The sequence below is a fragment of the Antennarius striatus genome, chromosome 11 (genome assembly GCF_040054535.1).
Source record: "Antennarius striatus isolate MH-2024 chromosome 11, ASM4005453v1, whole genome shotgun sequence".
Lineage (NCBI taxonomy): Eukaryota > Metazoa > Chordata > Actinopteri > Lophiiformes > Antennariidae > Antennarius > Antennarius striatus.
In genome coordinates, this window is record NC_090786.1 from 20,160,703 (window position 1) to 20,304,881 (window position 144,179).

The following is a 144,179-nucleotide window of genomic DNA, read 5'->3' on the forward strand; positions in this document are numbered from 1 at the left end:
TGACCTACTTTCATAGATTAAAGCACTAGCTTTGATCTATGGTCTTACTCTGTAGAAAACAGAACACAAGAAAAAGAAGCAATCATAGAGGTATATTTGAAATGAGCCGTCAAGATTGCAGGAATGTAAAAAGTATATCAAAGCCCAGTGACCCAAATTTCAAACTTTGTGACCCAAATTCCACCTGACCTTCAAACATGGTGGAGTAGCCGATTCCACAGCAGTAGGATGAAACATTTTCTATTACTCTCTGAGAAGTGTCATTAATGATATTCCCATAGTTTAGGGATAATCCATGTCATCACAAGGCAGTCCAAAATGTATGGAGGTCTAGGAGGCTGGATACCAAAAGGTCACCTTTATGGGGGGAAAACACCTGTCACCTGTATGTCTGTGTAGGTTCTCAGTTATCCAGGTCACGGTTATCCAAAGGTGTTTAAAACAATCCACTGGAGTTTAAGAAAGATTCTTGAAGACGTTCCACCTCTCATCCAAGAGGGTTCTTCAGTTCGGTCACCTGGAATCACGTTCAGTATAATGTGTGGACACAATAAAGAATGAATAATTCTATTCTTTTGCAGCTTCTGTTATTGTGTAGGAGAGGCAGGGTACACTCTGAGCACGACACCAGTGCGCTGCGGAGCCTCATGAAAGACAGACAAGCACTCACACCTAAAGGCAATTTGGAACAATCAATTCACCTAAGATGTATGTTTTTGGAGGTGGGAGGAAGCCGGGAAATCTACGTAGACAGACTCGAACCCGGAACCATCTTCTGGTACATTCATCATTGCCTGTTTCACCAGTTCTTCATCCTCATCGTTTGTGTTGACATTCCAGAAAGCTGTAGGATGAATATGTGGACTCATACCAGGTTGGATAGGATCAGAAATGAGTTCATCAGAGGAACAGTCGAGGTCAGATGCTCTGAGACAAAGTTATGAGGGCTGTTGGTGTCAGAGAGTAGGATGACGTAGATAGGCTGTAGAGATCCTTAACAGGAACCACCCAAAGGAACAGAAGAAGAAGAATGGATGGATGGAAATGATCTCCTGGCTTATTTATAAAACTAGGATGTAAGGAGGCACAACTGTATTAAATTAAACACCTGATAAATCTGTTTTCTTTGTACTTGGTTCAGCCCTGTTTAATGGTTAATGACTTCTATATTTCAAACATTCTATTTTAGATCCTTTGATTCTCCTTTAAGTTCTCTGATTGTACATAACTAAAGTTTCAGGTCTTTTTTCTATGAGGTCTATTTCAGTTTATATCTGCTCTCTCTCTTTTACTTTGAAGGATTCAAGTGGTCATCAAAAAAACCTCCCTGAGGTCGTGCCTCTGGTTCTTCAGTACTCAGAATCAGTACTCTTATGTCTTTCTTTTTTTTTTTTTGATTAATTGATTGATTGACACCAGTTTCACAGAGAGAAGCACTAGTTATTTACTCTTCTTTACTTTATCAGCATCCAAATGAAATAACATGAAGTCTATGAAATGAAAAGCAGGAAGACTTTTCCCTCTTCGTAAACATACTGTGGTAACAAGTAGCTGTGGAACAGGAATACTTTTATCATTTTTTAAAAACGTGAATTTAGAGCAGATCTGGATGAACACGTCAATCAGAGAAGAACAGCGTGTTTCAGAGCTGCTTTTTTTTAATGATCTGCTGTGGATGTGAGGATTAGGCGCCACAACGGCTCTATGGCGCCCCCTAGAGTTCTACAAATAAACTGCCCCAGTTATGTATTTACGTAGAATTAGGCAATTTGTTTCACTTGTGGATTATTTCCTGGACACTGGAGGGGACATCCTGACATAGTGTGACGACCAGCACCACACCAAGCTGCCCCCCCCCGTCAGCGGTTCAGGGCTGCTGGACAGAGAGAACGTTAATGTGAGGGACTGAGACAGGACAGAGACAGGAAAGATGCTGCACTGACTCTGACATCAGGGCTGACAGAAACACAGCCTACCTGTGGTCCATCAGATCCATGCAGGGGACTGGCGTCTCCATGACGACGATCAGCTCATCATGGAGGTTGTACTGGGCAAAAAGGGCCACGACTCGACGACCTTCTAACCTGGGTCTCAGTATCAGAGCCCCCTCCAGAGGGATCGGTCTGTTGTTCACATCACAACCTTTATAAGAAAGAGAAAAAGATCAGTTGAAGAATATAAAACAGAAACTGTTCGAGACCAGATGAACGTGTTCCTGCGGTTCCTTTGTGCTGAGTAATGTCAGTAACATCTACTCTTATTTCCAATAAAAATCCAAACACAACGCTCAACCCTGGATGAATCAGATGACCTTTTTAACATTTGGGCCTGTCATCAGTTAGCGTAGCTTAGCATAAAGACAGGACACAAGGAAACTGTTGTTGACACGTTTAAATGAGAATGATTCAAACTGAAGCATTAGAGGCTGAGATATCCATGAATTAAGTCCTGAGCACAAGTCAGGCTACAAAAACCTACATTTCCCATGATGCAGCTCACAAGCTTCTCATTAGAAAGCCTGCTTCTTAAACTCCCATCTCTTCCAAACGGCACGATGACAGCATCGGGATTATTTCACCAGCCTCTGGTCAACACAGAACAAATGGTGGTTCTCCTGAAGAACCCGATCCAGTCTTCGCTCTGATCTGACCTCTGGTGTTGTGGGAATTGTAGTCCCTAAGGAGGAGCTGTCAGGTCTGACATGAGACGGAGGGAGGCTCCCTCTTCTGGGTCTGTTCTGGGTCTCCTCCTCTGGGTCTCCTCCTCTGGGTCTCCTCCTCTGGGTCTCCTCCTCTGGGTCTCCTCCTCTGGGTCTCCTCCTCTGGGTCTCCTCCTCTGGGTCTCCTCCTCTGGGTCTCCTCCTCCTCTTCTTCTCATCACTCCCTTTAAAACATTTGGGTGATTTCAGTTATCTGAACTGTTCAACAGATCTGGTGTCAGATGATGACAGACAGGTTTCTCTCATCTATAACTGAGGTGTCAGGTGGGTCAGTGAACGCCTCATTGGTGGCATGACCTGCTAAAGACTCGCTGGAGGGACTCGGACTCGTCCTCCTGGTCGTCCTAGACTGACAGGACTCGAGTCTTTTCCTGTCTGTGTCTGATGGAGCCAAATAAGATCATTTTTTAGTGAGACGTTGTGAATGTAAACTCTATAATCCCCCGACTGAGTCACTTCACCACACCTACAGTAACTACCAGCATCACCAGCATTCTGTCAACCAAAGCTGATTAAAAGTAAGATTATTCTAGTAGTTGTTAATGTTCATAATTTTAATAGTGATACTGAACTAATTTGTATGAATCGCTATTTTATTTGCTTTTACGTGTCTGATTAATACATGAACTTGAATTTATATATTCCCCCAGAATCCTGAATATATAGAGTACAATATCACATACTATGAATATATATGATAAATACACATACGATAGAAGGAGACACAAGCCTTTCTCTTTCCGCTTAGTGTAGCCTCAAGGTGCTGGACTTGGGGTAAACCCTCCATGCATGGTGAGGAGCTTTCTAGTCTTGATATCTGTGGCTTCTATCTCCTCCTTCGGCCAGCTTATGATCCCAGCGGGGTATCTGATGACAGGCAGTGCATACATGTTGATGACTCGGACCTTGTTCTTACCATTCCGCTGACTTCTCAGGACTTGCCTTACTCTCTGGAGGTATTTGGCTGTTTTTGCAGCCTCCTTAGCCTGTGGGATTCCAAGGTATTTGTAGCTGTCCTGGATGTCACCTATCCTACCCTCTTTTTAAAAAATTGCATTCTTCAAAATGTTCAATAAAATTGTTTAATAAAAGTTAATTTAAATGTATTAGTCATTTAATACATTAGTTTGAAATTCAAAGTTTCCAGCCTGTGTGTTTTTTGTCTGTGTGGTAATTAGTTTTTTTACATGCAACCTGTTAAAACACCGATGTCGTCATCAATGTGAACGATTTATGAGAAAACAGGTTATGTCATATTTAATGTCTGAGCTGTTTTCATATGTAGGACAGTCATCCCATCAGGAGTAACACAAACCTACAGCAAATAACCTCAACCAACAACTATACATCCATCCATCCATCCATCCATCAAATTGTGGAATTTATCGTTTTGCAGTACGATTGGGGGAACAATTTCAAAATTGTTCAGGAAAACTATTTACCCTATAATTCCTGTTATTATTAGATAGATTTGGTTTCACAATCCATCATTTTGGATCACATTTTGGAACGCTCAGTTTGATGCATCACGTGATACCGAGCCATGAGAAGAGATCGATGATTGTGTCGTCACACTGATCGTTTCGCACATGTGAACTTATGTTGTTCAGTGATGGAGCGTATTTTGTGCCACCCTTCTCTTGTTGTGCTGTTCACAGTAAAGACAAACAATATACATATATATAAATCAATAAAAAATTAGCCTCCGTATTGTCACGGACGTGAACGCACCATTTCGTGGTGCTTTCAGTGGCGCCAAACCTGACTAGTTTTGAACGAGCGCACATGAGCCTGTGAGCCCTACAGCAGGGGGAGGAACACATATAATTGCCGCAATAACGCTTTAAACTGTCTCAGAATGTAAAAAGAATTTTTTAAAAAATTAATAAAATAAAGTTTTGAAAAGTTAACACTCCTTTCCAAAGATCGATAAATTAACATCTTATTACACGTTTATAAAACAGGTGAGCTCATTCTGTCACATGCTGAAAGTTACGCGCTTGTCAGAGTCCACAGCGTTTAGAGTCACCAAATAGTTTGCGGTTTTTTAATCACAACACGTTCAGACCCGAGTGCACGTTTGTAAATTTTCCCTATATAAATTTTTGTTCCATCATTTTGTCTTAGAACGTAAACGAATTTTACAACTTGGTCCTGCAGCCGCTATGATGCTTAATTTTACTATTAATGCTGTTTGGCAAAGAAGGGATTCGTTAGCATGAGATATTCTTACCAGTCAATTGAATAAAAATGTGTTTACTCAGGAAAAAGTAGTAAAAAGTAATAATAAAAACAAACAAGGAAAGAAATCATGACATTCTACCATATAGCTTTGTAGTAACAATTATCTATAAACTCGGGTATATGTTTTCACCAATAGAAAAGTCAAGATTCTTTATTAATTTTCCATCGTTGTATTTTTAATATAGGCCTAAAAGTTCGATTTCTTCTCTCTGTTGATAAAGATCCACATTTGTCGCTTTTATTAACAAAAGGCCACTAATGAACACATGTTCCGCTGTCAGGGAATCATTCTGTATTATTTTCAATCCTGAAAAGAGGCGGCACACAGCCACAGCCGTGTTTGTGCCCAAAGTCTTCACTCATTACAGAAAGACAAACTGTCCCCATAGGACAGCTATTCCACCAGCCTATAATTGGTGTACACTGTCCCAAGGAGCTGAGGTGAGAGGTACAATACATTGCTTGTGAAAGGAAACTCCAAAGCACATTAAAAGTGAATTACTTCTTGTTTAAAGCGTGTTCGGGGTCATTCTGGTCACGACGCGCGCACCTCTCCAAAAGCGCACCCACCTCCAAAGGCGCACTCCATACTTTCTAAAAGGCAGTCACATTGTTGAGCCGTTTCACAAGAGGTGTACATATGGCATACGGGTTGCAATTAAATGTTTTTAAGATGTTTTTTCCTTTTCTTGAAGAAGTTTCTTTTTTCTTTTTTTCCCCCTCCCGGCAGCTCTTTGCCAGAAAGAAGGAGGGGGCACATTGAATGGCTCCGCTGCTAGTTTGGGATGACAAAAATCTGGTCAGCGAGTTGTTGGACTTTGATTGCCCCCCTCAAAACGTCCTTCAAACAAAAAGCTGAGGGCGAAAATAAAGCCCCACCTGGTACCTCTGTTTGCTAAAATAATAATACATAGATTTTGTTTAATAAATAAGCAAAGGAGACTGTAAAGTGAATAGTAGAGGAAGTATTAATCAGGAGCATCGGGCAGGTATCACCTGCTCCGGAGCGTGCCTCAGTTTATTGTTAAATATTGTTAAATCACTTTTCGTACCAAGTCTGCTCCGATATCTGCTATTTCCACAGCAACTGGGCGCTTGTGTTTGCCCATACTTTGCATAACAAGCAGGACACTACAGAGCACACTGATAAAAATCAAGGAGAGAGACTGACGACTTCAAACCCACACCTGTCCAAGATATCCGAATATGGATTTTGCATCGCTGATTATTTGTAAAGTGGTAATATTCAGTTTACTTTAGATTTTTTTTGTACCTTTTATAACAGCATGGCACCAGCTCGTATCTCACCACTGTATTTGTCCAGTTTATTGAAAGCATATGGTTATCAGATTGTTCCCAAAACCTATTTAGATAGAAAGTTAAGGGGACCTTTTAGTGACCCTTTGTTGGCAATTGTAAATCAGGTTTGAGCTCTGCCACACTCCCCCTCTGCGCCTCATCAGAGCTGAAACGTGTCTGCATATTGTTGACTATTTTTCTTATCTTTAACTCTCTAAAAGTCAAGTTATATTACAAAATTGCAACTGCGCAACTGTGTTGTGGCGATAATGGACCTTTTTTGGAGATGTCATAGCGCACACATATAGACACACATGACAGAAGAAATTGAGCTTTTATTGTTGTGTCACACAACATGAACCTTTGTACTATCAGGTCACACCATAGGTTTCACTCTGTCAAATAGTCTTTGTTGTGTAGAGCCATGCGTAATAGTCTCCTTTTGACGAAGACTATGACGGAGCTTTGCGCTTTTAACGCACGAAGTATAGGTTTGTCCAGGATATGTGTCATTTAAAAATATTGTTTTCTTGATATAAATCTGACTCCTCAGTTAACAAAGGAATAAGTTAATCTTGAAAATACCTGTTGGACCACCCTCTGGTAAGGGCATTTCGAGAGCTAAGATGTATTTAATACCGACCACTCCAGGACACGTGATGTGCGCATGTCTATCAAAACCTTCCAGCATGCAAAATAATTAAAAAAAATAATCGTGGAAAATATATTTTTCTCTTCGGGTTTCAATGATGTGGTGCACCTGGGTTTGATTTTACAACCAAGTTTGGTATCACATATGAATCGTGTACGACAGGTCAATAACTTTAATGCGTAAAATCTGTTGTTATAACGTTAATGGTGATTATTTTTACATGGTCCAAAGCAAAATTCCATGTCAAGCAAAATTATTCTGGAAAGAAATACAGAAATGAGTTTGCTCTGAAAATTTCTTCTGTTTCGCGTGGCTGCACCCATTCTGGGACCCCCATGAAAGGTTTTACCCACGTCACGGTATTAATATGGAGACATCACTACTGAATCAAAAACATGGTGTGTTTTTGTTTGCGTGTTTGTTTCATCTGTGTCTTTAATGCCTGAAAATATCCAAATACTCCACTGGCTGATATTTAAATGGTACACTATATATATTTTTAAAAATCTGTGTGAATAGTATGAGTGTGTCTCCAGTAAAACACGGGATAAATAACAAAGATGTTTTCAGCCAAACTGTCCAGCTTTGGCTCTGTGAGATGAAGCACTGACTGCATGAGATGGTTGAATTATAACGAACAGCGTGTCAATCCCAAGCTGCTCAAAACGCACATTTTACGCAGACTTTTTGGAAACTGAGGACTGGTAATGCAACAAAAGCAGAAAGAAAAATCTCTGTCAGGCTATGAACTACCTGGCGACCATAACTGGCTCTTGTTCGTTTGGAAATAACAAAGAATGTACAAAGAAATAGAATTAGAGTGGGGGGCAGAGGGTGAGTAACACGCTGCCAGGGAGCTGATTGGTCACTCCACATGCGCTGTTGATTCAGGCGCCCACCGCGCAAAAGATAAGATAACGGCCATATAAAATGACAGAGATGCGCATCCATCCCTCACTGTCTGCTGCCTCCAGCTGCAAGAGACGAGTCTGCTCCACCGAGTGTCACCTGTCAAGTAAGTGCAAACATATCCAGCGATCTGAGTCAAGCTTTATATATAGAGAAAATCTGTTCTTTGGTCTGCTCTAGATTTTCTAGAACGCAATGCAGTTAGATGCGTAATCCGATTGCTTTTCTGACTAAAATCGTTTTAGTATAATTAAAGACCTGCACTGACACAGATGCACCCAAACAGGGATATCATGTCATCATGAAAACAAATCCATTTCACAAATATTAATGGTAAATGGTATTAATAGTAAAAGTTAAATAAGATGAAAATAGAACACACAGTAATTGTTACCCTGAATAAAAATAGCATACAGTACATAATATCAATAAAAGACAGTTAAACATATTGTTTAAAAGTTGTACAGTAATTCAAGACAAGGAGTAAACGACTTTCAACCTGAGAAGAACGGAATTAAATGACTAAATGACTAATTATTATTAAGTTCTAAAGTGAAGACTCAGATACGTTCCTGTAAAGTTGTGCTAAACGCTCTTTTTACCTTCCTGATCATCCACCTGACTTTAGGTAACATGGACCTTGTGTTTCCACAGGATGTCTCCCAAAGCTGGGTGCGCTCGGAGTCACCTGCGCAGAGGCGCAGTGACGCTCGGCAGGATTTCTGTGCGCAAACCAGTAAATCAAGTCGGTGACGCGCCAGAAGACTGCGGCGAAATTCTACCGCAGTTTGTCATCGGAGGCGCCTCGCTGAGAAATCTGACGCACAAAAGCAGGAGTGAGAAACCCGCACACCGAGGGAGACGCAGGATGAAGGCCAACGACAGAGAGCGTCACCGGATGCACAACCTGAACTCCGCTCTGGACGCGCTGAGGGACATCCTGCCCACCCTGCCGGACGACACCAAGCTGACCAAGATAGAGACGCTGCGCTTCGCCCACAATTACATCTGGGCTCTGACCGAGACGCTGCGCATGAACGACCCACACGGGTACAGACCTGATCACCTGCCGGGGGGCTCGGATCTGAGGGGCCCATGTGCTCCATGTGGCCCCGCATCACCCGCACAGTGTGGCTATGTGACGTCAGCGCACACAGACCCAGGAAACTGTTATCCATCACCACAAGAAGTGTACTGCGAGATTGTCCCTGTCTGGTCAGCAGGACTTCACGAACACTTGGCTCTGTTGACTCGTTCTCATGTGACCTTTCAGGCATGTTGCACTAATTGAAAAACAACCATTAGTGACGTCACTGATGGGATCCGAACTGGTTGGGGATAAACCTCTGCCCACAGTCAGCAGTGTGTCCTCCATGCTTCAGCAGCTTTATCACAAAAAGTCACTGAACTGTGAACTGAAACCATCAAAGCTGTTTTAACCCCTTTGAAGGGTTTTCTGATATTTATACTAATCAGTTTGCAATAATCAAATCGATCGAGAACAGCTGAAATGGTTAAAATAACTCAACATATATTTTAAGCCTTTTTTCCCCTCCAAATTCAACAAGAAATACTTTTTCTGCACCCTAAACTTAACTTCACACACTCACAAATCAGCCTTCTTAACTTTAATCAAATTTCATTTATTTTGCCAAACTTTTTACTGACCTTTGTAGCTCATATTCTTCCGGATTAGAACATCTTGTTTACCAACCTGTTTCAATTACAAATACGAGCGTCACATTTTTACTGAACACGGGATGAAAGGTTGAGAGTTCTGCAGGAGGTGCTACTATCACGCACACACACACACACACACACACACACACACACACACACACACACACACACACACACACACACACACACACACACACAGTCAGGAAGGTCAATCCATCCATTTTCCTCCTCCAAAACAATTTGTCCTTACGGTTCTGTTGTGTCCAGAATTTATTTTATTCATTTCAAAGATGCTGCAGCAGCGGTGGGAATTCTGACAGGGAGTAGTGTGATGATGAGGATGTTCATTACTGTACTCTGACCTCTTCACACTATTTGGCAACCCTGGAGAACAATCCTGAGTCAGATGCTGTGACCAGGCAGTGAAGTTTGATGCAGATGTTTGAGACCTGCAGCCATCGGAGTGATCTGGGGTTGATGCTCACGCAGCTTCTGCAGAACAGACCAGTTTCACGCAGCGCTCTGGGTCCAGGTGTGAGTCTGAGGTCTGGATGTAAACCTGGTACTTGTTGTGGAGCAGAGTTGATGCCCTCCACACACCTGGTCTGTTCAACAGGATATTGTAGCAGCCCAGCAGAAGGTCCTCTTAGGACTCACACAGTTCTATCGAGCTGCATGAGTGGCGCTGGTTCAAAAAGAACAAAATCTGGAGTTTCTGTCGTTTCAAAAGGCCGTCGTCTTTTTTAAAGTAGCCATTACTGTCATTTCAGGCAATTATTTTCGGCACTATAAGGCGCACCTAAAAGCCTTTAATTTTCTCAAAAACCAACAATGCACCTTATTATCTAGTGTGCCTTATATATGAAAAAAGTTTTTAAAAATAGGCCATCCGTTGAAGGTGCGCCTTATAGTCCAGTGCGCCTTATAATGCAGAAAATACTGTACAGAAGCTTTAGTGATTTCAGGTACCCACACTTATAATCATGCTGTTTCCACAAGGGATTCACTGATCCAGAAAGACGAGGTAATAAGTAAAAGAATTTATTGTTGATATTCAAAATGTGTGTTTGGACAACTCTTCCAGCATTAAAGTGTGTAGAAAACATGTATCTCAGGTTGAAAAGCAGTGTAGCTTCTTATTGTATCCATGATTCAAAAGAACATAAAGAACATGTACAAATATTATAAAAACACAGTGGCTACCATTAAGATGGAAAAGAGCTCTGAGGGAAGGAGGAACGCCATCATGTCATAGAACACGCTATGAACGGTTCTCATGTAAAAACTTTATGTGCAAATCATCCCTGTCAGACGTGTGGTTCTTTACGGTCCCATCAGAGGCTTCCTGAAGCAGAACAAGAGAACGTTTCGTAGCTGGTGTAGCAGAAGCTAAATGTCGCACGTCTTTGATTACGTCGCGTCACATGGTGCAGTTGGAGGCGCTCAGGTGAGCGCTCTACTTGGGCTGGACCGTGACCACGTCGTAGCCCTCTGGTGGCGTGACTCGCTCGCGGGCGTGCTTCTCACAATAGATCTTGTCCTCCACAAAGAAGTGTCCCTTCTGTTTCAGGTTGACGTTGCAGTCGGTGCAGGTGTAGCACTCCGGGTGACGGAGCTTGTCCCTCAGCTTGATCACCATCCCCCTGAAGAAAATATACAGGAACAAACAGGAACGTCACAGATCTGATCAACAAATAATTCTAAAGCTCAACCTGAAATGGCCTGCATTGTTTTTCTTGTATTCAGTACGAGGCCAATAGTATTTGGACACTGGACATTCCACACGTGTGATTCCTGATGAAATAACACAGAACGTTCCACCCAATCATGTTAGTTTATTTCCTTTCTTTGTAAACGGAAGAGACCTGCTTCAGGCTTTATTTTATTATTCCCATAAAATAAGGCATTCCATTTTATGGAAATGGTTATAAAGCTATTAAGTAGAAAGCTTGGATGCATGGCTATAGATGTTGCTGCTAATAATGCGACAGAAAATAAAAGTTCATTGTGTTATTTTAGCACTCAAGGCTCATTCAGTCACTGTAATGTGACACCTGCACATCGCAGAGCTCTTTAACTCCACAAAACCAAAACACAGTTTATTGATTCAACACTGTCTGTGGCAGGCAATTCAAAATGGACAGAAGCAACAAATCAGGCACAAGAACACAAAATAATCCTAGTGGTCTGTGCAAAATTTAAAGTACAAATCCAATGAAAAATGACTGAACCATTCAGAATGCCGCTTCACAAAAACCGATCATTCTCATGAGGTCAATTTTAGGAAGTCAGACATAGAATGATCTGAATATTTGTTATGAACCCAGGTAAATGAGGAGGGTTTCACCATTCAAATCTGAGAAGAGGTTGACAAAAACAATGCTCATCTTATTTACTTAGGACATAACTTTTCATTTGAAAATTGAAAAAGTCACATTTTTAATGCATGAAGGACAGAATGAAAAAAAAAATTCAGATTGAAGAGAGCAGACAGAGTGAATCTGTCTCAGCATGACTTTAGGTAAACCTTTTTATGCAGTCTGACAAAATGTTTATAACAAGTACCTTCACTGATTTGAGATTCGAGTCGATATTTAATCAATTCAAATCAAGCAAAAATACTGCACAGTGTATGTTTATAGAAAATTCATCAAAATATGAAAAATTTTCAGCAACAGCAAGACTTGAGAGCATGAGAGCAGATTGGTTTATCCTGTGGTCGTAGCTGAAGCCGACCACCAGGTGGAGACAAATTCCAACACACGTTTGGTCGACATGACAACAGCAGGTGCAACTCCTGATGGAAGAACTGAGCACTGATCAGATGGTAAAATATGAACTACGTGAGAACCAGCCGGGTTTTCTTTGTGTCATTTGGTTAAATAAAGTCTAAAGCTGAGTCAGAGAGGTGAGAATGATGACACCCGTGATGCAAACTGCTATCTGCAACACATACAGAAGACGATGACTGATGATCTGAGGTACTGTGGAAATACGGTCAGCTTGATGCTCACTGCTGTGTGTTCACATTGTTGCAACACCTGATGTTAATGCAGTCTGATCAGACCGTCACACAAAAAGTGAAAACATGTGGGCTGCTGAGCTTCGCTCACATGGAAGAGGCTTCATTCGGAGTTCATTCATCATCAGGTAAGTAAGAAGTGAAACCACAGCACTGATCACAACCTGTTTCAAGAGGAACTTGAACAGAACCTCTTTGATTCCATGTTAGGTGTGAAGCACCATCGACAGAAGCACAACCTTAAAAATCCCGATGTATATGAAGTAGAACCGAAAACATTCGGTTTCACAGATCAGGTCTGTTTGGGATCAGTGTGACTCTGGAGTGTCCAGTGTCTTTTAGACCTCAATATGAAAACTAGAAAACCTGTCCCCAAGAACGCAAAGAACCCACTGGACACTTAGTCTTTTACTGACTTTCTTGCTCATTCTAGCGTTGACTCATTAAAATAGCTTCCCAGATGCATAAGATCATTCCATGCCCTCAAAAAAACAAACAGAAACCCTCGATGTACCCAGTATGGCAGAGCTCGTCAGTGAAAATCAGGCTTCCAGTCATAGAAAATGATGATTATGGTGACCACAGACTGGGAATTGTGGACGTTGAAAAGAAAAATGAATTTGAAATAGTTTTAAAATAAAACGCCTCTAAAGAATGTTGTGTGTAATAAAATACTTACACGATCCCCGAGCCACATTTGTCGCACACGGGTAACTTCTCTGCATTCCCCACAGACGATCCTATCTTTGATGACGGGGCTTTCACACTCCTGAACCCAGACGGCTTGTCAGAGTCACCTGCAATCATCAACACACACACACACAACTTCATTCCAACACAGTCCACACAAATAAATGTCATCTAATGAATATAGATGATTCAGGGCTCAAACAGCATGAAACTATGGAAGATAAAAACTTGATAAAGGTCTGGGGCAGCTGCTGGTAGTAACTGGGATCTGTACCCGTCTCCAGAATCTCCTGCAGCACCCTGAATGAAGCCGACTGTCGAGGAGGCTCATCAGACTCTTGATTTTCCTGCAGCATCTTGTAGACTTCTGAATCGACGACGACCCGTGGCTGCACACCTGTCTGTGACGGTTCAGAGGGAACTCTGTAGAGCAAGAGAGACAACTTTATTACACATCACCTCGTCTTTTTCAGTATCCCCGATATCGATACATAAAGAGCGAAGCTGTATGTTCCAGAGATCACAATAGGGCTGTTTGAATTTCTTCAACAATATAGAGTAAAAATTGGTGTCATAAGAAGTGTCATAAGAATTTGACCTTGATATGATTCACTGAGCTTGAAAACATCTATCTAGAATCCAAATTAATCACCTGGATCAGAAAATTATCTGTATCAGATCAGATTTTGGAAGACAGAACGTTCACATCGGTGTTCGACAGAGTTGAATCGTGATGAACACAACAATACAGCATGTACCGTAGTTATAGAGCAGGTCAGACTAACTTCATTCATTTACTCGTTTTCTTGAAGATGAGATGATCAATATTTGCCTTTCTTTTGAGGTCAGTCTCAACTTAAGTTTGGACATGATTGCAGAAACCCTTTACGTCCCAACAGTGAGAACATAGTGAGAAAAAAACAAAAACACTCAAGCAGAGTGTCACATTTGCCAGTAAATTAGCAGCCTGACATTAAAAACTGGTTAAACATCATTTAGGACACAGAGTGCAGCAGCGAGCAGCTGAGCCTCACCTCAGATTGGACGACCAATCGATCAAAACAAGATTTAAGTAATAAAACAAGATGAACGTCAGAGCTTAAATATCTTCTTCAAACTTCAGACCAGGAAATAACCCGCCCTGTTCAAACTGAGTGGTCCACTCATAATGCATTTAACCAGTTTTTAATGTCAGGTTGTTCATGTAATGGCACTCTGACTGGTAGAACTAACTTAAACGTTGGTGACTCACTGTCATGAACATCACCGCACGTCACTGATTTGTGCGTAATGTAATGTTACAGTACATTTGTATCATTTGTTTTACAGGAATTTCCCTTTTTTTTAAAATAGTACTGAAATCCAGTACCGATGCTCTAATCCCGTGTGCTATAATCCAAGGTAAAAGACATTCAGAAGCCTTTGCCAAAATTAAACTAGTAAGCATCAGAGCTAGCTCGCTAACAAGTTAAGTGGCCCATCCAACAGCAGCATGCATCATAATAGATAAGAGTAACAGAAAGACTTGATAAGGTGGAGGAGGAAGACTTAAAGAAGTGACGCTGGTTCTGATGGACACTCCCCCTGGTTGATCAGACTGATACCTCTGCTTCTCCTACCATCTCTGAACAACAGGGGTTTGTGCACTAACAGGATTCAATGAAATGAACCAGATTCCTGGTCAGTAACAGATCCAGTCTTACTATTATATGTGTTTGGACAGCCAGCTGCTGATTTGGATTGGGTCTCATTTCCCAGCCTACTCCCACATTTAGAAGTCCAGGTCTGTGCCTGTCCCCAGTTGGTCCAGTTTCTTCCCCTTGACATACAGACTTAATTTATTTAGCCTCTTCATTAGCAGTTGGCGAATAAACTTCCCTTTATCTTCAACTGCGTCTGCCAAATATTTCAGTACCTGGTTGTGTGCCACCCCTGGGCGAGACCAAACTTTGTACCATCATAGAATATGGTGAAGACTACCAACACCAGTAGTCAGTAGACAGGCTGCGTCCTCACCGAACCACTGATTTAGGTTCTGGGGAGTTGGGAGCACATCATAAGTAGCACCTATCAAAGATCCAATCTTTCCTTCCCACTCCTCTGTCAGAAGAAGCTGAATTCAAGAATACCAGATGTAGGTCTCTCTTTAAGTACATGATAAGAGGGATTTTAAAATTAACGCAGTAAAATTTTACAACCAGGAACACAAACAACCAGAAATACAAGAACACAGAGATACATGACATCACTGAAACTCAAAGTGAATATCAGAACAACTAATGTGTCTCTGTATGCCTGGTAAAACCTGCAGGGCATGCTCTCTGAACATGTTACTGAAAGTTACTGAAAGTGTGAATTATTGACATGTGAAAAGAGACAAAGCTCAACAGTGGATGTCGATGTATTTAGTGTTATGGTAGGGCTTACAGCTGGGAGAATATCAGGTTAAACATGGGAGACATCGATACTCGGGAGTGTGTGACAGCCGACATACGGGATCACACACCATCGTGTGGCAGATGGTGCTGGAGCCAAGATTACAGACAACACTGAGGCCAGCATGAGGGTTGGTACCAAACTCATCATCATGACCAGCAGTTTGGCCTCCATGAGGGAAACTGTTAGTGCCAGCAGGAGGAGCTACACTGAGCCCAGGGAGCAAAGCAGCATGATGGTTACCGTCCATCATGAGGGGAAGCCTCAAGGTTAGATCCTGGGACAAAAAGCTGAAAATATTCTAAATGTAAAAAAATTTCTAAAACACAGAACCACAGAGAGAGACAGAGTGTATGCATAAAGGTGTTTTTTGTCTGTCTGGATTTGCCTTAAATCTCACACGTTCTTCTGACTAAAATGATGCCTCCCATGAGGTGTGAAAAAGGGCGTGGCATAAGTAGAAGGGTGGGACATAATACTCCTTAATCTAAGTTACTGCTGCAACCAAGCACCCATGGAACCCTCAACCAAGTTTCACGAGAAGTAGCCTGGCAATGTTGATTTTTCATAAGCCAGAAACTGTCAAATGAAAAGACGAAAAGATTCCTGGTCCTTGATCTGGAACTGTTAGAAATCTACCTTTACTTTAAAGAAGTGGTCCAACTTTTTTGCATCACGGATAAGTTTTAAGTTTAACGATAATTTCCTGGACCTACCTTTAAGAGGTGGCGGATAAATACAACAGTATAAAATGATACGACCAGGATAAAAACTGTTTTTAAAATGTAATATTAAATGGGAATCCAATGTGTATCAACTTTATTAGCAGCGTCCTCGTAACATCGCGACATTTTTTTTTGGTTCGTTTTGCTGGCTTAGGAGTTTGAATTTAGCTGTATTTATATTATTACAAATTGTTTTTTGCTTTGTAGGTAATTTAATAATTGTGTCAGTAAAATAACTTACATAACACAAAAAGCTATGACAACATTATCAATGCATGGGTCTCTTATATCATGAGCTGAAAATTACATTCTGAGCTTTTGGTTCATTTTAAATGACTCCACTTTGTGCAGTTATAACATTGTTAGTACACAGTATTAAATGAAAGTTGACATCTTACTTGCTGCCGTCCTCATTAGCTGCAGCCATGGTTTTGACCTCGTCCACGGCTGAGTTAAAGTTCTGAATGTTCTCTGACGAGTAGAGACCAGACGGGTTGTTGTACTGGTTGGTCACAACTTTGGGGCCGAATCCAGTGAAAGGTGAAGCGCTCCTGTTGTGGCTGGAGCCGATGTGTTTCACCTCCTGTGGCAGCAAACAGGAAATTACAATGTTGGCGTTTGTACAAAGAAACAAGTAGAAAGGAGAACAACAACTCGCTGTCTGATACATGCAACACTTGGTGAGAAAACTTTAGGGAAAAGGATGTCAAAATAATTGATATGATCGCATATTGAGAAAGAGCCTTCACAAGCTTGTAGCTGAAGGGCTCTTTAATTATAACTGTACAAAAGTACACCACACAACTGCAAACATCAAATCTGTTTATTCTATTTTGACTCAAGATTACAAAAAAAAAGTAACAGAATAATGTGGGGCTGTGTGAACTAAACTTTAATGATAGCCAACGGTCTTTAAAGGCAAAGACGTCACGACACTGGCATGCCGTTTAAGTAGGGACATAAAATACCACAAAATCAAGCTCATGCTTAACATTAGAAACACAAAAATGCCTCCAAATATAGCTCGTGCTTCAGGCATGTGATGTGACATTTAAAGTACAGAAAATCCCTGAGTCTTTGCAAGTGAGGTAACTTGACAATACATGGCCCAATGGCACATCAGCCCAACAGAAAATGATTTAAAACAATAAAAATGTGAAAATGTGAAAACTGCAGGAAAGAGCTTGAAACATGCCTTCTTGTGTGTAACGACAGAACACAACACACACAGCAAACCATTTCCTACATGACTTCACACTTTGGCCTCAACTTTCCACTCAGTGGGCAGGAACTGAGGCTTGTGTCAGAGCTTGGCGGACGAACTACCATCTCCTAGGAAACCTCCTGTTGGGAAGTAAACAATGACCTCATCGTTGGTGGTTGGTGATCGAAACCCACAAGCCTTTTCTTGCAGTAGGAAATGAGTGTGCAGGCTCCCAGACACTGTACCTATAAATGCGAGCTGGGGGGTGTTTTAAAAGCACGTATCCCAGATTTATGTAGCGACAGCAGCACACACCTTTGGCTCGGAGGCAAGATTCATCTTGTACGGATGCGTCTTTCCTCCCTCAGATGAAAGCGGTGACCACATTTTACTTTCTGACCTGCAGAGGAGAGAAGGACAAGAAGCCCTCACATGGTTACATCCCATAATAATTCAGTGGCAGAGCTTGAAGGTGACAATAACCAGACAACAGATCGTTGTGTGTTTCAGTCCTTTTACTATTTGATCCAAATCATTGTGCACGTTGAGACAAACAGTTCTGTCTCGACATGCTTGTTGTGAAGTCAGTTTCAACATCCCTGCTGCTTGAAATCATTCATCATGGTTATGATGTAATGTGCTGACATGACACAGGATTACAACACAGGTCAGCCCATATGCAACCCTCAAATGACTGCTTCCAGTGGAACAACAGAAGGACTTCCTGTGTAAAGCATGACTAAACACTCTGCCACTCCCTGAGCACCTGGACTGCAGGTGAGCCGTCTCATGTTACTTAGTTTTCCAGGCTTGCGGCTACGCAGATCAGACCGGCACATGTTGCTACAACCTACCTGTCGATGGAAAGCACCATCTCTTCAATGCACCCCTTGATTTTGTTCTGCGCTTCCATGTGAGTCATGTTCTCTGTCGGCACTCCATCGATAGCCAGGATCATGTCACCCATGCACAGGTCGGCCTGGGCAGCTTTACTCCCTGGGGACACCTGCAAGACAAGGGGTGTAATCTGAAAAGAGAGACTAGAGGACTGCGTGAGAATAAAACTTTTTAGAAGATATTTAATCCCTGCAGAGGCAAAGCTTCTATACTGATTTGATTTTGATCACTCCTTCCTTTTAACAAACGCTAATGAACTAATTAACAACCGTGTGCTACATCGATTCTGTTCCACACCTGTACCACAATCCTGAATATGTTTTAAAATACATTTCTGCAGCCAGATAGAATTTTACAATCTGGAGGCACCTTTTCTAATCAAAAGTAAATTTTATTGTTGTACTGTGTACACCTGACCTTCACACTTTCCAGTATTTACAGTACACACAGAGGAAACCGCTGGCAGGTCGGGCAACAGTGAGATAAAGGCCTGAAGCAGAGACAGTCGGCACAGCCCCAGGAATTCCTATCCACCTTTCCATGGGTGAAGCGGATTGATCATTACAACAACATTTACAACACGGATGGCAGGCGCCACTAAAACAAAGTACACAATGGCGAGTGTTCTTCACCATCACAGGAGTGTCCCACTGCAAAATGTGTGATTGATGATAAAAAGGCTGCCAGGCTGTCGGTTTAGTGGAACAGGGGCTGCAGGGTTCACAGACATTCAGGTGAAATGTTTCCACTGTAGGTGCGTGGCTTGTGTGTCTAAAAATGTTGTTTTTTTTAACTTTCGTTTTTTAGGTAACTGTGTTCCTGCTTTCAAATAACATCAAACTGGGTTGTCCCGTTGCAGATTCAGATTAGCTAGAAGGAACACCGATACACAAAGACTATTGACGGCAAGAGGCCGATTTGTGTTTGTTGGGAATAATACAGCCTTGGTGGAAGCATCACTCTATAAACACACCTCCAGTTCATCAATATTAAAATTGAGCTTTTTATTTGAAATTAAGTATGTTATAAAGTAGACAGACATTATGAAACACTGGGTTGTGAAATCCAATCCCCACCAGAAATACATCATCAGCTGTTTGGAACAATAAATCACTCAAGAACGGTTTAACAGCTGAATAAAACAGATTCTAAGGTTTTTTTCCACCCACATTGAACACAATACGCTCTATTTAATGACTACCTCTTTGAACAGCATGCCTCACAAGAGCACATATTTGCACATTAGATATTAACACGTTGTACCAACATCAAGACTTGGGAGTACAGGAATAGAAACTGTGTCCAAACTTGTGACTGGTACTGTACCTAAACAGCATTCCTGTTTATTAAATCAAACCCAATATATATGGGATCTGTGTCTAAAAATGAGGTATAGGCTGACAGAAGCAGCCCATCCAGATGATGGCAGTGGGTTGGTGACCAAAGTGGACCTCAAGATCTTCCAAGGCCCGTTTCTGCAGCAGTCCTGGATCATTCTAGAGCGGCTGCCCCAGACTGGAATTTCTTAAAAAATGTTAGTTGGGATTTGAAGGATGGCGCTACTAATCCTAACACAGATCTGGAGGCCTGTGCCCATGAAGAAGCTGTTGTCAGGCCGTCCAACAGGCCTGCAGAGGTTCGTAGCAGTTGAAGGGCCTCCATCCAGCACCAGAGCTGGTTATTATGATTGGGGTGAAACATGATGGAACTGCGGTCGTCAGCAAAAGTAGCATTTCGTGTTTTATCTGTTATATTGAGCTATTTAAACTCCTCTTGTTTGATCTGGTTTGTGCAAACAGCTGAGAAATGCTGTATTTTACCAATGAGCACATAACACCTTGTAGGTGGGATAATTTAGACTCTTCTTTTTTTAGGACACAGATGGTATTACCCTATGTCTATTTGTTGTTATATTAACTAAGAAAGTATTTATCACATGTCTGTGTCTATACAGTATATATAAATGATTTTGATGTATAATTGATGGTAGATAAAAGTAAATAAAAACTAGTAACAGTAACGACACACTGAACATGTAACGGTAGCTAAAGTCTAAAAGACAGGAATGATTAGCATCTGTGTTAGCACTAGCTAACGTGAATATAGCTTCCAAATTGCGTTCATGAACGGAGGGTTAGTGTCTTCAGGTCAGGGCTGGTCCAGGTGTGGCTGCGCTGAGGTGAAAAGCGACTTACCCGGGAAACCGTCAGCGGCTGTTCGAAGTCCTTCCCCCCGACCAGCCTGAAGCCCCAGGGCCCGGGACCCTGCATCACGACCCGCAGAGGCATAGCTACCGTTAACGTGTGGAGGAACCGGACCGAAGCAGACCCGAGCCAGACTCGCGCCTCAGCGCCTCCTGTCTGTGGGCGGAGGGGGCGGGGCCTCGGGTCCCTGTTGGACGAATCGAGTTTGAAGTTTGCACGCTGATAAGGGAGCGCACAAAGATCGTGTATTATCACAGTGGCTTACTCTGTCACCAATCACGTGAAGCTGGATGTGAAGTGACTTCGTCAAGAACCAAACACGATGCATATTTACTTGTACATATTTATAGGAAGTCAAAACTACCCTATTAAATGAAGTTAATAAACACAAGCACTGCTGCTATTATTTAGTTTGTTTTGTGTCTGTTGTCCGTTGAATCTACAACTTTTCCCGATGCACTGAATATTTTATGTCACAATTTGCATCCAATTTTACAGTGTGTGCTCATTTAGTATGAATGAGCTCAGAATGTCACAGATAAAATAGGTAAATCAAATGGGGGGGGAGACATGGAAATTGCTTTTGGACTGCTCGTGATAGATATATTTAATGACTGTTGTTAAATGTCTTCATCAGGTGGCTCCCATGATAACTTCTCGCCTCAGTGAAGCCCTCTGAAAACAGAGCAGTAAAAGCATCAGAGTGATTGCTCTTCATTTTTCTGCCCTCTCAGATGAGCGTCTCTGTTTGTTTTACGGATGTCGGCCTGCCGGTGCGTCACCCTCTTATATGCAAGTTGACCATTTATGGTAGAGCTAAATCCCAGGATGTGGAATGTGCCGCTCCCAGAACTCGAATTCCTTCCTGAGAGGATCTCTGCTGAAAGACTTGTGGGCAGAATGACTCACAGGGTTTTCCTACATCTTTGTCAGGCCTTCAGCCATGACAGTGAAAGTCTTTACTTTGAGGTGACTCTCAATGTAGAAGCTGAAATCAGGTATTACTTGTTCACTTGTTCTCCTCACTGTTAAGGCAGTAAAAACACATCTGTTAACGTTTAGACCTAATGGGAACGTAATCACATGGTTGCTCAGTAGGTCTCTACAGTAGCAAAATAAGTGTGCCAGCCTTAGCAGTGGAAGGAAAATGATTCAACCCCCTTCTATATTAGGTTTATTTTAAAATAAACTACTTGTTAGCTAACCCTAACTCTAAACCTAACTCTAACTAGCCCTAATCTTAAACCTAACCCCAATTCTAACCCTAACCCTAATCCTAACCCTACCCCTAACCATAAATTTAACTCTAACCCTAACTGTAACCCTAACTAACACTAAATCTGACTAACCCTAACCCTTACTCTTACCCTAAGTCTAACCCTAACTCTAACCCTAACTCTATCCCTAACCCTAACCCTAACTGTAGATCTAACTCTAACCCTAATCCTAATCCTAACCCTAATCCTAACTCTAAACCTAACTCTAACCTTAACCCTAAACGTACAGTAACTCTAACGCTAACTAACCCTGAATCTCACTCTAACCATAACCTTAACTCTGACCCAAACCATAATCCCAACTCTAACTCTACCTCTACCTCTAATCCTAACCCTTAACCTGACTCTAACTCACCCTCACAGTAAAATGCTGTAAATAAAAAAATAGAATTGAAATAGCTCTGAACTACTCAACATTATATTTTCACCAACATCTATAATCTCTAACCCCATAATAAATACGCTCAGAGCACCTTTCTGATCTGCTGTGAATGTCAGACATCAGTTTCTGCCAGTGTTCCAGAGGAATCTTAACCCATTCCCGTAGGGTATAAACCTGCAGGTCTTCAGCCACCTGCTGCAGAAACAACGGCAGCACGTGTTTCTACGGGGTTCAGATGAGGGGACTGAGAGCCACTCCATAACATTCAGCATGTCTTGTAAGACCAGTCTTTGTGGATCTTCCTTAAGGGCACTGTCCTTATGGAATGTCTAAAAAATGCTGAAGCTTTAACTTCCTCACAGGTGATGTTGGTTTCCTCATACTTTATGTAATCCAGATTGTAGGTCACCAGGTACCAAAGCATACTGTACCTAGAGCATCACAGGACCACCGCTGTCTTTCAGGTGTTTGTCCAGGAGTTTGAGTTTATTTAAAAATATAAATTAATAGAATAGCCCTTGGAATTTACTACCAAAGTAAGTCTATTTACTTAAACGTACAGTACTACATAGGAAAGATATTAAGGTGACAAATTGAAGTTAATTAACATCAGTAACTAATATCTCCATCTTTAGATCACATGAATTTACATCCACTCAGGATTACTGCCATCCTAAGAAAAAGACCTTAAACTAGGCTGTGAATTAAATCCAATTTAGTATTAAGTGGTTATAATTTGTCATGTTTCATTAAAAAGTATGCATTTTATTAACAAACCATCATTTTAAAGGGTTCAAATCCTGGAAGTAAAATCATATAAAACAATGAGATTTTTGTTGGTTAAAGTAATTCTTTAAGAGTATGTGGAAGATAATTCACTTTTGTTTCTGACAGGTTAAACCGCATGTGTCAAACTCAAGCCCTGGGGGCCAAATGTGGCCCACTACATCATTTTATGTGGCCTGTGATAGCATAAAAGGTCAGAGTGACTAAAAATACGTAAGTCAAAAGTGTGCTTTGACCCAAAACTACATTTCCCACAATAGTTAATTCAGCCTTGTTTTAAAAAACTTTGACAAAAACGTTTTGAAAAAAGTTAATGTTCTACTTGTGTTTGATGTTATTTTTCTTTATTCATTGATAGTTTGATCCTTGATTGATGGAGTTCTGTGGGTTTAATAACCTGACAAATGAAAAGGATGTAAGTTATGACAGAGAAACATAATTTTTCTGTGCAACTGTAATGTTTGTAACTTGAATAAGTAATAGATTCAGTTATTTAACATTAAGGAGTAGTTACATTTATTTTACATCTAATTTACATTACATTGAGTTACATTTATTAGTTACATCTGGCCCTTTGAGGACAGCTATTATGCTGATGTGGCCCTTGGTGAAAATGAGTCTGACACCCATGGGTGAAACAATGTAATGTAATGTAAAGCCTGGTGCTTCAGTAGCGTGTTGAGTGTCGTCCATAACTCTCTCCTCACCATCTTTACATCTTCGTCAGAAATCAAAACAGGTGTCACATTGTGGTTTAGATGGTTTATTAAATAGTGCATAATATCAAAGTCACAGCAGTGTATAGTATCATTATTTTAATATTGTCAATCTTACAGCACTGCAAATTGAAGCAAACAAATTTAACCTGTTGCAGGTTGTGCATTTTATCAAACTAGTCCATTCTTAGGATTATTAATCATTTATTTAAAGTATTGTATCACACTTTATAGGAACTTGCACGACAGCTGACAAGTTCATTGTAAATGTTTCCCTTCACAGAGATAAGGACTGATGGGAAAATCATGGTTACATTAAATATGAGTACATTTCAGAAATACTCGAAAAAAGAGAAAAGTTTAAATGAAAATGAGGCACGACTCTGCATCTAACATAAGGCATTATGACCCTCACAAATGGCAGCTTCATGTTCATATACATCAAACGTCCTGTGCTCAGTCACACACACCACTCTGTGCTTTTGCCAAAATATCCTTCAGGTGAACAAACTGCTGCAAGTGACGATCTGAAGCTCCTCTCACTTGTAGACTATTTTTTTATTTTACATATTTACAATCCTTCTCGGGCCACGCTGCTCAGTTCTCTGAATGTTTCGTCACAATGAAGCTTCACACCTTGTGTTTTTTTTTACATGTTTGTGTGTGCATTGGCCACATTCATAAAAATTCATACATTCATAAATCCTGTGATGTTCTTTTAACACGCTCAAAGTTGTGTTATGACTAAATGAGTGATTGCTGTTTGTCCGTCATACAGTGTGTTGTGGATCAAGCTTGTGTCGCTCCTTTTATTGTCAGGGAAGAACTAATCAGCACATTAATACCCCGCTGGAGTTACATAGGAAACAATGTAAAGCCAGAACGGGAGAGGAAAAACATGCTTTGTTGGTGTAAAAAAAATACCTGAATATTATATCAGTGCAATACAGATCCACTCATGAAGCATGGTGTTACATGAAGCGTTTTGTGCGGCGAAAACACAAAAAGTTATCTGTGTACACACGAGCATCTGTCATGAAAAATACGGAACACTGATTGCTGTGAAGTTTTCTTAATGCACTTCATCACTTATTAAACTTCATTTAGAACTCCTGTGGTCACCACACTGCAGCTTCAAACCGTGTTCCATTTAGGTCAATGTTCGTCATCACTGTCGCAAATAAATTCAGACACAAATAAACAAACGCCGTGTAAACATACACTTTCAAAACTTGACATGCTTGTGATTTGTAGTGAACACCACAGACAGTATGGCACCAGCTGGTTAGAAATGTGTGGACTTTAGCCTGTCTGAGCTGAAGTTAGCTTTCGTCAACCCTCCAGATATGAACATAACTGACTCTAAAACACGTCATGCTAAGCTCGTCCAATCAGGTCACAACTACTACTGCTGAGGAAGAAGTATTTGTTGGGGTAAATACAGCAGATGATGAAGACAACACGCGATTGGATTAAAAATAAACCAGTTATCAAGTGTTTGATTGCTGCATGTAGAGGATTTATTCTGACTTGTGGTGTCAGTTACAGGGTGAGACGGTGGAAGACTTCGCTGATGCTCCACAGAACTCAAAGTCATCCTCCATCGGGGAGCGATCGAAGCTCAAACAGCAGGTTGGAAAATGGAAATTCATGAGCTGCCAGCTCGCTCGCTGTCAAGATCCCTTTAGTTCTATTTAAAAGGTGAGAAACGTTAATGATGGTATTTCATGCTCTAATTTAATGTGTCAATCTCATATTGATTTTACAGTGCATGCGGGACTAATGCTGACCTTATTTAAATCATTCCAATAACCGCATCACCCAAGTTGTAGTTATGATGAAAATACTTAGCCATACCTGAAGGCCACTTAAAGTTCTGTACACATTTACATGGCTAAAGATACAATCATATGATGTTCAAATCTCAATATGCTCTTGAAATCATTTTTGATTATTTTCTAAGACACCTTGTTGGCTTTACCTAACACACGGAACACATTTATGATTCTCCACTGATTAACTTTGTTAGGTGGGATAGTCAGAACAACAAGCTAAGTGCTACCACACTGAGCTGTGGGCACACTGGAGTGGGGCGATCGCCACCAGCGACCTCACAGGCACCAGTTATCAGCAAATACAGTTCAGGTACATTTTAACAACAGTGGTATAAAAGGGAAAATAAATAATTTCTTAACATATAACTTGTGCATATCCTTGATTTGTCTTAACTTTTATCAGACATGCAACACAGTCCACATGTTGTTTGTGTTACTGAGAAAAAGAGAAGCTTACAGGACTCTTCAACAATTTCAGTGAATCTCGTCATGCACACGACTATGTAATCACTATCGTATATCAACCTTTGGAAAAAAAAATGAAGGCAATACTGAATGGGTGAATATAGTTTTGGGGTTATACTGTCTTTTGAATGCTGTGGTGATCTTTAAAAGACGCTTCAGGTAACTTTGTGAAAAGGATTCAGGTGTGGTCGATCACGTTCTCAAGAGGCTTCACAAATAAGGCTTTGTTTCAACTCTGGAGGTCATTTTCTCTCATGAAAAACTGAGGGCATTGTCCACCGTATAACATTTTTGTTGAGGAGTGAATTCACAAAAGGATCACATGCTTTAAAGAATGTTAAATCCTCGCAAATAAGGCAAAAAGGAACAGAGTAACTCTAAAGCAGCATCAGAAGGTGAAATGCACAAACGATACCGTCAAGCCAATCTTTCTTGAGATGTCAGCTGCTATTTGCATGTATTTAAATCATGCATGTATGTTGTGTAAAACTCACTCATTCCTCTCTGAATGGTTAAGAAGTCTAAGTCAGAAACAGTGAGTCTGACAGACTGACGACTGTTACTGTCTTCAGAATGAGGACTGCAGCAAAAGCATCTTTATGGAAGGTGTCATGATGGAGTCTAAACATCATAATTGTGCATGTTATTAAAATAATTTAGACTCTTAAGAAGTCTTTTCTGACTGAAATGAAGATTCTAATGTTACTCATCCGTTCTCATGCCCTCCACCCTCCGTCTCCAACTCCCCCACACCAGACGATGTCTTCTACCATCATCTGCTCGGTTTTCCTCTGATGCTTTGAGAACACTTCAGTGTGTTTTGCTTTGCTACATCTATAACACACACAAATTAATGTAATACATGCTCAGTTGCAAACCGTTGTGGCTACATTCACGTTGTGTGATCAGATTTTAAAGGAGGGCCGACAGAGGCTGTACGGGAGCAGATCGGGGTGCAATCAGCTGCAATCATCTCTGTGAGAATTTTCCCCTCAGAGCTACAGATAGTTGAATAGACTGAGAATATCTGAAGGATGCGTGGTTTACAACATACTTGTGTTATCTTGATAAATACCACCTCCGGTCTTACAATGTAGCTTTCAAATACATTCTGAATCCCCTGATGTGTGCTCTGTGATCCATTCGCTGGTCTGACCTTCAGACTGAGTTGCTACAAAAACACTTGCGTGTTGTAACTTTCATTGACAAAATGGAAGCAATTCTCTGTACAGTAAAAGCTGGTTTGTGGCTTTCACAGGTGTGGAGACGGACAAATTCTTTCAAGAAGAGTGTAAAATGTGGTGAAGGTAAACCGACGTGGGCAGTGACCTGTCTGTCTCCTCATGCCGTCTGACAGTTATCAACCTGACCAACAACCATGCGTAATAGTAATGCTTGACAGGCAACCATGTGTTACGACTGGATTAGATATTAGATACTGCAGTTACACCTCCTTCACGTAATTCCCAGGGAAAGTGCCAAACTGTTTTGTTCTCTTTGAGGTACCTGTAAAGAAGAAGAAAGAGGAAAAAAATCAGGAGAATAACAGAGATTAAAAACAAACAGGAAGTTGGTTTTAGTACAAAAATATCCCCAGTTGCTTGTTACTCATTTAAAAGACCCAAATGAGCAAAATGAAAAGAAAATATAGACTACTTATTCTGTCAGGCTATTAAATAACGCAACACATGGAATAACCATTGAAGAAAATGAATTATGCCATTAAAAAAAGAGAGACATTTCTCAAAATAATTAATATATAATAATCATTCCACATATTTCAGTCAATCTTCTTTCATTTTTTATTTCTCTATGAATGAAAATATGTTAAATCCCAAGCTGAAAAAGAAAGTGATTCTTCAAACTATTTTTTTTTTCTTTTTTTTTCTAAAAGTCAAACACAGCCGCCCTGGTTGGCATGTGAGTTCCAAACTACAGCCTTATTACTCCAAGATGATAACATGTTTCTTTGTTTAAATGATTACAATTTAGCATCTAATAATACCGTCATTGTCTTCAGTTATGGCTACTCCCTCTGGAAGATGGATAATAAGTTTATAAAATAAGTCATTCCATGGTAACTGTACTTAAATTACTAGAAATAAACTACAACTAGAGTCTACAATACCATGAAGAAACATAAGCAACAACTTACACTTTATTATGGAAACAATAACCTTGTTCAAACATAAAACTGCCAGGAAACAGGAAAAAAAATAAGATTCTGATTTTTTTTAAAATTCCCTATAAAATTTTTTTTTTTTTTACAGTTTACCCTAACTCTAACTATATCTGTACATGCATGCTGCTTTCAATCATCTGCTGGTATTCTTTAGGATCCTATATGGAAGGTCGTAGCAAAGTGAAAATATATTGACTCCTGCAGGAACGCTGAGCCGACACACGGCCCACATGCAATCCCTTCACTGTCATCCTACAGAAACCCTGTAATGATTAATGAGACACGGTGACTGTGATGGCACCTCTGAGGAATCTGTCCTGTGACACATACCAACAAACCAGCCGTCATCGCACTTCTCCATGACACTGACAAGATCTCCCTCCTTCAGCTCCAGCTCGTCCTCGTTCTGTGGCACGTAACTGTACAGAGCCTGGAAACTGGAGAGGAATTCAGGGATACATTTACAATCTTTGACCGCTGAGAGCACGCAAAATGTGAAAAATCATGACAGCGTTTTCTGCACTATAAGGCGCACCCAAAGACTTTAGTTTTTCACTAAAACTGAAAGTGTGCCTTATAAACCAGTGCGCCTTATACAGTGGTACCTCTACTTACGAATGTCTCTACAGGAAAATATTGCCTCTAGTTACAAAAGTAATTTCGAGTTACGAAAGGTAAAAATACAGTATGGGCTGATACTCGCAGCTCCCACAGGTTCCTGAACGCAACATTCTTATAGCTGCTCTGCCATTGGCTATTACCTAGCATCCTGGCATCCCATTGGCTAAGAGGGACCTCTATGTGTAGCTAGATAGGTGTCTATGCAGGGTCCTCGTCATTCAGCCCTCGACCCATGAGGTGTTCTGATAGTTTTACGTAAATATATTAACTTTTAGAGTATTCACTATGGACCCCAAGAAAGTGACGGAGAGAAGAGTTTTTTTGTCCGTACAAACAAAGCAAGAGATTAAAAAAAGCCTGAAAAAGGGATGCGTTTGGTTGATCTCACCAAAGAATATGGCCGTAATGCATCTACAATCACCACGTTATTAAAACAAAAGGAAGTTTAAGGAGTTTAAGGCGTCGCGTGGGTGGTTGGAGAAGTTCAGAAGGAGGACTGGAATTCACTCTGTTGTTCATGGTGGGGCAAGAGGGCATGAACCAAAGAGGGCAAAAAACAATGAGGACAGCAGTTAAAAGGTAAATGACCATCATTATTATTCTTTACTCTGTTCTTTGTTTTTTACGTTATGCACAACTCTCATTTATTGTGTAATAATCTAATCGTAACATGTATTTGTTACATGTTTTGATGCATTTTTATGCTTTATAAAACATTTATGTCTGAATTTTGGGGGGCTTGGAACGGATTAGGGCATTTACATGGAAAACATGTCTCTACTTATGAAATTTTCTACTTACGAAATTTCTTCCGGAACCAATTAATTTCGTAGGTAGAGGTACCACTGTATATGAAAAATGTTTTGAAATAGGGCATTCACTGAAGGTGCGCCTTATAATCTAGTGCGTTTTATAATCCAGTTCGTTTTATAATCCAGTGCGCCTTTATAGTGCGGAAAATACTGTAAATACAAGTAAAACACACACGGTAACTGAGAAGGAAGTTCATATCTCACTCACATTCCAACGCTGAGACGGCTGGGCTCTGGACTGCTGCTATGGGACAGGGGTTGCTGGGAAATTATGAGAGATTGTTTATTGGAGTGGGGGTGCCGTCTGTGGACAGAGTCGTGAGGGTGGAGGGGCAGGTTGCTGCAGTACCTCACCGAGGTCTCAGCTATATTCAAGATCTCATTACACACCGCCTCCTAGTAACAGTAGTATGTGAAGTTGTGTCAGAGAAAGACAGACAGCGGCCCCACCCAGAGTGACGGACGAGGTCGAGGTGAAGTTGAGGGTGGAGGTGAGGAGTTAAAGAGGGGAGGGCGAGGCAGGAAGGTCGGGTCCAGTGAGTAGAAAGGCACAAAAAGGAAGTGATCCGTTAAAAAGCCAGGAAGAAAAAAGCAGAGGAGACGTTGGTGGAGCCCAGGAGGAAAGGATGGAGAGGAAAGACACCCGAGTGAGAGCATGGAGACAGGAAACATGGAATATTAGTTCAGTGTTTAGAATATATGAGCATGCAGCACTGAAGACAGCTCAAAGGACTAGTTTGACATTTTGTGTAAATTTATTATCTTTCTTGCTGAGAATTAGATTTTTTCACTCATGTATGGCTCTCTCATATAAAGCTCAAGCTGAACGTATCAAGACTGGACGTGGGTGAAATTAATGATGAAAAGCTTATTTACAGCAGCAGTCTCTGAATGTCTGTCACATGATGTCTGTCTAAACGTGGCAACTTAAACACAGTGGCTGTGAAAATGACAAATGCATTGGCTGGACACGGCTAATAATAATAATAATAATAATAATAATAATAATAATAATAATAATAATAATAATAATAATAATAATAATAATAATAATAATAATAATAATAATAATAATAATAATAATAATAATAATAATAAAATAGTAATAATAATAATAAAATAGTAATAATAATAATAATAATAATAACAATAATAATAATAATAATAAAATAGTAATAATAATAATAATAATAATAATAATAATAATAATAACAATAATAATAATAATAATAATAATAATAATAATACTCGTGCTGCTGTCTGCTACTCTGTGATGAGCAGTAGTTAACACATTAGTGGATTAGCGGACATTAGAGGGTTTTTGTGTCTTTATGCTACAGTAATCTGAAAAGACAAACATGAGAGTGACCTGGATCCCCTTAGTTAACTTTCAGCTGGTATTTATGATTATCACCAAAATGTCAACAACTCCTTTAATGAACTACTGGGCTGCTAATATTTCACATGGTGAACATGAGGAACACAAATATAAAAAATAAGGTTGGAAATAAAGATGATATGGATCTCAAGTGGATCTCTGAAGGTTAAAAGGACAACAGATGATGACATCGTCTGAAAATGTCAGAGAGAACTCTGTCTGCTTACCGCAAATGAGTTGACATTGTTGTTGTCTTGGATGTCAAAAAGCATCACAGGGCTTCTGGAGCTCCGTCCTTGATGGTCAGCTTCGTTCCTAACAAACTACACAGCGAGATGGAATCAGAGAGGACGTTTTAAAATATCATCACACAAGAACAAACACTAAAAACATCATCGCACTCCAAGCAGTCAGGTTGTCTTACGTTTCCTGGTAAGAAAAAGATTTCAACCTCAGAACAAATTTTCAGGCTTAAGCAAATATATGAAACCTAGAAAAACAATAGGTCAACGTCTCACACAGTGAAAGCTTCAAACCGTCAACAGCATCATAATCATGACAAATCTGTGTGGAGCAACAACATGCAACAAAACGCTGAATCCTACAAAGAGAAGAAAAACTTGGGCATTCGAGTAGAAACTCACTTTACAAACACTGCACCGACAGTGTGTGTGTGTGTGTGTGTTAGTGATGCACACACAACGACATGCAAATACAGCCTCAAACAACGTGACTGCTTTTATCCAGTTCTGTGTCTCCACTTCATCGCTACTCCAGCTCAGGTAAATTGGATCGATCTGTCAAATCTTCCAACGCTTCACGTTCACCTCCAGACTTCATCAATCATTTGTCTAAAGCACATGGGTCAAAGTCAAGGCCCCGGGGGCCAAATGGGGCCCTCCACATACTTATATGTGGCTCGCGAGAGTTTAAAAGATTTCCCACAATGCAGCAATTAGGCCCATTTCAACTCTGACAAAAAAAGTTTTCAACAAAGTTAACGTCCTAACTTGTGTTTAATGTTATTTTTCTTTATTCATTGATAGTTTGATCCTTGATTGATGGAGGTCTGTGGGTTTAATAAGCTGATGTCTGTGTAGGCTCTCAGTCATCCAGGTCATGGTTATCCAAAAGCTGGTTTAATAAGCTGACAAATTAAAGGACTTATTTTAAAATAGCAACACACAAACACATTTTTTTTCTGTACAAATGTAATGTTTGTAACTTAAATAAGTAATAAATTCAGAGTTATTTAATATTAAGGAGTTACATTTATTTTACATTAAGTTATATTTAAGTTTAAGTTTTAATTTAATTTAATTTACTGTAATTTAATTTAATTTAAGTTACATTAAGTTACATTTAGTTACATTTATAAGTTACATCTGGCCCTAATCCGGCCCTTATGATTATGTGGCCCTCAGTGAAAAAGAGTTTGACACCCCTGGTCTAATGAAATCTAAACGTGTTCGACAATCCAGGTTTCAAAGTGAGCAGGAGATGCAACACTGCACACCATGCAGGAGATACCTCTGCAGGGCTATTCTGTTTGCTGAGCGGGGCTGGGGGGCCCCGCTCCCCCTCTGGGCCTTCCCCATCCGTCAGCTCCTTGTCTCCCCTCAGCCAGGCCTCCAGTACCGGCTCGCTACAGGGGCTCATGCTGCGTGACAGGTGTGGTGAGGGGGGGGACACCAGGAAGTCCTCCCCCTGAGGAGGAGTGAACGTGAGGGAGGGGGTGGTGGAGTTGGGTCTGGGCGGGTAAGGCGGGGGGAGAGGGGAGGCAGCCGGAGACGCCATTGGGGAGATGTAGTACGGGCTGTTGATGATGGCGGGGATGGGGCTGGCCGAGTAGGGTGGGGGCAGGTACTCGCCGCAGCGGTAGGACACGGTGGGCAGCGGCGGCAGGGGCGGGGTGGGGGCGGCGGGAGGGCTCCCGCCTCCCACCGTCAAAGAGATCCACTCAGAGGAGACGGCGTGGACCTCGGGGGACACGGAGCGGCGTGGGGAGCGAGGGAGGGGCAAGGGGGAGGTGGTCAGGCGATTACGAAACATCTTTAAGATCAACGGAAGTCAAGAAAAGAAGAAGTAAAGAAAAGAAAAGAAAAGAAAAGAAAAGAAAAGAAAAGGAACGATGAGATGAATTCACGTGGAAAAAAGGTGAAATTAAAAAGGTGGGTGTCGTGTAGGGGAGAACGTTTAGGCTATGGTTCTCTTTTACCTGAGGGGAGGCGTTGGTGCTGCGCTGTGGAGAACAGCTGACGGGGGGGTCGGGGTACTCCACTCCGTTTTTGATGCGGGGCCGTCTCTGTACCTCCACGTACGTGACGGGGAAGATGCCTTGGCGGTTGGTGCCTGAGATTTTGCCTTCATACCAGTTTTCATCGACTCTTCGTATCAGCGTGATCCTCTCCCCCTGGAAGCATGTATGTATCACGCTTGGAAGATTATTTTTAACAATTCCTTACATGAGCAACGAAAAATAACTCTGAATATGAAAAACTACATTCTTTAACATTCTGGCTCTCACCTTATTAATAGAGTTACTACACGTCCCAGCATGCTTTGTGTCATTGCACGCAGGACACGCATACATTTAAAAAAATTCATATTTATATGCAAGTTGGGGGTGACTACAGTAACACTCACTCCATACCTTTCTGAAGGACATTTCCACCACTGTGTCACCAGTGAAGTTGAAGCGGGCGATGGCTTCTCCGTACTCCAGCACCTGGACTGGGACGCTTTTCTTAGGTTGGGCTTTCTCTGTGGGAGGAAGGAGCTGAGGATGACAGCAAATAAACAGGAAATAGAATGATTCACAATGTGTGGCAAACTGTAATACATCTTAAAATCTGCCACTCAGAAATGTCATTTCAGGTGAATTTTAATAAATGTGGAATATTCAGTTTCCCCACCAGAAGTGGATCCCACTGACCAACGATAACAACTTCTTTCTGTGGTATTTTAAAATATAATTTAGTCCATTTGACTCTGAAGTGGTATAACTATTAAATACTTGAAGAAGGAAATGTTATTATAAATTATAATATATGCTGACCACGCCAACTACACTTCTTCAGTTGAGTATCATAGAAAATGTTTTTCAAAAGAAAAAAAAAACTGCATCAAAAGTTCCATCGAACACGTGTGAAAAAATATGTATTTGAGTTATACACTGTCGTATCAGACAAATCCCAACCAGAGAGATTCCACTTACAACTATAGAAATCTAGAAAACACTCCCTGAATAGAAAAACGCTCAGCGAGTAGTTGTTGACTGGATAAAAACATGAGCAGTTTTTGACTTATATCTCACAAATGAAACATGTGAGGGGATAAGAATCAGAGGAATAATAACTGTGAATACGTCAAGAGAGACGTCACACACACACCTCCACGTAACTCTGGGGGAAAATGCCGACTCTTCCATGATGTTCCCCTTCGTACCAGTTTTGATCCACCTGTCGGATGATGTAGACAATGTCTCCTTTCTGAAAGGGCAGTTCCCTGTGAAGAGACGATTCAGGTCAAAGGACAGTAACAAAGAACGTTATAACAGTCGGTGGACGGTACAGACATAGAGCCTTTCTGCTCTGGCCATTTCTTTAGAGCACAAACCAGTGTTTATTCATTTCTGTAGAAAATGTTTGACTTGGTTCATGCAAACAGCAGAAAGAGGACCGATAGACGTGGACTCACTTATGTACTTTCAGACACAGACAGAGAGGCAGACACACACATTTGCTTACTTCAGGGTTTCTGCTCTGAAGTCGAACCGAGCCATGGCTGGAGTTCTCTGTGTGGATGGAAACAAACAAAACCGTCTTGTTAAAGTCTAATATTATGACATCTTTGTTACGTTTTTGTGTCTTTGGCCTGTCGTGTACGTGACAACACAACATTCCTTTGGTATTTGTTGTGAGCTATAAATCTACCTCCGGGGTCACGTCTGACCACAGAAACTACAGCAATGACAGGAATGAGGCGCTGCTGACCGATTGGAGCACTGACAGAACCTCCTGTCACATGTTTACAGTGAGACCGGTCCGCCATGACGCTCTTAGTACCACAGGCACACCTTAGTAAACGTGGTGACGTGTGGACTGGCAGACCGACACTCATCACCACCTTCCCTTCTATATGTTTGAAGGGAAAAAGAAGAGAACGCCATCTGTGTGTGCAGAAATCCTGCTGACAAGCCTCCTCATAGCTTGACCCCCGCCCCCCCCGGCCTAACTGACAAAACACATGCTGCCTCTTTCCTGTTTGCAAACGGATAAGACGTGGTGCTGTATTGTACCTCTACGCCGGATTTCCTCTTCTCCGTGTTATCTGTGATGTTGAGCAGGTCTCCGAAGCGCTCGTTGGTGATGAACTGGTGGTGTGTGGGGACGGTGCCTGTGTGACGCCTCGACGCCGTGTCGGCCTCTTCCTGTTCCCGCTTCAGCCGCCGCTGCTCCTCCAAGATTTTCTGCCAGGAGACCAGACTGAAGTATTTGCCCTCAGTGAAACGCGGTGGAATACAACAGTGTCATCTGCGTATAAAACTCACCTCTTTGTCCCCATGACGCCTCCGCAACACTTCGTCCTGGCTCTCCCCATGAGCTGGGGACGAGTCTGAAACAGAAATAAAGAATCACTGTGAAGCAATTTCACTATCGACCTCAAGGCATACCCAAACTAAGAAGAAACCTTTTCAAATGCAAGATGGTGATATTGCAGTCAAATCTAATTCCAAAGGAATAGAATAGGAAAATAAAACAATAAAAACAGTGCATGCTTTAAATGAATACAGAATCTCTAAGGCACTAAACACACGCGCACACACACACAAACATACACGCGCACGCAAATCCAAAAGCCGAATGTGTGCCTGCATGCATATAGGAATGAAAACAGAATGATCCAATGTGTGTTCATGAAAAAACTAACACAGGAAAGTAAACGCAACACCAACTGTACCTTGGTCGAAATAATAAACATGACCTGATGGTTCTATTGTAAAGTTGTGTATAAAAGCTGAGCATCTTCATGACGTAATGGTTCTGTGTCAGAGTGAGGACGAGAGGAAACAGCCACCAGTGTTTCACGTAGCAGGTTGTCGTCAGACATCATAATTACTGGCTGTTAGCTATACTGGTCAAAGTGGGAACATCTTGCATGGCTAAAAAAACTTTCATATTGTAGAGTGCAGTATGGCAAGTGTTCATAGTCCCCAAAATAGTGCTGTACTGCCTGTTGTACTGCCTGTGTTGTACTGCCTGTGTTGTACTTCCTGTTGTACTTCCTGTTGTTCTGCCTGTGTTGTACTGCCAGTTGTACTCCTGTTGTTCTGCCCATGTTGTTCTGTCTGTGTTGTACTGCCTGTTGTACTGCCTGTTTACCATGGGTCAGAGAGGACTGCAATTTCCTCTGTATATGGTACACTTGACAATAAGCTGACTTTGACTAAATGTAGTGAGACATAAATTTGAGAGTGTACACTGTCATATTAAAATATATTTCTTAAATGTTACAGAAGACTGTTTGGATTTCAGTTCTGTGTGAAGACGAGATCTTTCAACATGAGTGTGTAAAAGAAGAGACGCACAGACGTCTCCTTTACACAACTCATATGTGATGCTATCAAGAAATGTTTCTGTACGTTACCAAAAGCTGCCTGAACAGCAGTCTCTGAAGTGTTTTGATGCATTGGGGGGGACCAAACTTATTAACAGTAAAATGGAACAGAACCAAAGGGCAAATGGTAAAGTTCACAACACAGACTAGAGATGGAGGGCGGTGGCATCGCTTTGTGGAGAAAAAGGGGAGACAAGGTGAAGAAAAGGGGTGAGATAAATGATCGACGACAACGGGAGGACGGAGGAGGGTGAGACTGGTGAAGGGATGGGTATAGCCACCTCTGTGGTGAGCTGCCAGCGGCTGCAGTAGGTTCCCATTGGCGTCTAAGCCCTGCCCATTAGTCAGGTGATCAGTGCTGCTTCCCTCCCCATTACTCAGCCTCTCCAGGACCTCAAGGGAGGACAGACGCTGTGGGATCAGAGGCTTGGGTTCCGAAGTGCAGGGCCGCCGGGCCCCCGTTGTCACTTTAGTGGCCAGCAGGGTTCTCCGAGGTTGTTGAGACTGGAGGTTCTTACGTAACCGAAACGGAGTCGGGCCGGTGAGGAAGAGATTCCCCGGCAGTGTGGTCTTCCTCCCCGAAGGGGACGGCTGCTCCTGCCGGGCCGAGGCCTGCTGCCGCTCGTGTCTGAGGATGGTGGTGAAGCGGGTGTAGGACGCTGGGCAGGAGCCTTTGCATTTGCTGGGTTTGAGGAGGAGCTGATGGTTAAGGTGGTGCAGGAGGTGGCGGTGGTGGTGGTGGGGGAGGAGGGTATCTGGTGGAGGGCAATCTGAATGCAGCGCTGAGGGACTCTTTGGGTCCACCTGTTCTGGTTCTGGGGAACATTTGTTGAAGATCTGCTCGACCTCAGCCTCGGTGTTGGAGGACGACTCAGTCCTGGACTCGTGTCCTTCCTCTGGGGATGGAATAACCTGCTCAACCAATGAGCTGCCTGGAGACAAGTCCTCCTCCACATAACTCTTGCTCTCCACCACTGGGGTGTAGGGAATTCTGTGGGGGTCACTGACTACCAGCAGGGACTCCACGGACACTGCAGACGCCATGTAGGCCTTGGTGGGGCTGTGGCTGGAGTGCAGGGTGGGCAGAGAGGAAGAGCGACTGGGCGCCGAGCTGGACCGCTGGATGATCATTTCAAACTCGCTGACCCGTGACGACACTGCAATCCGTGGAATGTTACCCCCATCCTCTGCCTCTGACCTTTCCACCCCGTCAACCTTTACCTTCTCAAATAGAAAGGCCAGACTGCGGACGCTGCCGTTGGGGCTGCAGCCGGCCGAACTGGGCCGTTGGATGTGGTGCATGGTCCGGTACAGGCTGGAAAAGTCAGAGGCGCTCCTCCTACTTGCGGGGGAAACATTCCTGAGGCCGTCTGTGAACTCGCTGCCGCAGATGGAGTCTGAATGTTGTCCTCTTTCAGCGTCCGTGTCACATGGCCCTGTGCACAGAGCCTCACAGCTGTGGGCCTTTGGGTGCCCGACTGGTTTAGTCCTGCTCTCCTGGCTGTAACCACTGGGCGGCAGCAGCTTGGGTTTGAACTTAGAGGGCAGGATTTGAGGTATGCAGGCTTTGGCAGCAGATAGAGGCTTCAAACTCTTACACTGGTTACCTATTGCATTACTGGCAAGAACCGATCGACTATTTACAGAGGAGCAGGATGAAATTATATAGCCATTCCCACCTTTATAATCCACTGGCAAGCATGCAGGACAACAGAATAAACAGCATATATTAGATTTGAATGGTCACAGGTTCACAGACACTAAAAACAGAGTCAGGCACATTTCTAAAAGTAAAAACCAAGTTCTATCAAAAGTAGATGAGAAGATGAAGCAGATTTGATTCACTGTGCATCAAGTAATAGGTGATAATTAAACTAATCAGACTGCAGTGAAGTCAAATGTGTTGTCAAAATGGAACAGGAGGAAATTTACAGTCAAACAAATTCTCACATTATCAGTATCTCTGTGGAGAACAACAACGTAACAGGTGAATGAACACATTTTAAAACAACCGTATGCAATGAAATGTGATGTTTCAGAGATGTAGGAATTTTCAACACTGACTGCAGTACCAGTATGAATGTAAACAAAAAGAAAAACTATTCAATCTCTGTTATAAATAACCGCTAATCTCATGTTACTCCACACACTGGAAAATAAAAACGTATGCTAGGGAGAGTTGGGCATGGAACGGGGTTTCAAACTGGAACTGGTTCAAACGGTGCCCAAAGGTGTGGCTTCATTCTCTTATGTAAAAACCCATGGTTGGCAGTGTTACTCCAGTTCCAACCTTATTATTTCATACGAGGGAGGATGCACAACAAATACGACGAAACATTTACTTACATGGTGTACAAATCAGTGTGTGCTGACTATAATTTTAAAAAGTTAACACTAGAAGTCAGTTTTGCGTTGCTAAGCCAGTGGCAGTGATTCCATAAATTTGACCTCAGCAACAAAGGGAAGATTGTCAGCGGACAGAATTGAGGAGTGCCACAGAACATTTATATCTTATGTGGTGAGAATGTTGCATCTATTCTCAGATACTGCAGCACCAACAGTTAGGAAAGCAATCATAAAGGTGTATCTTAGCGCCCCATCCTGACCTATAGTAACGGTACGACACATGAAGTCAAATAGATACATACATAAGAAAACTACACACAACCAACTAACAAAACACTATTAAAAGTTGAATCAAAAACACTATTATGGGATGTTGCATTTCACAGAAGAAGAGCCGAGAGATGAAACATCTTCAGCCCTGAAACAGACACTACAGTTACTCCAGTATTAATGAGAGGTTATGTTTGTTTTTGCATTTAATTATTCAACAGTAAATATATGAGCCATTCATAATGAATGATTCATTTTACACACAGAAGCGTTTATCTAAACGTTTTTAAAATAAAAACTGTCTCCTGTGAAATTAGCCTGTGGCCTGTTTTTTTTTTATCCTCTGCTTCCTGTTTACATTTACATTCTTGACAGTAAAGACCCCATGACTCCACTCCACACCAAATTCCTGAACCGTCAAGAACCAGAACCAAAAAAGCCAAATTGGAATCAGAAAAGTTCAAATCCACAGGATGAAGCCCAACTAAAATCACGAGCTAAGACTGCGAAATAAAATGTGATGGCGACTAAAGCTGGCGTGAGTTCCTGACTCCGGTATGCTCACGATAGCACTATAGATGGAACTGGGAAATGACACAACGTTTTCACACGCTGTGAGACCGCAGCATGCGTGACCCATCTGTCGCATTCACATCTACCAGAAAAGCACAGGCTGAGGGAGCAAACTTGACTCCATCTGCAGTATTTGGCCACTGAAAAGACCTCAGGCATTGGTTATGTAAAACCGCTCGTCTCAGCCAATGGCGTTAGGCCCCTGTGGTGCTGTCTGGCTTCACTAAGGGTGAAGTGTAAAAATATCAGAGTTTAACTTAATGTGATTTAAAGTTTTGCATATCCTGAAGAAAAGTTACAGCTCTGCTTTAAAACAAAAAATAAATAAAATATGAAGACGGATTAATATTTTTTCATGAGCACAAGACAGATGAAGCACAAAAACACACGATGAAGGGTTTAACATTTAGTATGTGGGTATTTATGTGGACGGGGGGGGGGGGGGGGGGGCACTAAATAAGCGTGCAAGTCAGTTGACCAGAGCTCTGAATTAATTCACCACATAACTTCACATTTCTAAGCTGATACTTCTATCTAGAAATCACATCTTGCTTTTAGTCCTTCACGTGTGACTGAATCCTGTTTAAAACTTACATTTACTAAAAACACCGAATGTTAATTCTGAATGAACAGTTTCTCCAAAAAGACGCCCGTGGAATGCGTTCCCGCATGCGATGTGCTGGGTCACATCATCCTACAGCTTCACCCGTCTTGCTATCTGTGACTCTGAGCAGAAGCATTCCAGCCCCCCCCCCCGACCCCCGACCCCCGACCACACACTGACAGCTGACTAACTCCTGCCTGACCCTCCTCTTCATCCCACCCCTGTGTCCGGGGCTGCTTGTGAGATGAAGAGCTGTGTTTATCTTGCTCTTTATATCCCTCACTTCCATATATACCCCCCCCCCACCCTCTGGCCTTCCGTTCCCTGATGCTTTAACACTCTGGAGTCTTGGCCTAAGACCGTCTGGAGATCGGCGGCTTTTAACTTGAGTAAGAGGGAGTTAAATCCCCAAGGTTAGTGCCCACCCAACTTAGTGAGACCCCCTCACTCCTTCCAGATACAAGCAGATATCTGGTACGCATTTGATGAAAACATGGACGGTGTCAATCCTAAATCAAAAAACACCATGTGATTGACTGCTCAAAGGTCCGAGAGTAGAGAAAATATGTGGATTCCAACAGAAAAAGTAAACGGAAACATGTGTCTCCCTGTCAGTGTCATCAACGTCTGCAACTCATTGGTTCTGCCTCAGCAGGATAGGCCTTTAATGGCCGCGCCGTCTGGCTTCCACATCCATAAACATGAACACATCTGCCTTTTTTTTTTACCGGCCACATATGTGAAATGGTTGGCATCCTACCTTTAGAGGAGGAGCTGCCATGGCGCTTGTTTAGGGCCCGTAGACCTTGTAAAGGGATGTCCCCGCCCTCCAGGACACTCTTGTAAACATGTCGATCGCATTCTGGAGCCGCAGGCTCGCTCGTGGGTGATCCACTGTCCTTCTCCACCTCGCTGGGTCCGGATTTGCTCGAGGAACTGAGAAAATGGTGAGAGAAACACACGACGGCGAATTAAAGGTCATGAGATTCATTCACAGGTGTGGTTTTAAGTGTTTTTATGACAAACAAAGGCGGGCAGATCGGGTCTTCATGGACTTGTGGCCGACTTAGGAATCAGAAGGTGTAGAGTTTGGTGGCTGATGTTTAGAGAAGACACTGCCCAACACACATATCTTGGCATTCCAAACAGGCCAACAGGAGACGTTTCTATAAATATTCCCTGAACATTCCCACATGGTGCGTCAGCCACGCACCTGTACTACTCTCAGGTTTACTCTCCTTCACTTACCACCCAGGGGTTACTCACCCTGCCTCCTCCCTATGCATAAATATAGTCAATAAACAGAAGACTGCTTTATCACCTAAGTAAATTAGAAAGCCAACTAACCTGCTTCTCATCTAAGTTTGTTTTCCATCTTAACAAATTTACAGACGTGCACGGACACATTACTCTCCTTGTTCACCACCTCAACAAGCAGCTCTTTCATAGCTGCTGGAAAAAAATAAAAACACGTGCACTGCTGACTGCTGAAACGCTTCCAGTCGTGGTGACTTAAGGTTAAAACAGTTCACACAAACATTATATAGGAAGGAACTGTTCAGTCGAGGAGAAGCAGCGACAGCACACACAGCGGGGGTTATCTATACCTGGAATGACGAGGACTTCCTTGAAACCCCCAGAGCCCTATGTTGTAATCTACCCCATCACTGTGTTCACATTGTGAGACTGCACAGACGTATGTAATGACTCTTCATTCATTCGCTCATATATTGATATCCTGGCACGTGTGAGTTTACATTTTACAGTCAGATTACCTAATTCAAACACACCCTGGAAGAAGAAAACTCCTGCTTCAACACACAGTTTGTCTTTTTAATGAAGGTCTGGGTTTAATTTCTATGAGTTTGGTTTGAATAGAACATTGAGAGCCTCCTCCGCTCAAAAATTAACAACAAATGAAGCATTATGAAGCTGGAATTTCACCGTGATGACATAATGACTGTAGCAGATGGAAAGTGGAGGAAGAACATTTATTTTTCCTGGACTGCAGCTAAAGTCTTAAATTCCTTTCATTTGAGAACACACACACACACACACACACACACACACACACACACACACACACACACACACACACACACACACACACACACACAGAAATAGAGAGGATTTCATCAGACAAAAAAAAAGAGACAAAAGCTCACGATCTTGGGGAGGCTCTGTTTTTATCAGGGAGCATCCTTTTCTCATAACTCAGTGGTTCTGCTCGTACTCCCCTTCAGGAGATTCTCAACTTGTGCTTCTTGTGGGTGACTTCCCTCACAAAGTGAGTGACATCCAGGTTACAAACGGCCACATATGGGGCCATATGTCTGTAACTCCACTGGAAACACCGTTAAATACAGAGGACACACTGTTCTGGATCCCTTCAGGAAGCAGGAGCCCCCCTGCAGTCGGCGGGTGGAGAAAATCTCTCTCTGACATGAACCCTCATGACAATTTTTAAATAATCATCGACCTACAGGAAGGAGGAAGCCACGTTTATAGCACACATATTCAAATAAAAAGACGCATTAGACTTACTACTGCTGCAGGTCGGAGGCTGTTTCCAGGGGGGTAAAAGAGGGGGCACTCTGCAACAAACCAAACAAAGAAGTCATTGATAGATCCACATGAAGGTTCTCCTCCAGCTGGAACACAGGAAGCGGTTCTCTTGTTCTGTTTCGGTTCTGTCAGAGCAGCCGGGAGGTGGGGTGGTGGTGGTGGTGGGTGCGGGGGTCCTGAGTCTCTCTGGACTGGGGGGTCCGAGCGTGGAGCAGTGAGCGAGCGTGTGTTTTGGCCCCTGCATGCAAGTTGAAGAAAACAAGCGGCAAAGGCAGTGAGGAGAGCGTATGGGGGTGGGGGGAGTGGGCGGGTTAGTTGTGCATCGGTCAGGGGGGCGCCCATGCTGGGAGGGAGGGAGGGAGGGAGGGAGGGAGGGGGGGCTGTCACATCCTCAGCCAATGGGATGCTGTCTCCCGGTGAAGCCGTTCTCTTTTGTCTGGGATTGAGTCACTCGCATAACCACTGGACCAGACCGGGGGTGGGGGGGTGAGGGGCAATTTACCAGCTGGTGGGGAAGGTAGGCCGAATTACACACACACACACACACACACACACACACACACACACACGCACATGTGCACACCCATGGGCACTCAAACACACACACACACACACACATAGACACACACATAGTAAAGAATGCATTAATATAAGAGAAAAACACTTAATTTGTTGTTATTTAGACAAACAGAAAGAATAAATAAAGGCAGAACAACATTTATTGTGAGTGAATAAATGTTGACAGGACAACAGGAGTAAATGCAGTCGGAGTCAAATCTCCAAAACACACATGGGTGATAATTCGGTGTGTTTGCACCCTCCAGCATTTTTTTTGAACGGTTAGAGCCGCCTAATTTTAGCCCACTGTTTCTGCTGCTTTCCTCTTTCCAGACGTCACGGCGGGCAGAAATAACAGACGTGACACACAGGCACTATGAATAAGAGCGCAAGTGTTGTTTGCAAAATACTATTGCACAATCCCTACCCCAGCCAGCCTGGCCCTGCTGCTAATACCACATCCACTTCTTCCCACACCGATGACCAGACAAGGAGCATTCCCCAAACAGCTCGTTCGCCACAACATGCCTCTCCTCTTAGTTGCCAGGGCAGGAAGATCATTAATAACCTTTCAGAATAAATGCCAATCTTTATAAGAGCACAACATCAGGCTGACAGGTCTTTAGCCAAATCTATTCATAAAGCCAAATGTTGGGGTGTCAACACCAGTGTCACTGAATAATCTGCAGTTCTTCCTTCCTTATTACCTTATGTCTTATATTAAATTTAATATCAGGGGAAAGGATGGTGTCATTTGACAAGTCAGGGTAAAACCAGCACAGAATCAGTGGTAGGCAGACAGGAAACACGCATCAAAGGCTCATTTAGATGAAATTTAGACGAATCGGATTACAGTACTTGGAAAAATATCAGTCACATGGTTGGGATGGCAGAACTGCATTTATTCCCTGTGAGTGTTTCATTTTAGGAAATAAAAAGCAGTTAAGAGCAGCAAGTGTTAATAATGAGAAAGATGCTAGAACTGGTTTTATTTCTTCATCACATAACCGTCGCACACGCAACGCGGCGAGGTGTGAAACGCCTGCAGATGTATTTGGACATGATCTAAAAGACCTGGGTGAGTCAGTGGAACACCGATGACAACGTTTCTGCAGAAGTTCCTGCGTGTGTTTCCTAACAGGTGTCCCCCCCCCCCCCCCAGTGCGGCTCCTGAGCGCCGCTTTCATATTCAAAATAGCAATCATGAGTAAGTCACGGTAACATGAATCTCATTCTTTCCAGCTCCTTATTTGTGTGGATATGGATTCATGAAAACAAACAACCCCCCCAACCAACCCCCCAGAGTGAAGGGACAGTTAAAGCCACATGCGTCCCTCATCTTCACTAAATGCTTAAAGGTAAAGGTTAAGTGTATAACAGAGGTTAAATATGACAACACAATGCCCTGGCAGGCTTATGGTGTTGCCTCCTTTAGACTATGTCAGGTGGTTAGGGGGGGCACTGTGTAAATCAGCATTGAGACAGTGTGGCAGCACCCCCTCCCACCCCCTCAAGCGTACAGTATGTTTGACCGATGGAGACACTCTGTCGGCTGTAGGGGGCAAAAATGTTTTTCCCGATCGGAGCTATGGGTGGCATTCCATTCCAGTTTGACTGTATATATATTGATGAGCCAGGGCTCAACTGGAACGTCACCCGATGTGCTTTCAGATGCCTCTGGAAGCTACATTGCATTAATAATAATAATGATGGTAATAATGATAATGATAATAATAATATAAAATTATTATTATTATTATTATTAACAATAACAACATTAATAATAATAATAATAACAATAATAATACGGATGATGATAATAATATTAATAATATTACTAATAATAATAATAATAAATATAATAATAATAATAATAATAATAATAATAATAATAATAATAATAATAATAATAATAAATAGGGGTTATTTTTATTAGTAACACAGTAAATACATATATTGTCATCCACACTGAAGAAAAGAAGTAAAAAAGGCATTTTTGTGCGATTATCTCATGTTTTACTTCAAGTCAGCTTGATGTTTAGAGGCTGGATAATTATCAGTATGAAAACCACCAGAACACTGGAGGAGGCTGTAAAGATGAGGATCAGATTAATACATTCTGGAAGTCTCCCCCCACTTCATTAGTTGAAGTGGATTTCCACAGCACTTTATGTGATTTATAAGAGTGAGAGCGAACTGGAGCACAGACATGAAGGCTTCACCCCTCAACGTCTTCCAGACTACTGAGTAACGACTGATATGTCAATCAAAGTCCAATGAGCCGGTGTGTCTGGCTTGGCCTTAAGGTCAAATTCTGCGCATACCAGATGTAGTTTTAGAAGTGACATTGACATTAAACAGGAGCCGATCATCAAGCCCAGCTCATCTGGCCAACATCCAGGCTGTCCCACCGCCTCCGAGTCTAAACCTCCACCACATAAACACCAAACTGGAAAGCCACACGCTGATGCTGGCTGATGCTGGGATGTGTCTCCACGTCGGCGTCGCACTTCACATGACCCAGGGAGGGGCTCCGGATGGCAGAGAGCAAAGCCCACATTGGTTTGTGGTGCCAAGGCCGCAGGCACGGATCTACTGTGACACTGTGTGCTTCACCACGCCTGCACACGTTTGTGTACTGTGGTGATAGCAGACAGGCAACCATCATTATTTAAAGGGCCTGGGATTATTTTGGAGCCTGATGCTTGCATGGACTGCAGCCTCCCCATGTGAGTTCTAGATGAGTCAGGCAGCCCAGGCCTGCAGGTTATGAAAAGCATTCTAATTGGTAGGGTTCACACGAAAACGACCCCAACCACATGTTTCTGTAGCGTGGAAGAAGAAACCAATTTCTGGGATCCAGCACTCTAAAAATGTTTTTTCACAGCTTGGTGAAGGTGCATGCCTTGGCTTTACTGGGGAGCAAAAATAATCACGTCGACTCTGTCGCCCACTCAAGTCTGAGAGGAAGCAGACAGCAGCAGAGACGCTTCCTCTTCCTCTACGACTTCAAATGAGGACCTGGACCAAAGTGAGCGCTTTTTAATGGCAGGATGTTGTAAATGATATTAATAACACGTGTCAGGGCTCCACATTGACACTTGACCCTTCCTGTACGTCCTGGGACAAACAGTCATTGGACGACAATTTTGGCTGCAGGGGGTCTGAGGTGGGCTCACCCAGACAAACAAGATGCATGTTCACAAACAAGGCAGTCACAGACTGCAACATCCTGCGACACCCCTGAATTCAACATTTTACCCTGAATTACACATTTTTGAGTCTCTGGTTTCATGAAAATGTTGTTTTTTGTTTTGTGATTATATCTCATCAGGTGTCAGAGATGTGTACCTAAAAAGGTATAAAAGTGAAAATTTGACCTTAACCTAGTTTTTCAAGGTCAAGGTTGTGATCTCACTTTTATCTCATTTGCTGCCCGAAAAACGTGATAATAACGTAATAATAATAATAATAATATCAACAACAACAACAACAACAACAACAATAATAATAATAATAATAATAACAATAATAATAATAATGTAATAACAGGTCTTTTTCATGGCTCCCCGCTCTAGTTCAGCAGATGGACAGTGTTCTGTTGTGTGAGTGGATTGTGTTCACGAGCCTCACAGATACAGTTCAGATGCTGAGAGGCACCTTTAAAGAGGACAAGAATAAATCAACTATTTTGGACCCCACTGGAGAGACAATGCTTCATGTTGTGTGAGGTGATGAGAACAAGTGAAGGAGGCTATATCAAGAGCTTAAAATATTTCCTGTTGACTGGATTGCTGATAGATTTAAAGTGAGAATGTTTGAAGTCAACAGAATATGATTAAATAAAACCCTTTAATACGTGAGATCAGTTCGTCAGTTCAATACTGCGAGTGGGAGTGGGAATGGGTCTGGGTAGTGCGTTTGGACAGACATGGTTGTTTAGGCATTATTTGAACATGGATGTTATCACATGCATTAAAGTAGAATATATACTCTTACCGCTTTGTCAAACTCCATCTCTGAAAAGAATTTATACCAAGGCTCATTCTCTAAAGCTACATCTTCTGGACAAACATCCTGAGTCTAGGGGCACGGCAACAAGAGGAGGAGAGAGACAAAAGAGGAGAGGGTTCAGACAGACTGTTTCCATCCAGCATGTGATCAGAAAAACGCTAGCAGTTCTCTTTGTAGATCCAGTCTGACATTTAAATCAAAGATTGTGTTCCTTTATTTCAGAATCCATCTGAAAAGACATGTTTGATGTTTTCCAAATGTAGTTTTCTTGGACAGACCACAAAATGATAAACGCCACCGCCCAGATGAATAAGAAACTACAGTCAGCATCCAATCAACAAAGTTTAGTTTAGTTTAATCCATTAGACTGATGATTGCCTACATTTCGGTTCTGGGGTGTTATATTATTGAAACTATGACCTACCAGCTGTGTACTGTCACTGTGTTCCAGATGGAATCAGTGACAAATGATCATTTTTAATCATTTATCATTCATATACTGATTTATACACAACTCTTTTCGGTCTTTTCTACCAACATCGGGCTGAGTAAAACTTGAATTTCCAATTTTCCGTTAAAGAAACAAAAAATAAACATCGAGTCAAAAAGGTTTTCTGAAGCAGTAGCAGGTGCTAAACAAAAATAATGTTTTAGCTGAGCACCTGCTCTTGTCAAACCTTTTTCACTTGATGTTTTAGGGTTATCCTTATTTGTTTAATTAAAAAAAACATCATTTATTTCCTAAAGAGACTTCAGATTTAGCTAAGCTCTAAATTTGACAGCTTAAGCCGCCGTCACTGATTACAAGTCGGATCCCTTCCGCTGACGCTGTGGCCTCACCACAGAGCTTTAATCATACGTGTGCGTGTGTGGGCAGACAGGAGCAACCAACCCATCTGCTCACCCTCTTGAGGTCTGACAGTACGATGGGACGTTTTTGACACGTCTCTATTAATATCTGACAAAATGATGGCGAATCTATGCCTTCATGTTCCTTTCTCAGAAGATCACATGTGACTTCCAAGCGGCATCGACCAATCAGAGAGCTATATATGTTCATCCTCCTCCTCATGCATGTGCTGGTATATAAATTTTCTATGTGGATTTTATGTGCAAAAAAACAACAACCCCTGATTGACTGAAATGGGACAGCTACTATCTGACTTTTGTTTAAATTTAATTTTAATTTTATATTGGAGTGAAATCCTCCTTTATGTAAGAGGAAAATATCAAGGACCATCACACGTATGTGCTCCCTATTGACAGCTATGACACAGGGGATGTTAGCAGCTGCTGCAGCGTACTGACTGTGTGTCACCACGCTCGTCCTCCCTCCCCAGCGTGTCCCTGAAGCAGTCATCGATTCAAACCAATAGGGCCGCTGATGACAGCACAGTGGAGAGCACTTCACTTCCTCTCAGGAAAACACACAGGAGCCATGTTTTGTGTGTGTGTGTCGGGATCCTGTTCCACCCATTTGTTTCTGTCCAATAATCTATCATCGAACGGAGGAAGGCAATAGCCGCCCCTTGTAAGCGATACTCCCCCCCCCCCCCTAAGAGCGAGCAAGCCGGATCATCTGTCACCGCAACGCAACACCCATCAGGAATGTGGTGCTCATGACGATTCAGGCTTCACATACGTCGCCTTCCAAGCTGTTAGCGAAGCTGCAATAGAGAGGTGGTGGGTGGGTGGGGGGGGGGGTGGATGGATGGAGGGTGGGGAGCGGCTTACACAACATGCACTCACTAAGAAGGAAAGAGGGAAGCAGGCAGGTGGGCGGGCGAAAGGCAGCATACCGTCCTCTCCAGCTTCAGCACCGACGATTTCCCCGGCTCGTACTCAAAGATGCTCTTGGGCTCGGCGCGGTACTTCCTGGTGTCCACCTTTTTATCCGGGGGCTCCCACTCGTTCCTGTGGAGTGGTGTCAGGGAGGAGAGGTGGGGTGTGAAATGGGAAAGAGCCAGTCTTTAGCCCTAAGTAGTCTCCATGGCAACCGGCATGGGCTTTTTAAAAAAAAAAAAAAATTTAAACGTGACGTTTGCTCTTGTCATTTCTGCTCTCTCTCTCTCTCTCTCTCTCTCTCTCTCTCTCTCTCTCTCTCTCTCTCCCTCTCTCCCTCTGATGATGAATTGACACAAAATCTAATTCAAAGAGGAGCTGAGTCAGCAATTAAATCAAGGAAACAGGATTGACCCTGTGACAAGAAACAGAGAGCATCATTTCCTCAGGGATTCCTTCATCGACAGCCAATCAGAGAGGGACTAAACGAGATTGTTACCGACCTTATACATATTCCTTCTAATATTGAACTCTGCCTCGTATTTTTCATAAATTAAGAACAACATATTTAGACATGTATGCTGTCAGGTAATTTTTATCTCTGTAGTTCATCTTTCTAACAGCAAATCAAACACTTTTGATGATTTGCTGTTAAAGAAATGAACAACAGAGGTACGTGAGGGTTAGATGAATGTTACCCGGAAAAAGATATTGTTTGCAGACAGATCCTTTGTTCACTAACAAACACAACTGTGAAGCAGATGGAGGACACAAACCTTTTAGGGGGGGGTTTTAGAGAAGAGGACCGTGTTGGCACAGGCATCGTCCGACCTCTTGAGCTGACCTCGACGTCACTTTTTGAACGTGGGAATGTCCTCACTGAAAACAGGAATATAAAGATTGATGGTTCGATTCAAGTAAGTGGAAGAAAAATTGCAGAGGCATTTTGCTGGAAATTGAGATGTTCCATTTTTGACACATTCTTCACTTTTCCATCAAATTTCATGAAACTATGTCCAATAATTTAAGGTTGAGAAAAATGCAGCAATAAAAAAAAGAGGTGACAGAAACATCTGGATCCTCTTCAAGTTGTTGACTTGAAAACACCATCCGGTTTGGTGGGGATGACATGAATGAGTTACAGTTTTCAATTGCTTTTTTAGTTGTTTTTAAAATTTTTTAAATTGAATCAAAAATGAAAAATAATTCCACAACTCACCGTCTTCCACATAACCGAAGGGGCTGGGTCCATTATCTGATAGAAGGCAGACAATAATCAAAAATCATTTTCTGTAGACCATCTTTTTTATTGTTTGCCTATAACTAAATAATTCATAAGACATTAGAAACACTTTTTTTTCCTTTATTTTCCTCCTTGGCTCACACCTTCCATTAGACCATGCATTAAAAGTTCAACAATATCAAGGTGTAACAAATCAAACCACTTTATGGGAAGCATTACGGAGCTAAAAATGGATTGGGACATCGATGAACGTCCTGAATAAGTAATGCCCTGTGGGGCAAGAGGGTAATAAATGGTACATTCAGGATCCCTTTGAAGCATAGATTTTAGATCATTCACACAGTTTGGTGACAAAACAACAGAATTCTGCTGTACATGGTCAAAAGAATTCTTGAGGTGTGTCAAAATCCAAGCAGTCAAAGCAAGGACAATCTTCAGTCCGGTGCCTCAAAGAAGGACTACAGCGGCATCTAGTGGTCAAAACGGCACACTACACCCAGAGACTGCCTTCCTTATGATGACAGTTCTATTAGAAAGGCAATTTTTATCCCTTAAAATAATACAGAAACGACCTGAAGCTTTTAAGCCCAGAGGAGTAACATCAGGAAGAGAAAGGCACAGCTCTTACATTCAGTTTAGTAAATGTCGAATGACGCTGGAAGACTTTCTGTGTTATCATTGACAACATGTCAGCGTTATGTACAGTAAACCATGCTGAGGCCTGGATTTTATAAGTCTAATCAGTACCATTAGTGAAAAGATTGATTAGAAAGTATATTATATTACAGAGCATTACACAGGTTATTAATGTTACCATGGAAACACTGAGTTTATGTATGCTTGTATTTAGTGTTAGTATGGACAGATCGTTCCAGGGTCCCATATTTACAGCAACATGTTCTGTTAGGGTTAAGGTTAGAAATGATTGCATAGTTAGCCCAGCTATATGAGAAATGAGTGTTTATGTCACAGATGGAATCTTCTACTGTAGTTGAACACCTCAGACCAAAATGCCACTCGCAGCAGATGTTTTCATGAGAGAGGAAAAGCACAGGAAGAGTGTTAGCACAGCTGAAATCACTGAAAAGAGCCTGGCATGGCTCGAGATTAGTGAAGCCAACAAGAGTGGAGTTACTGCCATCGGATACCTTTTGATTTCATGTGAATGTCATAGTTCTCAGGGAAAATGTAGGTGGGGCGGTAAGGGTTTTCCTCAATAGGTTCTGAGCACAGTGATGGAGAGACAGAACACATGTGACATAACACAGAAACACAAACAGGAACACACTGCAAACAACTGTAATCGGTTTAGGATTAACCACCTTAGAACTCCATGAAGTTACTTTAGTCATAATTATGTCTGTTACATATAATAAGTTGAGCTCATTATCGGATAAACGGCTTTATTTCAAGATGAATGAAATGGCATTGGATGCTTGAGTGCAGTACTAGGTTGAAACATCACCTTATAATGTCTAAATAGAGTCACTAAATGTCACTAAATAGAGTACACCCCTCCATCGGGTCTCAACACACCCTTTTTGTTCATTTGACGCCCGTCTGAGTTCTTATTATTTCAGCTACTCTTTGGTGCTGCCTGCAGATTTCCGTCTCTATCCTGGATTTTTTTCTACCTTTCCATTTTCCTATGGTATAAATGGAATAATTAGGTGGATAATGTCTATACGTTTTTGCTATTTGATGCAGAGTGAAAATAAAAGTGTCAAGCTAACGTATTGATTAAGATTTAGATATACATATATTTACTTAGATATACTGCATTTACTTATTTTTAGATCTATTTATTTATTGAGAGATGAAAAAGGTATTCTGATCCCAGAATAGGAAGCTACCACAATCAATAAAAGAAATAATAGCACAGGGCCATCAGATAATTGAAAAAGATACTGATATATAAATATATATAAAAGATAATAATCATCATAGCAGAGCAGCTCAGATTGAGTGGTTTAAATCTTTTGTTAGATTTAAACAAGATGAGAACAACACGTCTTACTGGGTACAATTATCTCATGCCAGTGGAGGACTAACTGTTGTTTGTTGTTTGTACCTTCTCATCAATTATATTTGCTAAATAAATATTTGCAGTGTGCACACAGTGCGGAGACACAAACAAATGTTCAAATAAAAGATACAAAAAACTGGAACGAGAAGTTTCCTCTTACCAGGTATTCTGTGGATCTGTTTGAACATGGTTTTGTACCAGTCTTTGGACTTCTCTGTGTTCTGAAACCACAACGTGTGTGTTTTAGTTTGACCGACCGACCAAACATCTGCAGCACGAAGACGAGCCCTCATCCGACGGGACGACTGGGGACTCACCCGTAAAGGAGCGATGGGCTTGTTGAAGGCAGGAGGGACGGGGGAGTGCGGCGACAGCCGCTGCCTCATCCAGTCCATGTCAGGGGCCGGACTGACCGAGTCTCTGCCAGGTGGGGAGCCCAAGTCCCTCTCTGGGGTGGGTTCTGTCAAAACAGACGGAAAGGAAAAATCAAAAGTCTGGATCTATCTATCTATATTGTGTATATATTACTTTTCTTTTTTGTTGTTGTGATACACTAAAAGTATTTCAGAGTACAAACTAAAGAGGGGATGGTCTGATTATTATATACGTCAGGAAAATATGTGTTGCTATGCCATAAAACAGATAAATGAAACGTATTGTGTAGTAACTATAGAAATAGGATGTCTTCTACTTTCTTGTTTGTGCGTCTTTTGGAAAGATTCTTCAAAATCTAGGTTGTCTAGTTGTTGAGAACATGTCACATGATGTTAGTGGTGATCAGAAACGGTTCAAGGAACGAAAACGGAAACAAAAATATTTTTTAAAGTTCTGGAACACAGTCGGTTATTCAAAATAATAGTAACAGGTTAATACCATGTTTCACTTCCTGTCATTCACTCAACGCGTGATGACAGCGCAGAGAATTGTACAATTGCACCAGACTACTGTAACAGTGAGCTCCATTACAGGTTCGTTTAGAAAAGGAATGGATATTAAATTAAATAAATCTAATTAAAGAAACATAAAAGAAATCCTCACCCTGGTGGGAAAATTGAGCTGCCTTTAAACAGTTTTTACTCTGACTGAGAGGGAGGAAATTTGGTGATTCAAAATAACCCATTAAGTGGAAGAAGGAAGAAAACGTAACCGTTTGCATGAAACTGATAAATTCAGTCTCTATTATTACCGGTATTCATTATTTCCTTCTGTTTGACAATAATCTGACCCTATTACATAAATACAGGTGTAATACAACCATCAAAAGTATTACTGCCATAAAAATTTGTAGATATTAGGTGTCTGCTGCATACCTTCAGAACACAAAAGCTGCTTTTGCTGCTCTGTTGTGAGACAAAGACAGAGGACAGAACAGAGTGAGGTGACCGAGACGCGAATCATTAGTTCAGTGGACAGGTTATGTACACCAAAGGGGGGGGGGTGACGGGAGACGAATGACAGACAACACACAGTCGAAACCAAGCTGAGAGCACATAAAACGGTGACACACACACATAAAAACAAGTTTACGATGGACTTGAAAGCTTCTGGAAACTGCTCACCTCGGTTGTGCTGCAGCAGGACGATGGTCGGGTTGACGGAGCTGGTGCAGGGGTAGACGGAGCCAGGCGCATCGGCCAAGCAGCTCTGGACGTCGGCGGAGGACGGGGGTTGATTCTCGTTGATGCTCTGTGGTGAATACCACTGAAAGTAACACAAAAGAAGAGAAATGCCCAGAAAATTTGTGGCATCAAATAAAAATAAAAAACCGGACGCAGTTCTTAGAATTGAAAGGCCTCACAGAGGCCTCACAGAGGCTAAACGGGGTGGAAGTCAACATACCTGCCCCTGGGTGTTGTTTACTGGAGGTAAATCAGCAGTGATGCTGCTGCCTCCTTCAGCCAGTCCTGCTTTAGAGTTGTCACCATTAATCTGGCTGCTCCAGCCGCCTACAAAACAGTCCACAACGAAATCAGTCAGCGCAGTAAGAATTAATTAACAAAACTATAAAAAAACAACTAGAAGTAACAACTTATCCTGTAACAACACACCGGTGCATCCCAACAGCTGATTCCTACTCAAATAAGTCTCATTATTTTTCTGGTTTTCATGCACAGAGATGTTAATATTCCCAGGAAAGGAAAAAAAAAAAAAAAGAGATTCTCCCACAATCTCTGAACTTTGTCAAAAGAACAAAAGCGCCTATTCAGAGAGCTGCAAAGGCTGTTTGTTCCAATGGCCTTTTATATTCAGGCTCTACAACAATTAAAGCATGTCCCCCCAAAAGCCTTGGCCAGCCTCCAGTCCGGCTCTACGTCACAAACGGGCCCACAGTGGAGGCTCCGGCTCCAGAGTGCAGCGTAGGCAGGCTGCAACAAAAAGCGCTTTGACTCGCACACAAACATGGGCAATCACCCTTCACTGTCCGGCCAATGAGCACACACCTCAAAACATGATAGGTTACATCATCACGACATCAAAAACAACTACGAAAGGAATGCGAGGAATGTCGACAGCAAAAAAAATAAAAAAAATGACGAAACACTTTCTAAATTAGAGCGACGCTCACGTTCTCCTTCCACATTCTGCACCACAGTGTCCTCTTCTCACGCCCCCCTGCAAGAATATTTTTCAGCTGTTAAGAAGGAGCTGTGGTCTTACTTGGCGTTGTGATGGCGTGTGGCTCTTCGCTGACGTGGCCTTCATCGTCGATGTGGACGAGGGTCGCCCTCAGGGTCACCACTCCTTTCCCTTTGCACACTCGACTGGGGTCCAGATCTGAGTGTGTGTGCACAAATCTGTCACTGACACAGCTCCTCTTTGTTACTCGCGGCCGTAGAGCGCTGCTTTCTGATGCTCCACATGACCGAAATAGAAGTGAATCATCAAAACCAGGCCATCATATCAACATCCTATGATCTCACTGTCAGACATGGAAGTGGAGCAGCTGGATATTAAAATAATTCTACATTGTTAACAAGTGAGTTTTAAAGTGTACAGTATTTTTCGCACTATAAGGCGCACCTAAAAGCCTCTCATTTCCTAAAAAACCTTATAATCCAGTTGTCTTATACATGAAAAAAGTTTTAAAACAGGCCTTTCATTGAGTTCTCAGATGAGTTCCCAACTCTCAGCTGTAACCTCGATCCAGTGTGCCTTATATGTGGAGTTATTATTATTATTTTTTTAAATGGGTCATTCATTGAAGGTGCGCCTTATAATCCAGTGCGCCTTATAGTGCAGAAAATACTGAACTTCTAAGTGTTATTTGTGAGCATGAAGAGTCCTAGTTTATGTAAGCGTTTTGAGGCGGAGGGATACATCACCCACCTGGAGCAGGAATCAGGTCAGGAGAGCCTTTCATAGCTGTGAGAGGCGTGATCCTGACGGCGCACGCCGAATGGGGACCTGTGATTCCAGCACACACACACACACACACACACACACACACACACACACACACACACACACACACACACACACACACACACACACACACACATGTTTATGTTTCATGTGCTAATGAAGTAAAAACGTTCTGAACACGTCCACAAACAGGAGACCTACTGCGTGTTGAACCCGGTCTGTCGTTGCCCTCTTCTGGAGAGGCCTGGAGGAGAAGCAGCGACACAAACATTCAACCCAGTGTTGACAAAGGAAAGCAGGTGACAGGTGAGAGGTTTACAGCAGAGAATGAGTGTAATATTCTGTAAAATATCATCCTGGAGATGGAGCAGAAGTAATGAGTTCAATCACTCCCGATTTTGAATGAATGAATTTATTTCGAACAACAAAAATAACATTAATAAATAATAATAAATACACCGGAAAAATGTGAACAATGTCCGAAAAGGAGTAGGAAGAAGTGTAAACTTGATAAACTCCTACCCCCTTTTTTCTCAAAAATACTCATAGCAAAATACTTCCTTATAATATTTAATATGCAGTTGGGAGCGTTGCATTCTGGGGCGTAGCGTCTGTGTTATATGTTCATTAAGAATTAAGAATTCCTCACATCAACAGAAGTGTGAGCTTGCAGGAAGTGGGGCGGTAATGTTCAATGATGCAACCAATAGAATTACAGCTCTACACACACGCACACACACACACACACACACACACACACACACACACACACACACACACACACACACACACACACACGGTTGATGTAGGATCTGCTGTATAAAATCAGTTTTAAAAGCTGTCCTTGAAGATTCTAGCGAGGCTGGTTCCATTCTGCTGTGTGGGACGGTGTGTGTGTGTGTGTGTGTGCTCTGTTTACATATGGGGGTAAATAAGCCGACCAGTAGATCAGGCGGGGGTGTGGGGGGGGGGGACTCGTCTTCCAGCTGGAAACGTCTACAAATAGGTCTAAGTGGATGGGGAAAATGGGAACAGTTCCAAACGAGTCCTGTGGGGCTGCAAAGCAAAACCCTTTGACACACTCCGTACTTGTTTCCACTCTTTCTTTCAGAAGATGAACTTACTTCCTGACCTCCTGCATCCCAGGGAGACGACACACATTCATGATCTCATTTCCAAAACCATTAACAGACATTCCTTTGACGAGCACTTACACTGATCTCAAACACACTTCCGTTCTGTCCCTACATGAACCCCTAAAATGGTGAATACACAGCATGAAGAGAGACTTGGGGAGTTTCTATCCCGTCTGACATGATAGATAAAGGGAAGATGACAGCTTACAGAGTTCGGTTCTCTGTATAAACACACGAAAGCAAGAGGCACCCTTGGCCTTTTTAGGAAGAGATGCCTCAGAGCGAAGCTGGGCAGTGCCTCATCCATCCAGCCTTCGAAAAAGAAAAAGCAAAGAGCAGCGCGGGAGTTCTGGGACGACCAGCAGAGCCTGAGTCGAGTCAAATAGTAAAATAAGAGGAGATTTAGTGGCCAAACTGTTGCAGAAATGTAATTTCGCCCTCATTCTGTGAAGGTTTTAGGTCTCCTTGATTCACCAATACCTAATCTCCAAGGACAAAAACAAGTAAATGTGCTTTTAAAATGGAAAGAAGTGGGCTGAAGTGAGACGATGATGATGAACCGCCTCACCGTGACCTAGTATTGTTAAATTAAACCAGCAGGCACATAAAAATGACAGACCAGGACTCAAACAATGTTGTAAATCCTTCCATAGCATGGAGCAGTGAGCGTTAATCTGACTGAGCTCAGACGTCCTCTGATCCAGATGCACAAATCTGGACAAAAACTTTTGTTGAAGCACTAATGTCATCCGTCAAGATTTCATGAAACCAGTGAACGACTTCCACTGCATCCAACTCAGTGCTCCTCCGGGCTGAAACACCTTTCCAAAAGAAATAACTCCAGAAGGCTGCGATCGCCCCAAAGCATTGCCACGGCTCCGACAACAAGCGGTACCTACTAGATTCTGTGTGCAGTGAGCTGTTAGTCCATGTAAACCAGGTCCCTCTGAGGTCTTCTGAGACTTGTGGCCGAGCTCTGAGGGTCTTCTCACAGCAGCTTCGGTCTCTGCTTTGACCTTGATCCTCGCTACGTAGGGGGTCTGGTTTTTTTTGACAACAGGCGCACCCCCGGAGGACCTGTCACCACGTGCCACCTGGGAATGTGGCACCTCCTCAGCAGCTGCGCAGACCGTGACATAAAATTATCCTAACCCCTAAAAATGCTTCTGTAGGACGAGCAGACGAGAGACCGACGACCGTCCGATGACTCAACCGTCTGAATACCAGTCAACATCATGAACATCATGAGCATTATGATCATTATGAACATCATGAACATTGTGATCATTATGATCATTATGAACATCATGAACATTATGATCATTATAATCATTATGAACCGGTGCAGGGCTGCAACAAGTCAGCTTTCTGACTGAAAATCTATTTGGTGATTAGACACCAACAAACAATCCAGAACACAGTGTTCAAATAGCCGCTTCATTTTAAAAACACTATTATCTAACGTTATTATTATTACATTATTATTATTATAATATCATTATTAGCATCATTATTATTATTATTATTATTAATTTAAATACACGGAAACACACAGTCTTCTATTTAAGTAGATGTTGAGTGTTTTTGCCATTTTGGATTCAAGAAGCAACAATTTCATTCATTCTTCAATTATTTTCAATTTAAACCAAACACTAAACAAAGAACTAGATTTATATAATTCTGCCGTTTGAGATTTTCACTTTTGCAACAACATAATTTTACCAGGTTCCTTTGAAAATCTGTTGTCATGTCATGTCGATGAACTTATCGACAGAATGTATGATCTTCTGAGGACTCGGGTGAGCCGTTACCCTGTAAATAAATAAATAAAGTCTCCAATAAAGCATCCTACAAGTATTGTCTCTTGATTTTAAGCACACACACTGATTGGTTGGCGTTGCATTTAAGAAAACTAAGGGAAGGCCGGGATTCATTAGGTTGAAGTGGGATGTTTCGTTCAGCTTTAATGTGAATACACACACACACACAGCTCTGATCACACACTCAGCTGTGCTGTAGACAAAGAGAGAGCGGCGTTACGTAACACCGTTTGACTTCTGCTTTGTCAACAAGCGTCAGGGCCCACAGCAGCTACCACCTCCGACTGGGTCCAACCAGAGAGCTCCAAACATGGCTCGAGCCGCAGAGCAACGGCTTACAGAGACCCCCCCCCCCACTCCGTTTTCCCTCCACCCTCCAAGCTCTCTTCCATAAACAGCTTCTATGCTGGACAGCAGTCTGACATTCTACGCATTCCCCTACCAAGCTATTTGAAGTTCATTTTAAACAACTGCAGCATAAAAGGAAATGTATGTAACTTATACGCCGCCGTCATCACGGGCCTCACAGAGGGATTACGCATCCCAGCTGATAATGGGAAGAGCTTAATCTGAGTCTGGATGGATCCTGCTTCACTGCATTTGGATTCTTTGAACCTCACCTAATGAAATATTACATGTACAACGCAGAGACCTGGTACACAGCGATCCCACAGTATCAGATTCATCTGATAGTATTTTATTGTCAGGCAGTTGTTGGAATTTTAAATCTGACTCTTTCCTGTATCGGTGAAATCTGAGCTCATATAAAGACATACTGTTACAAGGATGGGTTGAATGATGCTGGATGAAAACTGATTCACAAACCCTGTTTCTTTGTGATGCACAGGTAGTCCTCAACTTATGAACATTCAACTTACAAACATTCGAAGATACGAACAAACATGCGCTGCCATATCCGCCATTTGTCCTGCAGTTCCTCTTTCTGCCACAACCCTCGCCGAATAGGGTTCTTTTTCTCTAAAGGTGAGCTACATGCTACAACGGATCGTCAACATCAACAGCTGACTCTGGCTGTTCCCTGAAGTGTTTCCTTCTTCTTCTCCTCAAGAATTAAATTATAAGGAGCAAAAGTTTACTGTAAACTGATCACGTGAATCATGAGTGACGCCTAATGGTAGATATTGGAACTACAGTACGTGCAATACAGTAATCCCTCGCTTATTCGCGCTTGAAGATGCATGGCTTCACTACATCGCAAATTTTTAGTAGGTAGTCACGTGATACCGTACGCGCATGCTATTGGCTGAGCAACGTTCCAAGACTCACAGAACGCAATGCACTTCCATGTACTACAAAGCGTACACAAAAATGTTTTAAACAGTCTATAAGAGTGAGGGAAAAGGTGATACAGATAGAAGGGGGTTAAATATCAGTATGGGGAGGGTTCATAAATGTTAAATCACAGTAAATAATAAAATAAATATTTTGTCACTATATTGCGGAATTTCTTTTTACACAGGTGGTCCTGGAACGCATTGACCGCGGGTACAACGAGGGATTACTGCATATGAATATGTGTTTTCTTTTTTTATTTATTGTACAGTAACATGTTTTATGTGCTTTTAAAGGTTTTCTAATATTGTCAGAGTCCATTATTTGTGGCAGACAGACGTTAAGTCGAGTGAAATGATTCAAACTTGATTATTTTTCTGTGTATTTTTTTTGTAAACCGACATTTACAGTAATCGAGAACAAATTTACTCCAAATTACAGGAACGTATTTTATTCATCATGTGTTGTTTGTATCACCTGTAATTGTTTCTGGTAAGTATTAGGTAATGGTACTCTAGTATTTAGAGTAGTAATGACATTTAAATGACCTCAAATGGTGGTAATAGAAATTTAATTAATGACTTATGAACAAATCAACTCACGAACAACCTCTTAGAACCCATTGCGCCTGTATTTATATGAATTTTTTTTTTCTAGATTATTGCAGCACTTTACTTATTCACCAGTGGAGTGAATAATCTGCCTTTTCTAACACGATGATGAAATAATTGTTCAGTCAATGTATCAGAAGGTAAATTTGCACAACAGTCCTGTTTCAGCTGTAACAGGGTGTTTTCTGTTACGACTTTTTTACCTCACCTGACACTGTGTGTTCTTTAACGTGACTCCAGCACAGAGCTGCAATGTCGAAACATCCCATTGTGTGCAGCATTAATACAAAACCAAACAGATAGAACATTAACACCTTTTTACAAGACTTTTACAAGATAGATTACAATATCACAAAGAGAGGATAACAGCGGTCTGTTGCTGCACTCATGACATACAGCTCCTGCTCCGGGTTACATTTATGTTGCGTAGACTCAAGAAAAAGCTGCTGCTGCCGTGGTGGAAGGATTTTAACTCGGAACAAGAAAACATTTTTGGGATTTTGTAATACACATTCCAGAAATGTTCAGCGAGGAGAGAAAACGGCTAAAAAGATTTACACAGCAAATGTTATTAATGCAATGGAATATTACATTATCAGTGAGTGCTGGCTACACCCTAACTTTTCTTATATAAAGTACAGGCAATTAGCTTCTTTTTAAAATGCAAAAAAACAACAACAAAAAACAACAAGCAACTTTAAAGCCTGAAGTAATTGTCAGAAAAATCAAGTTTTTGGAAAATAAGGGCTTAGGACAAATTTATCCTAACGTAAACATAACTTAAATATGTGTAAATCATTATTAATTTGTTAAATTTTTGCTAAATCTGGAATTTTTTCACATGCAAAATGCAGATGCATGTGTCTGATTGTGTGCATCAGGTTTTTAAGGAAATAATATCAAACTTATGATGTATAAGTCTCAAAGTCCTGGAAGGATTTAAAGGGTTAAATACTGCACATGCAGGTTGCAGCATCGAGAGAAGACCCAGATGCTGAGCTAGTCTGCTTCTAAAGTGCTTCCCAGGCTTTTAGAGCAGGTATAACAAGAACGCCGCTGAACTGACATTCGCTCTGGAAAATACATTTTAACACCTCGGGCAACACTCCAAGAGTGACAACGCTTAGATCACAGGCCTGAGAGGGAGGATCGCCCACTTGAATATTCAAGTAGCCCTGTCATGCCTCTTTGGGAGGTTCTTAGAGAGCGTAGGGTTTGCTTCTGTAGGATAGAATTACAATTCTTTAAAAGTTAATGAGCAGATAAGGAATCATGACTGAGATGTGATGTCATTTTGGGGGAAAAAAACCCCTCAGTAACCACCAGAAAAACAAAGTCCTTGTAATAACATGTGGGTGTTTTTGGAAAACAGTGAAACTTCGAGATACGAGTTTAATTCATTCAGTGACTGAGCTCATAAGTCAAACAACATTTCCCCATTTAAAATAACTAAAATCACTCTTATCTGTTGCAGCCTTGAAAAAAAGCCTCAAACCCTCTAAAATATTTAAAAAAAAACATTTTTCATCAACCAATAGACATGCAGACTTTATCTGTGCATAATTAATTATATATAAGTTACGTAAACAATGATAACGAATGAAAAGAAACACAAAAGTGACATGAACACATGTTCTCACTGGTGTTGTATCCATCCGCCAACACGTGGTAAAGAACGAGATCCGGTCTCACTGATGTTGTATCCATCCGCCAACACATGGTAAAGAACGAGATCCGGTCTCACTGATGTATCCATCCGCCAACACATGGTAAAGAACGAGATCCGGTCTCACCGATGTTGTATCCATCCGGCAACACGCGGTAAAGAATGAGATCCGGTCTCACTGATGCTGTATCCATCCGCCAACACGCGGTAAGGAACGAGATCCAGTCTCACTGATGTCGTATCCATCCACCAATATGTGGTAAAGAGCGAGATCCGTTTTCATCGATGTTGTATCCATCCACCAACATGTGGTAAAGAACAAGATCGGGTCTCACTGATGTTGTATCCATCCGCCAACACGCGGTAAAGAACAAGATCCAGTCTTACTGATGTTGTATCCATCCGCCAACACATGGTAAATAACGAGATCCGGTCTCACTGATGTATGCATCCGCCAACACATGGTAAAGAACGAGATCCGGTCTCACCGATGTTGTATCCATCCGCCTACACGCGGTAAAGAATGAGATCCGGTCTCACTGATGCTGTATCCATCCGCCAACACGCGGTTAAGAATGAGATCCGGTCTCACTGATGTTGTATCCATCCGCCAACACGCGGTAAGGAACGAGATCCAGTCTCACTGATGTCGTATCCATCCACCAATATGTGGTAAAGAGCGAGATCGGTTTTCATCGATGTTGTATCCATCCACCAACATGTGGTAAAGAACAAGATCGGGTCTCACTGATGTCGTATCCATCCGCCAACACGCGGTAAAGCACGAGATACCGTCTCACTGATGTTGTATTCATCCACCAACTAGCGGCGGTGTCCTGAAACACGACTCGTAATTCAGATTTTGCTCGTATGTCAAACAGAAACATGGACAGAGCGACGACTCGTATCTCAAATCACTCGTATGTGGAGCAGCTCGTATCTCCAGGTTCTGCTGTATAAATGAAAATGCACGTGGTGCTCATTTAACTTCATCACCTGATAGTGAGCTGTGCACACAGACTCATCCTGACTGTTTGCTGACAACCTCCTGAGAGCGCCTCCTGGTCTCTGATGGATGTTTTGACTCCGATGTGGTTTTGGAAGCTCTGATTGTGTTTCCTTATATAACTGTGTGAGCGCCTGCGTGACAGGACTACTTGATAATTGAATCAGTAAACGTGAATATAAACAGTGATGTGATAATCCAGAAATTTTAAGTGGTATGAAGATATCCTCATGTGGAATGGGTTTACAGCAGGACTCGAGCGGGGCCCCCCCATCATGCATCTATTTGAGGAATGTGGGTCCGATCCAACCCTGTCCCGTCACGTCCAGACAGCTCCGTCAATAACAGCACAGATATTACATGTCACACACACTCTATATGTGGTGAGTGAGTTATAAACATGCTGTGCATCATTTGTGTGATGATGAGTACGGACACATGCTGCTCCTTATTAAAATATCTGCCAACAACTGCTGGGATGCTGTTGTTGTCCATCTGGCTGACATACAGAGTGGAGGGTGGAGGTGTGACGTCTGTGTGTGTGTGTGTGTGTGTGTGTGTGTGTGTGTGTGTGTGTGTGTGTGTGTTGCAGTGCTGCTTCAATCCATCACCAGCACATAAAATGTCTTTTCACTGCCTTGTTTACATGTGTTCGTGATAGAGGGCTTCTTTGTGGCCAGACCTCGACTAGCCAGAGCTTAACACTTCACATCAGCCAGCGGCAGCAGATGGAGGAAAGCGGACAAGAGGGTGGCGATGGTGGTGGGGTTGCTAAGCAACCTGTTGTAACATTAATGGAGTGAAAACAGAAACCTGGTGCTGGGCTGAAATATCCGGTTTGATCCACAGCCGTGTGTTAACGCTAAAGACCAGACGTCAGGCTGATGTCCAGCATCACGGAGGAGGAGGCTTTATTTCATTCTGGCAGGAAAAATGAATATTTAAAAAAATATAGCTTAGACAAAAGAATAAAATTATCATGCTACGATCTACTTTATCTTCATGTTACAGTCAGAATTTAACCGTCATTCCAAACACATGGGCTCACACGCTGGAAACATCACAACTAGAACACATCCGGAGAACAAACCCCTGCTGAGAATCTCCGTTTGTTCCTGATGTCATCACACCGAGAAGAACTAGAACCACACTGGTGTCATTATTGGTCTAACATTTGTTCCTGAAAAATCATAATTTCACCGACTAAAGATACCAAATTTGACTTCTAGAATCTGCTCTGCTAAACCTGCCTCACTATTATTTTTTATCTCACTGAAATGAATCTTCTGTGATCCCTACAAATGTAAACATTCTGGATCTCTAAATCCAGGATTACTTGGATCCAAGTCAGACTCTGAATGTCTATGGGTTATTTTTGTCTCAGTATTGCAGGTATCATCCAAATTAGAGATACAAAACTTTAACAATTTTTTTATAAATTTCTTTTTCAATATATAATATACAGTTAGCCCAGATTGAGCCTCACTTCATGATTGAGTCTTTTCACTTTTTCTTCCAAAGACAATCTCAGAAAACCTCAACTGGACGATGTGGTGACCAGATGACCCTGACAAATCTTGGAAATTCAGTTTGGAGATTCATGAACCCGAGTGTTCCTCCTCTGACATCTAGGGGATCCGTGTAAGTTGACTCTGAACACGCTACATCAAATATTAACACGTGTGCCGGTGCACACCGACGGGCCCATCGCTGCTCCACAGGTTATCTCTTGTTTGTCAAACCTACAGACTTGTCAGGCAGCACTTTGACCCACATTTAAGGTTCTCAAAAAGAGACAAGTGGCTGAGTGAAATGGAGTTCTGACTGCAGACACGTTTTCTACCTGGAGAACCTGTTAAGATGTCAGCATAACTCTAGAAAACAATGACACTCCTTAAAAACTCCGGAATAGTAATGAATCCACCTCAGTGTTTGTATTAGTACAGTACACACAGTAATAACACATACAGTATTAACACATTCAGTATTAACACATACAGTATTCACATATACAGTACTGTATTACTGCTGCAACAAACTCCCTCTCATCTGCTCTACTCAGACAACACAATGTGCCAAAGGCGACTTGGTGACTTCTTGACTGACAGGAAGTAGCTTTGGGCTAACAAACATGACTGATGGATGGGCTCCACCTGCACACAGCAGCTCAGCTGTTAGTGGAATTCATTTTTCTAGTGGACTTAAAGCGAACGAGTAGCTCTATCAGGTAAAGGTGCAGCTCTGTTGACTCAACCTGGAGGTCAGGAGTTCAACACCTGGAGTGTTTTAGTCTTGTGGAGACTGTATCTGTGTATCTGCGTGACCAAACACACACTTTTAATGTAATAACACTTGTAAAAACCTCTTTAACCCACAGGGAGCTAGTGGGGGCCCTGATCTTTCTGTGCAAACACAATCACAGACACCCAGTCTGTGTTACGTGTGCAGTCCTTTCATATTCTGGCACAGTGGAACCCAGAAATTACAAGTATTCCTGAGAAAATCAGTCTGAGTGCTGCGCTTTCAGTCTGCAAAGCAGTTTGATTAATTATTTGTGTTGTGGTTAATATTTTATCAAGCTTGTTTCGTGTCCCGTTTCTCCGATTCCACAGAGTGAGAAAGAATTCTGTGGTGAAATCATGAATGAACGTGTCAACGCTCCGTGGGCAAAGATGGTCGGATTCAGAAACACATTTAAAGACACTTAAAAATGTAAAAACTTTAGAGACAATTGTATTAATTCATTTAATTTAGTCCCTGGTGATTAGACTGTTCTTAATCAAATTCACATTTTGATGTGAAACTCTAGGAACTGTCAAATCCTCTGACATTTGCATGCAGGAGCACTAAAATGTGAGTAAATCCACACAGGCCTGTTCACCAGGTTTACCAAGACGCTTCCATTCTGGTCCACTCTGTCAATAATGACACAACCTTGAACACACACAGACACACACACACAGACACACACACACAGGTATTCAGTGAGTCTTTGCTTTGAATATGTGAGAAAAAACAGAAAATGAAATACACTAAACTACAACATCAGCAGTGGAGGAAAAATCTTCAAGACCCACCAGTGCTTTCAACACAAATCCACACGTGACCTCGTGGATCCACTGAACTACTGTATTTTCCACACTAAATGCACCTCATAATCCAGTGTGCCTTATGCATGGAAAAAGGTTTAAAATAGCCCATTCAATGAAAGTGCGCTTTATTGTCAAGAAAATACTGTAAATAAAAACAAATACCCCCCCCCACACACACACACACTTGTATCATTTCAATGAGGCGCAATCCACGGAAGCTACTCGACTTGTTCCTGTTAGGAGGGTTTTTAAATTTCATATCTGCTAAAGGTTTTATTTCCATCTGTGGATGGAATCAGAAAGTTAAAGACTTTATTGTTTCTAAAACCGCAAAGTTAAATGAAGTACAGTGCAGTGCTCCAAGTAGCTCCATTCCGCCTTACATGCTCTCCACGGAGCGCCTGGTCCTGATGTCACAGCGTCCCTGTTTGCGCATGGATCAGGACACACACACACACACACACACACACACACACACACACACACACACACACACACACACACACACACACACACACACACACACACACACACACACACACACACACACACACACCCCGATGGATGACCATCACAGTTTGTGGTTTATTTCACCAGCCTTTACCGTCACTACATTTATATCCCGTTGGGACGCGTCTAATTCCCAGACGCGTCTAATTCCCAGACGCGTCTGCTCCGCTCAGGCCGCTCAGAGCGCGGCACCACGGCGGGGCGCAGATCCATCCCCACTGCAGCAAGTGTCCCACGGCGGAGACGCGCTGGAAGTCCGCCGGACGCGCACACGCATGTCACCCGGTTACAACGCAACACAATTACTAAAGTCATGTCACCCGGTCATAACGCATCATAATAACTAAAGTCAGCAGCGGACCTGGGTCGTGGGGTGTCCCGGACGGGAGGAGGAGGATCCCCGGTAGGAGCGCGCTTACCTCTGGTTCGTGGTAATCCAGTGTTCTGGTCGCGCTGCGCCCCCACGGCTGCTCTCCTCCTCCCGCGTCCTGTCAGCACTTCACCGCACCGAGCAGCGCCGGCCCCCGCCGCCGAGCTGCGGGGGCAGAGCCGCGGGGGCCGAGCCGCCGCCCCTTCACAATAAAAGTCTGAACGCGGCCACTTCACACCAGCCGAGGTGTTCGTGGTGCGTTCACGGACCGGCCGTCTGCGGCTCTCAGGGATTCAAGATGCAGTTGTGTTTCTAAACATGACAAGAGTTGACTCAGAATCGCATTTAATCCGACACGATTCGGATTAAATGCTACTTTTCTGTTTATTTTTTCTGTTTGTTTGTACAGATTAACAGTAAACAAGACAACAGAGGATATTAATGGATGATTCAGGCTCCAATGCTGCTGCAGGATTTTCTTGTGATCTATTACACTGGAAAAGGAAAGCAGGGCTGTGGATGAGACAGGGATGAATATGTCAAATGTCCGAGTTATCTATTCTAGAAAACGGAGCAATTTCTTGAATTTAATTTTTTTTTTTACTCAGTTAAATAGTGAAAGTTAAGGAGCAACAAGGCTGTAGTGTCTTTGTAACCTCTGATGATAAAGAAAATGAGTTCTAATCTATTGTTACAAGTAGAATTTAGGCTAATTCTTTACGTAGGATTTCTCTCAGATGAAGCCAGCAAGAAAATGTTCCATATAACTTTTCATACCTTTTGGAATACCTTTGTTTTTAATGCTATCCTATAATCTTGCAACAGATTTTTTTTTCTTCATCTATGCAATTAACAAAAATTGGAGTCGACTGAAGAAGTTCATTAACTTCTGTCTTTTGTCAATGGAATGTACTCATGGCAGGGAATCGTGAGCATTTCCTGCATGTTAAGTTTCAGATTTAAGACAGCAGTGTTTCACTGAGAGTTGCTGCAAAGCCAAAGCAACTGTGAATCCATGAAATTTAGTGGAGTCAGCGTGAAAACTCCCAGATGCTCAAAGTATCAAGGCTTTATTTTATGTAACAAGTTTAATTTTGGTGGAAACATCCCAGCTACTGTTTGCTTGTTTTGTTTAGAGTTACAGTAAATTTAAAATTACAGCATCACATATCAGAAAATATAGCCCACAGGTTCTGCGACACGCCTGTGGCAACCAAAAATACATTCACATAAGAAAGATGTGCATTAAATATGTATGGCATGGATTGAGCAGGACCCTACCTGGAGCAGACTGGGCTCAGTCATGCAGTTAGTCCTCTTTATTATTTCTGGAGAGAAGTTATTCGTAATGAGGCCAGATTAGAGATCAAATCAGCTTCATCAGTTATTTCACATGTACTGTTTTTATAGAATGATCGTGTAAATACAGGATTTACACAGGATCAATCTGTAAAGGACAGAATGATGTTCAAAGGACAAACGATGGCATGGAGCACCACCTACTGGCCAAACCCCCTCATTGCATAAAAATATAATTACCTGTACATTACTATACGTATAAGGTGGACACAATGCAGCCTTGCTGGAGGTTTGAGAATAATGCACAAATCACTAAGATCTCTATTTTCTTTATTATCTTTTCTCATACATTTCTGAGTTGCAGTGAGTGGCCCTCACCGCTGTGATCACATTTAGAGCAGGAGTCAACCTGAATGAAGAGGTGGATTCAGATGGAGCATTTCCTTCATTACACAATGATAGATCAATTTGGTAAATAAACTGCATTTATAGATTACTTCTCTGGTCCAACATCACTCACAGCGCTTCGTTACACAAAGACGTACTGGTGGCAGAGCTGCTCTGACAGTCGTTCACATACACATCTCTTAAACATGTGTGTGACCATTGATACATTAGCTCTGAATAACTTCTTTTTATAGTTAAAAGTAAAATAAACACTGTGTATCTTAGATTAAAAACTGTGTTCAATATTTTTTATTGTTGGAGGAAGAATTGTTCAGCTACTCCATCAACAGTACAAAGATGTCATCAATACTATCAGATCTTTTGTATGAAATAATCTTGACAGACTACTAGTCAAAGTGTAAAACCATAAACTAAGTAATACTTTTCACATGAATTCATCTTGTTGAATCTGGACTGATGGAAAAAAAATCACTGTTTCTAGTTCCTTTATCTCCCTCAGAGAGAACCAACCAGTAGACCCAGTCAGCTGATCACCGTAGACGGCGAGGTACGGGAGGCGTGGAGTTTGAGTGTCTCTGACCGGGTATCTGAGGAAGGGCTCGGGTCGGGCAGGATATGTAGCGCTCATGCAGCAGGTTCTCTGGAGACCTGCAGGAAGCAGACAGTGTAGAGTCATTGGATCTGATGCAGATGTAAAGAGAGAGTAAAGGGATGGACATCTGTGACCGCATCAAGAAACAGCAGAATAAATACATGAATAAATACATTTTCATGACATACTGCACTGCTTAGATTGGATTTATACAGAAATTCATACTGAATTTGTGTCATGAAATCATTCATTATGCACCGGTTTAGTGGATGCATGAGCACAGATTGAATGTTTCTATTGAGGTCTTTGTGTAAATAGCTTTAATAATGTTGACGCGTCCTCATTAGAGCTCCTCAGCTTCCTCTTCGTGCATGACCAGGTAGATTCATGTATGTGTGTGTGTTTTTTGTGGGGTTCTCAAAGGTCTAAAAAATTTGATGGATGGAAAAGAAAGAAATGTTTTTCTCATTTTTCATTTGCTCACCATAACACCGTCTGAAACTAAGATTAGAACGGTTCCTTTCTAGCACCCAGATGCTGAGTTAACTAAGACAACTGACTATAATAGATTGAAAACAGGTACATTTTTTAATTAAAGTAACAGACAGGTGATTAGATGAGTGAGCTAAAAAAAACTTTGTGACTAGTAAATGAGAGGACACCACCTGATGGAACAGTTCTTCCATGCAGGTGTCCTCACAGTAACAATGAAACTGTCTTTGAAGGTCACAATCTGTTATGCATCACTTCCTTATTGTGTATTCCTCCTCAGTTCACAGCTGAGAACGTTTCCTCTTCATCACTTCATCATTCACACACACATCATTCATGTCATTAGAATATTTTCTTTGCACCCTTTCCCACACATTTTCGTTCTACACACAAACGTCTTGTATTTTATCAGTCATGACTGTATTATCTGCAGTAGGAAACTCGGTCACTGACCTTTGAAGTGACCTCTCTGGAACCCGTGGAGGAACCCTGGGTGGAATAAGGTGGGCTGCGGGGTCGGATGACCGCAGAGGTCGAGGTGGAGGGGTGAGAATTTCTGTGATGTCCTTTAATGAAAATAACAAAAAGCAAAACTGACACAATTTCATCTGACAGGATCGACAGAAACCAAACCCTCTGATGATCAATGAATTGTTCAAGACTTCTCTTAGACGTAATCAATGCAAAGACTTCCTGAATGTCTGGATCAGGTGTGACAGAAAACAAAAGAAACAAAGATGGTATATATTTTTATCTATACTTTATAGACTGGATGAACAATGGAACAAAGAAAAACTAATCTATAATGAAATGCTGCTGTACAGTTTGGACACAACTGTCAGAGCGACTCCTTAACTCCTATAAATTGTGTGAACGTTGTCTGTAAGTAAGTTTGAGTGGGCTCACCTCGAAGTCAGGCTCGGTCCCGCTGCTGAAGGTGCTGAGTCTGTTGCTCTCAGTGCCTGAAGCCAAAGAAAAACAGCTTCATGAGGGGAGAAAGGTGATGTTTGGTTAGAGTGTGTGGTGGAGTGGAGTGTGGAGGTGTGAGCCCACATCCCGGTCACTGCCGAGGCGCCCTTGAGCGAGGCGCCGCGCCCCTTACAAGCTATTCTGTACTGATTGCATGCTTACAGGCCCCCAGTGTGGTGTGTGTTTGTTTCAGGGGTCTGAACACAACTTTGTACGCATGTCTAACATTTACTGTATAGTTTGAGTGAAAAAAATAATTTCCCCGTTGGGAACTAATAAAGTCAAGTTTCTTTCTTTCTTTCCCGTGGTTGTGCGTGTGGCTATGTGCTTGTCATTTTGTGCTCTGATTATATTAGAAATTTGAGATATGAGTTTAATTCATTCTCTGACTGAGCTCATAAGTCAAACAAATTTCCCCCATTTTAAATAACTAAAATAATTTGATCTGCTCCAGTCTTGTAAAAAAGCCCCAAAACTCCTAAATTATGAAAAAAAAACCCCACAATTTTTTATCATCCAATAGACATGCAGACTTAACCTGTGCATAATTAATTATAGAAGTTACATGAATAATAAAGTATGTGAAGAAATACAAAAGTAAGGATTTTGCTCATATGTCCAACAACAATATGGACGGTGTGATGAGATTGTATCTCAAATAACTCGTATAAAATTAGTCAAAAACATATTTATGGAAAAAAGAATTATAAAAAGAAACACTCCCTGACACGTGTGCACCATGAAAGTGGCTCTCTGTAGGAAAGTAAAATATATTTATTCCAGATCTACACAAAATTGAGCCTTTCTAAAAGACAAATAAACAATTAACAAACAGCTGGAGGTGAAAATACCAGCTCTAAGTGGAGGTAAAACATTTTGAGCTCATATAATGAAGGATTAACTTTAAGATTCTTGACTAAAAATCTCTACAGTGGCAGTCATTGATGTCTTAAACATCACCGACCGCCACACAGGCTTCTCCCTGATTTCGCCGATGCTGGTCTGGGACTCACTGGAGGTGCTGGATGTGCTCCCTGTCTTCCACCCCCCTCGGTGGACGGCCTGAGGCACTGAGAGGGAGAGGGGAGAGGTCGCCACCGCTCTGGGGATTGGATCGTACACAGAACACTCCGGCGTCATGCTGGGGCTGTTGGTCTGCAGCGGAGCGCTTATCTCAAGATCTACCAGGGGCAAGAAGGCAAAAGAAACAGAAACATCCATCATTTATAGCCTTAAGGATGCGATTAGATTCTGTATTTAGATTAAAGCTTCACTAGAAGCACTTGATCTAAAGAAATAAAAGCTATTTCTAAAGAGTACAGTCAGGTGATGGTACCTCGCTCCTTGCCTGACCTCCGTCGGTCTTTGTGACGTCCCATGATGCTGTCTCGCAGCAGCTTCAGGTTTTCCTGGTGATGAATCAGACGGCAGACGTGAGACACGCTCCATCCACTCCTCCAACTCTAATCAGGTAGAGCTCAAAGTGTTCACAGAGCACCAACCTTCTGGTAGCGTATGGAGTTAGCCCTGCGCTCATTGTCAAACTTCCAGGCCTGGAACTCCTGGACGGCGTCGTCGACACTGATTTCCCCCACTTTCACCCTCTCCTGCAGGGATATGAGCTGACGCTGTCCAGGAGTCTTCATGCCGGCGTACGGGTCGTAAGTAGAGGAGGGGGAGCGTGCCGCAGGCCGAACTGGACAGGAAATAGAATGAAATCACATTAAAGAGATCTAATTCAAACTAATAAAAGTAGCAAATACAGGCCAGTCATCAGAAACACGACCTCCTGGGTGACGGTACGACTCGTCTGCTTTTCACACGACTGTAAAGCTCTTGATAATAGAGGTAACAACACAGTGTGATATTTTAGTTGGTCAGAACTCCATTCAGACTGCAGAGCTGACCAGACCATAATAACATCATCTATGTGGACTCTTGGATCAGTTACCAAGGAAACAGTGTGCTTCTAATTTCTAATTTTTTAAAACAACATGGACACTTGTCCATAATATTCCAATATAAAAGTTGAACACTGCCGAGACTGACTGGAAACAACCAAAAGTATCGGATCACATTTTAAAAAACAGTTTCAAACACATTTTATGTGTTCTATTTTTTTTTTTTTAGATGTACCTGTAAACATTAAACTGTAACGTTTATGGGTACATCTAAAAAAATTTTTTTAGAATATCATGAATGTCACTCATTTCAGAAAGTGAAACCCGAATATTACTCAAATTCACGACAGTGTGAAATATTTCAAGACTTTATTTCTAGAAATTTGAATAATTATGGCTTTCAAATAATGAAAATTCAAAGCCTAGTGTTTCAAAAAAGTTGGATATTACATAAAATAAATAAAAAATTTAAACTGAAATGTTGATTTCTTTGCATTTATCACTTGGTCGGTACTTCTTTCACATGAATTACTGCATCAGTGACAGGATGACCAACACCAGCAGATGACACACACCCCACACCATCACCGTGGAAACGTCACACTCTGGGTTCTGTGTCCCTCTAATCTTCCTACAGACTCTTGGATCTTTGCTGCCAATTGACATGCAAAGGGTACACGTTGTAGTTTTCTGAGACTGAATTTTCATTATTTATAAGCCCTAACCAACAAAATTTCAAGAAATAAAAGATTGAAGTATGCCACTTTGTGAAATAAATCTTAATAACATACATAAATATTATTATTATTATTATTATTATTATTATTATTATTATTATTATTATTATTATTATTATTATTATTATTATTATTATTAATAATAATAATAATAATAATAATAATAATAATAATAACAACAATAATAATAATAATAATAATAACAACAACAACAACAACAACAACAATAATAATAATAATAATAATAATAATAATAATTATAATAATAATGATAATAATAAATAAATAAATAAATCTAAATAAAATACCGGTGTCATTTCTGAAATGAGTGACAAAAAACTTTTTCATGACGTAAACTTTATGGGATGAATCTGTCATGTTCTAAATGTTCTATAGAAATGTTTTCTTGTTTTGAATCAGGACAGTTTCATTGAACCTAGTTTAAATGTTGTGGCTCGTTTATTTTTCATCTCATAGACATTTTCTGTGAACTCTGAATCACCAGATCCAGAATACTGACTGGATCCAGATCTGGAGACTTTGATGAAGCGGTGTTCTTGAAGCTGCCCCTATCCCACCGTGGAAAAGAATCCTAAACACCAAAATCCAGTGGATATTTACCTTTCCTCTCCAAAGCACACCACCAGTCAGTGGTGAAATCCAACAAATAACATCAACATATAAAGATCGTATAAACTTGAAATGTAAATGATGATAGACCTGGAAAAAAATTATGGAACCTGTTCTCACCTGCAGGATATCCCGTGTCCACCGTTGTTCTTCTATCAGGGACGCCTTTATCTGAAAATACTTGAACACATTTGGAGTCACCCACCACTGTCTGAAGGACAGTTTTATGAAATCATATAAGCAGAGAGAACATTTAGCGACGGATCAACACCTCTAGAGATCATGGGCGTGTCGTGCTCAGAATCCGGTCTGGGTATGGGGGCCGGGGGGCGGTTCTGGAGGAGGGGGTTGTAGGTGCTGTTGGAATTCACAATATCATACACGTCGGATGGAAAGAGGTTGTATGGATCCTCCTGGGGGCGATCAGGGTCACTGAGGTCATCTTTTTCTGCTCCGCCTGTTTTGCTGTCCTCATCGCACAGGTTTCCACTGGCCTGTGGTTTTCCTGAAGGAAACAATACAACCTCATTAAAGATTGTGTTTTCTGTGTATTTCACCTTTTAGTTATTGTAAGTTAATCAAGTTTACCTTTAAAGAACGTCCTTAGCATAGCTTCCTCAGGGTTTTCTATCACTTCACTCATAGCCTCATCTGAAAAGATGAGGTCAGTAAAATTTTAACCATTAAAATTTTAACTCGTTCTTTTACGCTCTTAAACTTTTGGGATAAATAAATCATAGTAGTCTTACACAGGTCATCTGCACATTCAGGGGCAATCGCTACCATTGACTCATACACATCTTCTGAGCAGCTGGAGTATTTCATCATGATGTCTTGAGTGGCGGTTGACATCAGTTCGTACACCTCTGCGTCCTCTTTGGAGCTGCCGGGGTCCTCAAAGTGAGACTTTATAATGTCAGCTGTCTCCTAGATGTGTTTGAACACAACAAACACCCCAAAATGACAAAAACAGAAGAAAATATACAGAACATGCATGAGAGGAAAAGTGATCGTCACTGAACTCACAACAAATTCATCCATGAACTGTCTGAGGTCGGAGAAGCCGCTCTTTTCAGCCAGTGTGTTTGGGTAGTCTCCATGTTTGTTCATCACACTGTAAGCCTGCAGAGCTCCAGGGCAATGCAGGAGAACCGTGGTCAGCATCTTCAAACCGTACTTGGCAGCGAAATGGAGCAGAGTGGGAAGCTCTTCTGTTCGCTGGTCTGAGGGACAATCAGCAGATGTGGAATAATTCATGAGCTTCATTATTCAAGAGCTTATATATTTGATCACACAGACGCTGGAGTGGTGGAACCAAAACCCTTTGAGGTTCTCCCTGACGTGTGTTTTGAAACACAACAGATGAAGATGATCCGATGCCAGTAAATAAATCAGTTGGTAACTAATAGAAGAAAAAGCTTCTACTATACTCACATGCTGCCATATTTTCGACCTCAATCTGTCTGACTCCAAACTGCTGAAGACCAGTCGCAGGCATCTTGGACTTTAAAGTGTCAGCCAGCATCTTGTCCACTGATTCCGTTGCATTAGATGACAAGTTGAAGGCCTGAAAGTAAAAAATTTTTTCTCCAATTACAGTATTATTAGTGCCCAAAAAGCCAACAAGACTGTCTGTTTTATATGATGGGATGTCTCACCTGGCAGAGGAAGCTCACAGGATTTGCAGCATTTTCCAAGTAACGGCTGATCTCTCCCATGTTGGTGTAATACGTAACAGAACTCAGACTCACACGGGATCGGTCAATCCACATGGAAAGAGACACTTCTCCAGCAGGCATATCTGGATATGAAAAAGGTGAATAAAATGATTTCTTGTCAACAGTAAAAATGCATGAAGGTCAGATGGTTTTATGGAGCTGCTCACCGGGTGCAGTAACACTTATAGTATATTCATTCTCCATGGTGCCCAGGACCCTTTTTACTGCTTCATTATCAGATGAAAATTCCACCTCTATTCCAGACTTAACATCTATTTTACATACAAAAATGATATAAAGTGTTTTCTGCTCCTGTTTAAAAAAAAGAAAAGGACAAAAGTATAAAGTAGCATTAAGTAGTGTTATGTAGCCTGAACAGCAGCAATAACAGAACATTTAATGCTGCTGAATAAAACATTGATTAGAGTGATTGTACAAATATATTGATCTGGATGTTTTGTGATGTCATACCCCACGGAGCACTCGGTTTGGCTGAACAGTGAGGCAGGTGGGGGGACTGGTCACACTGGTTTCCTCACTACTTAAGTCGGTCTTGGTCTCTGGTTCTACATTCTTCAGGACTCCTTCGTTCACCACCGCAGACGTCACTTCTCCTTTCACACCAGTGGGGGGATTTGTAGCTGAAGAGGCGGTTGGGTTGTGTAACGCTGCTGCAGCTGCAGATTCACACTTATGTTTTATCTCTGCTTGTTGATCTTTAAATAGAAAATGGAAGAAAATCAGTTACTTCTATGGTAGTCAAAGTGATGTCAGTCAGCCCAAAGCCTCAGTTTATGCACTAAACGTTTCAGACAGCTCTGTAGCGGGGTGGCATTTTATTTCTGTTGTCAATAGAAGTTGAACTTTGATACTTTGAGCAAGAATAGTTCAACTACACACTGCTGAGGAAGCTGAATAAGTGCTGAATATATGTTTGGAAATGTTAAGAACAATGTAATATTAAAAATTTCTGAAAAAAAACTGAGCTTTTAATGATGGAATATTGATGAAAAAGTATAAATTTCACAGATGTCCAAACAACAGTTTAGGCTAGAGGGTGTGGATAGACCACACCCTCTAGTAAACCTCGGCTTACATCATTTTTAGTTACGTCATTCTCGATGATACGTAAGTTTAAAAAAAATAAATGGAGAAATAAATATGAAACATATCATTTTGCTCGACTTAATGCCACAAATATTGGAATCATAAAAATCACTAGTAAACTTTTAAAAGTAAATAATATCATGTTAATGTACAAAAAATAAGAATAAAACACATATCATATTATTAGCCTGAAGTAGCCCCCGCTACCAACAATGCAGAAGAAGCGACTGAAGACGAGACGGCAACGTTTTTACATGTACAGGGACTATTAAAGGTTGATTTATTTATTTAAAAAAATAAAATGGACAGTAAGCTATGTATTACGTTAAGTTACATTAGGGTTAGAAGGGATTAGAAGGCGTCAGGGTTAGAAGGGGTTAGAAGTTGACCCATGTCTGTTACCCTGCCTTTTAACCCCGTCTGTTACCCCTGTCTATTACCTCGTCTGTTACCCTGTCTATTACCCTGTAGCCGCAAGAGGGCACAGGCCAGTGTCTTAATGTGCCCGTCCCAAGCCCAGATAAATACACAGGGTTGTGTCAGGAAGGGCATCCGAGGTAAAACTTTTGCCAAACCAAACATCCAAATCAAAATTATGACTTCCATACCGGATCGGGCGAGGCCCGGGTTAACAACGACCGCCATCGGTGCTGTTGACCTACAGGGCGCTGGTGGAAATTGGATTACTGTTGGTCGAAGAAGGAGAGGAGGAAAGTGTGTCCGTAGGAAGAGAGAGAAGAGGAACGCCAAGAGTATAGGACTAAGAGTAGGGACGTTGAATGTTGGAACTATGACAGGAAAAGGTAGAGAGTTGGTTGACATGATGCAGAGGAGGAAGGTAGACATACTGTGTGTACAGGAGACCAGGTGGAAAGGTAGCAAGGCTAGAAGTTTAGTAGCAGGGTTCAAGTTGTTCTACCATGGTATAGATGGGAAGAGAAATGGAGTAGGAGTTATCTTGAAGGAGGAGTTTGTTAGGAATGTCCTGGAGGTAAAAAGAGTGTCAGATAGAGTGATGAGTCTGAAGCTAGAAATAGAAGGTGTGATGTTCAATGTTGTTAGCGGGTATGCTCCACAGGTAGGATGTGAGTTGGAGGAGAAGGAGAAATTCTGGTTGGACTTTGATGAATTGATGCAGAGCATACCTAGAAGTGAGAGAGTTGTTATTGGTGCAGACTTCAATGGACATGTTGGTGCAGGAAACAGAGGTGATGAGGAGGTGATGGGCAGGTTTGGTATCCAGGAGAGGAACGCAGAAGGACAGATGGTAGTTGACTTTGCAAAAAGGATGGAAATGGCTGTAGTGAATACTTTCTTCCAGAAGAGGCAGGAACATAGAGTGACCTATAAGAGTGGAGGTAGGAGCACACAGGTAGACTACATCTTGTGTAGACGGTGTAACCTGAAGGAGATCAGTGACTGTAAAGTAGTGGTAGGTGAGAGTGTAGCCAAACAGCATAGGATGGTGGTGTGTAGGATGACTCTGGTGGTGAGGAAGATGAAGAGGACAAAGGCAGAGCAGAAGACGAAATGGTGGAAGCTGAAAAAGGAAGAGTGTTGCATGACTTTTAGGAAGGAGTTAAGACAGGCTCTGGGTGGTCAGGAGGTGCTTCCAGATGACTGGACAACTACAGCTAATGTGATCAGGGAGACAGGTAGGAGAGTACTTGGTGTGTCATCTGGAAGGAAAGTAGATAAGGAGACTTGGTGGTGGAATGAGGAGGTACAGGAGTGTATACAGAGAAAGAGGTTAGCTAAGAAGAAGTGGGACACTGAGAGGACTGAGGAGAGTAGACAGGAGTACAGGGAGATGCAGCGTAAGGTGAAGGTAGAGGTAGCAAAGGCCAAACAAGAAGCTTATGATGACTTGTATGCTAGCTTGGACAGTAAGGAGGGAGAGACTGATCTATACCGGTTGGCAAGACAGAGAGATAGAGATGGGAAGGACGTGCAGCAGGTTAGGGTGATTAAGGATAGGGATGGAAGTCTATTGACAGGTGCCAGTAGTGTGATGGGAAGATGGAAAGAGTACTTTGAAGAGTTGATGAACGTGGAAAATGAGAGAGAACAAAGACTAGAAGAGGTGACTGTTGTGGACCAGGAAGTAGCAAAGATTAGTCAGGATGAAGTGAGGAGGGCACTGAAGAGGATGAAGAGTGGAAAGGCAGTCGGTCCTGATGATATACCTGTAGAGGTATGGAAGTGTCTAGGAGAGGTGGCAGTAGAGTTTCTGACTGGGTTGTTCAACAGGATCTTAGATAGTGAGAAGATGCCTGAGGAATGGAGGAGAAGTGTGCTGGTGCCCATTTTTAAGAACAAGGGAGATGTGCAGAGTTGTGGCAACTACAGAGGAATAAAGCTGATAAGCCATACAATGAAGTTATGGGAGAGAGTAGTGGAAGCTAGACTAAGGGCAGAAGTGAACATTTGTGAGCAGCAGTATGGTTTCATGCCAAAACAGAGTACTACAGATGCAGTATTTGCTTTGAGGATGTTGATAGAGAAGTACAGAGAAGGCCAGAGGAGCTGCATTGTGTTTTTGTAGATCTGGAGAAAGCTGATGACAGGGTGTCCAGAGAGGAACTGTGGTATTGTATGAGGAAGTCTGGAGTGGCAGAGAAGTATGTTAGAGCGGTGCAGGACATGTATGAGGACTGTGAGACAGTGGTGAGGTGTGTGTAGGTGTGACAGAGGAGTTCAAGGTGGAGGTGGGACTGCATCAGGGATCAGCTCTGAGCCCCTTCTTGTTGCTATGGTGATGGACAGGCTGACAGACGAGGTTAGACAGGAATCTCCATGGACTATGATGTTTGCAGATGACATTGTGATCTGTAGTGAGAGCAGGGAACAGGTGGAGGAGAAGCTAGAGAGGTGGAGGTTTGTCCTGGAAAGGAGAGGAATGAAGGTTAGCCGCAGTAAGACAGAGTACATGTGTGTGAATGAGAGGGACCCAAGTGGAAGAGTGAGGTTAGAGGGAGAAGAGATCAAGAAGGTGGAGGATTTTAAGTACTTAGGGTCAACAGTCCAGAGCAATGGAGAGTGTGGAAAAGAGGTGAAGAAGCGTGTCCAGGCAGGATGGAACGGGTGGAGGAAAGTGTCAGGTGTGATGTGCGATAGAAGAGTTTCAGCTAAAATGAAAGGAACGGTGTCCAAAACTGTGGTTTGGACATGTTCAGAGGAGAGATAGTGAATATATTTGTAGAACGATGCAGAGTTTTGAACTGCCAGGCAGGAGGCCTAGAGGGAGACCAAAGAGGAGGTTTATGGATTTAGTGAAAGAGGACATGAAGGTAGTTGGTGTGAGAGAAGAGGATGCAGACGACAGGATTAGATGGAGGCAATTGATTCGCTGTGGCGACCCCTGAAGGGAAAAGCTGAAAGAATAGAAGAAGACAGTAAGCGATGTATTTGTAAGCTGAAAATAGATTTATATTCACCAAATATTATTGAAAATGCATTCATAAATAAAGTATAGTAGAGAATAGGGAATGGTTTATCCTAGAGACAAGTGAATTGGATTTACGTGGTTTTTTTTGACGTACATCGCATCCTCTGGAGCGGATTAACAACGTAAGATGAGGTGTACCTGAATTTAAAAAGACCCCAAATTTAAATGAATCTTTACGAGATCCACACCTTTAGAGAATCAAAGCAAATGTAACTTTTTAGTGAAATGTGTTCAGTGGGTTTTGAGGGGATGTGAACAGGATATGAGCTGTTTGTCGGGGTCACAAACAGGTTGTGCGTACGGTCAGAGAGGGACTCCAAAATGGTAGAGATGTAGACAGTGGCCTCGTCCTCAGCAGAGAGCTTCCTCCAGTCTGACCAGTCCCCAAACACCTCCATCGGTATGTTTTCCTCGGACCTGTTGCTCATCAGCGCCACCACTCTGTGGGGAGGATAAAGGAGCATCTGGAGCGCCCCCTGCAGCTCGGGCTCACAGAGCCGGTCCAACAGCTCCCCCATGAGCAGCAGCACCAGGCATTTACAGCTCTGGAAACATTCAAAGTTATATCCGTGGTGCTGACCGGCTGGCTGGAGTGTGTGCAGCAGAATAGACCTTTTGCTGAATTGTTGTGAGGTTTTCAAGATCTTCTGCAGATATGTCGCCCATTCATGTGCGTCAGCCGTGAACAGAATCAACAGTTCGTGTGTCGAGACAGAACCAGGATCAGCTGGAAAATAGAATTCATTACAACTTGGTTAATATTTAAAGATGATGCATTCAAACTGTCTGAAAACTGCCTTTGCAAAGATATGTGCAGCATCACATTGATCCAGGGAGACTGAATGAAGGATGAATCTGTTTAGGGCACATGTGTCAAACTCAAGGCCCGGGGGCCAAATGTGGCCCGCTGCATCATTTTATGTGGCCCTCGGGAGCATAAAAGGTCAGATTGTCTAAAAATAAATAAGACAAAGTATGCTTTGACCGAAGACTACATTTCCCACAATGCAGTAATTAAACCCATTTTAACTTTGACAAAAACGTTTTGAACAAAGTTAATGTCCTGACTTGTGTTTGATTTCATAACCTGACGAATTAAAGGGATTCATGTTATAACAAAGCAACAAAGAAATATATATTTCTGTGCAACTTAGATTACGTTGAGTTACAGGTAGTTACATTTATAAGTTACATCTGGCCCTTTGAGGACAGCCGTTATGCTGATTTTTAAAAAAAAATTAATTTAAAAAAAAAATTATATACTGGTTTGATCCCCAGTATCCCCAGTTTGATGTGGCCCTCACTAAAAATAAGTTTATTTTAGGGTTTGAAGACGTTTCACCTCTCGTCCCAGAGGCTTCTTGTTCTTCTGACTGGTGGTTCAGACATTTAAAGCCACAGTTAAAGATGTTTTAACAGGAGTCCAGTTGCTTCATATTCAAGGTTTATCAAATATAGAAAGTGTCATTTCTTTATTATACATGTTGCTGGTCCAACTCAACAACAACACAGGAACACAATCCAGTAATCCGGCTCTAATATAAGGCTTGGATTAGACTGTGCTGGCTTCATAGCAGTAGTGTCTGCCTGTGAAATTTCAAGGTGACTGTGGTTTCAGAATGAATGTGTGAGTTGTTAGATGTGTCACTGCAGAGCCAGAGGTCTGCAAACACTGCACTGTGTCAACACTGGTCCAAGTAATTTTGTTTGACTCATTACAACATTTAATCAGGTCAAGTTCAACTCCAACTGGCAAAGAAATCCAAATTCACTGCTCAACTTCCACACAGCTCCCCCCGTGATGACAGCTGACAGGTTTGCCATTTATTTATTAAAGGACTGCTAACGGAAATGATTGAAAGTCAAATATGTGAAAAATTATAAGATAACCAAAACCTGACGGGAAGGATAAAATGTACGCTTCCTCTTTCTTATCAGCTCAGATGATCGTTTTAAATGAAAGTTCAGTTTAATAAAGTAGGACAATTTTTTTAAAATTTAAAATAGAACGTGCAAGAGTAACTGTACAATACATGATAATCATAAAAGGCCAATTTAATGTAAATATAGGGTGTTTTTTCACCACATATATCTGGCGAAAACAAAAAATGTCGAAGAAATGTGATGTTTACCTGATTGAATAGTTGGGATGGGTTCTTCCATGGTTGTGAAGAATCAATCATGGATAAAATCTCCCCACAAGGAGCCCCACAAACATGTCGCTCTGGTTTCTTGAAACGTCTTTCCGCTTCCACTAAACACAGTTTTAGGTTTCATCAGCAGAAGCTGTTTTCTACACAGTTGTATTAATAGCAACCATTTGTTTCCTGATTCTGGTGACTGCCCAACTTCCTGAAACAGTTGCAGTATGTGTTCAGCAGTGGCGTAGCGTCATGCCACATGCCTGTGATGATGAGCTCAATCCTGAGGCATGCAGATAGACAAAAGCACTTCAAACTTTTAATAACACTCACAAACACATCAATAGGGCCGTTGTGTCAGTCACATGTTTAATCAACTTTGTAAATTCTTGAACTAATGCTAGAATGCACCGCTGGAAGGAGACTGTGGTTACAGGTCCTGTGTAAACAGTCTAGAAAAGGTTCACTGATTGTAGTTTACACTCACTTTCACTTCGATAGTGAGAGGTTTAAACAACTGACTGATTGTAAAAAAGGCCACAAGACACAAAGGAGTTAGTTAGTCCATGAATCATTCACATGTGTGTTTCAGGTTAACAATAATTCACAGATCAACTGTGATCTCAGACAACAGGAGCTAATATTCACTCCCTACATTGACAGCTGGCGGTACTGTGATCATTTGTTCATACATTTTGACACAGAAGAACGATTGATAACATTTTGAGGTTGATATTGATATAAATTTTATATATATTATGGTAATATATATAATATATACAGTGTATATATATATTATTTTATATATATTATTATTATCAACATATACATATTGATCATTTTTTCACTTACTTCAAATTTACAAGATTATTCCTTTTATTAATATATTGCCAATGTCATAAAAAACAATAGACTGATATAAAAAATAACCCAGAGGTGGACAGCAAATAATATTTGACTTGACCCAGACTGCAATCATAATCTGGATCTCAGATATTAAGGTATATGAAGTGAATAAAAGAGGACAGGATTGATTGATGGTGGATATGCGTGTCTCAAAAACATGGTTTCACACGTCCACTGAAAGTGGAAGTTCTGACAATGTCTCTGGCACAGTTTGCAGCTCTCATAACAAGGGTGTGGGTAGTAACATTCTAAAAATGACAGCTGCACTAGTGAGAAACTAGATGTGACTCAGGTTGTGTTGGAGCCCCAACCCATTAAAGATGAAACATGATTATTTCAAACAGAAACACCAGCACCAACCAGCCTCCCCCCCTCCCCTCTGCTGCATGGAGACTTTAAATGTTTAAGTCAAAGGAAATAAAATAGAATGTAAGTACATATATATAAGGATTAGTGCTGTAGGGAAGTAGGGACAGCTATGTTAAATAAAACAACACAATAAATGTGGTTTGCTGTCTGTGTTCCAGTGTGTCTTAAATAATTATCCACGTTGTTTGACAGTTGACGAAATTTTCCTGTGCACATATAGTATGATATTATATATAAGAAGTGTGTGTTTTCTCAGAGAACTGCAGTAACATTGTCATTTCCAACACGTGGTACCACAGAGATCCAACCACTAGAGGGCAGCAGCCAATCAGATGCACGAATCGGAAGGCAATCCTCCTCAGAGGCCAGTCTGCAGACACCTCAAAAAGGAGGAATGGAGTCAGAGGAGCCACAGGAAGGGGTTCAGGTACCTTTGTTTAGATACACACCAACTCCATCATGATCAAGGTAAAACATTTATCTTATTATTTTATTATTATTTATTGTAAAATGTCTGTAAGATTGTGATTTCTTTTCATTTTAAATTTAAGTTGATGTGGAAGTCTTGTTTGTGTAGGGGCCTTAGCAGTAAACAAGATCAATAACAAAAGCTTGTAGAAATCGCAAGACATTTTGTGGAAATGTGGGCCCTGACTGGATTTTAAGGCTGACATGGCAACAACTTTACTTTGAAGGGTCCCGTCAGCCCCAAACATCACATTTGCGTTGACACCTGAAGAAAACTCTTTATCAAAATTCCTCTTGATTCAAAATCCAAAAACTAATGGTATGAAATAACATTTCTGAAATTCATAAACATCAGAAGTAGCAAAACCCCAGGAGGTGATTAAATAAAGACAAGAAGACAAAATATAAAGTTGTGTCCTTGGTGTGGGACTCAGCGACAAACAGACCAAATCCATAAAGATTATGGGTGTTCAGTGGAATTAGAACACCTTGATGTAAAATAAATAAATAAATAAATCAATCAAACATTTTCATAGAACCTAAAAAATGTGGCTATTCAGCGAGTTTTCACCATAAAACAAGATGTTGCTCTACTTCTGTTGCTCTCTGCTGAACTTCATGTCCGGGATAACATATCCATGTGTTAATGTACGTTTACAGAGACGGCCCCACCTGCTGGCAACAGGAAATACATTTATGACAAACACTTTCACTGGTATGAAACTTTCAGGTGGGACATGGTCATAAAAAAGTGAAACTTGTGCAAAAGCAAATTTAGAGCTGTGTGTCTCAGTATGCAGTTTCAATGTTATTCAGACAGAGTTAGAGGAAGTTATGTGATCAGAATCCTTTTGCTTTATTATTTTTGTCAGAGTCGTTGAAAACAACACAACACTAAATGTTTTAAACAGATTTTGCATAAAGGTCGATCCTGGAGAGGGAACAGGTAATTAGATTTAAGGCTTATCCAGAAGATGGAATGGAAATTACTGTACTTCAGAAAACCTGACACTTGTCAAATTATAGTTCCAAGATTACACAACATTTCTAAACATGAATTGATTAATGAATGATTAACAAAGCTTAAAGTTATGACGTCTTACTGCTTATTTCTCCTTCTGTGACGTGGCCAAAGCAAAAAGTTCACGGTGCCGTCTGAAGCTCCTGTGAAGAGCAGGGTGATCCATGACCCGTCTTTAAGTACAATTTCCTGTAGAAAAAGAATCCACTAATTTCTTTTAACTCTGCCATTAGCTACAACAAGCATGACCGGCCCGTTACCTTTGGTTCAGGCTCCCTTGAAACCCCCTATCTATTAGGTGGCTCAATTTAAATCCCTGCAGCCTGAGTTTAATGAGAGTATATTTTGCTCCAATATTTTAACCTTGTTATTCAATATCCTGTGCTGTTAGTCTGCGGCGTGCTTTCAGCATGCAGGGCGACTCTGCGAGGGAGTGTGCATCAGTTCCCATCAGAGTCCTGACATGCTCTCGCCTTGAGCGGTAAACCGGGGGTCACAACTGACCGGTAATGTTGAGATGAGTTCATTACTAACTGTTAGTCACATCAAATTTCACTGGTGACTGCTGCTGATTAGGTGGTTGGTTTGTGTTGTTTCTTATTTTGCAAGATTGAAAAAAAAAAAGTTAAAAATAAATTTCATAAAATGTATTGGATGGGTTGTGCTGGGGTCAGGATAAATCCATGACATCAATGCAAAGAGCAGAATCGAGATCAGTTCCAAGAGTTAAGAATTAAATGTTGTTGAATCAACATTTTCTGTAATTAATCAACTCTACAAATCCTTGGTAAAAAAATTGAAACATCCATCAATGAAGAAATCACAAATCTTTGGTGTTCATCCAATCAGGCTAATCCAGGAATCTTTGTTTTAGAATGACGTTTAACCTCAGGAAATATCTCCAAAATGATGGCGTTAAATAAAAGCAAATCACAGATTAATATCTATGCGTGTTTCCAGCGTGTGGATCCAGGTGATGATCCAGATCGGCTTGATTAAATACGTATTTATTGGTTGTTATCTTTATTTAGCTGCTGTATGGTCACAAATGGGTGAGATGAGTTTTCAATTGTCTCCTGCAGATTTTCTGATCTCATCCAAATGAGTGGGACGTTTGATGGGGTTACAAATCAGGTTTGTGGTTGATAAGTGTTATACAGTGTTATAAAGTGTTTCCACCATTCTAGTTTTAGTTTAAGTCTAGTTAGTTAGGTCTTTAGTTAGTTAGGTCTTTAGTTAGGTTTTTCTTAAGTCATCTCTTGATATTTTTTAAATTTCCTCAAATTAAGCTCCCTGAAATTGGTTGGTTTATTTTTTACTGAAAATATCACCTTTATTTTTCAGCACAATTAATTTATGAAATGCTTTTGATTTCAATAGTATTCACTTCATGGGCAAAAAACCCTGAACTCCAGCAAGGAGGTAATATTTTTGTCAGCAATGATTTCCTGTTGGTTTATGTGTTAGTTATAAAAAGATTTGGGATTTTCTTCACCTAAAAAACTAAAAAAACATATAAAGACATTTAGATTTTTAAAAAGTTTTTTTCCATAAAAAAAGAAAAGAAAAAGGCTTTTATTCCTCATGGACGACCTACTGTATGTTTCCTGGACACATTGACATCTTAAGGTCCATGACAACATAAGGTCACAGAAAATCACCTCCTGTGATGTTAGTGGTTTTGAAACTGTTGATAAAATGTGTTCATTATATAGAAAACTGATGCCACTCTGGGCTCGCAGAACAATGTGAACAACGCTGAGGCTATCAGAGAGAGGGAGCAGAAGTACGTACGTATACTTTTTTGCTGACATAACGGTCATGTTACCATCTCATTTACTGTACTTCCCCACGCTGGTAGAGAACTAAACCAGAAACAAAGCCTGCCAGTCTGAGGACATGGAGTTCAATCTTGAAATGGAAAACTGAAATAGGGAAAGGGTCTCTTACCTGAAATGTTATTTGGATGATAGCCTGCATAAGAAAAGGAACTGTGTTTGGTTTCTCATTGAAAGTCACCAGCAGGGCTCATTGTGATAAGAAAATAAGTCTAATGTTACCTGATCTGGTATAATGTGGACCAATTACCACTCCATTGCACTTCATTACAGAACTGTAATAGGGCCGGGGGTCAGTGCTTGCGATGGAGTGGCAGAGGAAAATTGAGTCGTCATTGATAATATGATAAAAAACTGTCAGTGAGAGGCCCTTCCAACAAATTATTGAAATTTACAGTTGATAGGGAAACACTATAACCTCATTTGGTAAGCAGCTGGCAAGCACTTAACAAAGCAGGCCCTCAAACACAATGAGAGGCTTATGGAGGGAGGAAATCCAAAACTATCCCAGAATATTTTAGGGCTCCTGCTCGCTGGTTTCTGCTCCTGAGCGTCCATGATTCAGTCTTATATTGTCTGAAGTCACACAAATGACCCCAGCAGACAGTGTTCTTCTGTTGTGGAAGCCATCATTTTACAGTGTGTTACAACAATAATATGCTGACAACAAAACGGAACAAATAAATCAGGTCTGATACTATTTTCATTCTCAGTGTGTCTCTCAGCGGAACAGAGAAGTGCAAGGCTAACAAAATATAACGCCTCACGGTTTCTGTAAATCACTGCGTCGGTGGAAGAGAAAGGCACAGCTACCATTTGTTTGCCTGAGTCAAAGTGCCTCCATTTGAGGCCCCCTTGAATAAATAAATCAAATAAACTACCTTCAGACATACATTTTCAATCCATCAAGGTAATCAGATTCTGTTTACCTAAATGGGAACTATTCTAAAATGTTATTAAAAACTTAAATGGAGTTTAGGTGTGGAATAACTAGGCACAGGAAATGATGAGCAAACACTAGGATAAGATTCCAATTACTATTACACAAGCACTGCATTGACTAGTAAAGAGGAAAATAGCTTTGACATTTCCTACATTCGGTGTTACCACCTGACAGGCTTTGTTGTATGTGAGTGAATTCAATTCAGCGGCTTTTAGACCTGAACTAGTCCAAGGTTTCCCCGTAAAATACTGCTTAAAGGTCTATTTTCCCTTATGTGGAGAACATCTACTATACATGGTTCAAGACTAGTACTGTACTTACTGTGTATTGTTGTTTTATATTGAGAATATTTTCCATTGTAACATCAAAAATAGGGTAGAAAATAAGAATTTTATTATCCACTAAAAGTCAAACCAAATACAATTTTAGATAAAAGACAAAACACTGTATGTTTGAAACATTTACAACATGTCCCAACATTAAGAATTCAACAAGGCCATAAAGTCATTACTTGGCACTGGAGGAAGTCTAATTTATGAATAATTTAGAAGCCCAGCTAAGTTTATCTCACATATCTAAATAGGCAATATATTGAGTGCATGCTTCATTGATCAAAACTGTTGTGGAACAACTTATCGAGCAGCCATCTTTAACCACTATTTAAAGATCATTTTGCTTTCATCTGCAGTCTCTTCTCAGCTAAAATCACTTCGACACGATAAGGCAGTCAATTTGGATGTCAGCTTTGGCTCCAGTAATCACACTGGTCACTAGATAAGTGTGACTTTATTTATTTATATTGAACTCTGTACGTGTCTAGTTGTAGATAATAGCTTCATTTTGCAGCGAAAGTTCGCCAGCTACCCTCAATATGGAGCAAATGTGACGGATTTCTGCTTCATTACGATTCAACTGGCTGGCAGAGATGGATTCGTCAGATGAATCAACAATGTTGAAAGCAAAATACAGGATTCCACGAATGTCTTTACTGTCCTTGCAGTGGCTTTAATGTACTCTTTACACATTCACAGATCGCAGGTGACAGAAAGACAATGAACATTTCTTTTCTGAATAAAAGTTGCTCCAACATATAAAATATTTTTAAATTAAATGATAAGGAAAAAAAAGATGTATATAAGAATTGTGAGCAGTCATGTTTATATATGACACTATATATGTACAACATATTTATGTGTTGTATGAATAGATAAATATATGTGTACTGTATACATATATTTATATTTATGGGCCATCAAAAGGCTTCAGAGCTAAGAAGAGAATTGGTTAAAATTAATTCACTTTAATTTATTCCAACATAACGCGATGACAGAATGAGAATGAATCAACAGAATGGTGATGGGTTTGACTTTGGAATAAAATATCCAAAATGAAAAATTCTTGTCCGGTTGGAAACTCCAAAATTGTCTTGGGTGCATTTATTTAATTTATTTGGCTGTTACTCAATAGACTAAAGAATTAGGTAGTGGTAAATAAAATATCTTAAATTATAAAAAATAACAATAAGCATTATGTCATATATTGTTTGTTGACCCCTGGTTTGTTTATTGTCAAAACTATATTCAATGGCAATAATCTGAAAAAAGTCAAATAAGAATTAAAAAAATAAAAATCCCATTAGAAGTATGATGGTAGCTGTTGCTCTGACACAAGCAGTCATTTACATTTACTACATTTATTACATTCCAAAGTTGATCCTGGAAACTCCATGAAACAGATTTTTGAGTTGCTTTCCAACTCAGCCCATTCATACATTCATACTGGAGGAAGTCCTCTGGTAGACAATAAATGGAGTATGCTCCTCCATACGCTCGGTTGGTTCACTATTAATGATATTAAACTGGTTTGTTTCCAAACCTAATCAGTGACAGACTCCTCTTGTCTTAATAGAGATGGCACAATGCTGCAGATGTTGTCAATATCACCATCGTCTGTGTATCACGAGGATTTTGCACTTCCACAATACGGCACAAGAGGTCAGAGCTCCACTACAAATCCCATCAAACAGCCTGGCCTGTGTTCCACAGCCGCTGCACGCTCGACACACACTCATTGTTATCACGAAGGCTGTTGTGTGTGAGAGACGTCCTTTGAAATAAGTTTGTGTAAAACATCATTATAAATCCAATTAATGCTGTCAATATACTTCTTGAAAAGTGCGAAATATTATGATTGAAAATACAGAACGCCTACAGTTGAAGACCAACTCACGAGTCATGTTTAAATATAGACATTAACCAGGTATTATTTGTCTTAGTGATTGGCATGAGACTTACTGTTACGTTATGTCGCTCTTTATTACATGGATTCAAATTAAATCCATCTCCCTAAGGGGTAGGGGGGGGGGCTTCTAAGAATTCTTCCTGAAGAGCACAACTGCATTTTGTTTTGTTTTGATCAACAATCCTGGATCCATTAAAATCTGATGTGAGCAGTACATTTTGAAATTTAGAAGGAGCGCCTCAACCTGAGGCCCCCAAAAAAACTGATCAGGTCAAAGTTGTTGACTGAGCCTCTCTGTTCTACCTCTAGCGTCCCGTCTGGCACACAGAGACATCATACGTGATCCGCGCCACAGATCCACGCCACAGATCCACGCCACAGAGGCTCAACAGGAAGTAGCTCACTGGAATTCACAAGCTGCCCAGTGAAATCAACGTTTGTGAAACGTCTCTCAGAGTCAAAGACAGATGGAGTCAGAGCTACAGTTCAGGATGATGGCTTATGCCTCATTATTTTGAACAGCAAATCAAGTACAATGTGTGCAATAATACAAATAATGATAAAAACATGGGACATGCTGATCAACCTATAAGTACACTGATAAGCAGAATGGATCTTGAATATTTAATGCTATTAAATGTTTATTTTTCAGAATTTCCTTAAAATTACCTTTGTTTAAAAATCCCTACATGAATAAAAAAGTCACATACATATTATAGTAGCACTACTGGATGCAGATCTTCAGCACTGCAGAGAATGGAACAATTTCTTGCAGCCTTTTATTGCTTTTCTTTCCTGAAAGATAAGATTAGTTGTAAGATAACAGGAAGAGAAAACCACAAACAAAACCAAACAACCACTTCGGGATGTATTTGCAGATTTTTTGTTCCACGTAAAGAAAAGACACATCCTCCAATGTCCCCCCCCTAGCAGTGTGCAACAAATTTGTATATGACGTATCTTTCACTGTGAGTCTGGTGTAGTTGATAGCATTTTTGATGTTCCTCACGCTCCATGGAAGAAGATCAACTCTCAAATGTGAAAACATCAAATCCTGGAAAACTATTCAAAACATGATCAGTCAGTATTATGAAGGTAGAAATTATATACTAAGGAAAAAATACCATCTAAAAAACCCCAAACATTTTTCATTGTTAAACACACAGAACAAAAAAAAAAATCAAAATAATGAATGTGTGTTCATTCTGGTGAAGGCAGAATGTATATATCACCAGATACACTCTAGAAAATCCTTCAGATTTGCGTCACACACACACACACACACACACACTCACACACACACACACACACACACACACACACACACACACACACACACACACACACACACACACACACACACACACACACACAACCTCTGTCAGGTTTTGCGTTGACTGTTATTTTCATGTCAGGTGGAGAACAGTGGAGAAACCAGAATGACAGTGTTGAGTGAACTTTAAGCACTTCGTATTTATGTTGCTAGAATCAGGCATTAAAATTGCTAAAATTAAGCAGCTGCCTAAAAAGCAAGAGTCAATTTCTTAAATCAACAAAAATAAGCTGCTTCAAGCTGAAAGCATTAGCAGGTAAGCTAATTCCTTCATCGGTCAAAAACATCAGAGCAATCATTTACAATTAAAAAAACAAAAAGGAAACCTTAGTTAGACGACTCCAGCGTGTTGTGTGTGCTGAATAAAACACCAACACATACATAGTTTTAAGGTAGACAGTTTCTCAGAACACTAACACACACACTACTAGCTGTTTAACTCTTTGAAATTTAACATTTTCACATTAAAAGATAATTTTCATTGAGTACATTTTCCCACAATAGGGTACCTGTGCTATTGCTATTTAAAAAAACCAGTTGTAAGGCGAATCCTTTTGGTTCACTTGTACATGTTGGACCCCCCCCCCCCACCCGAGGAGAACATTTAAGCTAATCTGTTGCTGTCGTCTGACACACTGTTCCCATTTTCACCTCAATCATTGACGACACCGACACGGAGAGGATTACAAGGTAAATCAATAAACACCACTGGCTTCATGAAAGAGGACCAGTCTGAGTGAAAGTGATAGCTTCACCCTCAGTCCAGGTCTACAGTACATGTCCACACATCAGATACACAGGTAGATAGTTATAGATATACTTTATTTATGCCAAACTTGGAAATTAAAATTTTAAAGCCATGTTAAAACCACCCTAAATAACAAAAAATAGTATTTGATATTCTGTCCATCCTCTCTATATTTGTCGTCATGAGTTCAATCTGTCCTAGAAGACCCAGACCGGGTTCTCACACTGCTTCTCGAAATCAATATATCTGACTGGAAATACTTCCTGCAACTTTGGCAACTTCATGTTTCCTATTTGGAAGCAGATTCATAACTTTAAGCAAATGACATTGGACGAGAGAAGCCAAGACTGCCAAACCAGACAACTGAGCGTTCCACTCTATGGCTCTTAACAAGCATAGTAATACATCAGTCAAAAGCAATAATTTTACTATTAATGAAATTCCAATTTGCCTTCAGTGCATTTGACGTTGACATTTTCCACATTGCAACAGTGCTTTGATAAAGTTTTTAAAATGCAAAAACGCATCTAAGAGGCTAAAGACCAGCCCGGGTGTCAGCTCGCCTGGCAAAGGACTATGGTACTTAATTTTTATCTTCATGTGCCCCGGGCATTGAAAGCCTGAATGTTAACATTGGCTCCATTTTCATTATCATCACATGATTATGGATTTTACTGCATTTAGCTGATAATACAACTAGGAGCTCACCTTAAAAGAAGTTGCTTGGAGGTTTCATTCCTGCCCAAATGAAATTTTTCATTTGACAAACAAGTATAATTAGGCTGTGCTACTTGTTCAGTGTCAGTCTGTTTTCTGATTGAACTTAGACCAATTTGCTGCCACTAAATGAGTTTGAATAAATTCCATTCTGAATGTCTTGGGGACATTAGCTTTAGGAGTGCTAAGTGGCAGCATGCTTTTTGAAGTTGCTGATTATTTGATGCCACCCCTGTCTACCTGTACGTTTTTGAGCTTACTTCAAAGTTAACAAGGAAATAGCCTACCTTGGAGTACAATGAGAATTTGAAAAATGTTTTTGGCCAGGTCTGGGAGGCAAAGTGAAAATTACTTTAATAAGTGTGTAATACACTTTGTTAGCTTCAATGCGCTTTGCTTCTTCACTTTATTTCTTTCATGTGGCAACTTTTATTGTACTGAATGAGAGGATTTGTTTCTAGTGAAACTGTACACCTAATAACTAATACTACATTATCAGTTTCATTAAAACACTAATTACAAATTAAGACAGTATGAATTATGAGAACTGCTACAGCTGGCTCTGCCTCTGTGTTATTGATGAAAATGTGACACAACAACACTTCCTATACCAGTAGGCAGTTATAACATAGGCTCCATCTGCATGAAGTGTAGAGCGTAATAACCACAGATAGATCTGAAATATATAATTATATAAAACTGTTGCAGATTATCTACTATTAATAGCGCCATAAGCCTCTGCAGCCCTTAGATCAGTAGCTGCAGACCACGATGCAGAGAAAAGTGGGGTTATTTGTACATTTTCCTCTAATGGATTTGGGAGATGACCTAAAATATGAGTAACAGCTATTTCAGTAGGGGTAATCCCGTCATCCTACGAAAAAATAAACACCGAATGCAGAGCAAAATTGAATGTGAGAGAACAAAATGGGTGAGGGTAAAAAAGAAAGCGAGGATCACAAATAAAGCTCAACGTAGGATTGATGAGAGGAAATGGGGATTTCGACAATGTGATTAAGTAATGGCTTCAAAATATGGAAGCAATGGCAGAAACAGAATAACTTAAGTATAGAGCAGTGCGTGTCAATAAAGGGCAGAATTACATTTCATTATAATAAATATGGAAAACCAAACTGTGGCTTAGACAGGAGCAGTTTACCGGCTGCTGAGGCAAAGACTCGACACCAAGGCTCCAACACCGCTCCAAACGTTGTAATTGGAAAAATGAGTCTGTCAAAAGAACAATGCAGGTGGTAATGAATAGTTTAACAACAACAAGCACTTAAACACATGAAATCACTGTTGCATATTTAAATATGTAGTCATGCACCGAGATATCCAAGAGTATTTTCAAAGCAACAAATGATCAAATCTATTTCCCATGCTCTTCATGGTTCCAAAACTTGCTAAGGGACTCCCCCAGAGCACAGGATCGTGCTCTGTCCCACCTCCACATTCCCAAAGTGGCAAGCAGGCAGAGCAGCAGTGGTTTAGAGTGAAGAGGAAAACCGAACTAACAAGACAAAGGGCTCAGAGAAACACTACAAAGTTGAGATAATGATGTGGAATTGTCTCAAAAGGCAGAATTACAGGGGATTCAAAACGATTGCAGCACATCTGCATCGCATTTTGCAGTGAAACAATTTTTTTTTAGACACACACACACACGCACGCACGCACGCAAGCACGCACGCACGCACGCACGCACGCACGCACGCACACACACACACACACACACACACACATATAACACCAAGCTGACTTACACAATGATGCAGTGGGCCTTTGTCGATCCTCATATCTAGTGACAACAGTGGAAAACACTACGTCATCCAGACAATAGATTCATAAACAGAAAAAGGTTTCGACAAACAGAAGTAATAAAGAAGAATCCTTCCAGACTGCCTGATGGTTTCTGTGGAGGACTTTAACTGGGGTTTAAGAATTAATCACATAATTAATTACAGACAAATTGCTATAGTGTTTGCTTTTTCCCTATATGAACTTAACCTATATGAACTTATTGCCAAAGAGTTTGTCAGTAAAATTATATATAAACTAGAACAGATTTCCATGAAGGTTGGTGGGAGGATGGTGCAAAAAAAAACAAACCCTATAAAATATTGGAAATGATTTGGATGAAGAGGTGGATCTTCTCTGTTTACCACTGTGAGAAAACATTTTTCAGAACCACACAGTGATCTTGATTAAAATGATCAGGCAGTGACTTGGCATCTGGTAGCCCTCATCTATCTGTATGACATGAAAAACTCGTTATATAGTAATATTTTATAATCATATATGATCAGAAACAGAATTTTGGGTAAAGTGAGCTTGGGAGAGAATTTCTTGTCTATTGTGAGGCAATTTTGCAGGAATAAATCATTGTTGATTTGTTGATCATGTTTTCCTTTTTGTTTCCTCTTAAGGATCTAAAGGTTATAAATATCAGCACAATATCCTATATCTGAAATACGTGTTGAAGACAAACTTATGTCACGTTTGATTGTATTGTGTTCAGTGACTTCAGAAACAGAGACAGCGATCAGACTGTTAATGATAAAATGAAAACAATGTGTGAATGTGACCCCCCCCCCAGTTTTTGTTGTGGTTTTGATGGAGATGTGAAGTATTTCTTTTTTTATTTATATTCCAATTAAAATTCCAGTATGGTGACAACCTGAGTCGACTCATTGCCTACAGAATTACCCTAATGAATTCTGAATCAAGGAAAAAAAACCCTATTCAGCAGTGCCTGACAGCACAGAATTTTAATTCTATGGCAGGAAGTCTTGACTTTTGCTAGTTTTACATCTGCCATAATGATTAGGGAGAGCTCCACTGTGCTGTGGAGACAGGCAGTTGGTTGCTGCTTGTTCTTATACCTGCCTTTGACAACCTGGTGCTGCATGCCAGGACACTTCTTTAAATCTTTGGGGAAGACTCACAATGTCTCAGCAGGAAGCAACATAAACTGCTTTTCTTGGACCTCACAGGGTTTCATTAGACAACAGCTTGAGCTCCAACAAATTAAAGATATGAACTATATACTTTCACAGGGTTCTACAAACTCAAACCTTACTGTTAAACTGTTATAACCTCTAAAGCATGACGTAGTTATTACAAATTATTTGACACACATTTTACTAGTTTGTGCCTTTCTTGGCAATGAGAGATGATACATTATACATGAACCAGTTTACAATCACAATGTGTGCTTAAACTTTGATTGCCAAAATATATACTAATAATAATAATGATGATGATGATAATAATAATCATTTATTATTATTATTAGTATTGTTGTTGTTGTTATTAATATTATTAGTAATTATTAATAATAATTATATAATATTATTGATATTAACTGCACACACAGACACTCACACACACTGACCAGAACAGAAAAAAACCCCAAACTTTTTCAAAGTAATTAGAACAAGTTAGAGATGATTTTTCGTTTTTCCCCTGGTAAGGATTTCCAAAGATTAAATCTCTAGCTCTTAACCCACTCCATAAACACAAACAGTGATGAGGCCAAAATCTGATTTGGGTATCTACAGCTCACAGTATGCATCTCTACACAAAGGAAAGCTGCTTAGCCTTGGCTGCTAACGCATACAGTGAATTGCTCAAGAGTGCAAGACACCTCTGAACCAAGCTGTTTAGGAGCATTAATGAAGAAATAATATAAAGAAACAATGCAAATGATGATTTATAGCCATAATTGCTGAAGGCCCTCAGATCCAACACTTGACGTAGCCTTTTCATCATTAAAAGCTAAAGCTGGTGGGACTTTCCTCAGCTTCATTCTCCCTGCATTCAGATCTATGACTAAATCCCAGGTGAGTGACAGTTGCCAGCGACAGGACTGTTAGGAGAGGACGTTTGTTGATATAACCATGTTTTCTTCTCTTTGAGTGACTGATCTGCAAAGGTACACATAAAGGCCCTCCTTCAGCAATGTACACAGAGCACTTTGCAGAGTACATGAAAATGCCCCCCCCCCCGCCCCGCAACATTAAACAGTGTGGAGAGGATGCAGTGGGAGGCAGAGCGGGGGAGGCTGGAGGGGGGGGGGTGGACTCAAACAAACGCTGGAGAGAGGCAAGTTTGCATTTGCCCACACCAACAAGCTCCTATCTCATTAACAAACCGCTGAAATAAAAGAGAGCTTTTTTGGCTCACAGCTATAAAAAAATTATCATAGTGATGATGTTCCTCAGCCGTCAACAGAGCTGTGATAACGTTGTTTGATGATGACTTTCCCATGAATGTTAAGCAGCCGCTGCGGCAGAGGAAAGGAGCTTATCAGCGTCTAATGCCCATCTCTAATTCCTGCCCTTCTTGAACTAGCCATTTTCTAAGAGCGTTAACTGTCAAATTTACATCCCGTCTTAATGCCACTAAAGAGTATGGGGGATGAAGAGTAAATGACAGCAGTGTAATGAGGAAGGCAAGGCATTCCTTCTCCCACCCTCCCACCCCCCCTCTCTTAAGAGGAGATTTCCACAATATAGGCTTTTTCCTGCCTCTCTGCCATGATGCTGTTATGCAGAGCTTACCTGTGAACTTACTGTAGGAGCACATCAGTTTATGAGCAGCGGGGACTTTTCTAATGTGCTTCATTGCACTGCAAACAAAAGTATGACATATAAAGAAATGAATCAAGTGCATAAGGAAATTCTCGCATGCAAAAACCCTGTTGAATGAATGCATGAATGAATGAATGCATGAATGAATGAATGAATGAATGAATGAACACATGAATGAATGAATGAATAAATGAAGCAGTCACAACTACTAACAATTGGTGTTGCATTTTTGCTAAAGTCAATGTTATTACATATAGTGAATGTTTGTACCTTTTTAGTTCAGTTCACAGGTTTAACGTTCTCTTCTATTAATTTTTTTTACCGAACCCCTTTTACATATTTGTATTAGTATCTTTATGTGTGTGGCATACATAAAACAATAAAATAAATTAGAATTTTGATTCAGTACAACTGAGTCTTCCTTATCAGGGAACTTAACCACTCTAATTTTCTCTTTTTAAATTGTCAGCATTTTGTCCATTGACTCAATTAAAATTGTTCAACATTTGTAGGAGATAATCACATTTGACATTCAAATAAATTAATAGTAAAAACCGCCACAGCGTCATTGTAAAAATAAATTTCATTTTAAACTGATAGGGGCTAACCTTGGACACATCTAATTGCATAGTTTACATTTGAATATTATTGTTATAATATAATCATGCAGAAATTCCATACTGTTGTATTTGGTAGTGACAAATAAGAACATCACATACATATTTCTACTCAAACCTGCTTTCACATCCAATCAGCACAAGTAGGGGATTTATCTCATTTCTGCTCATTACTGTGTGATTTTTAATTTTACAATAAATGGATCAGCTTTCTCAGAAAATGCACATGTCTCTTCCTGCCACATGCATATTTATGCATTCTTGTGCTATACTTTTATGCAAATGAGACAAGTTGAAAATGTTCTAATGTCTGCATGTAATTTGTGTTGGCATTTAAGGCTCCTGCACTAGACGTTATCGTCATAATTAGTTCATAAGGCAATAGCCTCATTGTTTCAAGGCATTATTTTATACCAGGCTATGAAATGAATAGCTAGGATGGTGCACGCACTGTAGGTACAAAAAAACAAAACAAACCCATCATAAAATGAAATATAGCAGGGCCATTATCTAAAATCAAACATGATTTTTTCATAGTTACACTTGGACTGGTGAAAAGACATGCCATGCACATGTCCTTAGGTTCTGACTTAATCAGCGGGGGAAATTCATATCCAATATTCAATTATTCTTCTCACATAGGGAAATTCGACTAAAGATAAACAGAAGACAACTTGTACCTTCCATTTGTGTTCTTATAATAAACCATGCAAGTGAAGCTATGAATATGTAGCCCAGTTCATCTGACGGGTCGGACTCTAGTAGGGCAAACCAGCCGAGATTACATCTCAGCTCATCTGATTGGACCATATAAAAATTCAGACTGAGCTAATTTCATGCCAATCTGGTCGCTTCCTATGAAACTATCCAAAAGGCAAGAGGCTATAATGATTTGGCAAGGAAAGGACAGAAGCAGAAATGGTGGAATGAAGTTGAAGGGCCTTCTTACCTTGGAGAAGAAATATTTCAATTTAAATGTATCATTTTATCAGGGCAAAGTCCTCAGCTTTGCAGCTCTGCGATTACACCAATTATACATAAAATGTAGTGAACTAATTTACCAAAGGTTGGCACTGTGCTACAAAGAGGTTAAAGCTGTGGCATATATATTTTACATCGCTTCACACAGGCTACAAACCAATTTCTGTGCTATTTAGTAGATATTCCAAAAATGTGACTGCATTCATGGTTGTTTAACTGAATAAAAATAGTAGTTACTTTTAAGTATCTGTATACAGATTTTGCAGTTAAGTTTCCAAATGAAGGATATAACTTGTACACTGTGGGCTTTCCTCTCAGTGGATACACACTAGACAGTGTCTATGGTCCCTCTGAGAATGCCGCCCACTCCCCGGGCCTCACAGCAGCATCTAGTGGGCTGTGAAGGCAGTGCCTCAGGGTTTAAACATTTTCTGACGTAAATATGCTCAAACATTTACAGGAGTGAAAAATAAAAAGTGTAAAAAAACTAAATTTGAATCACAGAAATGTAAAAATTAAGAAAAGAAACCAAAAAATGAGACGTCGTAAAGCCACTGTTGACCGCTTGTCTTTCCTTCATACAGGGTGACATAAAATTGATCTGCTTCTTTATGATTCACTCAACTTAACGTCTGTCATTATTGGTACTATTAAAAACACATAATATTATGTTACTGTACAATAAAAATAAAAAGATATAATCAGATTAAAATACGTATGTATAGTTCCAATATGTACCGTTAAGCGTCACTTGTGATTCACCTGATCGTTTTAAATTCAGGTTAGTTTATTGTAAACTTTTGCTCCTTATAATTTAATCCTTAAGGAGAAGAAAAAGTAAAAAACACTTCAAGGAACTCTCCACCAGTTTTTAAAGGTCCCATATGATGCTTTTTTAACTCATGTCATTCAGCTGCCAGATGTTCAACTACACTGTATTTGAAATGTCTTGCGCCAAAGTGGTCCTTGGCCCTCAATAGCTTTGATTGAATATTGACCAAATTACTTCACATACGCTTTGTTTACGTACGCCACGTGAACGTGCACGCACTAGCGTCGGATCTATTTCCATTGTCTGGAACTTTTCTTTCAGTAACTTCGTTACTACGTATTTTGCTCTTATTTTTCTCGTGTTTATTTCTCTTGTTAATAACTTGATTTCTCTGTGCTGAGCGTGGATTTCTCAGTCAGCTGAACACGACTCCGTTGTTCATTGTGTGAACACTACATGTGCTGATCCTATTGACTGGTCAACATCACGAAGAATTTAAAACACACTGTGTTTGCAAATGGGACAAAAATCAGTGGAGACAACAATCGATGTTTGACAGGATATAATTAAAGCCGTATTTTCCAACAATCGTCACGGACAATGAGAGATCGCTAGCTAACAACAGCGAAGCTAATGCTGGAGAGCAACTAAGAGTTCCTAGTAAGTGCTAAGACAAAGCGGTGAGGGTACGACTTTAGCAAACACACACACACACACGACTAGTTAGCCAAATGCTAACTGACTTCAGCAGCTTGTGAGGAACTTTCAGCATGTAGCTCTGAGCTATGACATTACCACACACTGCTACTGTAGCCTGATCGAACTCCCCCCTTGGGGATGAACACGCCCATATCCGGGTGGACTATCAAATATGACTCGGGATAGGTCAATTTACTCTACAGTCACCCCGGAGATGACGTAAGGTTTGGCGCTTTATGAATCCAATCGTTTTTGATTTTGTCCAGCCATGAATCCAAAAGATTCCAAATATCTACTGATGCAGGAAGCGTTTGTTAATCAGATTCTAGGATTTGGTCGGGTTAGGGTAGACCACTATGTATATGTAGAGAGACTTGAAAAAATGTGTTTTTTATATTAAGACCCCTTTAAGGTCATCAACAACAGTCTAAGTAAGCTGTTGATGTTGATGATCCACAGCATGGTACTTTAGCATGTGGCATGTAGCTTGTAGCTTACCTTTAAAGTGAAGGAAGAGGAGGTGGAGGGAGGAGTTATTGTCAGTCAGACTCAGCGTTGTCATCAGAGAGATGGTCACCACTACCATTATCATCCATGATAAACAGTGAAGTATCCAAGGTGTAAAGCCTGACGCTCTGAGATGTTAACAGAGACAACAACAAACAACAACAAGAGGAGGAGACGAGCGGCGCTGCTCGGTTGGGCTGTGTTTATATCTCTGAATGTTCTTAAGTTGAGGACTACCAGTACTTCAAGAAGACAGCAGTTGCATTATTGGGAGAAGGAGCGACAATGGAAACATAAAAATAATGTTAAAACTTTTCAAGCCAAAGTTTAACTTCACACTTTCATCAAGTACAAGTGGACAAATTCCAAAGGTGACACAATATATCAGTGTGGCATTATGAAGCTCGTGTGTAGCCTGGGACATCAGTCGACTCACAGTGAGTAAGGAAACAGCGATGGTGCGTCCTCAGCCCCTCTCTCCTGCTACAGTTTGCTGCTGCTGAGCTTTGCCTGGGGACACAACGGATTTGACACAAGAGTGCTGATGAATCTCATCAGTTTAATCTGTTTATGCTGGCTAAGCCCTAAAAGTTCATTGCTGTTCAATGGAGTGCTACAAAGTTACCTAATTTCCCCCTGGTTGTCTCTCAGCTTGCTGGCAACATAGACTCCCAATAACACGCTTCCTGCTGCAACCTGTGGAAGACAGACACCACGCCGTGTCTCAATGATTTATGTTCTCGAGCAGAGAGTAGATTTTGACGGAAATATAGTGAGTAGAGATATTACTGTTTTTTCAACCTTACATTTAGCCCATGACTATCTCTTTCCCTCCACATTGATCCCTTTTTACCGCCTTTTCACACTAAGTGCTTTAGTCTTATCTTCTCTGCCCCCACCTTGCTTGTCTCATATTCTAACCAATGAGGCAGGCTGCCTATATGACAGCTAACACCCAGTATTAATTAAAATGTCATGCCTCCAAATCAATATTGTAAAACAGTTTAAACAGAACTTATCACCACTGCTGTGATAAGTGCTTTTGGGTGACAGGTAAGTCCAAAGAAAGAGATGCAGGAGAATGGTATGACGGAATAATCCAGAGAGAACATGTAACATTAAAATGCATAACCCCCTATGTGTTACTTCATCACTCACAATTGCAAATTATCCACACTGTCAAGTGTGCAGCACTAAACTGACATATCCATAAGTCAGCAGCAACAGGCCAGGAGACTGGAAGCCTCAGATGTCTGACTGCAGCGCAAAAAAGAGACTAACGCACATTCATTCTGTCAAAGGACTTATCAGTGCTACATAATTAGCTGTAATCCATCAGATTAGGTTATTGTTCACTGTTAATACAAAAACACCAAACACGTCACGGGTTCTGATCACTATTGTGGACCACAATGACACCAGGAGCAGGCTTTTGCCATGAAAAGTTTCCATGAACAAAGTTGATGAAACAAGGAAAGAATAAAGTCTTTTGCAATATTCTAACCATTATGAGTGACAAATAGGGTCGATCAAAACTTTGTGGGGCTTGCACGTGTTCACACATACTCATGGAAAGACATTGTTCAAAAGCAATGCTCGGGATATGGATTGAATGTGACAAATTTTGTCAGAGTAAATATGGTTTAATAAATGAATTAGCTTCATAAATAATGGCTGTAATGACATTTTAGGGGACAATAAGCCTTAGCGTTGTCAGGAAATAGTTGATGTATGAGTTTCATGCCTCAGCGGTTCCTCAAAATGAATAGGCTTGGGAAGATAGCAGGGGCCTGCAACCAGCCTATTTCCCTGAATTATCTACTTGTTGTCAATTTGCACAGTGGAATTACACATGCAAATTGAACTGCCTGCACAAACACCACTTGGAGATGATAAAAACAAATTAACAAAGGCTATATAAGGAGGATTTATTTCACTGGCTAACCCAGGTCAAGCAATACATGCATGTTACAATCGTGTGTACCCAATTTTGGTGTAATTATATCAGCAAATTGTTCTTTGTAATCGTATTATTTTTCCCCTAACCTTCTCCTTACACGCATAATTAACTTCCATTCCATACTTGTGAAAAAAAAATCTTGCATCGGGGTAACATAGTTCAATCTGATTTGTGGATCATTCTCATCACTTTATTTCGGCTGGAATTCAGAGAAAGATTAGAGGTCAACTATTTAGTAACACAGTTTAGTGTAAGTGCTTAGGAAACAGCCAGCAAATCTAAAAAAATTAGATTTGCTGGCTGCTAAGAGGTGATATTATATATATATATATATATATATATATATATATATATATATATATATATATATATATATATATATATATATATATATATATATATATATATATATATATATATAATTTTTATATATAATCACCTCTTAGCATCATCCATCATATTGGCGAGGAAATTAAGAGTACCCGGACCTCCACGTTTGCTATTAGATATCTCATTTACTTTGTACACAGTGCTAATCTGCACTAATGAATTCTGCCACACGAAGGCAGATCGAGATGACTTAAAATTATTACCAGTTCCGCAGATATGCCTTTCCTCATTTGAAGCTCAATTTGGCTGGCTCGCAAAAACAGTCTGTCACAGTAAGATACTAATAATTTGGGTTTAAGATGATTAGTTTATCTCTGTGCTCTTACAGTCCTGCCTCTTATCCACCATGGCCAAAACTTAATAAGAGGCTCTAAGTTTTAAACACCCAACTCCAAATTACCAAGAAATGACTGAAATAATGAACTGGAGCCCATGCCAGGGAGAGAGACAGAGAGTGAGACAGACGGTTGGTGGGAAAGCTGAGAGACATGGATTGAAGTGTGAAATAGAACACAAAGTCTATAATCAATAAGGAAATGACTGAGACCTACAACACCAAAATTGTTTCATATTAATGGGACTTTGTGGCTCTCATTTACCTTCAGATTCTGTCGGGCTCATCAACACGTCACATAAGTACTTAAAGCCCCACCACTGCTGGGTGACTGATACCAGTTAATGGTTGCATATTTCAGTGGAGGAGATGGAGATTTCACAAGTTAGAGATGACATTCAATACAGCATAAGCCTCAATCAGCCCACTTTAATATGGACTTTATTTTGCAAAGCTGTAAATATCTCATGTTGGGGCATAGGAAGGTCAAGGAGAGTGAAAAGTCTCCAGGTTTTCTCTTTTATACATTTTGACTACAAAGACATCAAACCTCAGTACCTTCTGTTCAGTGAGCAAAATATTAACAGAGCACAGGTTTCAAAGCATGTTTTCAAAAGTAGTTTTTTTCATATTATTGGGTCACTCAGTTTTTATAGGGTTTTAATTTAATAATCTTTTTATTATGAATAAACCTGTGATGATCGTTTTCAATTATCTCATTAAATTTATAAATGTTATCGCTAAAACTGAAATATGTTGTCCACCCAAGATAAAAATCTATAAAGTTCCAAATTGATACTAATTATTTGAATTTAGAATAAATTAGAAAGAATTACATTTCATTTAGGGTTGTGTTTTATCGTGGCTACGATTGACTTCATACAGATGACAATTTTGGCCTGGATTTAAATAAAGAATATATGAAGCAGCAATTAACAAAGAGGTATAAAAGAAAAATTATTGATGTGTAATTGATACTGATATTAAGAATCAATTGACCAATAAAACCAGTAATGGAAATTTCACACAATCAGGCAGTTCAGTCAACAATGTTGGTTTTTCACATTAAATCAGGAAACTTTCCTTTGCATACAGCGTCCATCATACCTGAAGGATCCTGCCTGCTGGCTTCTTCACATACAGTATAAACTAGTGCTATATGCATTACTCTTTATTCTACTTTAAAATGGAACACAAAATAGAGGCTATAATTTATGTAGATTATTTGCTTTGCAATAAGATGCAACCAAAAGAAAGCCTTAACGTGAATGAGTGTGAAAGAGCAATTTAAGGGTAGATGTGCAAGTGCCAAGGGCTATACAAGATTTGCATGCTAATCATTTTAATAATAATGTAATGCCCAGAGCGCTTTGAGCAAATTGCGAACCATTGGTCATAGAAGGAAGCTTATCTCTCCGAGAACATGACACAAATGTAGGATAACATTTTAATGGTTCCCGGTAATTCACGGACCTGTCAGCAAGCAGGCTCACCTCAATTAGAGGCTCCACCGCAGCTTGCTCTTGACTCTGGTGTCCTGCTACCACTAGTTATAGCGCCATGTTATAAAGCCTGAAGTGTGTTCCTGTGTCTACTCTGAGCTTGTCAGTAAACGTTCATGAAGACGCTCCATGGAGTAAAAGCTCAGCTGGAGCCTAAGACGGCAGAGAGCGTTCGACTTCAACAAGCCAATGCGAGCTGTGATCTCAAACCTGACGCTCCGCTTCTCAGCCTTTCAGTCTAAAGACGTGATTGGTCCACACTGGCGAGCGTCGTCCCTACGAGCCAATCAGCTTCTTCCTCGAGTAAACGTCACAGTGTGTATACGGAAGTGGTTGCCAGCTGTGTAGCTAGTGCGGTCAGAATCTCAAACGTACTTCTTTTTTCTTACCTTTTCCTACCGCAGTGAAATAAACTTAATTTAGAATCTTATAATATATTAGTGGCTGAATGTACAGAGGACTCCTGCCCAGAGGTTTAACCGAAGATGACCTCAGTTCAGACGAAGACAACGGGCAGGGAGAAGATGTGGAGGACAAGGGGATGGAGAGAGTTGGGGATGAACGTGAGAACTTTTCTGAATCATTGACCTCAGCCGAGGGAAACACGACCTCAGTGGTGGAAGCAGAGGAGATTCACGCTGCCAGAGATGCAGACAGTGATTCTCCAACATGCAGTATCGCTGGAGTTTCGCAGGAAATGTGGCAAGTATGTGGAGCCATGTGGTGAGCAGCAAGATGAGGCTCACGTTAGGAAGTTTGCATCAGGATGTCCTCAGGTAGAAGATGATGGGTTAAGATGTGCCTGTAAAGCAAAGTTGTGTTTGTATGTCCAAGAAATTCCAAGATCAACGTCAGAAACTTGAGGAGATGAAGACAATGAAGGTCCCCCAGAAAAGAAAAAGAAAAAGAAGGGAACACAAGAAAGGTGTGGGTGGTTATATAATGAAGATTTACTGCCTGATTCAACATGTTGATGTAGAGATATAAGAGTGTTATATGTCAGAACTTCTCTAACAGTAACTCTGTTATTCAGCAGAAGCAGATCTTGAAGAATCTGCAGAAACAGGGTAAGAAATGTTCATGCAAAATGACTTTAAACAACAAAAACATTTATATAATTCCTCCCATGAAATTGTGTCAAAAAATAAAAGATGAACGACTTATAAAATCTCATATCACACCACTGAGATGGGTGGTATTCAGTGACACTGTCCTGAAATGATGGCTTACTCCAGCCTAAATAAAACCAAACATTGTGTTTATAATCAAGCACCCAAATATGGCTTAATCCTCACACCATACTGTTTAGAATATCTTTGTAGCTTCTTTACTAGCTCATCTAATAAGTCAACAAGTTCCAATCATCAGCCAACGTAGCATCATAGCCCTCATGTTTTTACGATTATACCAGCACTGATAATATTAGCACGCTGCGCTGCTCATTCATCACCACACACAGATGAAGATCCGGCAGTAGAACAAGACAGGAAGGGTTTGCTCATCACAGTGGTGGTCTCATGTAAGGACATTAACATGTACTTTGTCTGTGAACAGGGAGTATCAGGAGGCGCGGGAGAAGCACTGGGATGAACTTAAGCAGTATTTCGGTGTAAATGATCGATTTCATCCCCCTGCATATTCCAATCCCAGTCAGAAGGTAACAAAGACTCCTGCCTTACAATTTATCCCCTGAGTTTAATTCTGTGTCAGTCCTTGCTCTTGGTAACACTTTCTCTTCCTTTGTGTTTTTGTGCGGCTGTAGCCTCTCATTGTTTTATATGATATGACATGGATTAAAAAAAGCCTTATGGCTCCTCAACCTGACACTGAGATGACTATTAGGGATTATGTTTGACTACATATAGTGATAAGATTAGGATTGATTTGGGATTAACAAATTTAAGTTTTACTCCACAAGAAACTAAATGAAGATAGAAAATTTGCTTCTACAGGACGAGAGGGAGATTCTAACTGTCAGTCTGTGTGACTGAGCTCAAACCACAGATTAGAATTCACCCACTGCTCCTTTAAAAAAATTCTAACTTTCTTGCATTGTGTACATTTCTGCACTTAAATGTTTAATATCTTAAAATGAATTATCTTTTTATGCAGAGCTATGCACATTGTCAATGAAACAATATACTTGTAGGCTAAATTGACATTTCAGTTGAACTGGTGAATGGGAACTGTTCTTATTTCAATTTAAATTCTTTTAATGGTTATTTTGGAGTATTTTGTGCTTAATGTAACTCAAAGCAGCATAAAATTGACTTTTTGCTGATTGAAGAATTTTAAATAATCCAACTATGAAAGGCTGGAGGAAATTATGAGCAAGCAGAATGAAACAGAACTTGTCACATCAACATAATTAGTAGCTTCTTCATCCCTCAAATGCAGTTCCTTGTAATTAATATATCATATCTTTTTTTTTACTTCTATTTTTGCAAAGTCTTTCACGCAGGCATTTCTCAAAGAAACTGTCATATCAGCTAGCTGTGATTAATTCATCTGCTAACAGCATTTTCTTTCAATAAATTTTGAAAACAAATTTCATGGCACAAAGGATGCTAATCTAGCGCAAGTCTTAAGTTTTATTTGTGATATAGAATAGATGGTAATTGAGATCAGATGTCACATTGCACCAGTGTCAATGTCATAGAAAGCAAGATTAAGACCAAACAACTACAGAAAAATATTAAACTCGTACTGCATTTTAAGTGTAACGGTATTTTCCTGTACTTTTACCATTTAATCAAGACTGTTGAAGAACACATCAGAGGAGACACATTAATAATTACTGCCTCTCTCCAGTTTATACTGTAGCATGATGAAATTTATGGGTCTGCAGACATCTGGTACTGGTACTCTACTCAGATAGGCTCATCGTTGCAGAACTGCCCCGCCATCAGTAACCGGGGGGTGTCTCTGTGCCCCCCTCCCCCCCGCTTTGGCCTGTAATGGAAATGTGTAATTAAGAGTCACATTTATGTTTGGTAATCTCCTGTAGCATTTCTAAGATTTCCCCACTAATATCCAATCAAAATGGGTTTCATTTGTGAAGGGAAATCTACATATTTGTAGTAATGGCAATCATATTAAAAATACGGCCCTCAGGACTTTTGAAGTTACTCTTTGATTTTTTTTTCTCTCTACCCCGTTTTCCAAAAAAAAAAAAAAATCTGAATTTTTTTTTTCCCCGCTCTCCTCCAGTCCGGCCTAGAAAAGAGCATAGAGAGGGCCATCGCTGAAGGGGACATTGCAAAGGCGGAGGAGATGAGCAACAGACTCGCCACTCGAGAGGTACGTTTTGCTGATAAGAGATCTTTGGGGGTGCTCCTGCTGTGACAAATCAGGCTAATGGATCCGTGTCCATTTCAGCTGCAAAGACATAGAGGAACAAAAACACACACTGTCACCCACCATTCAGTCCTGCAGCCTTTTTCCATTGAGTTAATGGAAAGCCCTCCCCTTAGTTTTGAAGTGCTGCAGTGTCTAAAGGACTTTTGGCTCAGCTTTTTAATGAAGGGTACATTGCTTTCAAGCCAACTGTTAAATCATTCTCCAGGTAAGAGTTTCATACCTTTGAAGTGTACATGTCCTTAAATGCAGTGCCTGAAGTTTTGTAACTAACCACCTTGGTAGGCATCAAGGATCAAGTGGTTTGAAACTAATGTAGCATAAAATGTAGCCCACACACACATGTAATTGTGGGTAAAAAGACATACAGGTGCGGCGTTATTTCTCCACTGGGGCAGCTGCCATACTTGAAGCATCAAAGTTAAAACTCCTTTGTTTCATGATGCATTTAGCCTGTGGCATCCAATAAGCGTGTTCACTTCCTACATTCAAAGCTGAAACAACAACATGTCAGACGTGTGGCCCAAGTGACTTCTGGCTACCGCAATTCAACTTTTTCTTTTAATAACATCCACATTGTTTCTCAGCATTAAAAAAATGAGAATCTTGCACGTTTTTTACTGATTATTTATCACCAGTGATGAGTTTTTTAAACTTAGCTTTCAGGAAATACTTTGTCAGATTATAGTGGGTAGTTAAAAATGATGTAATACCAAATTTAGGAGCCTGTTTCCCTGATGCCACATCAGGGAAAACAAAAACAGTCAGAGAAACATATTTGGTGATTTTTTTCCATAATAGCTTTTAATAATCCAGCATTTTTTTGGAAGCATACTTGTTTTATTTTTTTGCCAGAGCGATTTGCGAGTGGATCAGCATCCCTCTTATGTCTATTTGCTCTGTGAAGCTATCCAGGCTTAGCACGCAAACTCGAAATGAGGAATTTCCCAGCCTCCTTCTCATAACCTGTTTTTTCAACAGGGAAATACCAATTAAATGATTTCTAATCGGAAATCTGTGTGTTGTGTTTTGATGATTCTCACTGAAATTCAACATTATTAGTAGAAGTCAACTTCAGGTGGAATCTGGACTACAGCAACAGTAGACTTGATTATTTAACCTTCAATGATGATATCCAACAATAAATGACACCACATTCATCACCAGGATGAATGTGGTGTCGTTCTGATAATAAGGTTTGTATTCTCTGGACTGGTGCTGCATGCGTAGCTCCAGTGCCTCCCAGTGTGTAATAGCCATGAGTGAGACGCATCAGAACCCTTTAATGTGGCCGTCTTACCTGCGTGTGCAGTGGTCATGTACGGGGGGAGTGAAATAAAAGCTCATGTGAGTGGCAACTGTGCTTCCAGAAAGCCTCTTAGAGCGCTGGTGGTTTGGTTTTTAGCCTGAGCCGAGGTTCTCGCCTCCCTGGCACCTGCATCACGTCTTGCCAGAGCCCTGATGGGGACGTGACAGCAGTCTGGCAAACACAAGCCATTGTCTAGCAGTGATAACTTCATTTCGCATGAGTTTAGTGTATTGGACATTTATAATTCCTCTGAATCTGGACGGTATAAAGTTCTTTATCATTCTTTTTTGAATAAAAAAGAAAAGCAGGGCTGAGTTTATAGACTGTAAAGAGAAGTGGAAGCTCATAACCAAATAGTTAGAAGGACACTGACTGTTAGAAAGGGTTATATTATGTTACACAATGTCACCTGTAATGGAGCAAACATTGAAACCAAGATGTTTTTTTATAGCACTGTTCATGTTGTTCACTTTTGACAAAAGCACTGTGACAAATATTTAGAGGATCAATAATCCCCACTGTGGCCAGAATCAATTTCAAGCTTCTAATTGAGTGGCTCATTTGGTACGGAGTGGCTTAGATGTTTAATTTGTTTACGGTCATAACACCAAGACGTGATTGTGGTGGGCTTTACACCGGAAGAATAGGAGCAGGGTTTTTTTTTGTTTGTTTGTTTTTTCAAGAAATGCAGAAGCGTTCTGACAGCTGTGAGCAGCTAAAGAGGCTGTTTGTCCCTCCAGGCATTGTTCTCTACATGTCGGATGACAATGTTTCAGTACATTTTCATCCTCGATGTAACAGTTTGCTACTTATCTCCACAAAGCAAAGAGAAATATAAAGAATATACAAGAGCTTCCTGTCAGAATCCCCCCCCCCTTTTTTTTTATAAGACGGAAATGTTTGTGTCTGTTGTTTTTGAGCTCCCACAAATCAATTAATGATTTCCTTTTGCTCTACTTTCTTAATCTTAATCTGAAACATTAAAACAATTTGGTAAAAAACATGTTTTTGTTTTTAAAAAAAAAATCCTGAGATATCTTGTTCTTTCAAACGTCAAACTTCTGAGACAGGCTGCTGGGATGCTGGGTTGAGGTTTTTTATTCTCATTATGGTTTTAAAATATTTCCTAAGGCTTTAAGCCTTTGTTTCACGAATTCATGAAGACTTGGCTTCATTCTTAAGTGAAAATATTAACGCCCACGAAGATGGTGAAAAGAAACCGCGTCCCCCTTTTTAAGTAATAAAATAGTATTTGTGTCTACATTGCTCAGACAAAGCTCCCTAATGCGGAGAGGCTTTCATTCACATTAAGATGTGTTCAGATTGCTTTTCAAAAACCCGACACGACACAAAAAGATGTGGAAATGATGTAGAAAAAGCCTCCTGCTTCTGAACTCGTCCTCGCGGTTCAGAATGTTAAAAGGTGCTAAAGTCCTCTAGGAAAGAACGTTGGGTCTCCACCGTGTGATTACTGCACATCATTTTACACTGCTGTAAGCTGCATATGGGCTAATTAAATTTGTAATTAGCATAACATGGAGTGACACATATAGAATAAATGGCCTGTGAGGAGACCTGATACTATCCAGCAGCTCATATTTGACTAATTTATGCAGCTATCCATGGTAAATGAACCAGCTTAGGGCTTCCTATGTCATCTCTAGTTCATTGTTTTGTACGAGAAAATTTGTCGTATGTGGTGTCCAGGTTTTATTCTGTCACAATCAAATGTTATGTCATCTATTCTGTTGTCCCACACTTTAGGAGTTACATTTAGAAGAAATATAGATGGAATATTTGGCTATCTTGAACTCTACCTGTGCTGATCTCTAATCACCTCACACAGGAAAACGTTTTTTTTTTTTCTCCCAAGCTTTACTGATAGGGAAACGAATGAGTCATTACTCGTGGTTATTAAAATGTAGTACCAAACATGTCATTTTTGATAGAATTTTTACTGGTGTCTTACTCAGTTTCTAACCATTAAGACTGAACAGGACCTTCTTAGTCACGATAATCCACTTTCTCTTTGTAGGACGTCGTAGAACATCATCCTTACAGCAAATCTTTTGTCTTTGTTCTTTTTCTCTTTCTAAAACTGAGTCACTAAGGTCTTTTTGAAATAGTCAGGAGCTGGACTCCCTATACATAAGTGGGTATATTTCACCACAAAAGACAGTCATGCCACGTTACAGCTTACAGCTCCCCCATAGCATTCATCACAGCTATTAGGGTGGCATTACCACTTCAAAACAGAAACTGTTGTAGGCTTCAGTTGTGGGTATTGCACGACTTCCTGGAGCTATATGTGAAAAACAAAAAGTACTTGAGTGGCTGCTGGTCTTTCCCAAACCAACAGGACAGAAACAGACCTCTAAATGGTATCACACACACAGTAGACGGCATTTCTTGGGTGGTAACCTACAGAAGCACACAGGACTACATGCACGCGTTGGAACTGTAATAGTGAAGTTAGACCAACTCTAACTGACTTAACTCATTTAAATTTATTGTCAAGTAACAGTGAATACTTGATATTAAACTCATACTTAATTAAATTAAATATTTGTTTTGTTTACAAGCAACCAAAATGCTGATCATTGTGGTAACAGCTAAATGAAGTGAATTGTTCCAGGTCAATAAAGTTGAAAGTTGAAACGACAACTCAGAAAGGCCCCGGTAGGATTGGAACCCAGGACCTTTGTGCTCTAAGGCAACACTGCTAACATTAAATCACAATGCTGCTCTTTTTTAGTGTTGGTATTTTTATTAATAATAAGAATGATGATTTATTTAATGGAAATAAACCTGAACGCTAACTATTTAACACCATTCTTAAGAAATAGCAGGTTTAGAGTTTGGCTTATAAATGATAGAAAATTAAATAAAATGAGTCACGATGGAACTTTATCACCATGAGGATCAAAATGCATTCTGCTGTGAGTGGCTGGTTCCACTCCAAGTGGGACAGCGAACACTTCTCAGCTTTAGTGGAAACCGTCTTGAAAATGTATTGGATGGGAAGCACCTCTAACACTTTACAAGCTTGTGAAAATGTCAGCTAAGGAAGCGGTACAACATGAAAAATCTGTAAAAAATGTATTTTAAAAAATGAAGTACATGTTTGCATAAAAGGAGGAACGCATTATGTGATTTATTTTGATTTCATTATCAGGTGAAAAATCTGGTAGATTATTTTGAAGTAATGTGAGAGAGTAACCCACGAGGCACATTATGTCGAGGGTTACTAACTACACTCTATACAGTTATTTACTATATTTACACCCTTGTGAGTCTCCTAGCTGGAGTGTGCAACAGAGTTCATTTTACCTCAAGAAAGTAGTGCATCCCTGGGATGCGCTTTAAGAAAAATGTGTGCATCCCAGCATGACGTTTATGCACCCCGAAAGTAATAACATAATATATGGTAGAAGCGTATACGCAAGGATTGAGTTTTATCTATAGATCAATATAAAAACTAAACAAACTGTTAATGATTTTATCAATAACGACATCATAACTTTTTAAGTAAAAAGAAAAAAGTAAAACTATATAATATTTTTTATCAAAATGTGAAAGCCTTGCTAGTCATTAAAAAAAACAATTTTACAAATAAAGAAAGATGTAACAGGTTTTTCTTCCACTTCCACTTTTCACTCAATAGTTTTCTTTGCCTTTAATTCATATATTCTCCTGTGGACACTGCACCAAGCTGACAGAACTTTCTCCACACACATTTCAGTAATATCTGTGGTAATATCTGTAGTAATACCGTATCTGTAGTAATATCTGTAGTAATATCTGTAGTAATATCTGCCTCTGTTTCTTCATTAACTTTTTATTGTTTTTTATTCAAGAAAGCACTCATTGTCACTTGCTTTTTCTCCCAACTTTTGCATCTTTTTTGGAGGCATAATGATAATCAATCAGTCAACCTTTATTTATATAGCGCTTAATCACATCAGCAGACATTTCATAGCACTTCAACAGAGAGAAATCCAACAGGACTCTCTAAGCAGAAGCGACATTAACAGTGTTAAACATATTACACAATGCTAGTGTTGTGTTCCGTCGCTCTCACTGCAGCGTGTCAAACGCGCAGACGTCGTGTTGCCGTTTGGTGGATTTTAATAAGGCACGATCACGCATGAGAGTCTCGTGAGAACTCGCACGAGATCAGAACATGATGGCGATTTCCGGGTTCAAAATATAAGTGGAGAAATGGAAAAAAAAAAGTGAATATTTTTGTTGAAGTGTGCAACCGCTGTTGTGTTTGGAGTCCTAGGGAATCGACACAGTAATAAGTTGAGCATATTAATCAATGCTAGTGATGTGTTGTGTTTTAAGTGATGGTCTGAAGGCTAAACAGTTCCCGCAAGTGGCGTGACTTTTTTGTTGCCGATTCCTTCCTGAACTACTGGTGGACCTCTGCCCCCACCCCCCACCCCCGTTCACTTGATCTGTGTAGAAATGCTAAAAAGGGCTGACTTGATATGTACAATAATTAAGCATACAAATATAGGTTAAATGGAGTCTTTTATGGTTTCTGTAGCATTTGAACTGGTTATATTATCCCTCATTATGTTTCAGCTCCCATTTCAATAGAAGCAGCTGCTGAAAGGAAAAGCCCCCACTGTCCTTGAAATCCACCCTTTGGAAAGCGCTGCTTAAATGCTGTGAACAAAGGTGGTGAAGCATTTTGTTGGAGGAGACATGGTAGCTTATTTGAAACAAATAGCTTAACTAAGAGGGTTTGGTGATATTGGTGTTTTGAACACCTTTCTTCTCAGCGCTGTCTGCCCGCCGCGCTCCGTGTTTGTACTAAACTAAATTAATGAACAGCGCTTTTGTGGAAAGTGGGTTTTATCAGATGGTGACTTTCCCCGCCCCACATCAGAGTAAGAGGCTGTCTCCACTTTGCCTCCCCCCCCCAGGCCAACTCACAGAGTTTAGGGAAACTCTCCTCTTTGTTCTTTTTTCCTTCAGCGTAGCAATTTATCACTGAATGAACTTTTATTGTATCTCCGGATGACTCACATTAAATTTTCGCCCATTAATTTTGAAATGGATTTTTGAAATGGGTACTAAGCTTTTATCAAATGCCTGGGAATCTCATTTGGATTATTGTATTTCATTAATTACTTGATAGACAAAGCATACTTTTCAATGTAGATTTGTGTGCTACTTAATTAATTAGCATGTTTTCTCTTTTAATTAAAGGCATTTTTAAATTAAAGCCCACAGCAAAATACATATATAATTTGTTTGTAATTAGGTCTTAATTGGTGGTAGTGGAAGCTTAGCACCCTCAGTTTCTTTTTTTCATGATTGCTATTTTATTGCAGTCAGTCATTAATTAAACTGTTTTTTTCTAATTAGCTTATAAAACTGTTGATGGCATATTATTGTAAGGGTGAGTTCCAAGCTCGCTAATAAGCCTATCCTACTCAGAGGAGGCGAGATAATGGCGCACGCACAAAGCAAAGCAAACTTTCAGAGATTTTTATTTTTACCCCCTGCTGGAGGAGCAGAAAGGCACCATTTGTCCACATGTCCCAGGAATAGTCTGTTCACATCACCTTTCACCCCCCCCCCCGGAAAGAATTCAATAAAACTCCACACATTTGTAGGAGCCAGGGAAAGTCTGCTCCATATAGTTCTTTCAGTGTGCTTATATGTCCAGTAGTAGGCTCAGTTTGACTGACATGAGTGTAATATTGAAGGTTTATTATTAAGGTCAGACAGAAGAAAAGTTTCCATTAAAATATGAAGCAGACCTGTGATTATTCTTTGAGGAATCAATAATATTGACCGGTTTGGATCCATTACTTCAGATACCGTTAGTTCACAGTGCTTTATTTATATTTAGTGATGTTTTCTGATGATGCTCAGGTTTCTACTATGATGTCAGCTAATTAATATGAGTGGGGAAAAACCAACAAAACAGACAAACAAAAAATAAGACTGAACAATAGGAAATCATTGCCCGTCCATGTTTGGATCTATGTGATTGTTTTCAGTATGACATCCTTATGAAGCCAATGAAGTAACAAGAACCAATGCAGTCACAGACTGCAACACCCCTGAATTGAAAATTTTACCCTGACCTACTTTCATAGATCAAAGCACTAGCTTTGATCTACGGTCTTACTCACACTGGCCTTCTCCCTCGTCTTTCTATCTTATCCGCTTCCTGAGTGTACAAAAGTTAAAATTTGACCTTGACCTAGTTTTCTCAAGGTCATCATCTCATTATCATCCCCTTTGCTGCCCGAGTAATGTGCTTTTTTGTTTCATCTTTCTATCTGCAGCGGTTGTGAAGATATTTGGTGGGCTAACAGAAGAACACACAAACAGACAATAACAATACATCCCCGCCTTGAAGTGGGATGTAATAATAGCCGATAACGTAATAAATGTACTTGTTTTTGAAATGTAATAGGCCAATGATGTAATAAAATTCCAGAACCAATAACATAAGCTTTGGCTAACGGCATAATAATTTATTACTAACACTAACCCTTACCCTAATTATGACATTATTAACTAAAAGTTATTATGTTTTTTGGCTAGTTATGACATCAGTGGCCGATTACATTTCAAAAATGGGTGAACTTACTACGTTATCAGCTGTTATTGCATTATTGGCGTCTCCATTTCTCTTTGTCAGCAGAAGGTGTTTCATGGCTTACTGACCTCAAAGCATTTAGTTTCTCCTGTTTATAGCAGGATACTGTATATCCAGAAGCAGATTTAAGGTAGCTGTAAAGCAACTAAAGATATTAGCCTGCCTTTATATCTGATGTGACAGTGGCTGAACTGTTGTTTTCTATCACTTCTATGATACAGTTATTGATATCAATAGTTGATAGGACCTTCGCCACGACCTGTTGTTACAGCAGGACTTTATGGCTACAGATGAGCCTCCATGCTGCAGGAGCTCCTGGATGAAAGTCATTACCATGCCCGGGGGCCGGCTGCCAGGCGGCGCCCCGTACCCCCTAGAGTCAGTGTCCCAGTGTCAGGAGGTCTTTTCATTTAATAAAATGTTGGGGATTTAGACAGTTGGTTAGGGAAAACAAGCTATTTACATTTTTATTTAAAATAGTAAAGGAAAAATAGTAAAGAAGTGTGATAGTATAGATTTACAGGAGTGTTTATACTCATTGATTTCTGTATGCTACGTTTTGCTGATGATACGTGGGTTTATGTGACATTTTTCGTGCAGGATTTCTGCTTATTGTGGTCTGTTTTTACCCGTGGCTATCTGTTTATTAGCTACCTAGTTTGTTTGTTAGCTGGATTACACAAAGTCTATGCTATGAGGATTTCCACAAACATGCTTTAAGTATGAAAGAAGCCATGAAATTTGTGTGTGTGTGTGTGTGTGTGTGTGTGTGTGTGTGTGTGTGTGTGTGTGTGTGTGTGTGTGTGTGTGTGTGTCCGGATAAAGCGCTCGATCCAGGAGGTTTGTTCTCCACTTCCTTCAGGATTCCCTATAGTCCATTGTTTGTTACAGAAAAACGTCTGAACATATTTCCTTTGTGGAGGTGAGCTGGGACCTCTCTGCTGATGGACAACTTTCAATATTGATCACTTAATAGATTGGAAGCTCTGTCACTCCTATGAATTCTCTTACACAAACACAACAATAGGTACTTGTTGATTTGTGTTATTTGACTCCATCGCTTTTGAGATGTGACGATGAAGACGCCGCGTGAAGCTTTGAGTTTCTTTCGTTTGATCCTTTGACCTTCCGCTGCTGTCACAACACTGAGGCTCCACCGCCAGAAACACATTTTCTCTTAACCTCCGCTTTACTTCTAAGAAAATTATGCCGAAATAACACACAAGCTGTCTAATCTGATATTCATTCCTTTTCTTATACAGCCCTGCTTTCCAAAGTTGACTAAGGCCACATTATTTAGGCATTAAGGTAGCGCGATAAGGGAATTAGGCTGGTCATTAATCGTTTACACGTCAAATGCAGCGGAGCAGCTCGGGGAGGTGATTTAGTAAGGCAAAGCCATATAGCTCTTGTTAATCCACCTCTCACATGTTTTAATTGGAAGAAGAAGGTTCCTGGATAGGAAAATTATGAATGGGTTTTAGGCCATTTCTTCCTTAAAGCCATCATTTATTCCTTATTGTTAATTGGAGCTTTAACACTTTATCCACATGGAGGTATATCTTTCATTTTGCTATTGTCTTTTTGCACTTGCCGTTTAATTGCCAGTCTTTCCATAAACCCTACGCTGCTCATCTAGTCTCCCTAATACTTATTGCATTTATCATACACCTTCAGAAATGATTCATTAGAACAGTCACACAACCAAAAACAGAGCGCAAAGCCGTTGTGAAGATACTGTTGTTTTTCTTGCATATGCAGCAGCGATGCAAATTGTCTTTATTTGTGGAATTGCAGCCCCGTGTTTGGGTCGCCACTCGAATCTCCATGACGACCCAAACATGAGTGAACTGAAAACGGTACTGTTGACTTAACCCTCCTAGTGGCCTTAAGCCTTTTAGCTGCTGCTGCTGCAGTGCCAGCATTGTGCACAATGATTTTTTTTCCCCCCTCGAATCTTCCAAAGGTCAGAGTATTAATCCTCTGAATAAACCTTGTTTTTATCAGAGCTGTGCCCAGGCCACACAAGAGAGAGAGAGAGAGACACAAGGCACAGACGTGACTGTGATGGACTCCTAATTGCATATTAATATGTGATGGAGTGGGAAGACTTGCCTTTTAGGAGACGCATAAACAAAGAAATGCAGGAGCTTGCCTGTCTTCCTGCTTTTATTCCAGCTTTTGTACTTTCATTCTTATTTTTTCCACCAGCCTCTGATGTTGAAAGGATTTGAGCGCTAAGATGCACACAAAAGGGGAGGGGGGGAGGGAAAAATCCTTAAAAGTGGATCAAAAAAAGTAAATGAAAAATAATGTCACATTACTGAAAATATGAGAGGCTAATTTGTGCAGACTTTTTTGCTAATTTTGTTCTCGCCACAGAAAGAGGAGCCGTCACCTGCTCCGCGCCACAGTGCTGACAGTGCCAGTGATCCATGAAATAAGCTGCCGCTGGCTTTGTTCAGATAAGAATGAACAAATCTGCACAATGTACTGCTCTCGGAATCTCATTTTCATACTTGCATGCAGGCTAAAAGAAATAAGCTGTTTGCAGGCTTGATTAATCAGACATTTGAAGGTTTTTTTTTGTCTCTTTGATCTGCTCTGTCTCCTAGGTAACTTGGTTGACATTAATGTTGAGCCCCAGTAAAGACAATCAAGGTTTTGTAGACTAAACTGATAAAAAATGCAGACCTTTAATGCTTTTAAACACAATAAGTGCTACGCTGTGAATTTAAAAGAGGGAGGGGGAAATGCATCGAAATGGGTTTTTAATTTTTCTTTTTTTTTCTTTTTTTTTGTGCCTGTTTTGGAATGTTTGAAGACATTTTTTTGTATTTCAAGTGAATCCCACAGGAGTGCAGGTTGAGGTGGGTAATCCTGGTGTTTAAAAAAGAAAATCTGTGAATGAAAATGAGATCATTTAAAATCATGGTTTCATCTGATTTGTTCCCAGAATGAGCCAATAGATTTATTTTTTTTTCTCCTTCAATCGCAGAGGGAGCAGCAATTCAATAAACATCTTGCTTATAATCTTGTGCGTGCACTGCATCCAGTCAGAAGCATTTTGTACCGACACCACTCCAACAAGGAGCAGAGAAAACCCTGGTGTGCTTTAATCTGCTCGCAAATCTGCTGCAAATGTATGAGCAATGGGCCGTTATAGCTCTCTTTAAGAGGAGAAAACATGATTTTAGGAATTTAAAACCTATAAAATGGCAAAGAAGTGGAGCGCTGTCATAGTCGGCAGGCTTCAGGCTGTATAGACACTTTCACAAATCTTCCAGTGACTGTATAGATGAATGCCTTAAGGGCCCAGCCAGAGCCCAGTACGTGCAGCCAGCTGAAACCCTTATCTTAAATCCAAGCAAAGTACCATTAATCTTTTTGAAAGACCTTTATGGCTTTTAATGTATCCCAAATTAGAACATTTTACACCCTTGGTTCCTGAAATATGGTGATAAAAAGCCTTTAGAGTTTAATTTTTCCTGCCTGCTCGCTCTGACCTGCTTAATCCCAGCATGCATTAGAAGATATTTTAGTTTCAGTCTTTCTAATAAAGTTTATCCCACTTAATTATAATTGAAACATTTTTTTTTTTCCAAGCAGGTCTTTTTTTTTTTTTCAAGTGGCACATTGGTGGCACATTTCTTCATTACCTTAAGACTTTCTTCCTCCCCCAGATTGCGCTCTGAATATTGCAGAGAATTACCCAAAGGTTTTGTGAAATTGTTCCGAGTTGTTTATCAAAGTTTGCTTGAATAATAAACCTATCTCTGGAGTGACAGACGAGGCAGGCTTTTTCTCTTTGTTTCCTTGCTTCTGAGTGACTGGGGTTATTGGGATTATTCTGCTTCACAATACATAGGTCTTTCCTGGGATTTAAATGTTTGCTTCTCACAGTCACGGTCATTCTCTTCACTTCTGATGTGAGGGATTGTCTGTAATATTCCAAAGCAAAAACTCCCTTTTTACACCAGTAATGAGTGAAAAATGTTATGTTCCTGCAACATTTAGGAGATGGAGCAAAAATGGTTCGCTGTTTATTCATCCAGATGTTTTATTTGCACATTAAACAAGGCGATGTTATCAGAAATATGTGTGAGATGATGAGCCAAAAGATGACTTCCTTTTATCGCACCTTAAACAAAAGCTAAATCCATCATGATACTTTTAATAAAACATATTTTATTAACCTTTTTTTATTGACATTTTTATTGATTTAGCAGCTTCTTCTTCAGGTATTTAAAGTAAGATTTATGAGCAAGAAACTTTATTTTGAAATACGCGTCTGTTGTGCACATATCATACCGAACCCAGAAAGCCAACGATTGTCTTATTATATGAGAAATAATAATGTTGATCACATATAGTATGAAATCCATACGGTCCTCAGACGTGTTGCATCATGTTTTCGTTTCTGGATTATTTCAGGACATCGCCCTCACACTGGCACGCTGCACTTTTTACCCAATCACATCCGGATGTGTCGTAAGATGAGCTAAACTAGGATGTTTGTGTGTTACTTCGGTCAGAGAGCTTTATGTTCATGTTTCATTCTCTGACGGGCCTCTCCTCTGTCTCCAAACAGCTGGCGGTGAACATCGCTAAAGCCACCGAGTGCCGTGACTTCGTGCGACACAAACAGGAAGAAGAAGCTTTGAGGGCGATGCAAAAAAAGAAGAAAGTAGCCTGGGGGTACGATCACTGTCTGTCTCTGTCCTCATTTATCACATGTCCCACAAATGTGTGACACTCTGGGTTCAAGTGCAGTTAAGATAGAAGATAGAGCTGCTGGAACCAGTATTAGCTAGACTTTGAATGATTGCTCTTGCAGAGATTAAAGTTGAGAGCTAAAATGTGTCATCACATCTTGTTTTTCTGTGTTACAGGTTTGAAGCTAAGAAACGATGGGAAACCAAAAGCAACATGGGTTTCATATGATAAATATACATTTTTTTAAAGTTAATTTGTTAACAAGTAGTTCTTCTGTATGACAGAGTTATGCCGTTTCCTTTTATTCTCCTTTTTTTTTTTTTGCATTTTGAAGACTTCACAACAGCGTGAGTGTGAGGGAGGGAAATCGTCAACTTGGCAGAGGAGAAAGCAATCCAGCGAGTACAAGAAAAAAAATTATGGAGCAAATTAATTCCTAAGGCGCCCCATTGGTGTCTACATTGTGTTATTTTTCATTACATTTCAGCGATTTGAGCGTTCTGGCCTTCTTCTTTTTTTTTCTTTTTTTTTTTCTCCTTCAAATTAAATCTGGTGTACATTACTGGATGATGCGTTTATTTATTGCTGTAAAGTGGGTTAATCATGAAGCAGCTGCTTTCTTCCCAAGAAAGAAGAGAAAGGAAAGATTAGGCGCTAATGCAATGTACAGGATAATGTGAGATAGGATTTGGGAGTAGAAAATGAATTTTTGGCTGCTGTAAACAGTTGTAAACTGGAAGTTGAAGTTAACGTCGCGAGGAGGGAGTGAGACATGAAACGGCGGCTTCTTGTTGGCCCTCGCCCATGCTGGGGAGAAACGCTATTGTATCCCAGCCGAAACAAGAGGCAATTGGCTGTTTTCTCGAAGCCTACGCTCGCCGTTCATTGTGAGATGAGCTGTCTTCAGCATCTGTAAACTCGTCTAAAGCGGTCGATTCTGTTACTTTGATCTTTTTTTTTTTCTCTTTTTCATCTGCAGTGTTTTTGCCTCCGCAGCTCCTCACACTCTTCTGAAACGCTCATTCTATTCAGATTCCAGGAATTAATTGCAAAACAGCCTCCAAAAAAAAATGCACTGGAATGATAATTACTTTTATTCATAATGTTTTGCTTATATTTTTTTTTCCCCAACCACACAAAATGATTGCTTTGCTTCAAGGTAATGAGAATTAAAATTAATCCACCTAAGTTGTTTGCATTGCACATATTTGGACACTATCCTTTGGTGAGGGAGTAGTATCTCATAGCTTTGCTGTGTAGGCTGAATCTTTTACATGGAAAAATGAGCTAAACATCAGAAATAAAAGTTTGAAGGCAATTATGATACAGAATTACCTGAGCTGAATAAATATAGATAAGGTTTACGTACAAAAAAAACCCACATGCTGAATTTTGAAAAATCAAGCTTTTTGGATCATTTTACATCCCAGCGAACAGCATGACGGTGGCTAAGAAGCCGTCTGTTGGTGAGAATTGATGGTAATTAAACTATTAATTATTTCTGTAATGAGACACAAGTTAAAGCGGCGATAAGCACATCAAAGCACAACGTGGGATTTCTTCTCTTTGATGGAAATATGTCTGGACTGAGGAGCGAGGGAAACATCACCAAATGGTTAATTAACAGGACGGAAAGTAGCAGAAATTTTGGACCCTCAGCGGTTTTTGGATAACACCTTAAGAATATTGTAGCGTAATGGTTTAATAGACGGCCGTCTTATTTGCACAGAATTGGTGGATGCCGGCGTTTTTCACAAATCGTGAAATTAAAAGTTTTGAGACGAGCTGAATTCAATTTTGTATTTATTTTCTTAAATGAAAAGCAGGATGTGAATTCTGATTTTTTATTTTTTTTCTGTAATAAAGACGTGTAGTCGTTTCTCTGATCTCTCCATGATGACCAGCACCGATCCAAAGCTAGTGCAGCGCTGTATCAACAACATCTCACGTTATTAATCTCTTGGAACGCAGCGTTACGCCTTGAGCAGAGATGATTCTTAAAAAATCCGCTTTCCCCTCTCGTCATGTTGAGGAGCTGCTTTCAGTAGTCTCGCTACTGGAGGCCAATCTTAGCCCCTGACCCGGGATGATTGGGCGCATGTCGAACCACTGCTAGGAAATGTGTTTGTTGTGTGGAGCATTAGTTCAGAAACAACAACAATCCCATTAAATGGTTGGAAAGCTGCTGCTGAAAGGGAGCATGTAGCTGCTAACAAGACATCAACGCTATCACGTCCTGCTATCGCCGGCTAGAAAGGGATTAACTTAAAAGAGAGATCTCTGAGATAAAGGCTAGCAACGATCAAAACACCTCACACCTAACACAAAGTGGAGATAAGATAAAGTGTAGATGGGCCTTTGTTTGTGTATTATTCCAGGTTCCTGATGCAGTGTTTTATTTTGTAGCAGCCAACACTCAAGTTTTTTTACACATTTTTTAAATATTCTATTAAACTATTATTTTCAGTTATATGACAGTATAGCACAGCATAATACAGTAATGTTATTTTATGTTATGCAATAACTGAATTTTCACGTGTCGGGAACTCATTATACGAAGTATGGATTTATTTGGGGCCAGGTCACTTTTCGTCAACTTTTTAACAATTTGAATATGGATATACGGATCTAATTTCCTTATTGGATTCATTGATTTCATGTTGACATGGAAATACTGATGACAACATGAATAGGCCTGGAAGGCAACTGAAAACTATGTCACTAAAAAATGTTTCTGGCATTGAACTAGAAAAGTAAAAACAAGAACTGTGGTGTTCAATCAAGATCATCGATTTTAACTGGTTCCACTATTAAACAAAACCTGAAGAATAAGAGTAGCACTTTATTTATTTATTTATTTATTGTTAAAGGGAGGTCTCTTGGTGTTTGATGGCCTGCATGGCGGCAAGAGACTGTTAAAAATATGGAGACCATAACCCCACATTTGAATTTCCATGTGGTTTAAAGTGATATTAGTGAACGGAAACATTTCAGTCAGACCAGAATTGTGCGCTCCTGTTCAAGTCCCCCAGTTCAAGTTCCTTCTTGGACCTGAAAAGATCTCACTGAGACCTTTGTTACCTCATCCAAGAAGCTCATGTTGTGTTTTTGCCTGTGATGGTTCATTTGTGTGTTGGCTGAATTCATCTGAAGCTTCTCACTACATTTTGATGACATTTTTGTAGAGGCAGGTTCTGGTCAGAGGAACAAACCATTAGATCTCTGTGGTGATCCGGATCATCCTCTGGATCCAGAATTGCACTCTTAATGGATCTCTTAGTGGATCAGAAGATTTGAGATTCTAACTTTGTAGATAATGCCAACAATGTGTGAACAAAAATTACACACTGCTATCGCCATGAAATCCCACACACATCAAAGTATGAGCTGGGTTCCAAGTAATATCCTGGATCCTATAATCCAGAATATTGATCAGGAAATTGATCTTCCTTGGCAGAGGTGTTTGTGCTCTGACTGCTGTCTAGTTTCATACTCATTTCTCACCTCATTTCAGTCCCGATGGTTCCGAGCCCCCCACTCAGAAAGAGTTTGACCCACAAGAGGTTACTGGAGATGTTTAAGAATGTTTGTGGTTTCATGGAGGAAGTTTCACTTGTTCCTGCTGAAACCTAAAAGATGCTGTGAGGAACAGTGATGAAAATAAATAGGAAATGCATGTGTTATTAATTACAAGACATTTCTGTATAGATTAAACTATCAGGGCACATATGACACATTTATTTTTGCACAGTGTACAATTACACACAAAATTAGACTCCGTCCATCTCATCGCAGTACCACATGAAAGACAAACAACGTTCTCAAACATACGCTCAACTTGGTGTGATCAATCCACCTCCAATGCATGTTTTTGGAGGTGGGAGGAAGCCGGAGATCCCGGAGAGAACCCACGCAGACACGGGGAGAACACGCAAGCTCCACACAGAAAGGAATCAAACCTGAAACCTTCTTGCTGTGAGGCGACACCTCTACCCACTGCACCACCTTTCTGCCCAGAAAACTTAGACTCTCAAGAATTTAAATTAGGTACAACAAGGGCTGGTTTGACTCTGGATCGTCAGACGTTCTAACTGCAGAAACCATATGACTGTAAAGAAAGCCCCATCCACACTGACTGCAGCTTAACCCCCCCAATGGTGACCAAAGGAATAACTGTCAGGTTTCAGTGCACATCTGTGAGACAGTGTAGGATCTCAAGTTAACACAAGAGGTTGGACGATGATTCATTTTAGACTTTTTTATTTGAAAACACAACTTTTGTGCACAAAGTCCTTTCCTACCTCCACAACCTGTTTGCTTCTTTGTTTACCTGTCAGCAAAGTCAAAGTCAGCTTTATTGTCAAGTGTACCAGATATGGACGACATACAGCACAGATGAAATTGCAGTCCTCTCTGACCCATGGTAAACAAGCAGTACAACAGGCAGTACAACAGGCAGTACAACAGGCAGTACAACACAGGCAGATCCAACACAGGCAGTACAACAGGCAGTACAACACAGATCAACACAGGCAGATCAACACAGGCAGATCAACACAGGCAGTACAACAGGCAGTACAACAGGCAGATCCAGTAATAAACACTAGTTCAAGTTGTTTTTTGACACTTTAGCTTAAGAAGTGTTAAATTTTTACATGTTTCTTTTTTTTTGTTTCATTCTCATCTCTTTAATGACAAAATTTCTAAAATATTCTTCTTTTGTGTTTATTTTGTACAAATGGGCTTCCTTTAGTCTGTAAATAACCTTTCAATAAACAAGAATCCTATTTTTTCCTCTTCCTCGCAGTAACTTTGTGTGAGCAGCAGGCAGCGGAGATGTTGACATATTCCTTGGCTGATTTAATGACCTCTTTAATTCTGGCATGTGTGTAGCCCTCTCAGATGTATTGCAGTTTTAATTAGTGTAATCATCACTCTTTACAAAAGCAACAGGGTTGTTTAATGGGTCAAATTTGTCAAGATGCACAGAATTATAACACAAAAGACATGCCATTTATTTAGTGCTGCAGCCTTCCAGTGATTACGGGTGTCACAGTTAATAATTAGAGAAATAATTTATTTAGCTGAGAGCCAGAATGAACCTCTGTGGTGTGAGGAAATTAGTTTGACAGTGTTTGGATGAGCAGTGTTTATTCTGCAGCGAAGCGTTGTGGGAACCTCTCCAGCACCGACTGAGACAACGTTCACACACCAACTTGTGTTTCTGCACCGGCGTCGAGACGCTTTTAACGTGACATCTGGAGCAGCAACTCAATATTCTCAGCAATTACAAAAACTTCATAGGATATTCTGAATATGCGATTTAACTCTGCAGGCTTTTGCCACACGATAAGCAGCGGCTATGGTTCTAATTTTCAGGAAAAACACGCTTCTGTTTCCTCAAACCAAAAAATTAGGTCAAGTTAACATTTACAATTTAATTAATACTGTTTAAATGCACTTCCTCTGAAATTTGAAAAGCATACTTTAATATGTGGGCTACTTATACATCCATTTAATCATGTCTAAGTTAAAAACTGCTTAGAAAGCATCTATTTTATCATTAAGAATAACTTAAAACAAAAAAAAAAATTAAATGAACTTTCTGTGAATTCCTTCTTTGCTATCATGGAACAAAAACATTTCCGAGCACACATATGCTGAATGTGCACTCATTATGGATTCATCTTTACTGTGCAAACCACATACTGCATTTAATCTGGATGAATTATTAATTGATTTAATGAATATTTCATTTTTCTTCATGGAACCATTTAACAGTCCCAACAAGGGTAATGGTGTCTTCAGCAGTGTCAAGTACCTGAAGAGAAAGTAGAAGAAATGACATTTATTTGTCATATATTAAATTATCAGATCTACATTTGCCGGTCAGAAAGGAGGGTCCTGATGGTCCACCTTTAGATGTTTATTCAGTTTCACTCCAGAAACATGTGATAGACTCCAGGGAGGAATGGTATTGTGATGCCTTCACTGAGCTGCAGCAGTCATTACCAAAATACTAGCAGTTTGTGGGCAAAATGTCTTCGTTGTAGGAAAAGGAAAATATTGTTGTGTTTTCATTTCACTTCTTGTATATAATCAATACTGTATTCATACAAAATAAAATAAAATTTGAGCTTTTTCAATGGAAGTAGGTAAAATGATTATTTTAGCTGTTTTTGATCATTTAGACCCTGCTAGAGCGCCCTCTCATTGAATCACATTAAATTCTGGTCCAGGCGACTTAAAGGGAATGAACAGGAATGAACAATAAACAAGTATCCAGTTAGATAATTGTTGTTGTTGATGACTGTTTTATAAATATTTATGTATATGTATATATATACAGTATATATATACAGTATATATACAGTATATATACAGTATATATATATATATATATATATATATATATATATATATATATATATATATATATAATCATGTATATATATTATATTATATATAAATTATTGTATTGTATATTATATTATATTATTATATTTATGGATTTATTTATATAAATCTATTCATATAAGTATTTATTTATTTATTTATTTATTTACTGTCTAGCTACCGTTCTGGTAATAAGAGTTCAACAGTGAACCGCACTCTACCCAAGTTAAGAACATTTGCAACGCATACTGGTTTATTTTTCTTTAATTATGAACCAAATTCTCACCTGGTCCTCGTCTTACATCATATTCTGTCTGAAGCTGATCCAAACCTCCAGGTTGACTCTGGATCTGTCCTCACACACTGCTGTCTGAGCGCTGGTCTCCTTCGTGAGCGTGATGTTGTCGTGTGAGAGGGTTACCCAGACAGTCATGGCAGGCCCAGTGAGCAGAGAACCAATTTGTGTCTAAACCCCCAGAAACTCACAACTCTCTCAAGTAATTCCCTCCATTCTGACTTCTTAAAACCTTGTCTCCAGATGAACAATAGCCACGCTTTGTAAAAGTAACTCTAAAACCTCTGCCAATCCCAATTTATCATTTGAATGACAATAGACCACTTTGCAGTGCTTCAATTATTTGGTTGCTCTATCTGTGACTTGACTGTCTTTGTGTTGTAACAGCAGATGATCATTAATGCCATGGGAAGATGTGCTGCTCTCTTATCTCGGTCCTTAGAGTTTCCTTAAGATAGAAACTGCTCAACAGCAACAACTTCTTTTCTTATAGCATGTCCTCATGGATTATTACAGTGAAGTGTAACATAGTGAACACTGTGGGCAGTGGAATTGTAGTTTAATCGTAGTTTTGTCGTGTGAAAAACTCACTGATTACTTTGTCTTGATATTTAAATGGGCCTAAATAAATCTTAATTATGTCCATGGTCATAAGAAAGTGATAATATTTCATCATTGAAAAAAGAAACCTTTGGGTTACTGAAGAACTACAGATGTCACATTTATCTCAAATACTTTAAACTTTAAAGATAAATTCCATTAAAACTTCATTCAATTTTCTTCACATTCAACATATTTCTAATTTTAACTGATCCAGTAAATAAAAACAGCATACACATCCTATGAACAAGTATTTTTTGTCAAAACATGTCAGTCATCCCCAAAAATACCCAAAAAACAAGAGTCCGTGGTCGATGATGGTCCCTAACAAGAAAACACTCAGTTTCACTTCCTTGACTTTGTGATTCACCACTGGAAATTCATCAGCATCTTCTAATCTGCTTCTTCCCCTTTCGTGGGTCACGGGGGTTCCTGGAGCCTATGCCAGCAGGCTTATGGGTAACAGGCAGAGGACACTCTGGGCATAACACCGGTGCATCACAGAACCACATAAAAGACAAACAACCACTCATGCACACCAGAGGGTGGCCGGACCCTTCAGCCGCCCCAAGAAAGACAGCTAAGGTGTAACGTAAAGTTTATTTCACAAAAATGTAAACCTGTTCTTTTTGGAACCCTTTAACGTCATGTACCTGGTTTGTCCTGTTTATATCCCATAAAACCTGACTGTTAATTAACTACAGTAGTTGTGTCATCCTAATTCCTTGAATTGGGCCAACAGAGACGTGGTTTGCGTGACTCAAACGTGTCGTGATGTCATCACTGCGCATTTCTTGAGTACATTTATATTTACCTGCGTGATGTAGTGCTTCTTACTGCAGGTTCAATTCAGGCCTGCCTTTTTGTGTAGGTGGCACGCACCTGGATTGTGGGCCCAGTCCAGGTGCTCTGCCATCCAAAGACATGCGGAGTGTGTGTCGGTTCTGTCTCTGTCAGTGATGAACTGATGACCCGCGTTCTCATGGTTCCATCTTGTTCTCCATTCAGTGATAACCACCGCAATGAACCCAGCGCCATTGAAAAGAATGAGAAGGATTCAACACATCTGGTATAGCTCACCAAAGCACAAACCTATCAAGCCAGAATTAAATTGCTGCATTACACTCTCTTTGTGTGTGTGTGAGGGCTACTGAGCGCCTCACGCTAGATTCATTTCAAACAGGCCTCAATTTAATTAGTTCTCATATGTTGAAAAATTCATGAATTTGTCTGCAATTCCCACCGCTGTTGTTGGAAGTGACCTTTAGTGGTAGTGTCAGGCTTTCTGGTGGTTTGGAAGGTAAAATAGCCCCCACAAAATAAATAAATAAATAAATAAAATAGAAACAAGTGTTTATGTAAGCAGGCAGTGCGTGTTTACGAGATGTAAGGAGGCCCTGAACGCAGCGCCAAAAGGGACCTCTCACCATCAGCTTCAGTCTTATTAAACTGATTACCAACTCCAGCTAATTAATCAGAGACAGTGCCCTTTCTTGTCATGCGGGGAGGGAGCGCTCCGCGTCTCACAGAATTCCTCTCTCACCCCCCCCCTCCCATATGCCCCCCCTCTGCTTCCCTCTTTCTCCCTTTTCTTTTTCCAGCTTTGATTGAAGTAGGGGAATGGTAATTTTCATGCATCATCTGGTCCAGCAGGATGGGGAGACAAGTAGTAATTACCTTAAACAAACAAGGCTGAGATTGCCTGAGAAGCTACCTCTTTATTTAAGCTAAGAAAACAGAGTGAGAGCATAATGGTTTCAAAACCCATTTTACAGGCCATTTTGTTCATTGTGTTCGATACGGCCCTTATTTGAGATGAAAGGTTAACCCAAAAAAAAATCTTCAAACTTGACAATGTTTTTAGTTGTGATGGAGTTTAGCTCGAGTGGTTCCTTAGAATGTTCAGTGTTGTCTGACATGTCTTCAGTGTGTGGTGGAAAGCATGTGCATTAACATGTGCATTAGCATGTCCAGCCAAACAGAATCACATCATTCAGTTCTGGGGAGTACAGGTATCTCTTATATGTGTGAAACTCAAGGCCCTGGGGCCAAATGTGGCCCGCCACATCATTTAATGTGGTCCGCTAGAGCATAAAAGGTCAGTGTTTAAGAATGAATAGGTCAAAAGTGTGCTTTGACCAAAAACTACATTTCCCACAATGCAGTTATTCAGCCCATTTTAACTCTGGCGAAAACGTTGTGAACAAAGTTAATGTCCTAACTTGTGTTTGATGTTATTTTTCTTTATTCATTGATAGTTTGATCCTTGATTGATGGAGTTCTGTGGGTTTAATAACCTGAAAAAATTAAAGATTTATTTTCTAACAGAGAAACATTTTTTTCTGTGTAACTGTAATGTTTGTAACTTGAATAAGTAATAAATTCAGAGTTATTTAACGTTAATAAGTAGTTACATTAATTTTGCATTACATTTATTAGTTACTTCTGGTCCTTTGAGGACAGCCGTTATGCTGATGTGGCCCTCAGTGAAAATCAGTTTGACACCCCTGATATAAGCGGCTCATATGTTTGTCAGACAATGAACCTACATTCCTCCAACGGAGCCCAGAAATATTTATCACCACTGCGGTGTTTTTCTTTACCTTGTTTAACCCTTGCTTGGAATTTGGATCCGTGGGACTTTTCTTTTTTCTTTTTTACCAAAAGAAACCCAACGTAAATTTCACTTTCTCTTCACATTCAGACTGTGGGCTCCCCAGATATTCAAATTTATCACACATATATGGTGGCTGGGTTAAAAAGTGTGGGAAGTGTCAGCAAAATCTTAGATTCAAGTTTGGAGAGGATGAAAATAAGTCAATATGTTAAAAATGAAAAAAATAAAAATAAATTTAATTTCAGTTCACATCTTCTTTGTCCGACCTGAGCCTCCGGTGAGAACGATGGTGGAATAACGCTGCAACGAACGCCATTCCCCATGCTGCCTTTGTTTTATTAGTAGTTAAAACAGCCATGATGTGAACGCTGTTGGAGTCCAGGGTGACAACATTTAACTTAAGCATCGATAAACACTTGGTAAACTCTAAGGCCCAACAGTTTTTCTAAAAGCCAAATATTTTTTCAATAAGTTAAAAACATTTTTTTCATTTTCAAGTTTTACAATCTTTACACACGGTGCTACATAAATGATTACAGCTGGTAACAATTGTGTTTTCAGAATATACTCTAAAGTTTGTGTGTGTGTGTGTGTGTGTGTGTGTGTGTGTGTGTGTGTGTGTGTGTGTGTGTGTGTGTGTGTGTGTGTGTGTGTGTGTGTGTGTCATCATAGTTGTTGTCTATTTCATTGGATGAAGATAACTCTTTTCATCATTTATTTTTCATCATACGTCTCACATCCACTCTAATTGTGCTAACTGCCCCCCATCCCCATCATTATATTCTTATTTCTTTATTATTTTAAAAACCAGAAGTCATTTTAAGTCTTCAAATGGTCTCATTTGTTGTCTACATTGGCGTGAATGTTTTCAGTGTGGCTTATTTATCCTTTCCATAAAATACTTTACTGCATGTAAAATTCTGCCGTCCAGCTCTGTTCAAAGCAGCAGACCCCTCCCTGATGAAACGTTTGTTCTGCTTATATTTGTGGAAGATCAGCATAACTTCACCTATGTTTTCAGTACATTTAAATGGTAAATGTGGATGCTGCCTCTGTAATTGTTCTGTTAAAGTGGTTAGTTTGTTGGTTAAGTTGGTTTTAAATGCTATTTTACTTATAGCCAGGATGTGGTTTGTTGGTGGGGATTGGGGGATCATCCCCCCTCACCCCTCTGGTCTACTTTTGCTGAATGAATTTTCTCCTGGGGGGTTTAGAGAATAAGCCCAGCTTAAATCCACTGAGGTGTTCCACCACACTGACGTGAATGACGCGCTGATGTCACTTCCTGCTCATCAAAAGTCAGACACGCCCCTTTATGTTTGATTACTCTTTTATTTCTATTCATTTTCTCAGTTAACTCGACCAATAGTAGAGAGTTCAGTAGAGTTCAGCAGTCAGAAAACTGTTAAATGTTTCCAGGCAGAAACCTAACCTGGCCAACATTGGTTCCTACATCATTTAGTTCCTACAGGAGGACAATAATAATAAAACCTGAACTAACAGCAGGTGGTGACAGAGTTTTCCTACAGGTAGTCTATCGTCTACATTGCTGCTATAACTTTCAACCTGACCTGAATTGTCGTCAGTCTCCGTGTTGGTGAACGTCTCCATGAACAGAAATGCATTGTGGGTTCGTTTCCTGCTCAGAATGTTTTTTTTAACCAATTGCCCCCCTTTTATAGTGTTTGTTAAACCCAGTACCGATGATGTTGGTCCACAAAAACAATTGGAGCGTAATTAAAACAGGAACATGACAAATGTTTCAAGAGGCTACTGTCATGAATATCACAACTCAAACCTTAACTGGATGTAAGTTAAAATAGTTCATCCATGTAAAAATGAACGATTCATGGCAGCTCTGCTTCAAACCAGAGCGTCCGGTCCTTTTTTCTTTTTTTTTTTCTAGACTGCTGCACTTGAATACTTAAAGCTCCCAGAGTTCAAATCTCCCATGATGCTCCACTCCTCCCCTGTATGCTCATGTTACCAATAAACCCATCCAGGTTTCTTTATATTTCAGGCATTTAGCTGATTATGGGAAACAGTTTCTCATGTCAGTGACCTTATTGCTGGAGCTACATGTCTGATATATTCTAATAGCTCTTAATGGTGTATTAACAGATTAGACTGATATGAGTGCTTGAATCAGTAGACTTGCTCTCTGTACGCTTTCCCCATTAAGATGGGTTTTAACAAAAACATTCTCATGGATTAAATTAAAAATGAACCAAGGATACAGGAATGAGAGATCTTGTAGGAATACAAATTCACACTTGAGCACAAGGTGTTTAGTGATACATTTAAAGATAAATAAAATAAAATAATTAATCATTAAATTAAGTATGTCTTCTTATAACATTTACAGTGTGAAAAATAGTTGTTTCTGTAAAACGGCATCAAAATATGTACGTCTCAGACTGCTTTCCAGAGAGTGTCCAGTCAAGGTTTTCCCTCTAAATGATGTGCTTTGCATTGAAATGCGGCTTTAGGAGCTCAAATCCCTTTTGTCCCAACTCATACTTCCTGCTGTTCTGTCTGATTGTGTCGTCTTTGTCTTTGCTGATGCGCTCGCCTCCTCCTCTGGAGAGGCTCATGCAGACCCCTTTTTTGTCTCCTACAATCTAAACCAAATACGTACCAAGTGTAACTGGTGCCCCTATTACTTCTAATTAATGTGTGATTAAAGAGTGAAATAAGGGATTCTACCAGTGATTTGTTTTTTTTGTTTTTTTTCTCGAGGAGTGAGAAATTAATCCCCTTTGGATCTTGCAGAATCATTTAATGGTTCTCCTTGTACTGTTTATCAAATAAACCAAGTAATTAAAGACTGTAGATAAGTAGGCTAAATTGATGCCCGCCCTATGTCTTCCCCAGCTCGTGTCGGCTGATAGAAACAGCTGTGTTGCTCTGGTAATGTGCAGCATTATACTTGTCCAATAACAATGCCCTTTGTGTTTGGTAGTGGTGTAATTACGCCGGGGAGCCTCATTGACCTTGGTAAGCGCATCTATCTTACGAGTGGATCAGTGTATTTCATTTCTTAACCCACAGAGATTCAACACAAGGGAGTTTGCTTACATCCCCATGAATGTGATTCAGAGAGCAGACTGGATTTCTAGCAACGCTGGTTCTTCATAGTATGTACTAGTGCTGTTATGTAGCCCCGTGGTGATTTAAACTGCCTCATCTTCCTCACACTTATTGGCGCTCAGGTGTGTCCAGAGAGGCAGCGGGGAGATTTTTTTTTTTTTTTTTTTACTTTCACCTGAGATCCAACTTGGTCTAATTCAGTTTAGTTTTGAAAGGTCTTCAAATGTTGGGGAATTAGAATTTAGGCTGCATGTCTGACAAGGTGGATACATGAGGTGACTTCACCTCAGTCCATTGCCATCCAACACTCCCCCCCACACACCCACCCACACACACATATATCGAAAGAGCTCAGTCATTTCTGGTGTTGCATCAGTGTTTCCAACAGTGTCTCCCTGCAGCGAGTGTCCAGTCTGAGACCTCAAACAGACGCTTTGAAGCCACACCAGACGGGGACGTTTAAATGACTTCATCTTGTCAAGATGAGAGGGAAGTTGGTACATGTGGGTGTCGCAAACAACCATTATGGGTGTGTGAAGGTGTGCAAGATGCTCAATGCATCATCAATAGATTATCATGAAGTTTTTTTACAGATAGGGTATGGACCATTAGGTTTTTAACCTGGATCATCAACTGGATCTCTGTTTTTTTACCACTGCAGGATGCTGCACGTCTAACTTCACGGGTACCACCCACAACGCAGGGACAAGAATGACGAGGTGACACCCTCATAATATCGAGGACACAGTTGTCACACCAAATTTTTGAGGTTTACAGGAAATCCACCACCATGAGATAACAAAGACGGAGTAATAATGCTGCAGACGTTCAGCTAAAATCAAATAGTGTCCATTTGTGAAATAGTAACTCTTTAAAAAATGTTTTTTGTGATACATTGTGATTCCATATTGTCGAGGTAATTTTTCATGGTCAAAATGTGAAGGTCAAAATGTCACGGGACTGTTGCTCTTATGTGCAGTCACTGAATGGGGAAACCGAACTGCTTTACTGAAGTCTTCTTTTTCAATAATTTATTTCAGCGTAATTCACAAAAAAAATGAAAAAATAAAATTAAAAATGAAAAGAAAGAACATCCTCTGACATGTGAATGATGCAAGCAAAACAGGATCCTTCACTAGAAATTGCAAAAAAAAAAAAACCTCCACAGGCTATTAATTTCCAAGCGTATAAAGGACTAATTTCAGCACAAATATCACAACTGGAATTGATTTTTCAGTTCGTTCTGTTACTCCATATCACTCTGAACATCCACAATAAATACCTGAGCTTTAATCAGACGTTGGTTCACTGTCTCCAGAAAAAAAACGTTGCTGTGCATCATTCTTGGAATGATTTGTGTAATCTATAGTGTTCATTCCATTTCAACAAGACCAAGACAATAATCTCATGGGCAGATAAAACACTTACTGGAGGGAACACAGGCGGTGTTGTGGTGACTGGGAGTAGGTGGATGAGCTTATGGTTGAAATCAGTGTTGTTTACCTGTTTAGTGGCTCTACTGTCGGCTTGTTTTCCCTCCATCTTCCCCCTTCTTCTCCTTCTCTCTTTCCATCTCACTGATTTCTTATTCCCTTCTTTCCCTGGGCACACGCTCCGTCTGTATTCTCTAGTCTTTTGTGGCAGACCTAGCGCTGAGCCTTCCTCTAATTAGATCAGGAATTATGGTATGGATTAGCTGATGGAGGGGCATGCCAGTTCTTCTGACCATGGTAGCTATTTCAAGTCATCATTTCGGAGTTATGTGCTTAATGCCTTTACCCCTCCCCTTTTTGCTTTGCCTTATACACACAGCTGCAGGACGAGTGACAAACACTGTTAATCTCTTGTTTGCTGGCAATCCATTACAAAAGGAGGAAGGCAGGATTTTTTTTCTCCAGCACTGTAAACACTCAAAATTCAGCATTGTCCATTACCTCTTAAACACAGTTGATAATAAGCATCATTAATTAAACTGTGGGAGTAAGTGGGGTTACATAAATTGAAATTAATAATCAGGCGCAAACAGAAATAGAATGCATGTTTCTGAATTGTTTCCCTCAGAAACTCCCCAATTGTAGCTGCGTAAGATTAAAAAAAGAAAAAAAAAAAGGTTTGGCTTTGGCTTTTTTTGCTTGTGATGTTTCCACCAATCCTTGGGATTGGTTTAGTCATGGAGTGCTCTTTTAATTTGCTTGCCACATTCTCACATTTTCCAAGAAAAAAATGATCAAGTAGGCATTTAATTACTTTAAGAAAATAAATCACTTCCCGTAGCTATTGTGTTTGCTGCCAAGTCTATTGCACATAAGCCGCAAAGAACATGAAATATTTCACCGCTAAATAGTTCTTGAGTCATATTGTTTAAGTCAGACAATGGTGGAAATGTTGTAGTACAGGTTTTATCCTCTGAAGCATATTTTCAACTTATTTGAAAGTTATTCCAGGAGACTGATAGACAGCTGATAAGATGTTCATTGCTGTCCATTACGTCTTATCTAATTGCATCATAATAGCGTGATCGCTGCGTGTGCTCACCGAGCGTTAGTGAGAGATGTGAACGTCTGAGGTCTGATACAAATCAAAACTAGCATGTTGTGTTTATAATACTGACATTACATGAAACAGCAGGAAGCCCTCTGAGGACTCCAACAGGCCCGGATGAAGTCACAGCCGCTCTGCTGTCAGGGCCAATCAAGTCGAGACATGCCCATTTACATCTGAAAGGAAGGTGGAGAGGACGGGAACCTCCAAGTGTGTGTGTGTGTGTGTGTACACGTATAATAGCAGACATTTTCCTGCTGAACAATGGTGGTGACGCCTATGAATGATTGCTGGGGGAACTGAGATCACTTTCATATATAAATAAGAGCTACACTGGGACATAATTTTATCTCTAGGGAAAACTCCAATCGACCTGATGAAGACAGATGATCACAATCTGACAAGAATTCTCCCAAAAGCTCCCTTAAGGTGACATCCAATCCCTCGTGGACCAAAAAAACCAGCAAGGGGGATGGACGGATATCTGCCAGAAGTCACAGTAGACATCCATATGGCTGGGAGTTAATTAGCATGCACAGGTCCGGGCTTGACATGAGCATGGATACATAACAGCCCGTGTGGGTGGGTGGGCAGAGGTGGTTGGAGGTTTGAGGTCGATCCCCCGGTCCCCTCTGGCCCCCCTGGCACTGTTTCACTTGTGTGTCCTGGAGCTTCACCCTGAGAGAGGAGATCTTGAAGCACTTCCTGTAAACGGTTTGTAAAACGTGTGATGACCGTCGGTAACCTCAACGCTCATTTCCTTAAAGGGAGTCCTTTTTGGGTCAGACAGACAAATATTAAGTCATTTAAAATAAATAAATTATATATATACTCGTTTTATTACTAATAAAACTTACCTATATATATATATAAATATACTGTATATACTCTGCCCTTGTTTTATTACTAATAAAACTTAAAAATAAAAATATATATACATATATATGTATTTATATATATAAATATATATATGTACATATATATATATTTTTTTTAATTATTATTTTTATTTGTAAGTTTTATTGGTAATAAAACAAGAGTAGTGTGAGTTTGCTGAAGCCTCAGTAATAAAGAGTCACAGTCTTCCCCCCCCCTTGGGTTCTGGCCACATTGGAGAGGCTTGATTCATTAGGACAGCAGGTCTCTTGAGGGAAATCTCAAGGGTCTTCTTATCATACAAGTGACTGGTGATAACACAAAAACACTCTCAAACCATCTGCGTTGCATTGTAGCACTAAACGACAATGACATCATTTGTGTTCTATTTCTTTCAACATTTCTTTTTTTTTTAAATTTCATTTTAATTTACGGTTAAAAAACAAGTTCTTCCCAATCATCAAAATTGCTACATCTTCTCTCCACCAAAACACCAGCTATGGGAATTTCCATTAAAAGGCGTTTGAGTCAGATTCGACGTACGAAATAAATGACGTGCTCCTGGGAAATCACGGCAGCAAGCAGATACATGTTAAAACTCAGGAGAGGCTTCTCACTTCAGCTGCGGAGGGGCGTCCCAAAAAATCCAGATGTGTTGGAGGCGCAGACGGGGGGCTCAGGCCTCCTCGCTAATAATGAAGCAATTAGAGAGACGATTAGGAAAAACCTGTGACGCTGATTAGCGCCATGCAGTTCCGTCTGCTGTGGCGGCGCTAAAGATGTCTGAATGTTGCTAAAGTTAACCTCTAACAAGGCCTGTAATGACGATGAGGGCCAAAACACACCATGCTGATGCACACACACACACACACACACACACACACACACACACACACACACACACACACACACACACACACACACACACACACACACACACACACGCTCACAGGAGGTTTGCATTAGGAAGAAGGGCTCATCTCAAACAGCCGGTTGCGTCATGTATTATTGAAACCAGTTCTTGTATAAACACAACTTCAATAAATTGAGGTCTCGGTTTTTCAGATTCATTAAGGTTAATGCAGTTTTAATTAGTGCCTGATTTGAAGCCTATTAGAGCAAATAAAACCCAAAAAAACAAAACAGGGTTCCTTTTCTGGGACCTGCAAAATGACGTTGTGTGGGATTAATAAAATAATAGGCACAAACTGGAATTGTCCTCCCTCCTGGGTCAGTGCACAGACTTTCTCTCTTTCACTGTAACAGCTTGTTTATTTGCACAACTGCTTTCAGGCACATTAAAGCGATGTAATGAATAGAGAGCTTTGGCTTCAGGGATTGCATCACCCACTGGATGAACAAATGAAATGGTGGTTACGTCCTGATTAAATGATGCTCAGGAAATAGGTTGAAACAGCTGAGGGCTGTTATAAACCATATAATAATAGGTTCTCGGGCAGCTTTCTACTGAACAGCAAATTTTTACAGCCCATTGTGCTCCTCCTTTAGTTTTGTGTCAAATCTCAATGGGGTATGGTCACAAAATAACTGATGCTTACTTCATGTTGGACAGCTGCACACAGACACCCACAATGAATTGTTACTTAATAATAATAATATTATATACATATATATATATATATATATATATATATATATGAAAGGCACTTCAAGTGCACATGAATAATCAAATACACTACATACTTCACATATAAATGCAAAGTCAATGTGCTTTGAGAATACACAAATAGTGATCCGCAAATAAAGTACATTCCGTACAAAATGCTTCAAAAACACTCGACGCAAAAAACACACTAGTGTACTGCAAACTGGCACAATATAAAGTCAACACAACCAAATACATGAAGGTACTGGAAATACTGTTTGTATTTATGTAGTTTTTAAAAAATGTTTTCATAATCAATGAAAATCCTGTATCTGTACTCATGAATTGCTGCTTCACTTCCAGACACACATTCCCCCCCAAAAAGATGGAACACTTACTAAAAATAATGAACCGAGCAAATATACTGTAAATTAAATTACAAGGGTCTGACAGTATGGCCCTGTGGTATGCCGTATGTTATCTTATCTGCTGTTGCATACTGATCATAAAGATAACACGCCACTTTGGTAAATTACAATTTATTTAGGTTCTTTAACAGCGACAATGCCAGTTAGACTTCAAAACTCTTGACGTAGTCAGTAAAACAGAAGTTAAAAGAAACTGTGAGTGACTTTTCATTGCTTTTGTACAAAACACATTCAAACATCCATTTTCTGTTTTAGGGTCCAGCAGCTGCATATCTGAACTTATGTTTCTATAGTTCTAACACACTTTGTTCAACATAGTTCACAACACAAACAAAATGGAATGACGGAAGCAATTGTGCATTTCTCCTTTGGCCACATTGAAGTCTGTAACAAACCATAAAATATTTTAAAATCATAATAATCATTCAAAACAGGTGATTACAATTGCAGCTTCACACCAAACGCCTGTTTTTGGCCTCATTACTGTAGAAAGCCAATACAAAGAGACAAATTCAGATTGAATTTTAAAAAAAATGCATACTGTATTGAAAAAATGTCAGGTTAGGAAAAAGAGGAGAGTGGCGAGGCGAGGGAAGACTAGAACCCCTGAATAATATGTCATTATTTTAAACATGATGCTTTTCTGTTGTCTCTTAGCTCGGGTTTTCTTTTTACAATACGCTATTTATTATTCGCAATTACTGTAAAGTATGAAAAAAATGTAGAAAAGACCATACAACATATAATAACTTTGGAGAATAAATACAAAGATCTAATTCTATAATGAGGTTGCTTTTCTGAAATTCATTCAAAAATGTATTTAAACTTCAATAATGAAATACATTTTCTGTAACATTCTTTTTCCTTTTATCATTCATTTGTGGCTGCATATCCATGCAACATTTTTGTTCACATATCAAGTGCAAATGAAATGTGTTGATGCAAAAAGATGCTGAGGTGGGTTTTTTGCATTGCTCACATGTGTACTTGCTGTATAAATCTAGTTCTGCTTATAAAAAAGAAATACAATATAAAATAAATGACCTTGTATCTTTGGTAGTAAAATCTTTAAACAAACTATGCACTACAGTGTTTTGACAGCATCTTTCTTTGGTCTTAAACAAAGTAAAACATAAAAAGCCACAGCTCCAGCGCTGATAGATAGCAGGCTTTGTAACGGTATCAGTGCAGTGGAGATAGCTGAAAAATTACCGACAGAGTGTAGAGCTGAACTGTTGACAGCAAGAGTCACAATACATTAGCAGAGCTTCCAACTGGCTGCTGTTCCTCCTTGACATTACCGCTGTACGGCGTTGAATTGATAACACACACAGTGTTTGACATTGTCACAGCTACGTTTTGTTCCTTCTGTAGGCAGGAAAATTGTGCTCCAACGAGGTTATGAGACAGGTGGAATTCCTGCATTTGGCTCCCAGGTTGTCGTGTTGAGAATCCAATTTTTGCATGTTTGTAAATTGCCACCAGAGGAGAATAAAAATGGTCCCATGTGTAAACTGCAGCCCTGACAGCCCACTTCAGAGATCTGAGATCAATTTTGGTGTAGTTATTCTCTGCAAGAGGCACACAATGGGAGTTCGCTGAAGATCAGTTTTCAATTGGATAATAGGGTTGTGAGGAGAGTGTATCTAGAGGGCATTGCTTTCACACACTCTTATGGCTTCATATCTATGTAACACAAACCGTGGACCGCATCAGTCTCAGCACCTCCATAAGCCTTTTTTTCCCTTAAATCAAATTCAATTTTCCCTGACGGGACGTTCAGGCTGCTCTACTATTGTTAGACCACACTGGAGCAGAAAATCACATCCCATCAAATCATCCCTGTTTTCTTTTCATTTTACATTAATTTAGCCAAGATCTATCTATCTATCTATCTATCTATCTATCTATCTATCTATCTATCTATCTATCTATCTATCTATCTATCTATCTATCTATCTATCTATCTATCTATCTATCTATCTATCTATCTATCTATCTATCTATCTATCTATCTATCTATCCATCTATCCATCTATCCATCTATCCATCTATCTACTATCTATCAGCCCTGCTTGTCTGTCTGTCTGCCTGTCTGTCTTGTTCTATGGGTTATTTAACAGAGAGCAGCTGGTGGGGGCCTCCAGTCCTCCTCCCTCTATAACAGGCTGCAGCCACTAGATGGGGTCTGATAACCACAGAGAGCTTCTCCCAGTGGGACGCCTCCACACCAGCTCCCACTGAGGACCTTCTCCTTCTAGTTACCACAGACTCCTATCAGCTCCTGACAATCACCTCCTTTCATTTTAAATAATAATCTAATTGATCTAAAGGATCAGGTCGGATTTACCACGAGGTTTTCATGATGGTGAGAACCAGGTTAAAACATTCCTGTGGTTCTGCTGCTGCTGGTTATACTGGTCGAGGATGACTTTAGCTTCCAGTTGCTACAAATTGTTATTTGCATAAAATGCTTACAATTTCAATTAAAATTGTAATTTTTCAATGAAATAGTGAAATATTTTTCAATTTTTGTTGAAATATTTCACAGATTACCAGAGAAAAAAATCTGATTTTTATTGATTAAAACAAAGAACACTGTCTACTTTTACCATTTTCAGTTATAATTGAACACAACAACCTGATGATTGCCTGAGTTCAGAACCGTAAAAAAATATATTAAAATGTGCTTCAGGTAAGTTAAGTTCACTCTGTTTAAAGTCAGTAAATACTAATGAAAATAATCAAAGATTTAACAGCACCTGCAAAATCAAGTGAGTGTTTGCCTGAAAATGAACTCTTTTATGTTAAGTGTCCATTTAGAAATAAATTGCTCTAGTGAAAACTACATTCACATGTAAACTTTAGTAAAGGAAGAATACATAGTCATGCCCTGGAAACTAACCTTATCCTCTTCAGAACAAGTCCAGCCCCAAACTGTTGCCATTAAAACACAAAACAAAAGTTTTCTAACACTTTGTAATTAGCTAAGCTTACATTTTGTATTATTTGATGCATCATCATTTCAATTTAAATATAGTCTGTCAAAGAAAGAAAACAAAACCAAACCACTCTTTTCATTAGACTGGGTTTAAGTTGCTGCTGTGGGAAAAATATTATTGAATTTTATAACATGGGGGTGCCTTGGCTCTTATAATTAACTGAACTTATTATTTTACTCATATTACTCTTTGGAATTTGTAGAAGACTGACGGCAGTAACACTTTCAACACAATACTAACGAAGAAGAAGGAAAAAGCAAACAGGCAAGTCAATATTAATTTGTGTTATAAATTTAAATCTAATTTGCAAAATCTTACTGAATTAGTTTTTTTCCCCTCTGTGTCCTTTTGATGATTCGAATCAATCAGAGTTGTACTTCTGTTTGCAGTCCTTGGAATGGTTTGAGTAATATTTATTTTATGTCTCACCTACTTGTGTAGACAACTTTAAAGTCTACCAGTGTGTGTGTGTGTGTGTGTGTGTGTGTGTGTGTGTGTGTGTGTGTGTGTGTGTGTGTAAAGAATAAAGAAAAAGATATCTTAAGAATATAAGCAGCAAACATAAAATGTTTATGAGCTCTACATTACTGCAATTAAATAAAAAAAAACATCTTGCTGAGATCTAACTTTATAAATAATAATCAATACAATTATAATCTACACAAATAAATGTTTTATAGTGCCTTAGGTTGTTTTGTTTTTTTTGGAAAAGCACGCTGAAAGCACAATTTTT

The 144,179-nt window shown here is 40.3% G+C and overlaps 4 protein-coding genes across 12 annotated transcripts; 1 reads left to right on the forward strand and 3 right to left on the reverse strand.

Annotated features, from left to right (window-relative positions):
- Positions 1 to 10,528: 10,528 nt before the first annotated feature.
- Positions 10,529 to 20,843, reverse strand: pdlim1 (PDZ and LIM domain 1 (elfin)). The gene is made up of 7 exons (XM_068327188.1): positions 20,673 to 20,843; positions 18,435 to 18,586; positions 17,896 to 17,980; positions 16,775 to 16,959; positions 13,490 to 13,638; positions 13,205 to 13,322; positions 10,529 to 11,146 (listed from the first exon to the last, which is right to left on the reverse strand). The coding sequence occupies exons 1-7, from the start codon at positions 20,763 to 20,765 to the stop codon at positions 10,960 to 10,962; spliced, it is 969 nt and encodes a 322-aa protein (XP_068183289.1). The 5' UTR covers positions 20,766 to 20,843; the 3' UTR covers positions 10,529 to 10,959.
- Positions 20,844 to 23,873: 3,030 nt separating this feature from the next.
- On the reverse strand, positions 23,874 to 67,755 carry LOC137603357 (sorbin and SH3 domain-containing protein 1). 6 transcript variants are annotated; one of them, XM_068326725.1, is made up of 27 exons: positions 67,652 to 67,755; positions 56,300 to 56,342; positions 56,063 to 56,140; positions 55,394 to 55,510; positions 54,575 to 54,681; positions 54,295 to 54,436; positions 53,053 to 53,195; positions 52,896 to 52,956; positions 51,858 to 51,932; positions 50,686 to 50,721; positions 50,243 to 50,345; positions 49,484 to 49,598; positions 47,670 to 47,753; positions 43,092 to 43,141; positions 41,308 to 41,483; positions 37,036 to 38,445; positions 35,688 to 35,752; positions 35,436 to 35,606; positions 34,885 to 34,931; positions 34,528 to 34,642; positions 33,789 to 33,914; positions 33,354 to 33,548; positions 32,666 to 33,187; positions 31,363 to 31,458; positions 29,966 to 30,153; positions 28,655 to 28,761; positions 23,874 to 27,648 (listed from the first exon to the last, which is right to left on the reverse strand). In XM_068326725.1, exons 3-27 carry the CDS (start codon positions 56,094 to 56,096, stop codon positions 27,587 to 27,589), a joined length of 4,347 nt encoding a protein of 1,448 aa, XP_068182826.1. In that variant the 5' UTR covers positions 56,097 to 56,140; positions 56,300 to 56,342; positions 67,652 to 67,755; the 3' UTR covers positions 23,874 to 27,586. The 6 variants fall into 6 exon arrangements, with proteins under 6 accessions (XP_068182826.1, XP_068182824.1, XP_068182821.1 ...); XM_068326723.1 differs by lacking the exon at positions 37,036 to 38,445 and having other exon boundaries at positions 29,966 to 30,018; positions 67,652 to 67,753; XM_068326720.1 differs by lacking the exon at positions 37,036 to 38,445 and having other exon boundaries at positions 67,652 to 67,753.
- Positions 67,756 to 69,205: 1,450 nt separating this feature from the next.
- Positions 69,206 to 83,244, reverse strand: pik3ap1 (phosphoinositide-3-kinase adaptor protein 1). Of its 2 annotated transcripts, none has more exons than XM_068328061.1 (17): positions 83,036 to 83,244; positions 81,205 to 81,630; positions 76,820 to 77,064; positions 76,516 to 76,660; positions 76,289 to 76,431; positions 76,065 to 76,197; positions 75,657 to 75,853; positions 75,380 to 75,557; positions 75,219 to 75,281; positions 74,902 to 75,135; positions 74,751 to 74,810; positions 72,865 to 73,058; positions 72,699 to 72,771; positions 72,376 to 72,543; positions 71,300 to 71,355; positions 70,847 to 70,959; positions 69,206 to 69,957 (listed from the first exon to the last, which is right to left on the reverse strand). In XM_068328061.1, exons 1-17 carry the CDS (start codon positions 83,064 to 83,066, stop codon positions 69,840 to 69,842), a joined length of 2,577 nt encoding a protein of 858 aa, XP_068184162.1. In that variant the 5' UTR covers positions 83,067 to 83,244; the 3' UTR covers positions 69,206 to 69,839. The 2 variants fall into 2 exon arrangements, with proteins under 2 accessions (XP_068184162.1, XP_068184161.1); XM_068328060.1 differs by having other exon boundaries at positions 69,206 to 69,990.
- A 23,070-nt stretch (positions 83,245 to 106,314) lies between these two features.
- Positions 106,315 to 122,557, forward strand: fam204a (family with sequence similarity 204 member A). 3 transcript variants are annotated; one of them, XM_068327418.1, is made up of 8 exons: positions 106,315 to 106,691; positions 106,820 to 106,910; positions 107,019 to 107,052; positions 107,540 to 107,642; positions 109,196 to 109,285; positions 121,871 to 121,977; positions 122,172 to 122,228; positions 122,330 to 122,557. In XM_068327418.1, the coding sequence occupies exons 1-7, from the start codon at positions 106,434 to 106,436 to the stop codon at positions 122,221 to 122,223; spliced, it is 735 nt and encodes a 244-aa protein (XP_068183519.1). In that variant the 5' UTR covers positions 106,315 to 106,433; the 3' UTR covers positions 122,224 to 122,228; positions 122,330 to 122,557. The 3 variants fall into 3 exon arrangements, with proteins under 3 accessions (XP_068183519.1, XP_068183517.1, XP_068183520.1); XM_068327416.1 differs by having other exon boundaries at positions 122,172 to 122,557; XM_068327419.1 differs by having other exon boundaries at positions 107,022 to 107,052; positions 122,172 to 122,557.
- The last annotated feature ends 21,622 nt before the right edge of the window (positions 122,558 to 144,179 follow it).

Coding starts and splice junctions, on each gene's coding strand:
- fam204a (XM_068327416.1), top strand. CDS start 106,434: ATGTACAGAGGACTCCTGCCCAGAGGTTTAACCGAAGATGACCTCAGT. Junction 107,643..109,195: donor ATTCCAATCCCAGTCAGAAG/GTAACAAAGACT, acceptor GCTCTCCTCCAG/TCCGGCCTAGAAAAGAGCAT. Junction 121,978..122,171: donor AAGAAGAAAGTAGCCTGGGG/GTACGATCACTG, acceptor TCTGTGTTACAG/GTTTGAAGCTAAGAAACGAT.
- pik3ap1 (XM_068328060.1), bottom strand. CDS start 83,066: ATGGAAGAACCCATCCCAACTATTCAATCAG. Junction 75,282..75,379: donor TGAATGTGCAGATGACCTGT/GTAAGACTACTA, acceptor TCATCTTTTCAG/ATGAGGCTATGAGTGAAGTG. Junction 73,059..74,750: donor GGACACGGGATATCCTGCAG/GTGAGAACAGGT, acceptor TTTCCTGTCCAG/TTCGGCCTGCGGCACGCTCC.
- LOC137603357 (XM_068326725.1), bottom strand. CDS start 56,096: ATGAAAGGCTCTCCTGACCTGATTCCTGCTCCAG. Junction 52,957..53,052: donor AGCCCATCGCTCCTTTACGG/GTGAGTCCCCAG, acceptor TTGTGGTTTCAG/AACACAGAGAAGTCCAAAGA. Junction 34,932..35,435: donor AGAGGAAATCCGGCGTAGAG/GTACAATACAGC, acceptor CCATCCACACAG/AGAACTCCAGCCATGGCTCG.
- pdlim1 (XM_068327188.1), bottom strand. CDS start 20,765: ATGCCTCTGCGGGTCGTGATGCAGGGTCCCGGGCCCTGGGGCTTCAGG. Junction 13,323..13,489: donor GCAGGAGATTCTGGAGACGG/GTACAGATCCCA, acceptor TGATGATTGCAG/GTGACTCTGACAAGCCGTCT. Junction 11,147..13,204: donor AAATGTGGCTCGGGGATCGT/GTAAGTATTTTA, acceptor TATTTTCTTCAG/GGGGATGGTGATCAAGCTGA.